At 29.1% G+C, this 104697-nt stretch overlaps 10 protein-coding genes and 2 non-coding genes across 14 annotated transcripts; 6 read left to right on the top strand and 6 right to left on the bottom strand.

Moving 5' to 3' along the window:
- Positions 1–873: 873 nt before the first annotated feature.
- Positions 874–3788, bottom strand: LOC124912104. Its single transcript, XM_047452662.1, has 5 exons — positions 3573–3788; positions 2511–2773; positions 2198–2409; positions 1426–1690; positions 874–1327 (listed from the first exon to the last, which is right to left on the bottom strand). The coding sequence occupies exons 1-5, from the start codon at positions 3661–3663 to the stop codon at positions 1022–1024; spliced, it is 1137 nt and encodes a 378-aa protein (XP_047308618.1). The 5' UTR covers positions 3664–3788; the 3' UTR covers positions 874–1021.
- Positions 3789–16879: 13091 nt separating this feature from the next.
- LOC124911776 (solute carrier family 35 member F1-like) lies at positions 16880–20735 on the top strand. The gene is made up of 11 exons (XM_047452289.1): positions 16880–17166; positions 17331–17425; positions 18025–18082; positions 18247–18438; positions 18536–18612; positions 18708–18790; positions 18948–18999; positions 19190–19258; positions 20152–20238; positions 20324–20388; positions 20462–20735. Exons 1-11 carry the CDS (start codon positions 17037–17039, stop codon positions 20670–20672), a joined length of 1119 nt encoding a protein of 372 aa, XP_047308245.1. The 5' UTR covers positions 16880–17036; the 3' UTR covers positions 20673–20735.
- A 1127-nt stretch (positions 20736–21862) lies between these two features.
- LOC124912119 (transcription initiation factor TFIID subunit 12) lies at positions 21863–26396 on the bottom strand. 2 transcript variants are annotated; one of them, XM_047452679.1, is made up of 8 exons: positions 25776–26396; positions 25505–25672; positions 23844–24299; positions 23328–23402; positions 22952–23030; positions 22613–22677; positions 22286–22321; positions 21863–22190 (listed from the first exon to the last, which is right to left on the bottom strand). In XM_047452679.1, exons 1-8 carry the CDS (start codon positions 26361–26363, stop codon positions 22041–22043), a joined length of 1617 nt encoding a protein of 538 aa, XP_047308635.1. In that variant the 5' UTR covers positions 26364–26396; the 3' UTR covers positions 21863–22040. The 2 variants fall into 2 exon arrangements, with proteins under 2 accessions (XP_047308635.1, XP_047308636.1); XM_047452680.1 differs by lacking the exon at positions 21863–22190 and having other exon boundaries at positions 22286–22380.
- Positions 26397–29924: 3528 nt separating this feature from the next.
- Positions 29925–29996, bottom strand: TRNAW-CCA. Its single transcript has one exon. It is a non-coding gene; the product is annotated as a tRNA-Trp (tRNA).
- Positions 29997–33637: 3641 nt separating this feature from the next.
- On the top strand, positions 33638–36095 carry LOC124911622 (tyrosine-protein phosphatase RLPH2-like). Its single transcript, XM_047452126.1, has 4 exons — positions 33638–34204; positions 34616–34683; positions 35520–35702; positions 35785–36095. Exons 1-4 carry the CDS (start codon positions 33661–33663, stop codon positions 35965–35967), a joined length of 978 nt encoding a protein of 325 aa, XP_047308082.1. The 5' UTR covers positions 33638–33660; the 3' UTR covers positions 35968–36095.
- A 3233-nt stretch (positions 36096–39328) lies between these two features.
- LOC124911744 (ribosomal lysine N-methyltransferase 3) lies at positions 39329–41694 on the top strand. Of its 2 annotated transcripts, XM_047452257.1 has the most exons (5): positions 39329–39437; positions 39545–39920; positions 40005–40201; positions 40347–40563; positions 40918–41694. In XM_047452257.1, exons 1-5 carry the CDS (start codon positions 39427–39429, stop codon positions 41536–41538), a joined length of 1422 nt encoding a protein of 473 aa, XP_047308213.1. In that variant the 5' UTR covers positions 39329–39426; the 3' UTR covers positions 41539–41694. The 2 variants fall into 2 exon arrangements, with proteins under 2 accessions (XP_047308213.1, XP_047308214.1); XM_047452258.1 differs by lacking the exon at positions 39329–39437 and having other exon boundaries at positions 39646–39920; positions 40001–40201.
- A 2122-nt stretch (positions 41695–43816) lies between these two features.
- LOC124911161 (DNA ligase 4) lies at positions 43817–59121 on the bottom strand. Its single transcript, XM_047451610.1, has 27 exons — positions 58711–59121; positions 58328–58419; positions 56882–56967; positions 56653–56789; positions 55831–55905; positions 54663–54754; positions 54090–54161; positions 53734–53813; positions 53582–53619; positions 53481–53487; positions 52632–52787; positions 51992–52067; positions 51127–51251; positions 50994–51028; positions 50843–50901; positions 50196–50279; positions 48943–49038; positions 48813–48861; positions 48622–48709; positions 48235–48441; positions 47613–47738; positions 47241–47340; positions 47025–47130; positions 46112–46242; positions 45854–46015; positions 45264–45419; positions 43817–44742 (listed from the first exon to the last, which is right to left on the bottom strand). The coding sequence occupies exons 1-27, from the start codon at positions 59050–59052 to the stop codon at positions 43995–43997; spliced, it is 3525 nt and encodes a 1174-aa protein (XP_047307566.1). The 5' UTR covers positions 59053–59121; the 3' UTR covers positions 43817–43994.
- On the top strand, positions 46649–46722 carry TRNAT-AGU. Its single transcript has one exon. It is a non-coding gene; the product is annotated as a tRNA-Thr (tRNA).
- A 1573-nt stretch (positions 59122–60694) lies between the features above and the next one.
- LOC124911111 (thiamine biosynthetic bifunctional enzyme TH1, chloroplastic) lies at positions 60695–65835 on the top strand. The gene is made up of 9 exons (XM_047451555.1): positions 60695–61066; positions 61757–61831; positions 61996–62071; positions 62148–62223; positions 63488–63622; positions 64100–64164; positions 64249–64376; positions 64831–65078; positions 65208–65835. The coding sequence occupies exons 1-9, from the start codon at positions 60716–60718 to the stop codon at positions 65722–65724; spliced, it is 1671 nt and encodes a 556-aa protein (XP_047307511.1). The 5' UTR covers positions 60695–60715; the 3' UTR covers positions 65725–65835.
- A 1602-nt stretch (positions 65836–67437) lies between these two features.
- LOC124911110 (mediator of RNA polymerase II transcription subunit 14) lies at positions 67438–78546 on the top strand. The gene is made up of 9 exons (XM_047451554.1): positions 67438–67822; positions 68554–69618; positions 70807–70904; positions 71089–71263; positions 71928–72888; positions 73003–74012; positions 74482–75524; positions 76381–77188; positions 78127–78546. Exons 1-8 carry the CDS (start codon positions 67613–67615, stop codon positions 77183–77185), a joined length of 5367 nt encoding a protein of 1788 aa, XP_047307510.1. The 5' UTR covers positions 67438–67612; the 3' UTR covers positions 77186–77188; positions 78127–78546.
- An 848-nt stretch (positions 78547–79394) lies between these two features.
- Positions 79395–80113, bottom strand: LOC124912664 (probable BOI-related E3 ubiquitin-protein ligase 3). Its single transcript, XM_047453310.1, has 3 exons — positions 80032–80113; positions 79850–79949; positions 79395–79768 (listed from the first exon to the last, which is right to left on the bottom strand). Exons 1-3 carry the CDS (start codon positions 80106–80108, stop codon positions 79484–79486), a joined length of 462 nt encoding a protein of 153 aa, XP_047309266.1. The 5' UTR covers positions 80109–80113; the 3' UTR covers positions 79395–79483.
- An 8081-nt stretch (positions 80114–88194) lies between these two features.
- Positions 88195–89328, bottom strand: LOC124912707 (BOI-related E3 ubiquitin-protein ligase 1-like). The gene is made up of 3 exons (XM_047453358.1): positions 89273–89328; positions 88857–89184; positions 88195–88761 (listed from the first exon to the last, which is right to left on the bottom strand). Exons 1-3 carry the CDS (start codon positions 89326–89328, stop codon positions 88195–88197), a joined length of 951 nt encoding a protein of 316 aa, XP_047309314.1.
- Between the last annotated feature and the right edge of the window lie 15369 nt (positions 89329–104697).

Below are 104697 nucleotides of genomic sequence, written 5' to 3'. Positions count from 1 at the left end.
AAACTATTATCTCTGGTCTAAATAAATCATTAGACTTATAACGATTAGAAATTAATCTAATTAATATACTAAAATAAATAATATAATTAATTAATTACTTATTCCTTAACAAATTTATTCAATTCATAACAATCTTATTAAACAATATTTAAAAATACAACAACTTATTATTTTATTTCTTCATGGTTTCTTTATTATTAAATAATTGGTTTTAATTTATTAAATAGTTAAAATATTAGTGAATATGATGCTAGTCAAAATCTTCATTATCAAAAAATTGATTTTTGGAACATTTTAATAAAAATAACTCAAATCAACTAAAAAAAATTGTTTCTCATATTAAATTTATTGTTATGCATTAGTATTCAACGAATTTATTGGTTTTTAGATAAAAACCCTCTTAATTTGATTTGACGGTTAGGTCAATTTAGGACACCTCATTCAAAACAGATAATGTAGCTTTCTTTTCATTTTGAATAAATTGAAAGATAATAATTAACTTTAAAAAAAATTTATTAAAGAGATAAAATAATAAGTTTGTACTAACTTCAAAACAAAAAAAAATAATGATAATAATATAACTATTTTTTTTAAATAATTGAGTATGAAAACTGAGAACATTTATTTGAGTACATAAATTTTATGCTATAAATCACCACCAAATAACAATATAATTATCTATATTAACTTATTTAAAATAACTTTTTACTACTGTAATTCAATTTATGTTAAAATTTTAGAACTGTATTTATTATCATTTTGTTTAAAATTTGGCCAATCAGCAGTTAACTATGTCTTCTAATACCAAGAACAATAGAAGAATAAGAGTATAAGTTGTATCATATGCCACAAGAATCGAAATATGGTACTAAAGGAAGTCAACATCGATCCATAAACAACAAAAATAATCATCAACATACAGGATCGAACCGATAGCTTAACAACTTAATTATGTTCAAAATTCGACGATTCGTATGATTCTCAAACTCTATTGAAACCTTAAATTCTTTATCTGATTTCCTCAGGACTGAAATTTCTCCCCAGTTAAAAGTTGCTTGATAATTCCATCAATCATTCCATCATCATGTGGAAACATATGCCCAGCACCTTTCAATTCATGATAGTGAATCCATGGAAGCTTTTGAGCTATGTACTTTTGCAAGGAAATCGGCACAATCTTGTCTTCATCACCATGCCATAGGTGCACAGTAGTTTCATGGTTAGTAAAAGGATTTTCCAACTCCATCGGATCAAATTCCCATTTCCCAAACCCAATCATTATATCACGATGGAGAGTCTCGTATTCCCCTTGTTGCCTTACCTGTGCCTGCAAAAACCATGTAGACCAATATTCCATTACAATGGAAAAAGAAGAAGAAGCATAACCTTCCAGATTTTGCAAATAAATGAATTCATTGTAATAACCTGATACTCGATTCTTGAAGAAAGTTTGGGCATGAGTTCAAAGTCTCGACGAGAAAGCACAGCAGTGCTGTGAGCTATGACACTAGAAGCAGGAAACAAGTTTTGAGTGTTCCACCAGTAGGTAAGCCATGGGGCATAATGACCAATGCCAACTGCCCATTGATCCTGTGGAAGTTGCTCGTAGTATGCCGCCTTTGATAGATTGGCAGGAAAACTTGGCCACCAATAGTTAACCACAGGTGCTAGAAGCACCGCTCCAGCTAACCTATTTATTCATCGTTAAAATCAGTGAGATGAAGTAGATTCAAACAGTTTGGCTCAAAACCAAGTTTCAATGGGAAGGGCGGCCTTGTTTGATCTTGGGTTATTTGAGTTCCAAATAATCTTGTTTGATTTAGGTTATTACGGTAAAAAGACCTTATGAGTATAAATATATAATGTAAATTGAGAGCAATAAAGTTATGGATAAAGCTATGAAGATGTCCAATCAACATTTGACAATGAAAAATTCTGTTTATGATATGATTTGTATTCAAATTAATGTTTATTTGAATTTGTTTATGTTTATGTTCGTTTTAATTGTGGGTTCAAAGCATGTTTTTGATACCCAAAACACTTTTGTATTTTGTTATTTATGTTTGGGTTTTAATAAAAGGGCATTGAATCGTTTTTCAAAAAAAAACAAGTTTCAATCTTTGTGTGGTCACATCAACACTCAACTTCTGCAACAAAAACAGTTTTAGAAACAAACAAACAAACAACACCATATTACCTATGAGGAATGTACTTCAAGAGGGGCCAAACCGCCTGCCCACCCATGGAAAATCCAACCACATAGAAACGAAGTCCTAGTCCCAGCTGATCAGCGAGCTCCTCTACATCCAAAGCCATACTCTTCAAGCTCCGGTTGGGATGGGGATCACTTTCTCCATAGCCAGGTCTATCAAATGATACAGTATAGACCCCCAAATCTTCAACAATATCCTTTGAAGCAACAAAACACCACAACATATAAGGCATATTACGATTTGAACAGAAGAAGAAGCTGATTTTTTTTTTTTTTAAATGAGATAAAAAGTCAGCACCTTAGATAGTGTTGTGGCAGCAACAGCATCATGTCGGCATGAGTCAAAACCATGTATGTAAACTATCTTGTATTTAGCTTTATCCTTTTCAACACCATGTTCTTTGTAGGCCAAATGCCTTCCATCACTAAGCTTTATCCTAGAAGCAGTTACAGGGGGACCGTCTGGAGAACCACAAATCTTTGGCGATGGTGGCTGAGTTGCCTTATAAGCCCATGCCAAGAACACAATGAAAAAGACCAAAAGAATCTTCCCAATTATCCCTGAAATTTTTTACGCCCATAATGGAGTTAGACAAATTAAATATAAGTTTAGAAAGATAACATTTTAGTGGTGTTTCATTGTTTAGAAGATGGATATGAATTGCAAATACTCATCATAATTCGCTTCACTGTAAAGAATGGGAAATTGAGAGCAATGGAGTTATGATCTAAAATGTAAGTTTTTGGTGGTAACCAAAACATAAGGATCTTATAAGGCAACAACAAGCTATCGAAATTTCATAGTAATCTTATAATTTATTGGTGGTTTATCATCCAGATAACACAAGAAAGTAATTCGATTTTCTCGAAAATCCCTTGTTTATAATATATTTAACTTTATCAGATCATTACTTTGAGAAAACTTTCACCTTTGATCAGATGGGTTGGAATCAATTATTTACATTAATATATTATACTTCTATGTCTATTATGGTATCTAATCTTTATTATTGATATTTCTAGAATCCTGTATATGGAGCCTTACAATCAAGAACTTTAAATCATCATCTAACATTATGAAATTGATTAATGGATCCCCTCTTACCTGGTTTTCAATCAAAAGGTTATCCTATAACAAAACTAAGTAGATCTGAGCTACATTTCAGCTAGGTTTAGACAAAATACATGATGGGTAAGAACAACTAGATCTAATTTTCCCAAATATTTAGTGATTGAAGTTGCAAAATTAACTAAAATCAAGTTTGAAGTAAACAGAAACTCTAACAATCCTAGTGATTGAAGTTCAGAGAAATTGAATGAAACAAGTAAATAAAGGATCAAACAAAAGGGAGAGGAGGACCTGAAGGGAATTGAAAAGACTGTTGATTTCCTCTCCTGGTGTGAGCTCTGGCTGATGCGGCTGATATCTTTCTGCTCGCCCCTGCCGCCATTGACTTCTTCAACACCCACTTAGTGGATTAAGCTCAGATTTGCCCGGAAATTTCAAGAGAATTTGATCTAAATTGGCTGCTTCCTTGTGATTTATGGACGAATGAACGTTAGAGCTTGTTTGAAATGATTTGGAATCTTGGATCTATACAGAAGAGTACAGTCTCTTCCTCTTTCCTTACACCCTCTCCAAATTATTATTTCTTTTATTTTCCTTTTATTTTTATTATTATTATATTTTTTTGTATAAGAATAATTTGAATTTCATGACTTCTTCTTTCAAATATTATAATTTGGTCTCATAACTTAGAGTTAAATTTTTATTAAAATTATAAATAAATAAAAAATTTATGTCACTAATTTAATTATCAAATATCTCTTAATAAAAAGTTTTGACCACCTAATTTTAAAGAATAGACCATCAATTCGTTTAAATTTTGTAATTAAATTAGTGACATAAATCTTTTATTTATTTAATTAAAATTAATAAGTCAACTGCTTTTGAAACCATTAAGACAAAACCTCATTTAATATAATTTTAACAATAAGGTGCATTAGAATATTTGAAGTAAAATGTGCGAAATTTATTGACGCCGGATAAGGACAAGGAGTCAAGGAGTCTCAATTTGATAAAAAAAAAATTATAAGTTATTAAAAAATATTAGAACATAATTAGGAAAAAACACACTAATATATATTTGAAGAGGGATAGAGAGAGGGAATTTGATGAGAGAATGACTTGACATCACCTTCATTTGTTGGAAAATGTAAAAGTAGGAGGAACAAGAGAAAACAGTGAAATTATTTGATATTTTCAGCTAATAAAATTATGGCAAGTCATTCCCTCACCAAATTCTCTCACTTAATCATTTCTCTGTATATTTATAATATACATACTTCTATTTAAGGCTCGAAACACAAAATTATATATACATATGACTAAGTAATCTATTAAGTTATAATATTATTTCTTTTTCATCTTAATAAAATGGACAACTTTTTATAGATACATTACAAAGCTGAATCTCATCTTTTTATATCAAATATAAATTTATTTTATTTTAATAATTTTTAAATTTAATTATAACAAAATACTAAAAATGACTTTTAATCATAATACTAAATAATTCTTAGGACTTATTTTTTGGTTTTACCTGAGTTTTATCTTAAAACTTTTATTTTATTTTTATAATTTTTAAATTTAATTATAATAAAATACTAAAAATGACTTTTAATCATAATACTAAATAATTCTTAGGACTTATTTTTTTTTATTTTACCTGAGTTTTATCCTAAAACCTTTGTTTGATAAAAAGTAAGAAAAAAATTGTTTTTAAAATTTGAATATTAATTTACTATTTGACTTTAGAGTATATGGTATATGTGAGAGAATGATAATTTAGAGAGAGAATGAAATTAGAAGATAGTTTTGATATAAATGATAAAATTATTTGATAAAATTTTTGATAAAATTTTTGAATTTTGAGATAAAAACTGAGTTTTATCTCAGCAACCCTCCCATCAAATGGGGCCTTATTTAACTTTGTACAATATTTTATAATTAAAATATTTAATCCAAACAAATTAGTTTTTATATTATCAAACAATTTACTTCATTAGTTTTAAACACATACTGCCGCTTCTCTCTGTAGCTAGCTCTCTCTCGGTCTAGAAACATCCCAAAAATTAATCCATTAGGTTATCAATTCCTCCTATTTTTTTCATTTTCAAATGAACCTCTGAACTTTCTATCGTTTTAAAATAGTCCCTGTAGACTGCATTGACTACAAGTTATTATCCTACATATTTTGATTTTCATGGACATTAAAAAATCTATACAAATTATATATATATATTTTTAACTATTTCCAAAAATAATAAAGACTTACTTTGTTTGAAAAAACATTTATTTTGAAAAATGATATTTTTAAGATTTTTAATTATTTGTCTTTATTTTTAAATAATTAATTTAATGTCGGATTGACATGAATAATAACTTTTATCACTTTTTTCCGAAAGTATTTGTAAATTGAACACTAAATAGTCTATATATATTTTTAACAATATTACCATTATTTATTTATGCAATCTTAATAATTTATTCTATAAATAAGACATTTGTTTTCCGAAACAAAAAAACCCTAATAAAAGATTGATTCTCGCCGCCTTCATTTCATCACTTCATTCCGCCGTCTGCGAGAGTGCTTTCTTCCTTTCGATTCAGTCCCTAGGAAAATCCAGTCTTTTGTGTGGATGATGCTTTTGTTGATCGTCTCGATAAGAAAGTCATTCCTCTTGCGATGGAGTTAGAGCGTTCAAATTCGACCAAAAAAACCATTTCATTTTGTGTTTGTCACATTGATCACAATGCGCCTTCGTTGGCTATTTGAGTCTTTCAAATCTGAACGTTTGATCAAATTTGGATCTAACTCAAGTGTGGAATCTCTAATTCTAATTTTGCGTGAAAACTTTGGTTGTATATCTTCGTGGATAAATCTTTTTTTCACAGTTTTATCACAAAATAGAAGAACTCCAAACAAAAGTAGTATTTCTTGCACAATTCAGGTAAATTTTCTATATTTTAACATTGTTAATTTTTATCATCAATCAAACTTGTGTGAATCACTAAATAATGTTTAGAAATATTATTTCAATTCTATTTACAGTGATTACTGTGAATCACATCTGAAAATAAAAGTGTTACCTTATCAAATATATAGATTCGTGTATTTACTAATTCATGTTATGCCTTCACATATTAAATTATATCTCCAATATATAAAAATCTACATGCTTATAGTTATAATTTTTTAATAATAATTAAGTCTGAAGTTTAATTCTTATTGAAGTTACTCCATATACTTAGAGTTGTAAGTTGACTTGTGGGTTATGAAACATTATTTACAGGATTCTCCCCCTCTTCAGGATTCATTTGCCTTATGAAATTGTAACAAATTTATTTTTTTATTTATAATATTTATTATTTTCTTTGCATTGGCTTACATTAGTCTATTATTATTATTATTATTATATTATTATTATTATTATATTATTATTATTATTATTAGTGTATAAAATTATTAATAATTAATATTTTTTTTAATATTTAGGTCTCAAGTTTGATTCTCATTGAAAAACACTTGGATTTGGTTTTAATTTTGGCTTTGGCTTTGGATTTGAATTTGGATTTGAATTTGAATTGAGTATCATCGAACAACTTTTGGACTACACACATTTACCTGCTCTACCAGCCTAGATGAATCTCCAGGGCGTTCTTCTTACAGGGATATAAAATTGTAGAGTATAGAGTAAATGTAATATTATTTCAAGTCTTCAAAGTACATTTAATTAATAGAAAAACATAGAGGATAATTTTAGTCTTGTACTCCTCTATATAAGTTTTAAAACATTTTTTATAACTATCGTGCATGTGCACAAATAATAATATAAAAAAAACCGTAAAAAAATATTAGTAAAAATGTGATACCATTTTTTATTTTGTTTTTAACCGTTTTAAGTTTATGGGTGAGTCAACCTACAATCCGACTCAAGTATCCATTTACTCTCGTATTGCAAAACGATCTCTAAAATAATTGATACAGTTTGATTTCTCAACTCAATTAGTTTGACTTCTAAAGTCTACTTCTTCCCCATACTACGAGTGAAAAGAAAAATGTAAAGACTACCATTAAAAAAGCTCAGACGAGACTTACTATATTCATATGAATTATGTCCCCTATCTCTATAAATATGACGGAATTCTTCCATTATTGCTCACTAATAATCTATAACGCAGAGTCAAAAGATAATTATGGCCGATTAAAAACTATTGATGAACCACCGCGTTCATCAAATTTGGTGTTGAATTTAAAATATAAAATGTTATTAGTTTAGTTGGTTAAAGGGTATAACTTGTTTTTGTTATGTTGCAACTTCGAACCATACCTATAACATTTTTAATTTTATTTTTAACCGTTTTAAGTTTATAGGGCGAGTCAACCCACAGTCCGACCCAAGTATCCATTACTCTCACATATATATCCAAATTAATCACAACTCTCGATTTAGCAATCCGAACACTTTAAAAATTAAGCATCATTATATATATATAGGGCCGTCTCGTTCATTTTTTGGGCCCTGGACGATCTAAGATTTGAGGCATAAATTTTAGAGAAAGAGAGAGAGCGAGTAGAAGTATACATTTATTCTCACATATATATATTCAAATTAACCACAACTTTCGATTCAACAATCCAAACACTTTAAAATTTAAGCATCATTATATATATAGGGCCGTCTCGTTCATTTTTGGGGCCTGAGCGATCTAAGATTTGATGCATAAATTTGAGAGAGAAAGCGAGTAGAAAGAAACATAAAACCTAATTTATTTATTTTTATAGTATTGCATAAAAAAAATTTAGAGAAAGAGCTCAATAGAAAGAAACATAAAACATCATTTTTTTTATAGTACTGCATACAAAATTTTTTTGTTCTTCTTAATTTTGGGGCCTGGGCGGTAGCCCACCACCCTATATATATATATCAAACTCTAAATATTATAATTTTAGAATAGGTAAAAGTGTTTCATAAAATTCTCAATTAAAAGATCTTAACTATAAAGGAAAGTCATAATTTGAGATGTAAAAAATCATAAACAATTATAAAAAAATAATTAAAGAGGTTCGAACTTAAAAACTATTTTAAGTGAAAATAAAATTATTAATACATGATTAACTTTTTTAAATAAAACAGATAAAAACACAATCACTTGAAAATGATGTTTATAAGTAAGGGCAGATCTGTACAAGGGTTTTAGTGATGGGTAAAGCCCAGCCCAAAAAAATATATATATATATATTATTAGATTAAATTTTATGTATCCAAACATTTTGAAAATTTATAATAGACTATAGTTTAAAGATTTTTATGATAAATATTATATATTTTGTCCTGAGTTTGATTCTTCACGAGTGCAATAGGTCGCCCGAACATGAGAATCCTTTTCCGCGAAGTGAAAGACAACTGAATTTCGCGGAAAAGAAGAAATGAGAGAATCTTGAGCAATTGGAATTGCGGATGAGATATCTGAAATGGGTAACAAACAATTGGCAAGAAGAGCATTGCTGTTATTATTGATGGTTGTGAAGTATCTTTCCAAATAGTATTGAGATGATGATATATAATTATTCTCAACTATTTCCAAGTCTATCTCAAATAACTCTTCTTCTTCCTCTTCATCATCTTGTTTCAACCATTGTTGGTCTGTTAAGACTTTTATAGATGAACACTCCATATTCTTCCTTTCATGGCTAGATAGTTTCTCAAAATGGAGGCTACAAAGGTTTAAATTAATGGGTTGTGCTTGATTTGTCACTTCTGGTATGATGGATTTGGAAGTCATTCTATTTATGGAAGATAATGTGATTCTAAGAGGAATTTATAGGTTAGAGATTTGACATTAATGGAAATGGGGATTGATTAATTTGATCTTGTTGGGGTAAGTAGAACGCTATTCAACAAATCTAAAACTGTGTAGTTGAAATATTTGGTTGGGTGGTTGATCATAAAATCTAATATAGCCCACTTCATTATTAATACATCATCAATCATCATGTTTTTTTTAACTTATAATGTTTGGTTAACTGAATTATTATTATTATTTTTTTTTTTTTGATAAAGTTGGGTTTTTTCCAAATCACCTTTGTTTTGTTTGATGGAATTGGTAAAAATTAGGTTTTGTTTTCCAATTATACCCTCCTCCCTCCCTCAATTATATATATATATATCTCCCTCTTTTATATATATATATATAATTTAAATTAAAATAATATTATATTAAATTAATTAATAATATTTTTTTAAATGAAATAATTTAAATTATATTAAATTAAATTAAAATTTAAAATAAATAATAAAAAAATTACAGATATATTAATATTAATTTTTATTAATACATAAATAAAAAATTAAATAAATACTAATTTTATAAATCATTACTATTATAATTTAAATACTATATAAGATAATATAGTATATTATAATTTTATTTATATTGTGTATATATTTTTATTTAATATAATTAATATAAAAAATTTACATAAAATAAATTTTATAAGATAATAAAAAAAAAATTATTAGAATATTTATTTAGAATAATTGTTTAAAGTTAGTTTATACCAAAATAAAATTAAATAAATTTTTTATTTAAATATATTTAACTTTATTTTCTAGTATAACTATTTATTTAAACTATTTAAAATTTAAATTTATATTAGATAATATATTATGTTACAATTTTATTTTTATTTTGAATTTATTATTATTTAATATAATTTTTTTAAATGAAATAAGTTATTAATTTATTTTATATGAAAATAAATTTTATAATATAATCAAATAAATATAAGAGATAAGGTATATTTATAAATTAATTAATACTTGTTAGTCAAATATAAAAATTTTATTTTTTAGTATAATTATTTATTTATTTGAATTATTTAAAAATTAAATTTTTTATTAGATAATATAGTGTGTTAAATTGAATTTATATTGAGTTTTAATTTTTATTTAAGGTAATTAATAAAAATAATATTAAATTTAATTAGAGAGTAATTTTGATATTTAAGTGATAATTTTTTTTTGATTTGATGGTTATAAGATGTTTGGGTTTTGGAATAAAAACTTAGTTTTATCCCAATAACTCTTTCATCAAACGAGGCCTAAGTCAATCTTTACTATGTTTCGAGTCTTAAATTTTACGTATTGAGTAAAATTGTAAAATTAAACCGTAGACTCCACTCTGTGTGATATCATTCCGTTAATTATTTTAACTTTTAGCCTTGAGATTATAATTTTGTGCAATGAGCTTATATACAAAATTAAAAAAAAAAGATTGATGTCTCGATATTTCTTTAAAATTATAAATTTGAGGTAAAAAATGAGTGTTACAACTAAATTTAACAAAATGTATGTTCAATCCATAAGAATATTATGATTTGTAATTTTCTTGTAAGTATTTATTATGATAGTAAGAACATTCAAAAATAAATAAAAATAAAGTTGAATCGAAGATATGATTGAGATGTAATTAACTTTTTTTAATTAAAAATTGCTTTACAATGTTAGTGTAGTTATTCTTTTTTCTTTATAAAAGATAAGTTCTTATTATTGTTAGGCAAAAAATAATATTACTATTAAGTAAAATAAATAAATCAGTTAAATTATTATCTTGAAATAAAAACTAAATTTAATTGGTATGATCCACCCAACCTATTAAAGATAATAAATGCTGCATAAGATAGTGGGAGACCGGAACCTACCCATATAGAGGTCAATAAAATAAAATTAATAATAAAAAGTTAAGTAAATAAATAAAAACAGTTAAAAGGTATTATGCAAACAAATTCCCAAATAACTTTGTTATTCAATCTCCTTAGTATTTAGTTCATTCATTAGAATGATTTTACTATTCAAGTTTTCATATTTTATTTATTTATTTTTATTATATTTAAACTCATTATTAAATATATATATATATATATTTAAATTATTATTTTTTTATTAAAATATTTAAAGTATTATTTTTATAAATTAGATTATTTATATTTTGATATATATATTTACGTTATAATTTATATTTTGATATATATTTTTTAAATTATTATTTTTATAACTTAAATTAAAAATATTTTAACCATAACTATATATAATAATTTATAAAAATAATTACAATCATTCTTCTCTAAATTATTTACGATTTTACTCGTTACATCTTTAACTACGTTTCGTATAACATTTTTGGCCACACCTCCCACAAATTATGGTTTTTCGTGAGCTATACATCTCAATTCGGATACGTTGACTTTAACTTCGTTAGTTTTTCTTCTTTCTCAAAATTTCATTGGGAATAAGATTATTATGTTTCTCCTAATCATGTGCTATTACAAATGTCTACTATTGAATTTTTGAGCATATCTGAAATCGCTAACACTAAATTTTATGTTAGGTTTGTCAGGCCATCTCCAACGGGCACCCAAATTCATTATGCGTGCCCATTCTTCCTCCAACCGGATCCCATTCTGAAACGCAAAATGCACTTTACTGTTTCTCTCCCCTCCTATGCGTTGACACTGTTCATCCCTCACCATTTTTTAAAAATGGCCATAATCTTTTTTTATATATCTTTAAATATTTATAATATAAATTATTCCTTTCAACTTTTTTTTTTTTACTTTTAAAATAAAAAGTTATAATATTTTTTAAATATATAATTAAATCATTAAATTTTTTTATAGTTGGATTTTTATTTAATTTATTTTATAAATAAAATTTTATAATTGTATTATACTTGAATGGATACATTCATGTATTTTTTATTAATATATTTATTTATTTAAATATATTATTGATTTATTTTTTTATTAATATATTTATTTATTTAAATATGTTATTGATTTATTTTGTTGGATATTAATTAATGATATATAATTAATTTTATTAAAGAATGAGAAAAGATTGAAGTTAAATATATAAAGTTAATTAATATATTGATAATATTAATAAAGTTAAAAAGTTAGTGTAAAAATTAATATTTAAAAAAAAAAATTTGAGTTTGTAAATGAGTTTTTGAGTTGGAGATGAATTAGTGTTTGATGTGACGTTTAATGCATTTTTGGATTAAGAATGAGTTTGTGGGTTGGATATGGTCTTAGTTGATAATTTTTTTTTGCTTATCTATTTATTATTGTTTTTCAATTATTTTCCACTTTCCAAACAATGTTTGGTGACACTTTGAATTTCAATCCTATTTTTTTTTGTAAATATTTTGTCATTATATTTAGACTATTCTCATTTATATAATATTGGATTAAACTTTTAAAATTAAAATAAAAAGTTATATAAAATAATTATTGAAAATAAATATATATTAAAATATAAATAATCAAATTTATAAAAATAATAATTTAAAATATTAATTTAAATATATATAATTAATTTTATAAAAATAATAATTTAATTATATATATATATATATATAATAATATTAAGTTTAAATATAAATAAAAAAAAATAAAATAAAAACTGATTTAAAAAAGTAAAGTAGGTTAGTTTTGAAAGTAAACAACAAAATAAAAATATTTTGGGAACTGGTTCTAATGAGCGGTTTGGTTCTGCAGGGTATATATGGTATATTGAAATTAATTTTTAATTTATTAGTTTGGTTGATATATATATTAATTTAATATTTATTATATTATTTATATTTTAAATATATATTTATTTAATTAAAAATAACCATATTTGATTATAATTTTAAGATTAACATTATAACTAAATAAGATTCATATACCTTTAAAATTATGTTTTTAATTTAAATATACTGTATATATTCTTATTCTGTAAATTATCTCTAAAAATATTTTGGGAACTGGTTCTAATGAGCCGTTTGGTTCTGCAGGATATATACATATATAGACTACGTTTGGTAAGGTGTACTATCCTGTAGACATAGTATAATTATATGCACAGTAAATTATAAGAAATGTTTGGTGTATATATATATTTATATATACAGTAACAATTAGGTATAATTTATACCTTATATGATGTATAATATTATACCTACTTATACTAGTTACAAGAATGTAAAAACAATTGTAAAAATTAATATTCTTGTTTTATCCTTAATTTTATAAATTATTAAAATTTTAATTTCTTTATTATCTTTTAAAATATAATTATAATAATAATAAATTATATCTAAATATTAATTTAACATTTAACATTTTTATTTGATTTTTTAATTTATATATTTTTTTTTTATCTCTATTAAAAGTTTATATTATTTTAAATATAAAATTTTTAATGTGATAATTTTTATACATATTTAAATATAATTATTATTTAAAAATAATAATAATGTTAATTAAAATAATAGTCATATATAAAATTAATTTATAAGATAAAATTGTATTTCATTATTAATAAATAATATTTATAATTAATTATATAAATTACTAATATTATTATTATTAATCAATACAACTTATATCTATATAATTTATTTCTAAAACTAATTTATAATTATAACATTATAATTTCAGATTTTATTTTATTAAAATTATTATTATTAATAATATTTTATTTTAAACAAATAATTAATATTATTTCAATAAACAAATATTTATAATAATACATAAATTTCAAAATTAAATATTAATTAATATATAAATAAATTGTATTTATATAATTATATAAGTTAAATTATAAAGAATTATATATAAAATAATATAAATCATATAATAATATTATTTATTTTAAAAATATATTTATAACTAATTAATAATGCAAACTATTTCTAATAAATATTAAAATAATAATTTAAAAATATATAAGGTTAAAATAGTCTTTTATATTTCTTACTATTTTTTTATACCACAAATCAAAAATATATATATATATATATATATATATATATATAATTTATACATATTTTTAACTCCCAACCCAAACACTAATAACCTATATAATTTATATCTCATATTACCTCCTTATAATTTATACCACTTACAACTTATACCTATATAACTAGTATATCATACCAAACATTACCATATGGTATATTGAAATTAATTTTTAATTTATTAGTTTAGTTGATATGTTTATTAATTTAATATTTATTATATTATTTATATTTTAAATATATATATATTTAATTAAAAAATAACCATATTTGATTATAATTTTAAGATTAACATTATAACTAAATAAGATTCATATACCTTTAAAATTATGTTTTTAATTTAAATATACTCTATATATTCTTATTCTGTAAATTATCTCTAAAAATATTTTGGGAACTGGTTCTAATAAGACGTTTGGTTCTGCAAGGTATATATGGTATATTGAAATTAATTTTAAATTGTATATATTAATGGTTTGAAACTAAAAAATAATTAATCAAGTTAATAAATGCTTTATTTTATTCATAAATTAAATAACATTATAATTTTTAAATTATGACTAAAATAATATTCTTATATTAAATAATAAATTTTATTTTGACAATTAAAAAATAAAATATTATAACAATTTTTAAATATATACATATATATATATATATATATATATATATATATATATATATATATATATATATATATATATATATAATGATGATGCTTAATTTTGAAAATATTTGGATTGTCGGGTCGAGAGTTGTGGTTAATTTGGATATATACGTGAGAGTAAATGGATATTTGGGTCGGATTCTAGGTTGACCCGCCCATAAACTTAAAACGATTAAAAATAAAATTAAAAATGCTATAGATATGTTTCGAATTCGCAACCTAACAAAAAAATATGTACAATTTTTAACCAAACAGGCTAATAACAAATTATATTTTAAATTCAACACCAAATTTAATAAACGCGGGACATTTTTAACTAACTAATATATATTAATATATATATAATGATGTTTAATTTTGAAAGTGTTCGAATTGCCGAGGTCGATAGTTGTGGTTAATTTGAATATATATGTAAGAGTAAATGAATATTTAGGTCGGATTCTAAGTTGACTCGCCCATAACTTAAAACGGTTAAAAATAAAATTAAAAATGTTATATGTATGTTTTTAACTCGCAACTTAACAAAAACAAATACAATTTTTTAACCAATTAAGCTAATAATACTTTATATTAAATTCAACATCAAAATTAATGAACGCGAGACGTTGTAACAATATATTTTTATCCGCATACATCGCACGAGATATTATTACTAAATTATAAGATCAATTAAAAAAATTATCTAACACATTTAAAATAAACTCAAAATCAAACAAACACAAATAAAAAAATAAATAAGAGAGACTGGAGTGGTCCCACAGCCCCCAACCACCATTTATAAATTGACGTTTCCAACAAACCAAACAAAATAAAGTTGGATGTAAAACCAGTGGGTTACCCTGTTTCCAAACATTACAAATTTTAATATTTTATTTTAAAAGTCACATCATAATTTATATATTACTATTAATAAAAATAATATATATATATAAAAAAAATAATGATTAAAAAATATGGATATTTCAAAAAAAAAGAATTAATTTAGACACTTTTTAATTGTACTGTGTCAGAAGAAAAATATCTTTTTAAATTTAGAGTACACTTCTATTAAGCACGTGAATCATTATTTAGACTATTATTTGTAAAAAAATTACAGTGATTAATAATATAGAATATAATCTTTAAAAAAATTCTGTATATTAAACAAAGTAAAAAAAAACATTATAAAATAATTTATAGTTTAAAATTTATTTTATATTTTAAATAAAGTTAAAATTTATTTTATATTTTAAATAATAATAAAATATATATATATATATATATAAAAATTTCTTTAAGTTTTAATAATCTTGTTACAAAATATTACGGTACAAATCAGTTTTTAAATTGAAGAAATTGACTTACTAAAATATTTAAAATTTTCTTTTTTTTTTTGGTTCAATTTTTATTTAATTTAATTCTACAAATGGTTATTTTCTTAAAAATTAATTGAGTTAGTGGTCTAGTTATAGAATGTTCTTTTCAATTCGAAATAAGTTAGCTCGAATTTTCACTCTGAATTATTTAAAAAATAAATAAGATCGAATTATCAAATTAGAGTTCTTTGTTGAGAATTAATTGAATTTTTAGAAATTCTTTTTAAAATATTAAAATTTTAAGTTTCTTATTAAAAAAATTATTTAAATAATTTAAACATAATTAATTTATTATTTACGTGATATTTATAAATAATAATAAAATATTCATATCACTAACTAATTACATAATTTCAGTAAAATGATGATTTTGACTATCTGAATAATAAAAATTTTAATTTCAATATAATTAAATTAGTGACATAAATTATTTATTTAAATTAAACTATGTATAATCTTTAAGCACATCCAAACAAATGAATTAATAGAGTAAGATTAAAATTTGGTTAATAAACCACATAAAATATAACAAATAGGCTGACATTATTATTATTATATTATTATTGAATTCTAGATCTGAGTTTAAAAAAAATAAAAGTATGGGGGTTTAGAATATTATACACGTGAAGGGGTTGACTAGCGGTTATACTTACCGTCCGGTGTCATGCTTACTCTTCCCCCACCGGCTTAACTTCTCCGGTCATCTCTCTCCTCAGGGCGTATCTCTTACTCTCTCTCTCTAAAGTATTCATATCTATCATCTCTCCACCTTCATAAAGCAACTTTTTCAATCGCAAAACAAACGCAACACTCAGTTTCTCTAAGCAGGATCAGACGGAATTACGCTGGAACTGTCTCCGGTTTCTGTTCGATCGGTTACTTACATCAGTCATGAGCATTATCAGCTGGTTTAGAGATCATGAGCGAGTTTCGTCGACGATTTACGTTCTGTTTCTCGGTCAAGTGATTTCGTTTGTAATGTCGCTCATTGGCTTCAGTTCTTCTCTCGTTGCTGAGCTTGGTAAGTGAGAATTGAAATCCCTATTTTTCTTTTACATTTTCACGATTCATGTTTTTGATTCTTTTATCGTCGATTTTCTCTATAAGCTTTACTTTCTCCGGCCAAATTTCGTTATTATGTTAATTGAATTATCAGTTTCGTTGTTTGTTTCTGCAATTTGTTAGGCGTGGACACGCCTGTTACACTTACATTTTTCTCTTATCTGGCTTTGGCTTTGGTTTATGGAAGCATTTTGGTTTACAGGCGCCGGAAATTATTGGTTAGTTTTAATCATTTCAATAATCTTACTGAATATATTGGATGGAAGTTGGAATTTAGCATTATTGAGCGAATTTGGAAGTAGGATCTAGGTTTTATTGATTATCTAGTATAATCATAGAGTACAATGTTCTTAAAATCTAATTACAGAGCAATAGAAGTTATGAGTAGTACTGTAGATGATGATGATCAAATTTGACCTGTTCGGCTGAAAACGTTTTGTTCATATCAAAGATAAATCATACACACATATATTTTATTTTTCTCCATCTTTCTTCAATGCCTTCAATGTAAATGTTCGATAGCAAAATAACAAACATGAACTCCTTTAATGATCATGGTAAAATTCTACAATAAGCAAAAATTTCAGCTGTCATTTTTCTTATCTCCACCCCAAAAGGACACCCTAAACATAATTGCAAATCTTCTTTGCTTGCTTTGCCACCCAATTGAATATCTATAGAACTTTTAAATTTTGCGGAAAAATTATTAATGTCTATCTGTGTAATGAGCTCATATAAGTACTTACCAAATGAGCTACAATTGCTAGCACTTTATTCGAATAGAGTGTATATGTTTGGTTTTTGGTTTCTTGTACAGGTTCCTTGGTATTGGTATTTCCCCCTTGGCTTTGTGGATGTACAAGGAAATTATTTTGGTAAGTGTTAATAAGAAACCCGTTTATCTCTTTTTTTTCTTTCTAGTAAAGACAAGTCTATGCCATTTTATGTATTTTTATCATCTCCATCTATTTTACTTGGAAAATATGTGCATGTAATCTATGTGAATTAGTTACAATTGAATCTGGCCTTCATTTTGCAGTCAACAAAGCTTTTCAATACTCATCGATTACAAGTGTGTCATTGTTGGATTGTTGGACTATTGTGTGGGTCATAATCCTTACTAGGATTTTCTTGGGCACACGATATTCCCTGTGGCAGTTTGTTGGGGCAGCCATCTGTATACTTGGTCTCGGGCTCGTGCTTTTGTCTGATGCTGGTGTTGGTGGTGGAGGTGATGGCACTACCTTTGTTACTAAAGACCGGATTTTACTTTTTGAATTCAAACAAGTTCATTAGTCATTAAAAATGTTGGTTCAATATATCTTCAGGTGGCTCGAAACCTCTTCTTGGCGATTTACTCGTCATCACAGGCACATTTTTCTACGCTTTTAGTAATGTTGGTGAGGTAAGTACTATTTACTAATAATAGTTATTTTTTATGGATTTGGCTGCTAACGGCCTAAAATGGCAAATGGATGCCTTTTGAGACATGAAATGAAGGAGTTTTGTGTGAAAAAGAAAGATCGCGTTGAAGTTGTGGCAATGCTTAGTCTTTTCGCAATGCTTGTGAGCATAGTACAAATGTATCCTTTTTTGCTCTATAAATACTCTTGAAGTTGTAACGCCCCGAAAGTAGTTTTCTTTTGTTTATTATATTTATTTTGTCATTTTAACATTGATATCCTTTTGAAAGACTATCATGGAAAGAGCACAAATATGCTATTCCTTCACTTCCTTTAGAGCTTTATTAGAGTGGAAGAGTCTTCAATCAGTAGAATGGTCTACAGATATTGTAAGTTTTTCTAAATTTGTCTGTTTTTTATTATAGCTAAAGTAAGAACCAGAGAGATTATGTAAAAGTTTGGAGAAGATAAAAAATGAAACTTTTATTTTCAAAATTGTTAAAAGTTCAGATTTAAAATTAATAAAACTATTTTAACTGTCATTATTCTTTTTTTTTTCTCTATTTGTTGTGATTTCAGATCCTATGTTTTGTTGGCTATGCGACGGGGAGTTTCATTTTCTACACTTTGACACCCTTGGTATTGCAGGTCAGCTTTAGTTTCATGTTTATTCAGCTCTTGTTCAAAAGTATGTTGTTATGATTGATAATTGCGTGTCATTTAGATTATGTGGTTGTTTAGAAAAATATGCGGGCTAGGATTGAACCCTAAAACCTAAATGATCTTGATATTACACATTCTTATAGCATCATTCATACACTAAGATAATTGAATGTCATTTACATAATTACATTATGCGGATGTTTAAAAAAATTAAGCGGGCTAGGATTGAACCCTAAAACCTAAATGACCATGATATTACATATTCTTATTGCATCATTCATACAATAAGATAATTGCATGTCATTTACATTATGTGGATGTTTAAAAAAAGATCTGGGCTAGGATTGAACCCTAAAACCTAAATGACCACAATATTTCATATTATTATTGCATCATTCATACACTAAGATAATTGCATGTCATTTACATTATGTGGTTGTTTAGAAAAATATGCGGGCTAGGATAGAACCCTAAAACCTAAATGACCATGATATTACATATTCTTATAGCATCATTCACATATATATGCATGCATATACTTACTTTGAATCTAAGTTAAAAGTTTATTGAGGCTAATCCAATTTTCTAAGTAGAGACATTTTCGGGCTAGACAATTTTCCAACTTTCATATATATATATATATATGTACGCTCAAAATATTGTTTTATGTTTATGTATCTGAACCCGTTTCCTCATACAAAAACAAAATAACACATGCATCCACTTTTTTGTTTTAATTTAGTTTCCAATTGTACTAGTATTTGGAATTGGAAGAGTTTCGCAAAAACAATAAATAGGGTTAGAAGAGAAATAGAAGAGAAGGAACAATTGATTTTAAAAGTTAACAGTTTTTCGCGATCTTTGTTTAATGTGCACAGATGAGTGGAGCGACATTGTTCAATCTGTCAATCCTCACATCCGACATGTGGGCTGTTGTCATTCGTATTTTCATCTACCGCCAGAAGGTAAATAAATATCGAAGAAGACTACATTATAATTCTATCGATCCAAATAAGAAGGTAATGACATGTTGCAGTTTGAAATTTGCAGGTGGACTGGTTATACTATGTTTCATTCGCAATTGTGGGAGTTGGAATTATTATATATTCAAAAACGTATATTCTCCTCTCTCGCCACCTCAAAATAAATCTGCATACAGCGTATTATCCTTATTTTTTCTTTTGACAGGGAGAGGAAAAGCGATCTTCCACCGTCAATGGAGAATGGGAATCTCACAAATGAATACCAGTTACTCCGCGATGAAAACACTAATCATACGGAGAATGGAAATCTCACAACTGAATACCAGTTGCTCCACGATGAAAGCTCAAATCATGCTGAGAATGAGAATCTTACAACGGAATACCAATTGCTCCGCGATGAAAACACGAAGTCGTAAAAGACTATCCAAGACTGAAATATTATCCTAAAAAATTGCCCAAATCATTTCTTTATTATTCTTGTTGTTTTTTTTGAAAAACAGAATAGCATTTGTTTACCTATTATGTTGTGTTTATGATAAGTAAATAAATCAAATGTATCGGTTAAAAAATTATTAGTTTAAATATTAAATTCTTATGAGTATAAAGAAGGAAACAAATATTTTAAACTATTTTCAAATTTATTTGGTGTTTATGAAATTTAGAAGAAAGATAAATACAAGTTTTTTATTCTAAATCTATAATGAGTATCAGACACTTATAAAACTGTTTTTTTAACAGCTTTATATAATGATTTAAATTGTAGTGTTTTATTTTGATTTATTTGAAAAATGTAAGCAATAAAAAAAATTATTTATTATTTTCACATGTATCTTATTCTTGATAAGTCCTTTTAAAAAGACACTTTTTATTATTACTTATGTATCCAAATTTAAATATAAAAACATTTTAGGAATAAATTAAAATTTTGTTTATTATTTTGTAATGAGGTTTATATATACTTCAATTTTATTAGAATATCAAGTATATTATTTTAATAATTTATTTCTTAAATTAAATTAGTTATTCTCATTCGGATCTACAATTTAGTCAATCTTGTCTTTCAACTTATGTAAAATATCTAAACTAACCTCTTTATTTACATTTATATTAGAAAAGAAGAATTTCATAGTGCTACTTCAACTTACATATAAAATTCATTTTGATTCCTAGAAATATTAAAAATTTATACAATTTGTTGCACCTCTCTAATTTCAATTTTATTGATTACCTAACGGTTTCTTTTGTTTAAAGAAATATTAAAAATAACTCAATTTACTTTTCCTATTTCTTAACTCCTTTGAGTTCTTAATCATTTATACACAATTTGTTGCACCTCTCTAATTTCAATTTCTAAAATAATAAGACCCATTTTAAATTATTCAGCCAAACAAAACCTTATAATGAGGAAGCAAAAAAGTTAAGAAAGCAAAACAAACTAATTTTGTATGCATTGTCCACTTTTTGTGTCAATGAGCTAAACATAGCCCGGTTTTTTGTCTCTCGAGAAAACTTGTCCATGCATGCCCACTTGTTTTTAATGAGAATCAAAGCTTTGGTCTCTTAGACAAGACCACTTGAGTTACCGTAGAAGGTTGGTGATATCAAAAACTTTAATTGTTTCAAGGTATTTAAGACAGAAACATAAAGATTTTCATTCATTGTCCCAAACTCAAAGTTTCTGAATATCATGCATATGACATGACTTGACCATAATAATAATAACATAACAAGACATGTTTTACTTACCAAATGATCAAAGTAGCGACTAACTCCGTTGTTTCAGTTCAGGAAGCTTCGCGGGTTTTAGGAGGAGGATTTGGAGATCCCAAATTGTTCAATGGTGCTCTTGTCGGATTATGATGACCTTTTCCAATGGCTTGTGTAGACGCTTTTGTGTTTGTTATCACTTCACCACTGCTAATTGATTTCTTAATCTGTTATGTACATTTACAATCAATCAGATCGGTATGTATAATAATATAAGGGCATTTGAAATAGAGAATAAAATATGAACAAGATTCTACCATACCGCTGCAAGTCGATCTTTATGAATATCACTTGTGAACTGCAAATTAAAAATATGCAGCACAGTCAAGAGAGGGAATATGCAGCAAACTTGTCATCCTATCATCAATAAAATCATCCAATTATGAACTGTAATACCAAATTATCATTAATATAGTTTTTATAACATTATAAATATTAAATACAAAGGATATTTTAGTAATTTTAATCCAAATAATCCACTTTTTAACATTTTTTTCCAAAAAATCTGATTATTTTAAATGAAGCGCTACATCAAACGAGTTCTCGATGATTATTAATAAGAAATCAACCATTGGAAAGAGATAATTACAGGTTTTCTGTAGGTCTTAATCTCATCTCCACCGAATCCAGGAAGACTTATGTTCCAGGTCCTTTCTGCAATGTGGAAAAAAGTTTTAGATAAGAAAGAAATATACTAAAGAAAAATGCACAAGACCTTGTTTGAGATCTTCGGTTATTAGAATAATCTTTTGGTTATTTGGATATGACCAAAATATCCTTAGAATTTAATCATTTAATAATGAAGGATATTTTGGTTGATGAATTGAATTATACGATAGTAAAAGTGCGGGTTGATTGAACCACATGAATCAATGCCTTAACTAACCAATAAGTCCTCTTTATAGCAAAACAAAAACAAAAAACTAACCAACATGCAATAGTATGTCTTTTGCTTCCAAACTAGTTGATTTCCTGTGCTTAGCTAACGAGCATCCAAAAGTTGTTATCTGCAAACAAAAAGTAAACATCAAATGCAAATTAGGGTGAATTTGAATAGAATCGAGGAAGTTCATTAAATCAAATGATCTTTCTATTTTTGGATAGATTCATGAACCAATACTGCAAGATTTCTCGATGTAGATCAAGATGAGATCGCATTTGAAACGAAATTAGTTGGAGAAAAATTTGGAGATTAATTTGCGGTTTATCTGTCAGCTTTGAATCCATATCCAAAAGTATTTTACCAAATTGGGCCCATGGTGTGATCAGAGTCAGAAAACATGAGAATGATGATAACAACTTACAGACTCCATGAATTCCTCTGCAATATCAATAAGTATATCCTCTACTTCAGGATCCATTTTTTCTGACGGGTCAATCTGTATAAAGATGAAACAACTACGCAGATTAAGGATAGGATGTCCTGTGATTTTTAAAATAAATGGATTGCTGATACATATTCACTACCAAAAAAGTAAAACTCCTCTTTGGTTCTACAATATATTCACCCTCAACTCATTTTGATATTATTCACTTTCACTGTTCATTTCATATAACAAAGACTAGAGGAGAAGGTTAATAGGATGTATTGTAATATAATTTGTGATGTTGATTATGATCCAAGAAATAATCTAATCATCATCAAGAAAAAAATCTCTTCACACAATAATTTAGATTATGATCTAAAAATAATTTTGTATTTGCAGCAAAACTCTCACTATAATTTCAATCATGATCCAAGATTCCAAATAGGCTAAATATTCCATGCACAAGCACAAAATTCAATGGAAATACGTTAATCAATAGAACAATATATGCACCTGGGAAACCAGCTCACGTATGGTTCTTTTACCAAGGATTCTATTGCATTGTTCATCATCATCGGCAGTTTGTGCTCTACTGACAGGAGTTGGCTGAAGTGAGGCTGGCTGTCCAACTGATTGAGGAGGTTTCTGGTTTCCAATTCCTGGGGCGGTTCTCGGGATCTGTAGCTGATTTGTTAAAGATTGTGCAACTCTTGAAGGAGGGAATTGTTCATGTTGAGGATTGACTGGAGAAAGTGGCTGCTGCTGTGGTTGTGACTGTTGTTGGGAAGAAGACGACCCATGCTCCGGCTGCTGTGATGCTGCTGCTAGGGGTAATCCCTGAATCTGTTGCCGATTCACTTGAGCTCTTTGTTGTAACTGTTGTGTGATTGACCGCGGCCTAAATGATGATGGCGGGAAAGGAGTAGTCCCTTGTGATCCGGATGATGGCATCCAAGGAAGATTTCGAGACTGATTGAACTCAAAAAATTAAATTGTGAGAAAGGATTGAATTAATAAACCAAACGTTTGACTTTCACTCGTGCCCATTTTACACATTATGTTCTTTGGTTTTTTCTTCCAACAATTTCCATACACACACAAAAGAAAAAAAAAAACAGAAGCTTCAGTTACCTATAGAATATCTCTGGTAAATTTTATTTAGACTTCCTTGCATCCTACTGTCTTCACCTTTCAGTGAAAATCATCTTTGGTTACATTGCGAGTAAATTAGATTTATTAATTATTAGTGACATGAAAAAAGTTTGTCAGGCCAGGTCCTATATAAGAAGGGGACACCATATTCATCACTTATGATATAAATTGTGTAGTGTCTGCCTTCTCTTTCTATTATCAATAATAGTCTCTCCTATATTCTCTTGGTTTCATCTCCTCTTTCATATTTTATATTCTATATTCTTTACTATACTGGTTACAAACACCCACACATGCAAATGCAGACGAGTCAAAAATCACAACTTTAGAAGCTACTTTAAAATAGGTTCAATGTATAGTTATTCATCTAACAAGTTCAATCAATCAATGCTCCTAGATTTCTCATTGAATGCCTTATATAAGGAAGCCTAAGACAAGTTCTACTTCTTAATGTGTTGGAGGGTCAGCTAGGTTAAGGTAGTTTATTGTGTTATTTTGGGACAAGATAGGAGGATTTGAGTGGTTTCAAGACAAGATTATTAAGTACATGAAGTTCAATATAAAGTTTCTTCCTAGAACACAAATCTACTTCTCATACGTCAAGGGCATATGCTTCATTTCCTTAGTCTACTACATCCACATAGCGAAACAAACATAAAGGTAAGAAACTCGAGGTTGTTTGAGATTGGGTTATTGGGTTTAGATTATGGTTATAAAAACAAAAATTTGTTTTAAAAGGTGTCAAAAGTACATCATATCATTGAGTTTGGACTATATAACCCCAAATAACCTATATCCAATCAAACCCTAAGTAAGGCATGTGCCTCTAAATCACATTGTCATTCATAACTGTCATATAGGGTATACTTGTTTCACTAATTCCCTCAATTATAGAACACAAACAAAACATACCAGAGGACAGATGCAAATTCTCACTCTAGGCAACTGTTAATATGTAGAATATTGCCTAACTCTATCATTGGAGCACAAATAAATGAAAGAGAAGCTTCAAGTTCACTGACCTGGGAAGTAGAAGCCTGACTATTTGCACTGGTTTGCGCTCTCACAGAAGACTGCATTGGTCTTTGTTGATGATGTAAAGAAGACATCCCACCGGGCCGCATTGTAGGGCCGGAGCTAAATGATCCTGTGGATCCCATGCCCTGAATTCCTTGGATCGGAGGTCTCAACTACACCAAATCAAAGAACAAGAACAAGAAACAAAACTAGATAAATATCCGAAAAGAATATTCAGTTAAATGAAATCAGTCAGCTATAAAACACCGCTAGCACCTGTGATGTGCCAGGACTTGAGGTAGAATCAGGTGCAGGTGCGGAACCACGAGTCATTCCGCCAAATTGTTGCCCTAGAGGAGGCGGATTCAGAGAAGAAAATGAAGAAGGAGAAGAAGCAGCGGTCGGATGATGTGCAGGGAGACCGATTGCCATCCCACCTTTTTGTACCGGTGGAGGCGCCATAGGCGGCAATGTGGAAGACGAAGAAGAAGACGAAAAAGGAGGCACTGGTGGAGTCGACGGCGAAGATGAAGATGCAAAAGAAGGAGGCATAGACGAAAGCTGCGAAGAAGATGAGAAGTGCGTATAATGTGACGGAGGCTGCCATGGCCTGTTGAATTGAGGTCGCGCTTGAGAGCTTTGGACGGATGATTGTTGTTGCGTTTGGGATATTGAAGGAGAATTAGGGCTAGGATCTTGGATCGGGGAAGGCGTAACTGCCGACGAGGAAATGGAAGGAACGGAAGAAGAAGATGACAGTGTTGTAGACGCTAATGACGTCGGAGCCGGTATTGGAGCTGCTGTCGCCGGAACCGGCGCCGGAGTCTGCGGTTGCTCGTTCGACGTTACTGGTGTTTCATCCATTACGCTGTACAGTCAATCCTATAGCAAATCACATCTTTATATATATATATGTAATTATAATTATTTTTTATTTTTATTTGGAACGTATAAAATGGAAATTAGAAAAAAAAAAATTATATATATATAAGAATGTTTATTTTGAATTATTTGTGTGATTCACTTGCTAATAAATTCAAAACCGTTAAAAATAAAATTAAAGATATTATATATATTTTGAATTTGTAACTTAACTTTAAATACCGATATTTATAATAATATAATCTATATATATAATAATGTTTAATTTTAATTTGTTTAGTTTGTTGGGTTTAAAATTGTGATTAATTTAGATATATATTAGAGTAACGGATATTTTGATTGAATCGTAGTTTGATTGTCATAAATTTGAAACGATTACAAATCATCTAAAGAATTAATAATTAAGATTTTGAAACTATATTTCATTAGCAGATTATTTTACAATTGATATAAATATATATAATAACAACTTATTTAAAAATTATTTCTTTAAATATTTAAATAATAATAAATTAATTTCATTTAATTTTTGTCTCATTTTTATATTAATATATTATTCTCTTTTCATATTATTTAATTATTTTTTTAGATTATAATTTATTTTTTACATATTCATTACATACACCATTATTTTTTATTTTATTTTTTAAAAATATTATATTTTTTTATTATATTTTTTAATAAAAAATATTTATATATCAATAATTCTATTTATATTAATTATTTTACAATTATATATTAAATTTTAAAAATATTTTCGCATCACTCTCTAACTAAAATGTCCAAATAATTTATTAACAATTAATAATTTTTTAACATACTTTCTACATATTTATTATTTATATAATTAATTTAAAAAAAATTATTCATTCTACCTTTTATTTGTTCTTCATTAAAAACGGTTAAATATATATAAATTCATAAAACTACAAATTAAATTCAACAATCACAAGTAGTTCAATAGATAAAATATTCACTTGTGAAACTCGAGACCAAGGTTTAATCCCAACTAATGTGAATATTAAAGAGTGAATGAATGAAAGTAAGGTGTGGGTGCGAATTTGAGAGAAATTATGGTTTAAATCAAGAGGGATGTTAATAATGAATCTTTGAAAATGTGCGAATTTGAGGGATCTATAAAATTGTGGTTTGAATTGTGAAATGATATTAATAATAAATCTTTGAATGAAAATATATTATGGTATTTGGGGAATTAAGAGTGATGTTAATAATAAATTTTTGAAGGGGTGCAAATTTGAGAGATTGATGAAATTGTGGTTTGAATTATGAGAGTGATGTTAATAATAAAACTTTGAAAAATAAGATAATTACGGTGTTTGTGAATTTGTACTTGCATTTTTTTACCGAATTATAATTTTATTAAAAAGAGCGCAACAAATGTTATATATGTAAGTGTTGAATGTAACTATTGACAAAGAGTATGTTATGTTGTTTGTTGTAGTACAATTGCTTGCTTATTTGGAAAGATACATGTTTTTTCATTGTACACTCGCAAGATAATCGTTGAAAATTACACTTGCCTCTTGTATACATAAAGTGTTGAATATAATTAATAATAAATGGTGTGTTATGATGTTTTTGGTATTTGTGAATTCTTATTAGCATTTTTTTTTTTAATTTATGGTTTATCTTCAATGTCTAGAGTTAGATAGATATGATGTAAGGTCTTCACTAGCATGATCTTTTTTGTTATTATGGAACACCATAAGGTAGGATTAAGTTAATTTTTTTTAAAGTTGGTTATTCTCAATTAATACTATCCGTCAAATTATAATATAGTGTTAATTTTTTTTATTAAAAAGAACGCAACATATCATATATGTAAATGTTGAATATAATTATTGAAGTGTTATATTGTTTCTATAAACATGCCGAAGAAAGTTGTAGTACAATTCCACTATATGGAAATATATATATATATATATATATATATATATATATATATATATATATATATATATATATATCATTATACATTCATTTATGCGACTTATGGATCTAATAATTGTTGAATATTACATTTTACCTCTTGTATACAATAAAGTATTGAATATAACTAATGACAAATAGTATTATGATAATCTTGAGTAGTCCAATCCATCTTTGGGAAGATCATCATCAATATTCATTGAAATAATGGTTATTTAACCATCAAAATTATGATGACCACTTTGTATGAAATTATGATCTTACTAGTTTAAATAAGATTTTATATATTAATGGTTTAAAATTATTTTAATAAATATTGAAGTCTTCATGGAAAATAAAACTTGTTCCAAGTAAAATTAATATCATAGTAATTATATATATGATTTAAATGATTATTGAGCTAGTAAGTTTTCAAGAATAATGATTAACTTCTCTGATTAATTCTATCGATTTTTCGAAAAAAATCTCAGAGATAATCATAACTAGAGATATAAACGAGTCGAGTCGAGTACCATACTACTCGAACTCGACTCAAATTGCATTGTAAATACTCAAACTTGATCAAGTATCATAATTTATACTTGGCTCGATTACAATTCAAGCTACTCAAGCTCAAACTCGAAAACTAATTTTTTTTTATTAATTAAAATTATATTTACCACTAAATAATGTCTCAAACATAATATAATATATATTTCATAAACTAAACATATATAATCACAGCATTATTTAAGATTAAAAAATATAAATATTATCACATAATTTAAAGATGAAAGATAATTATTTAATCACAAACATCTCATTTAGAAATTATAAACGAAATTAAATATTTAAAAGATGTTCATCACAAATATTAAAAGTTTGACAATATGATATAATGATTATATAGTGGTCTTCAAATTCTACACGATTCAAAATATGAAATAGTGAAGACAATGAACAAGTTGCTCCGTTAATATTATAATCCAAAAAATAGATGTTTCAAAGTCTTTTAATGGAAAAAAATTATGAAAAATAGAAATTTGACCATTTAAAAATGAAAGGAGAAGGGAGATAAAATGGTTTTGCTGAAAGGAAGGAAAAACGAAAATGGAAGGGAAAAGATAAATGAGTTTGGTTGTCCGAGAATAGAAAGGAGGGATAGAGGGTTTGAGAATGAGAGAGGGCTGGCAAAGAAATATAAAGCTCGAGCTAAAAAAAATAGAAATTTGACCATTTAAAAATGAAAGGAGAAGGGAGATAAAATGGTTTTGCTAAAAGGAAGGAAGAACGAAAATGGAAGGGAAAAGATAAATGAGTTTGGTTGTCCGAGAATAGAAAGAAGGGATAGAGGGTTTGAGAATGAGAGAGGGCTGACAAGGAAATATAAAGCTTGAGCTACAAAAAATAGAAATTTGACCATTTAAAAATGAAAGGAGAAGGGAGATAAAATGGTTTTGCTGAAAGGAAAGAAGAACGAAAATATAAGGGAAAAGATAAATGAGTTTGGTTGTCCGAGAATAGAAAGAAGGGATAGAGGGTTTGAGAATGAGAGAGGGCTGGCAAGGAAATATAAAGCTCGAGCTACAAACGTAATAACATTAAAAAAATATTTGAACCTGACGTGAATCGAACACGCAACCTTCTGATCTGGAGTCAGACGCGCTACCATTGCGCCACAGATCCAATTGTTTAAATTAGTATAATAGTACATACATTAATATAGATCTCTGTAATAGGAAAAATATGATTTATAACTTGAAAAAAAAAAGTTAAAATATTAATTATGACTTTTTTTATTCTAATTTCATAAGAATTGATAAATTTAATTTCATTTTTATGTTTGAAAAAAATACAATAAAAGAAATATATATTATTAATTATTTAACACAATCAATTATGATAATTTAAGTATCAAAAGTTTTTTTTAGATGTCGATTCTCCTGAAGTAAATATCGATTGGACATATTAATTTACTAATTTTAAAAAATATCGATTCGAAAAGTTAACTTCCTAAACTAAAGGACAAAACAAAAGATTGTTTCAATATTTAACTTCTTAAATTTAAAAAACAATATTAGTTCAAAATGTTAACCTACTATTTTTTTTATATCGGTTTTGAAATTTTAACTTTATAAAAATATCAGTGGCATTAATCTATTTTTTTTAACAACTACCTAAAAATTTAAGCATCACCTAATTAATCTCGGTAATACTTCACAAAATGCTCTATATACTAGACATTTCTCAACAATGCAAAAGTAAATAAGTTCTCTATTCAACATTCTCTCATGACACATACATAACGACTAAACTTAATACAATATATTTTTTATGCACATATCAAATAATAATACAAAATTTTAAAATAAACCGATATTCATAAATAAATAAATAAAAAATATTATTTCAAGTTGTGTCAAATAAATTAAAACCAACTTAAAAAGACAATGAGTTTCTTATTTTTCAAATATTTGTATGATACAAGTCTAATATAAAATTGTTATTTTTTTATTATATTTTATTTCAAAAGTATGGTTAACTAGAGACTTTAAAATTCAATTGCTATTGATTAAGGATTTTTAACCGTAAATTTGCACTATTTTTGTTTTTGTTAAAGTATCTATATTAATTTATGTTCTTTTATAGCATTCATGGAAAGTATCCCAATTCTTGCTCTTTATCATTCATTTGTATGTTATTTTAATAAAATCTCTCTTCTTATTATTAGAATTAAAATTTTATTCTTGAGTTACAAAATCTATAAAATTTAGTATTTGACTATCTCAATTAATAATTAATTTATTTATTGATGGATAGTTCTAATAATGTATATTATATTTTTTTAATATATTTTTTTAAAATAATTCTTTTGATGTTTTTTTAATCATATTCTCTTAATTTTGTTTTAAGTTGTTTTATCCTAATAGTCAATGATCATATTTTTATTGGTCTTAATCCAATCATATGTACTTATTTATTTGTTATTTAGTCAACACTATCATTATTTTGTCAGAATGATTTTTTCGAGAGGATAAATGATAAATTTAGTACTCTGGTTGAAGAGATTTCTCAAATTTAAGACTCTCCTAATTTTTTGTCATTTCAAGAACTATTGTTATAATATTTACAATTTCATTTAATATTTACTTTTATTTTAATATATTTTTTTCTCCCATATTCATTGTCTTCTTCTTTTCTCCCTTTCAGCACTAACCATCGTCTCCCCTTCCAAATCTTCCAAATCACTAATTTAACCTTCAACGTCTATGTCAATTCCAGCGGACCGTCATCCTCGCAAACATGAAACAACTCCAATATCTGACGATTTCACAAGCAAATTTATCTGGGTTTCTCTCGAAACAATGGCATTTCAACATTACCCATATTGATTTCTCCTGCAATAAGCTTAGAGGTAAAATACCCATTTCGATAACTCTTTTAGAAAACCTACAACTCTTGAATCTTTCATCAAATGAACTCGTTGGAGAATTACCCGACTCTATTGGTAACTTGATGTCACTCAAGAACATCTCTTTGTCCTCAAATTATCTCTCTAAAACGGTGTCGGAATCAATAATTGTTGATAACTCCATGAAAGGCATTAAACAAGCCAGTAACAATTGATAGTGGTTCGGGAATGTTTTTTTTTTTTTTTTTTTTTTTGGGAAAACAGCTTAGTGTCATTTCATTAAAAAAACCCAAAAGAGGGAAAAAAATACAAAAGTTTAAGATCAGATCTAGACAATTTCTAGATTTGACAATGAAACAATAATTGAATTACAGACAATAACAATAATCAATTAGCGCCTAAAGCGTTTTTACTTTTATTCTACTTGTGACCTTCTCAAACGAAATATCCCATATATGGCAGAGCTTTCTATTCTCTTCATTCCTTTCGATTCCTCTCCAGGATTGAATGAGTGCATTTCCATCTGAAGTTATATCTCTCCAAATATCTTCAGCGGTTCTACTTCTTCCACTGTGAGTTCTTGAATTTCTTTCTTTCCAGATATTGTAGATTACTGCTCCAAAGTAGCATTTCAACATACTTACATAGAAGGATCTTCCTTTTGCTTTATTCTTTATCCACTCTTGAATTTCTTCCCATATTCTTGGAAAGTTGATGATGTTCATGTTTGCAGCATACATCCTCCAGATTTGTATTACAAAAGAGCATTCCCCAAATAAATGGTTTATGCTTTCCTCAACTCCCGAACATAGGACACAGTTGATATCAGGAATGTTTATATATTTTCGAATTCTGTCTTTTGTTGTCAACCTTTTCCTGTATACCAGCCAGAGAATAAATTGGTGACGAGGAATAATCTTTGGAGACCATACCACATTATGCCAATCTACCTCCTGTCCTCTTGTTCTAACAATTTCCCATGCCTTTCCTGTAATAAACTTCTCATTGCTTTCTGTTTTCCAGCTTATTTCATCATTATTTTCATTGAGTTGCTTCTGCCTCATTAGGTTTAGGATTCTATCACCTTCTGGAATACGCCTCAAAAGTGAATCACATCTACCTTCATATACGTCTCTAAATGAGTACTTGATGTATTCTCTTCTAACTCTGTTTCCTTGCATTTCTTCTTTGAATATAACTTCGGTTCGGGAATCATCGGACAACTTCGGTTCCGTTGTTGATTAGCCGGTCGATTTTCGGCGTTGAAGTTTTATACTGATACCAAAATCGGAACCCATCGGAGGAAATCAGAATCACAATTAAATTTGATGAGAGGACAGACGAATTTGTCTAGTGCTGAAAGAGTGAACAGGAGAAAAGATAGATGAACATGAGAGAAAGAAAAAAAATTATATTATATTAAAATAAAAGTAAATATTAAATGAAATCATAAAAAATTTAATAGAATTATATATAAATTAACATTGTTACTAAATGAAGTATTAAATATAACAAAATATTATAACAATAGTTCTTTAAATGATAAAAAATTAAAATTAGGAGTCTTAAATTTGAGAAATCTTTTCAACAAGAGTAATAAATTTATCATTTATCCCATTTTTTGGGTGTTGTTTACCTGATCATTCTATGCCCATTTGATTTTACATTTTTTGTGGTTTTTTTATACAACACACTATTATTCCGTCGTTGCATGGATCTCGAGACTCACAAGTAACTTCAGAGTTATTCGATTTTTTTATCGACCCATCAATTTAATTTTGATATATCTCTGAAAATTAAACAATGACATATTTAATAAACAACAAAATTGACTAAAGAAAATCAAACCAAACCTATGCCACTTATTCAAAAGAAAAAGAAATAAAAGGAATATTTAATTTCTAAACTTCCCCATTTCTAGAGAGAGAAAGAAAGAAGATGGAAAAGGAAACAATAGAATACAGTATTACGAAATCGAGCAAAGATAGAGTAGTATGTTGCATTGGAGACATCCATGGATACATAACAAAGCTTCAAAACCTCTGGTTCAATCTCCAAACCCTAATCAAATCTCCCGATTTCGACACCGCTCTCATCATCTTCCTCGGTGATTATTGCGATCGAGGTCCCGATACTCGTCAAGTCATCGATTTCCTAATCTCCCTCCCTTCCAAATATCCTAATCAATCCCATGTCTTCCTCTGCGGTAACCATGACCTCGCTTTCGCCGCTTTCCTTGGTGTTCTCCCCCCGCCGCCAGATGGGTCTCAATTCTCAGAGACGTGGGCGGCGTATGCCTCGAACGAGGACAGAGAAGGTTGGTATAGAGATGAGGGTTATGAGAATATGCATTTGCAGGGAAGGAGATGGGCTGGGAAGATTAAGACTAAAATCAACCTTGTTAAGAAAACTGTATATCTGGGTTCCATTTATGATGCAGGGACTACATTTGAATCTTATGGAGTTCCTCATGGATCTGCTGGTATGATTTTTCAGTTTAACCTAGGTTATTCTATTTCATGATTTTCATTCATTATCTTGAGCATTAGCTTGAGTTTTAGTCTAGTTTCATAACAATAATAACAAATCTGGTGCTAATACCATATCATATTTATACTGATTCTTTAAATGTTCATAATTTTTATGGGGTATAAACTATGATGCAAAATGGAATGTATTGGGTTTTAGAGGGGATATTGTTTCTTTCCTTTTGATTTGCTTTGCTTTGCTTTCCTTTGCTTGGCTTGTAGAAATTGAAGATATATATTATGTATAGATTCAAAATGAAATTGTAGTTATGAAAGGTTAACATTCTTTTAAGAAATGCAAGATTTATTATGTTTTGTTTGTGGAAAATGAAGCAAATTATAGACAAGTATAATTGTTGCACCAGATTTGATCAAGGCTGTTCCTGAGACACACAAGAAGTTTCTTGCTGATCTTGTTTGGATCCATGAAGAGGTAACATTTGTGTCTTATAAGTTTGTTCTATTATATTTTCTCGAAAAACTAGGTTTGTTCTATTATTTTATAGGGATGCTTCCTATCTAGAGAATGATGGCTTTAAAAACTCTTCTTATATCATGCAACTCTTATGATCTTATCCTCTTTGACTCCAAGAAGCAAGATGAAAATCGATGGTTTTGGTTTTAGGTTGATGTTGGTATAGAAACCAAAGTGAATGCTTTTTATGTAGAGAATGATGTTGGAAACAATTTTTGGGTATGGATTTGGGTCTCGGTCCGACTTTGAATGAGAAACCGTCAATTAAATTTATTTGAAAACACTTTTTGTCTAGTATGTCATCCGACGTGGATTTTAATGAAATAACGATTTGAGACATAACTTAAATAGACATAATAAATTCATAAAAGTTATTGACATTTTCTTATCCAAATTCAATTCCAGACCCAAATATTTTGTAGCTTTGTTTGGAAAAACCTAGATCCGGGCTGAATACGAGTTTGAACAAAAAAATATTATAAATTTATTTGAAAATATATCTCATTAATGTTCTGAAATATACCTTAATTATATATATTAACAAATTTAATAGTGTATTTTTTATGATGTGATTGAGAATAATTAGATTTGATTAGGATCTCATTACCTTATATTAAAGGTATTAAATCGTAGATAATCACAATTCTCAATAATAAAACTCCCCTTCAATTTTCTACAACTAAGAAGACATTAAAACTGTTTTTTTCTATGGATTGCAACTTTGCGTTTCTTTGGTATCATTGTCAATTCTCAAGGAAGCAATACGATTTCCTAAAGATGGGTATTGGTTTTAGGATGATGTAGGTATAGAAACCGAGGAAGGAACAATAAAGCATTGTAAACTGATCGCTGTGCACGCTGGCTTGGAGGACGGGAAAGGCGTTGAGGAGCAGTTGACACTTTTGAAAGCTAGAGACACTAGTGTGCCCAAAGTTGAAGCTCTAAGTGGGAGGAAAAGTGTTTGGGATACTCCAAAGGTAAAATAGTTTTTGTTTGATTCAAAGAATTGTTGATTAATTTTCTTCAATTTCTCAAATGGATTAGTTTTATACTTCGCAGGAACTAACTGAGAAGCTGCAAACCATAGTCGTAAGTGGTCACCATGGGAAACTTTATATCGACGGGCTCAGACTTATCATCGATGAAAGTGGTGGGCTGCCTGATAATCCAATAGCCGCTATTGTGCTACCATCCAAGAAAATTGTTCGAGATATTGATACTGATCTATTTGGGAAGAATTAGTTCATTTTGTTTGAAGGTTTGACAGGTTTACCCTGTTTTATTTTTAAATCTAATCTTATAAACATGAATAAGAAATCTGATTTATTGCAATATATACATACATTCATGTATTATCTATTTTTGTAACCTTTTCTATTTTACCATTATTTTCTATCTTATGCCTTAGATCCTCAACCATCAGGTATGTTTGATCACTTGCCCCTTTCTAGGAATCATCAGTAGATTTTTTGAATAAATTTAAATATGAAGCCAATTAGATGTAAACTTTGTATATCATAATTTTATTAAATATAATTTCTGAGTACAAATTAAATTTATTTTTGTTATATCAAATTCTACATTCAGATATTTTTAAATTCAGATTGGATAGATCTATCTAACCGTTGTTAATTTTAGGTTTAGATGCTACGTCTTAATTTTTTTCAATTTTATTTATTTAATTATTAAAAATGGGTAAAATTTATGTTTCTTCTATTATTTTTAAGTCCATCTTTTTTTTAACCCGCCCTAAATCAAATTACTATATCCGAAATTTAAATACAATCTTTATCTTTACAATGGTAAGCCTAAATAAATATTTCCATAGTCTATGTTTATAATCTCACTTCAACCTATCATTGCTTTTATTAAGAATTTAAACTTAAGCTTGTTTGGAAAAGTTGAATTTGATTTTAAACAAAGATTTATTAACTTATTTAAAATATTGCTTTTATTAAATATGAATTTAAAGAGCTAATATTTTAGAATATAACTTAATTATATATGAACAAATTTAATAATGTTCAATGTTTTAAATGTTTAAACTCAATTTTAATTCAGTTAAAAGATGTTTTTGAAACATAGGCCTATATTATTATTGTTATTATCAAGGTTCTGAAAACCTTTTCGATCGTGAACCCGGTTTTTTAGGTTTACTTTGGTCCGACCGGTCCAACCGGTTGGACCGGATTTTATTTTTATTTTTATTTTAAATAAATTTAATTACATTAGTACATAAATGGTATATATAATCATTTATGCATATGAATATTAATCAATTAAATGCTAATTAAATTTAATAATTTATCAATTAAATTAATATTATATCAAATATTCATAATTCTCTACCTTTAAAATAAAAATATCTATAATTCTCTACTATCAAAATAACAATCACACTAAATATCACCTATGAACAAACAAATTAGTAAATATTAAAATTTAAAAAAGAATTAAAAAATACTAAATTGACTAAATTAGTAAATTTTTATCAGAAAATCTAAGATTAAATTAGAGGTCATATAATTATATAGTACATACTTAATTATCTTTTTCATTTTCACTTTATTTTCTTTCTAATTGCAACATTATTATCTCTCTTTACCCTCACTCCCTAAACCCAGCATACCTGTCACTTATTTCTTTCTCCATCCCGTCATTATCTCCCTCCTTACCATCACTCGCTAAACCCAGCTCTAACCCATCATGCATACCTAGTCACTTATTTATTTCTTCATCCTCGTCTATTATTCAGATATCATGCATACCCAAAAGAAAAGTTATAGATCTGAAGAAACACAACACAAAGATAATAGATTTAAGAGTTTAAGATGATAGATCCACAAATATGAAGAGATAAAGGTAGATAATATGGAAGATATTAAGAAAAAGATTTACAATCTCTTTATTCTTCTCTTTTCTTGTTATAACTGAACTTGTTATATAACTTTTAAGATGTCTCTTTCTTTCTTCCTCATCGAATAGATCTGAAAGGGTATGCTCTTTCTTGAACCAATTCCCAAACTAACATACTTTGTTCATTCATTCCCAAAATAACCTACTTTACTATTTAAACTCAGTTTTTATATTTTTATTTTATTTTATTATATTTAAACTTATTATTAAATATATATTAAAATTATTATTTTTATAAATTAGATTATTTATATTTTGATGTATATATTTATATTATTATTATTTATATAATATAATATAATAAATATTTACTTTACCATCCTCATAAATAATTGATAAATACTAATATATTTAAAATATTTTAATCATAACCATATATAATAATTTAATAATTTATAAAAATTATTACTATCATTCTTCTCTAAATTATTGATAATTTTACTCAATACATCTTTGACTATTTTTTGTATAATTTTTTTGGCCACACATCCCATAAATTATTATGGTTTTCTTGAGCTATCCATCTCAATTTGAATACACTCAGCTTTTACTTCATTAGTTTTTCTTTTTTTTCAAAATTTTATTAGGAATAAAATTATCATATTTCTCTCAATCATATGTTATTTATAAGGTACAATATTGATTTTTTTGAACATATCTCAAATTCGTTAACTCTATATTTTATGTTAGGTTTGTTCGTTTATAAACAATTTTGACTTATGATTTTATTATTGTTTCTCAAATCTATAATCTCGTTATTTTCCACTTTATTTAATAATATTTTGAACGAATGTATTTTTTTTATAAATTTTTTAAAATAAAAAGAAATGTTATATAAAATAATAAGTAAAATTAAATATATATTAAAATATAAATAATCAAATTTATAAAAATAATAATTTAAATATATATATTAAAATATAAATAATCAAACTTATAATAATAATTTAAATATTTTAAAAAAAAATAATAAGTTAAATATATATTTAATAATAAATTTAAATATAAAAAAATTAAAAAAATAAAAATAAAAGTAAAAAACTGAATTTGAATAGTAAAGTAGGTTAGTTTGGGAATAAATGAAAATAGTATCTTAGTTTAAGAAGTTGAACGTGAAACAAGGTTAGTTTGGGAATTGGTTCCTCTTTCTTTCTTCCTCATCGAATAGATCTAAAAGTAGTGTTTCCGGAAGAAAAGAAAGAAAATAATAATAACTTATAAAGTAAACCTTACGAACCGGAAATATCCGGTTTCATTTTCCGGTCGGACCGGATTTTGACCGGTTCGAAAGGTAACCGTATTAAAGATAAAATTCGGACCGCTTCATCAACCGTTTCGCCGTCGGACTGGTTAGACCGCCGGTCGGACCGCGTATTTTAAAACCTTAATTATTATTATTATTATTATTTTTCTTAAAAGTGTTAATAACTATTACGTAAAATCTATGCAAGCGGTCATTGAACTTATTGATCTTCTTGAGGATTTTGGAGGAGTCAATGTTAGATTTTACTTTTTGTTTGTTCATTGCTACTAAACTTTTTTTTTATTTATGTTTTCATTATTTCTCTCAAATTAATCAACTATTATTATTTTTACTTAATAATTATAGTAAAAAATGAGTGGACCGAAAATTTGGGCCTTGATAGAAAAAAGCCTAGCCCACAAAGAAAAATCCTAGCCCATTATCTGAAGTTTCTCTCTTTATTCTTTCATCCCGCCGTCGACGAAGGTTTCCTTTTTCAATTTCTCATTCTCAGCCGGACGTCCATATTCTCGCCGGCGTCCATGGCTTCCAGGTACTCCTCCATTACTCTCTATATACGATTACACACGTATCATAACCTTAACTTCACAAATCGAATCTCTACATTCATTCTTTATTCAACCGATTTTCCATGAGCAGGAGATTGAGAACATTCAAGCGATGGATGACTTCAAATGGAATTGAATGCAGCGACGCTTTAGCTCTTATTGACGGTGGTGATGAACATGGTATCCTTGTTAGAGCGAATTGCGATCTTTCTATAGGCGATGTTGTGTCGAAGATTCCGAAACAATCGTGCCTTACTATCAAAACATCATCAGGTCGAGAAATGATAGAAGAGGCCGATCTTGACGGTTTCCTTGGACTTTCGGTTGCTATTATGTATGAAAAGAGCTTGGGATCTCTCTCTCCTTGGTTCGGTTATCTTCAGGTTATACCTGAAAGTGAATCCATTCCATTGTTATGGACTTTGGATGAAATCGACTCTCTTCTTGTTGGAACTGAACTCCATAAGGTAATCTCATCATGTTTATATCATTAGTGCTTTAACCTAAGGAAGATCTCATACATTTTCATTTTTTGAAAAAATTGTAGGCAGATAATCAAAGATGATAAGGTTTTAGTACGTGAAGATTGGCAAGAATGTATCTGTCCTCTTCTCTCCTTAGAACATTTGAATCTGAATCCAGTATTCTTTGGACTTGAACAGTACCTTGCAGCAAAAAGTCTCATAGCTTCTAGATCTTTTCAGATAGATGACTACCATGGATATGGAATGGTTCCATTATCAGATCTGTAAGTTAGTGTTATTAGAAGTAAAATGTTTTGCTTTTCCTGCATTTATCACTGATTGATTGAATGGATGCTTTCGATAAACTCAATCTTGTATACAAAATACTTCTACAAGTGAATTCTTAGAATTCTATTTTACCTTCTACAGTTTCAATCACAAGACTGGAGCTGAGGATGTGCATTTCACCTCTGGACTTGAATCTGATAGTGAATCTGAGAACAGTAATATTGATATGCAAGATGATTCAAGCGTTGTTGATGAAGATGTATCTTCTGATGATAATCGATCTGAGTCCCCTCTTGTTCAAGATGATAACACAGCTCTTGAAATGATTATGGTGAAAGATGTTAAAGCTGGAACCGAGGTGAGCCAGTTCTGATCTTTTTAGTAATGCTCTGTTTTTTCTTTGAAAAGCGAATATCCTTTTTATTGGTTCAGACTTCAGAGTTGAACCGAAAGTTGTGTTTGACCATGGTGCTCTATTTCTTTTACGTTAATCTATAGTCCAAACTAGATTAGTCCGATTTTGGGATTCTCTTGGAGAAAATCACAAATAACTCACTATCCCCTCTTCAATTACATCATTCAAATCATCGGTATTCTACTCAATTTTCAATAACCTACATTGGACAAGATTATTTTGAAATAATTTACTAGTTATTCAAATAACCCAAAGATTGAACAAGGCTCTAGTTTCTTACAATACTAAAAATTTCAGGTTTTCAATACATATGGATTATTGGGTAATGCAGCACTCTTGCATCGCTACGGATTTACAGAATCAGACAATCCTTTCGATATAGTCAACGTGGATCTTGATCTTGTACTCCAGTGGAGTTGCTCGTTATATTCCAAACGCCATAGTAGAGCAAGATTATCACTTTGGCGGAAACTAGGTCATTCTAGTTGTTCAAGTCAGAACTCAGAATATTTCGAGATCTCATCTGATGGGATACCACAAATAGAACTTCTGATTCTACTCTATGTAATGTTGTTATCAGACAAAGCATATGAGGATCTGGATCACATGTTGTCAACTGGGGTGACTTCAAATGAATCGTTGAGCTTTCTTTTGAAGGAACAAACCGATAATATGGAGGACGTTTTGTTGAGTGTAAGTGTGCGTAATGGCCTTCTGTTGCTTGCGGATATGCGAGAGAGTGCTTATGGGTCTAACTCGATTGAAGATGATGTTATGGCAATGAGAACTTGTTGTTCGGTTAAAGAGAGGAAGGTGTATCATTCTATGATGTTACGCATTTGTGAGAGGAAAATACTGCAGAAATTGAGAAGCTATGCTAATAGGAATGATCGATCGAGAAAACGAGGACGAAATTGAGGTATCTCTATGTCGGGGCAATCTTTATTTTATTTTATTTCAATTTGGTGTTGTTTATGCTAATATTATTCTTTTTGCTGAATTTTAAAGATGATGAGAAAGGATGTTGATTTTCTTTGGAAGCTTATTGATTCAGATTTGTTTGTGTTCAGTTAATTTACTATTTCTAAATGGTTGTCATATCAATTTTTATTATTTTTTTAATTATAGATAAACTTTGAAAATAAAAAATTTATTGCACAAGGTAATTCTATGTAAAAAATTGGCTTCATTTGGATTCTCCAAGATGATTTTATTGTTATTATTACTTTTTATTAGACCATTTTCAACCCATAAACCCATTCTCAAACTCAAAATGCAGTAAACATCCCATCAAACAGTAATTTATCTCCAACCCAAAAATTCATTCTCAAACCCAAAAGAATATTCTTAGAATATTTTTTCTTACACTAACTTTTTAACCTTATTAATATTATCTATATATTTATCAACTTTACATATTTAATCCCAATCTTTTCTCTTTCATTTAATAAAATTAATTATATATCAATAATTCATAAACAAAAAAATAATTCTAATACATTTAAATAAACAAACATATTATATTAAAACAAACCTTGTTAACATATTATAAGATAATTTATAAAATTAAAATTATAAAATATAAAGTAAAAATATAAAGTAAATTATAAATTATAAAATAAATTAGATTAAATTTCAAATATAATAAATTTAATGATTTAATTATATATTTAGAAAACAATTTAACTTTTTATCTTAAAAAAAAAAATATAAGTTGAAGGTTTAATTTAAATGTAAAAAAATTAAAAGTTAAAAAAAAATATATATAACCTAAGGGCCATTTTTTTAAAATGGCCAAAATGCGTATGAACAGTCCAAACGCATATATGCGTTTGGTTGGAGGAGAGAGTACTAAAACTCAAAATGAGTTTTTTTTTCAGTACGGTTGGAGCAAAAAGGGCACCCCAAACGCATTATGGGTTTGGTTGGAGGAGAGAGTACTAAAACTCAAAATGAGTTTTTTTTGCAGTACGGTTGGAGCAAAAAGGGCACCCCAAACGCATTATGGGTGCCCGGAGATGGTCTTAGAGTTTATTTTTTGTTTTCTTTAAATAAGATAAATTCAAAAATTAGTTCATACAAATTGGAGAATATATTATATTGAATATATTATAATCAGTAATTTCAAATATTAGGTAAATATATAAGTGAGTTTGAATTTTACTGGGAGAAGTTGACTTATTAGATCGTCATGTTTAAAATCTCGAGTGAATTCTTCAAATTTTACAATTTTATGATTTTATATTAAGTTAACGAGTCTAATTTTAAGTAAACTCTTAAATAGACAAACTCTTACGATTTTAAATTTATAATAATAAGATTTTACGAATTTATAAATAATTTCGATTTTACGTTAAAAAAACAAATTTATATTTAAAAATTAAAATTAAGTTATTATTTATTTAAATAAATTAATTAATATAATTAATTTTATAAATATAATTTTTGTATAGTATTATTTACTTATTATTATATTTTAATTAATTTTATATTTAATTTTATAAAATTTTCAAATTGTTTAAGTATAAAATACTTAATTATATATATATAAATAATAATATATAATTATTATTTTTTCAAATTAAACTCTTACAATTTTAAGTAAACTCTAGATTTTACGAATTTACAACTAACCAATGATTTTACGTAAACTCTCAATTTCGAGAGCCTTGCTCAAGCCTAGTTGAGTTACGGTTTGGATATTTTTTTTTGTTTGAAAACGCTGAGTTCCGTTTCTTTTTTGGAATGCGATTAATTCTCACGAATTAAGTATATAGCTGCAAGCACACAACGCAGAATTTGTCGTCTGACGCGCTCAAACTGTCACTAAGCTAGAAGATGTCACTAAGCTAGAAGATGGGCAAACTGTCACTAAGCTAGAAGATGTCACTAAGATGGGTTTGGATCATTGACGTATCTCCTTTGTAGATATGTATGTAAAAATCGGGTCTATTGATTCGTTGATGTTCATAACCGAAAATATATAGACTAATTTATATTTTTTATTTTAAGATAAAATTTAATATTTTAAAAGAGTATATATTTTAATATTGTTATCTTATTTTATTTTATAAATATTGTTTTTTCTAATTGTAAGTGAATAACGTAATAGTATAAAAATTAATATTTATTTGGTTAATAGTTACAATCTCATTTAAAAATACAAATTAATTTATAAAAAACAAACGACTGCTTTCAAAAATTCGGTTTCAAATCAACATGTTACATAATTTTCAAAGAGAGACAATTGGAGATTTCAGGAAATCATCAAAGACAGTTCAAAGCCAAAAAAAATCCTAATCGAAATATGTCACATTCAGGAAATCAAACTTAAAAGCATTACACAACAAGTCATTTTTATTGTCTTCAACATTTTACCAATCTCGAAGTAGATCACCCGCAATATCCTTATAACTGACTTTCTTCTTCTTCGCGGGCTGCTCAAAGTTATCATCCTCAATTGGCTGTTGAACTGTACTACTGCTCGCGTTCTCGCTTTTAGGCTGTTGAACTGTACTGCTGCTCGTGTTCTCGCTTTTCTGTGTACCCAAACTTGGAATCATGTCCAACAACATGGCTTGAACTGGATCAGCCACAGTTTCATCAACGTCAATTCTATTTCCTCCGCCAACTTCCAATCCACGAGTTGGAGATGATCTTTTTGTTTGCGAACTTTCGATCAAAAAGGCCTTTTGGTGTTGGTCTTGTTCATTTTCAGTTTCCATATTGGGTTCTTCTTCTTTAATGGATATGTCTTCATATAGATGGGAAGCTTTTTTTCCATGCTGTCTAAGTGTTCTTTGAGGTTGGGTTATTATTAGACTCGGGTTTGATTTAGGATCTTCTTCTTGAATTCTGGATTCATCTTTATTGGTGTTTTCCTCTGAAGAGCTATCATCAGGTATGGATAGTTTAGCAGATTTATTGCCACGCCTCAGTAGTGTTCTTCGTGGAAGGATTAAACTTGGCTTTGGTTTAGGAGCACTAGTGCTAGGAGGTCTTCCTCTTTTCCTTTTCACAGTTTCGTTGGAATTCTTCGGATTTTCTCGACTAATTGATGCATTAATGCTCTCTTTCTGCTCTTTGTGTTGCTTGGTATAGCTGAATTTTTGATCTTCTGCTCTGCAAGATGCCAAGAACTAACCAAATTAAAAAAGTAAAATAAAATGGAAAAACAAATTCTAAAAATCCAATCAAACTGATTATAAATATATTAGGCCATGCGAAGAATTTGAGAGAGTTGGAGATACACCGGAGGAGTTAGCACACAAACCCACTTAAATCAGGACGTTTTTAGTGAAAATCGAATATAAGAGTAACAATTATTTATATGCTAATCTTAAAATAATAAAATACTAATCTAGTTACTAATAATTATCTGTTAATATAATTATAACACAATTAATTTGTTCTTCATTTGATTTTGATCATATCAGAAGCGCACATGAAACAATGAGAGAAACTGTTATAGCTTTCAAGAGCTAGGGTTATAGAGAACTACGAGAAGGCGAAGACTTTGTAACTTCCCCCGAATTCTTTATATTTTTTTTTGAAAAAGCCCGAATTCTTTATATCATTGAACACAACATCTTATTTTTACATCTATGCCATCTATTTTATTTAAAACTGTAGAGGAAACTTACCTCTCCGAAAATTCCAACTCTTCAAAACCAGCGGGCTTCAAACTAAATGAATCCTCGGGTAATTTTTGCTCATTGTCGATGCAGGAATCTAGCCATTGAGATCCAACTATATACAAGCCTTTCCTATGAACAAGATGTGCCTCAGCTGATGGTAAACTGTAGAATGATGGAGAAAAAAAGAAGTTAAATGAGATGGTCACACAAAATTTGACATTAAGATAAAATAATTGCAACCATTCTATTGCATAAACAGCAAAAACTGTAAACACTCTATTATGCTTCCAGGTCTGTTGAAATTATCAGATTTATCTCATCTCCAATACTCATTTCATGAAAGAATTGTTTTTATTTGAAAAGGAAAAACTTCATTATAAGATTGACCTCATCTCCAATGTCCATTTCATGAAAGGAAAAACTTCATTATCAGATTCACCATCTCCGATGTCCATTTCATGAAAGAATTTTATTTTTTGGAAAGGAAAAAAATCATTATCAGATTTACATTTCAGATGCTCATATCATGAAAACAATTAACAAAATTATCTTTAACACGTTGTGAATATATATATATATATATATGTTGTAGTAACCTTTTCAATAAGGCAGAGCAGTCTACATGGAGTTCCACTGGGCATGTAATGACCAAATGAGTAGCCTCGGAAAGTTTATTGCAGACTTTTCCACCAGACATTGAAACTTCAAGCTTCAACCTCCTTAATGAAAGACTCATTAGCAGTTTTGTGTCCAAATCCCTTCAAGAGTAAAGGAAAAAAAATCAAATTATTAAGTGTCTTCTCATAAGCAATCAAGTCTGAGAAGATGAAGGAGGAGCACTGCAAGCTTCTCACAAGGTGTCTTCTGGAACATGGAAGTAAATGGAACAACCGTGAAACCAACACCATTTCTCCTTTGGACAGAATTTCTTCTTATAATAGTCTATGGCCTTTGAATCTTCCAAAACTTTCACATTTCCTAGGATCTGAAGCAAAAGGCACAACAAAATTAGCTAAAGAAGCAAAATTATAACACTCAAAATGAGAGATGTGAGTGTGAAATGAACCCTAAGTTGGGTTTATAGAATTCAATAGAGAAAAGAGAAGACTCAATTTCTTTTAAGAAAATACTTAGATAAACTTCTTTCATACCTTCTTTTTAACTAGTATTTAATCCCTATAGGAGGCGCACAACATCCCATTGTCATGAGCCCCCTTCAATCAAAGTGCTTACAGTAATGTTCAAACTTGAAACATCTCAAGTCCAAACTCTATCAATTTGAGCTACTATGAGTAGGTATAATCTTCTTTCATACTAAATCAATCATTACATCACGAAGGGACTATCACCCTATTTATAAAACTAAAATCTAACCCTATTGAAAACAACCAGCTCTTGTAGCTCAGTTGGTTAGAGCACCCGTTTAGTAAGCGGGAGGTCTTGAGTTCGACTCTCAACAAGAGCATAGTTTTAACTTCAATTCATTTAAATGTTTTTGGCCGGTAGGATTAAAGGTTTTTTTCTTCAAACTTTCGCATCAATCGCTTATCGGAATCTAACTTTATTGTATTTTTGGTTTATTTTTCTACCTACTTTTTTCTGCAAACTGTTTAGGAACGTTTCTTGCGTTTCACTCTTGATTTAAAAAAAAACTGACCTTTCTTTCAAAAAAATCTACCAATGACCTAATAATTCTAATTAATCAACCATGTGTTGCGGCATGATTGGCCATTCAAAGATTTCGGATCAGTTATTCACAAAATTTACCTGTTTCAAGTCTTTAATATCAAGATCCACATAATAGGGATCAGAGAATTCGTCAATTTCTTCTTGCAACTTTTTTCTTGAAGACTCGGAAAGAAAGAGGAAGTACCTTTCACAAAGAAAAAAAAAGACCCCAAAAAGCAAACTTAAAGATGTAAGCAAGAAATGGAAGTGCCAATGTTTAAACACTGGAAATGAAAAGGAAATAAAACAACTAACTTTGGTTGTAAAGGTAGAAGTTTCTTCTGCTCACAACAGTCAAAAATCCAAGAACAGTGAATAACATCACCCTGAGATTTTGCTGCCTGAAATTTGATACCTGCAGATATGATATCATGTCAAATTAGTCTTGGACCAACAAGAAGAATATAAGCCATGGAGTAGACACACATGTGTACCTCAATCATGGTTTTATTTAGAAACACTAACTAGATGAGATCACATTTGGAAACTGAATTTAATCTAACACAATAAATTTGTATTCATCAGTCTAGATACAGAAATAGAAGTGTTTGTGTCTGCATGGTAACGGATGTTCAGGGTTTGCCTTGAGAACAGTGTGTGTGGGAAGGACAGAGAGGAAAGAGATACCTTTACTTTCAGCTGCAATGTAGTGTGTAACAGAGTTGTTCGAGTTCATAGAAAAAGTTCCTCCATGCTCAGCCACTAGTTTGTGCAATGAATCTAGGGTATGTTTCTGTGATGTATTGACAAAATCTGTACTTGTTAAGGAGGACACCTAGATGCTGGCATATAGCATTGAAATGAAACCTAATTTCGCAAAAGTTCCCCTTCGCAAGATAACTGACACAAAGCAGCAGATAACTAAGTTTACTTGATCAATTATTTCTTTTTAAGGAAAAGGTTAACTTTTGTATCATAAAAAGACGTGACACGAAATCTGCTCCCAAATTACCAGAAAGCCACAAATTAGATTTCTAACAAGTCGAAGAAATCCCATCCATTACAGGTCCCTACTTTCTTGATTGAAATGAAAGATCGGAGAAAAACCCTTTTGATTTTTTTTTTCTCCTGAACCGCTTTCCTTCGAAATTTGCTTTGATCAATTATGTGTAACTGAAATCCTAACATGTAACATACGAGTTGAAGTAACTTGTATCATGGGTCCATCAATTGTGAAAATCCAATTAATCATACATGGTAGCAGTTTGTTGATAAGGAAGTAACAGTATGTAGTATTGAGATAGGATACAGAAGACCATGTTTTTGAATATTGAGATATTTCCCTGAATTTCAGAAATATCAGTCTGGATGAAATGAGCTGGAACCACTGACAACTTCTTCTTCCTATCCCCTTTTCCTGGTCGTTTGATGCTTTTTGGTTTATCATCTTGCCCATTGCCACTTTTTGAGTCCCTTTGTGTGGTACCATTGCTAGAATTTACCAATTCTATAAAAGCTGCATTCTCAAAAAAGAAAAGAAAAAAAAGGATGTGATAGAAGAATAACCTCTCCCCAAAACCAACTTAGGTGCCCAATATATTAGCATAAGAGATATTGGAGTAAAAATGAAAATATCAAGAATGCATAGTTAATGAATATCTCTCGATGAAGCAACAATAAAATTTCATCAACTTACATTGCACATCAAGGCATTCATACCAAGGCTTGTCATATCTAACTTTGTCAATGCGTGGGAATCTTAAGCTGTATGGTGCTGCAAAAACCTATGAATATATAATGGAATATGTTATCAAACAGAAAGATTTTCATGGTTGATGCTGCATGTTTTAAAAGTTAAGCAGATTCAGCCATGTAAAAAGCATATACCTCAGACCTGATGGTACGAATATCACTAGTGATGGAAAGAATAATGGATCTGAAGAAAAAAGAAATGTAAATATTAACTCATTATTACATGTTTTCTGTAATTACATAGCAAGGAAGAATTTGCACCAACTTTTCAGGGTTCTCTACCCAAACATCTGGTCTCTCTTTTGAGTTATTGGTAACATTATAAAAGCTTGGTGGTGCCTTCTTGGGATATTCACTTTTCCTGCAAAACCAGTAGCAGAAGAACTGCTCATCCTGAAGGTAAAATTAACTATATTTGAATAAAGTTATGCATAACTATTTGGAAATTAGTAGAATTATCTGTCACATCTCATGTAACTAACTAGACTTGTCAAGTTTGATTTTTATTTTAAACAATTAAAACCAATTTTATAAATAACACAACCACCACGAAAATATCTATACGAAAGGGGTTAAGGGATGCATATGAAAATCGAAAAGATAAGCGCTTACCCCAATAAGCAGTTGTACAAGAAAAAGATCAATAACCAAGGTGCGTCATTCCATTAGCATCAAGTCAAAAGCAAGAAAATATGCACACACCTCATATTTATCAAATGAAAACAAAATGTGAGTATTTCATCGTCATCGCCATGTTCAATCAGAAGGCCGAAACAGTCTTCAATGCTCCAAATGACAGATTCACTTAGCTTTGGTGTCATTATTAGGAGCATTGTTTAAGTTGCCTAACCAAGGTGCGTTATTCCATTAGCATCAAGTCAAAAGCAAGAAAATATGCACACACCTCATATTTATCAAATGAAAACAAAATGTGAGTATTTCATCGTCATCGCCATGCTCAATCAGAAGGCCGAAACAGTCTTCAATGCTCCACATGATAGACTCACTTAGCTTTGGTGTCATTATTAGGAGCATTGTTTAAGTTGGCCCCTTTGGTTTTTCCTTGTGATACTTGATGTCATAATGAAGTCCTTGCCTCTCTTTGTCAAGTTTAGATTTGACAATCGAGGATTCAGTTATTTGAAAGTTGGAAAATTAGCTTCACTATAGGTATTTAGTTAGCTAATTATATGTGATTGATTGAATCAATTAGGATGGTCTGATTCTAAAATCCCCAAAATGAGGGATTATTATGTGTATAAATATAGAGCTTATAGTTTTTCAGTATTGAAATAGTAATAAAGCTTAGATCTTATTGTTCTCAGAAATCCTGTCTCTATTGGGATTTATTGAAATGGAAAAAAAAAAGCTTGTTTCTTTGTTGGTAGTGGTGATGGGAGTTGTCAAGTGCTCAAATCTTTACCACTATCAAAAGGAAAATCAAACTGATAAAAAAAAGAAGTATCTAAAATTGAAAACTCAGAATTGTAAGCCAGTTATTAATAGTCACATTAGTACCGGAAATAAGGCTTTAGTTTGGTTGCAACGGCGTCAAGCTCTTCATCAGAAAGTCCAGTCCCAACTCTGCAGAAAGAAAGAAAGCTGCAACCATGGGATCTGATCAGCATGACGGTTCCTCAGAAAGTAAACACATACAAAGAAAAACAGAGACTGGAGGAAGGAGCAATCATCAACACTAAATAGTATATTGGGCAAGTAAGTACCAACTTCATACCCACTTAAGACTGAGTAAACAGTTAACTAATCAAATCTATGGATAAAGTATCAGTATTCCGATGAGATATGAAGTTTTACTTCAGGATAATAAGTTCTTATGTTCTCTGCAATCAATTTTAGCAACAAATGGAACAAAACAGGAAAGAAGAGTGAAAACATATAACTCAGGAAGCACAAACAAGTGAATTAGTCTTGCATTTTCTTTTGTTTACACTATTTCGTGTTATTGTTTATTTAGTACAGGCATTGTCCATTAGGACAAAAGACTATAGGAAAAGGAACAGGAAAAGAACTCAAGATGCGTTTTGGATATTAGTAATATCATAAGGTGGAAATAAAATAGCAACATGAGGAATTAAATGACAACCAAAAAGAATTGCAATTTGATCAGATGAATATAATAAATTCGACATCAGGAAATTGCTTACCGCCTGGGATGAGTGTCAGGGGACGAACGATCTGCAAGTCCCACTAAAAACTGAGCTACCTTTGTGTGCCAGAAAATCAATGTCAATTTGAAATGGACAGCCATGAGAACTATAGACATGAAAGAACTTAGAAGAGAGGAAAGAAACTCACCTCTCCTCCATGACGTCCAGAGCCATAGTATCCTCCTAAATTACATATACCAGATAAACATGTCGGAAACCGGAAACCAGAAACCTTGTGTTAATATGTCAGAAGAGATGCTAAAAATAGACAGAAATCATACCTATGATAAGAACATCCAAATCAGAACCAGCTCGAATGTAATCTGGTTTCAACTTCAACCACTTTCCACTCCGGTCACCTGGTTCCCACTTGGAACCAAGGTCTTTCAGAACAATCCCTTCATCTCTAAGATGACAACAGGTATTTTGTAAACAACTAGCCACTATCAAATAATAATCTCATCGTACACAAGTCACAGTGATGAAATGTCTCAGAAAATTTAAAAACTACTGAATGAGACAAGTAGAGACTAGAGAACTGCAAACCATTTCGAGGAAAAGAAAACCTAGTATGTACTGATACAGAACTCACTGGCCACATAATTGCTTCCAAGATAATAGTGTACATACCAGACATATAGAACTTATTTGATAGGAGATAACCAGCACTATTCTTTGATAGAATACTGGATTTTGAAATTTATGAGTTTTATACCAAATTTAAATTTTAGAATACTGGATTTTGAAATTTATGAGTTTTATACCAAATTTAAATTAAATGCATTTGTGGTTGCTAGCCATTGCTTCCAAATGGGACCATTGGGCAATGTTGGAAGTTTGTAGACTAAATGAGCGACAAACAAAGCGCTAAAAGTTTGTCAGTTTCAGAGTTTGGAAATTTATGATGCATATTTTCGCTTTTGAAAATGAGAACGGAGCATGTTCAACATCTCATTACAATTCTGTAAATCCTTTCCGATATTAATACAAGGTTTTTCCTTTTCTCAAAAAACTAAAAAAAGTTCGTCTGTTTCATAATGAGATCTCACAAACTAAGCACTACAAGAAGGTGTCATAAAAAAAATCAACAAAGCACTCAAGATTTTAAACATAAAAGGTGCCTAGGAAATGGGAATCTAAGGTAACCTGTTCTCTATTGTCTCCTTGAAATATTTTTCAACATCCTCCACATTATGAGCAATAGTTGACCAACATGGATCCCCTGCATGGTTATTAAAGAGAGTTATATTATTGAGAATTTATCAACACACATAATGGGCCCTTTTTGGAAAGTGTTATTGTCACAGTCACATTTAAACATTTCCAAAAGTGAAAGTGATTTTGTTTGTATTTGGAATGAAAAATATGACTGGACTTTTTAGTGTAAAATATGTGAAAAGTTTTCAAACTTTATGAGTGTGCTACAAAATAAATTTAGATACCAATTGTTTGCCAAATGCCATTTATTCTGATTTTTTTTCACTTTGACAAACACTTTGATACGATTAAAGCTTAATATAGATAAAAATAATAATATCATAATGGAATTTATAAATTTTATATTTTTTCAAAAAATAATATAGAATAACATAATGGAACATATCCTAATCACATATGATTATCCTCAGTCATATTGTGAATATATATTCATAATGCGTGCATGAAAATAGTTGTAAGCAATAAAATTTCCAAAACATCTTTAGACCAAGAGGCTTACTACTTATCTTCTCAAGCATTGAAAAACAGATAAGTATTTATGATTTTCATAGCATAAGTTACTCCTTACCTGCAACACGATGATCATTAAGACCGCCATTGGGAACCAAAATCTCTAGACGTCCCTTCACAGGTTTCACAACTTGCCGTAGAAGCTCGTGCCTTTCTTTCAAGCTTTGATGAATGACACTAGTGTCTCCCACATAGAGAACATCAAATGCAACATCTAGTTTTATGTCAAATATAACAAACTGATACATTTGATATCTGAGCACTCTATATGGCTATCTATATGTGTCAAGCTACAAGATAAAGTCAGTATTTCCCGATTCCATCTATGACAAGTCTCATACACTAATTTATCCTTAAGTGTTCAAGTATTCCATTTGTTTGTGCTCCTTAACAACAATCCTGGACTTTGCCAGCTTACACAGTAAGATCAGCTATTGGATCACATAATTATCTTTAACATGTTGAAAAGAAAAGAAAAAAATACTGTCATAGAAGAAGATAGTAAGCAATGCTTTCTGAAAAAAATACTGTCTAGAAGAAGATAGTAAGCAATACTTTGTCATAGAAGAAGATAGTAAGCAATGCTTTTTGTAAAATTAAGCTGTTGGGAGTTTCAATCTTCTTTCTAAAAACCGAACATTTTTTTTATCATATTGTCAGCATACATGAACATCCAGGGTATTTTTATCCTTAAACTTAGTCAATACAATAAAAGTACAAATGGGTCAAATAAAAAAAATGAAATGGTCTTTTTTCAAAAAATGAATAAATGAAATGGTCGATTATTTTCCAAAAATGTTTCGGATTTCCTTGTGTCAACATCTAAGTTAATCATATCACATCTGTAAACCCAGAGTTAAAATGTGAAGCATAAAGATGATCAAACTCAAAACTAAGAAAAGGATACAACACAACTGCACAGAGAAGAAAATTTTAACATTAGTCAAATCGCATGTTGATCAAAGACAAAATATTTAAAACAAAATACAGTACTTATGGAAAGCCAACCTGACGGTCACTTTCAAAACCATCTCTTGCAGCCTTAGCTGTTCAACAACATTTACATACATCGTTCATAAGACAATTCTACAAAAGCATGGCAGGAAAATGCAGATACAGATAGATATAGCAATAAAATTAGCAGGTCAAAGGATAAGAACCTATTTCCTGATTTGAACCAAACTCAGCAAAACGATTCAAGGAAGAGTCCCAAACCAGCATTTCACCATCAAGTATGCACCTAAAGAAGGGAAATAATATCACATTACATTTGACCAATATAAAATACATTTATCTAGAATCGCTTTTCAAAATATAAAAGGGCACTTTACTAAGGCAGACTATTACTGGTTGAAATTTTCTAATCTGAATGGAATGTGGGATAGAAAAGGAATGCAAACATTCTGCTGCAATAACATCATTAAGGTACTTTTCAATGTTAACACTGAATACAGAATGAGAATAAAATGAAACAAGAAAAGCCAGATGCTCAATTCATTTTACAAAAATGTGGTACCTGTCAACAAGAATGTTCTTTATGATGATGTTTGAAATTGCATGTTCATATTCAACATGATCAATGAAATTCCTGCAAAGAAGAAAATTCTGTAAAATGCAACTGATACATGAAAAGGCTGAAGTATACAATGAAATAAAGATGTGACATCTTTCCTCTTAACTTCAATCCTAACACCTAAATAACTCTTGCTAAATCCTATATATTAGAAGCTGGTGTTTTGGGAGGAGTGGATTTTGATTATAATCAGAATTTTTTGTGATTGAAAGTATTTAAAAAATAAAAAATGTTTAAACAATCTGTGTTATTGGACTATTAGTTTCATACTAAATTAAAATAAGAGTCAAAATCATATCAATTCATAAAGTTTTTTTTTGTTGTTGTAAGAATGTGGATTACAAGACCAAGTGGATTTTCCCAAAACAAGCCCTTATTATGTTTGAACAAAAAAAAAAGACCAGATATAAGCATTATCGAAAGGTTAATGCAATTTTATGATGTGTAACTAATCAAAATAAAATGTTAAAGGGAGAAAATTTTAGAACAAAGTAGGAGCATCAATAAAGTGAATACCTTGAAAAGAAATGTATCTCATTTCCTTTCTTATGTAATTGAATCCGATCGCCATCAAATTTGCACTCAACAACAACTTCCTTTCCATGGAGCTAGACAGAAATCCAAAGGGGGAACAGGAGAAAAAATTAATACCATATGCTACTGTTATTTTGAGATGTAGACTTGTTTTCATGGTTTTACTAGATTGAGAAAGTGAGAAGCTAAAAGTAGATATCACTTCTATTGCAAGTTATTTTTTCTGATGCCACCGTATTTCCTACAGCATGTCCTACATAACTTCTACTGAATACTGCCAATACATGAGGAAGGAAAAAACTCCCATACAACCACCATAATCAGTATTCAGTAGTAACCTCCACTATCAATCATCACAGCTATTTTCATCATACATCTTTGTTTTTTTTAGATTGGTTCCTAAGAGACCAAAGGTCACGGGTTCCCACTTAAAACACCTTAAGTTGAAGTGAATGTCATGGCTCTGTGGGGGGAGCTAGCATGACCCCCTACAGCCATGACCTCCACTTCAACTTAAGACGTTCTAAGTGGGAAGAAATTATTGATGTTGAAATGTCATTAGAGTTGCATGCTGTTTAATTCAACTCAACAACACAAACGTGACTACACTTTTTCTTAGCCTTAAGAGAGGGGGCTAAAGAATGAAATTCACTAAGGACAAAATATGTTGAAAATCAGATGAATCACATCTATTGATTGTAAAATGCAGCCTCACTTATATTTATTTACAAAACTGGGAGAAGAATGAAGTTGTATGCCTCTCAAGAAAGAAATGGATTTCAGAAAACAATGCAAAGTTAACTAAAATGGAACTTTTTGGCATTTGCAACCCCTAAAATGGTATTAGTCATCACTTGGTTCATCGCATTGTAGCAAGAAATATATCAGACATTGAAACATCATTTATTGATTTACCAAGGCAACGAGGCTGGAATGATAATCAAAATGGATAATAGAAGGAAGAAAGATGATTACCATATAGGTTCATAAGAAGACAAAAAAATCACAGAATTTAACATAGCTGTATCATTGGAGGTTCTAGTTAGGAGGATTTAACTAACTAGTTCTGTCTTGTCGCAGGTATAGCTTCACCACTATTTTACATCACACCAGAGACATGCATGGGAAACATCCTAAGCTAAGTTCATACCTTTTTCCATGCTATGCTTGCATTGCCAACCCTCATAGCCAGCTGTGGGCGGACTGCCTTCCCAACTTCTATATCCTGAGTGTCAAATTGAAAAAGGTTAGTACCAGTACAAAAACAAATATGCACTAAGTTATCTAGATGATCAGAATCTATGAATATAGCATTGTCGAAAGGAAAAATTGATGGTTTAGGAAACTCATCATGTACATAATGCAAGACATTGTTCTCACCTATTATAAACAAAAAAAATGGAATGATGTATTTTAAGATTAAACATTTTGACTAGCTTTAATAAATAAAGGGAATTTATTGGACTCAAGATAATTTTAAGAAATGATACTTTAGGAAACTAAAAAGAATGGAAGGCTTCAAAGATAATGTTACGTATTTTGATAGAGGAAGATCGAAAACTAGAAACACATTGTTATCATCTCTTACTGACATTATATACTCATTTGATATATTTATATCTTTATGCATCTGTTCCATATCTTTTTTACTAATATTAAGTGTGGATGTGTTCTGGCTTGAGTGAGCCTGAGATACAAACAAAAGTAATAATGTGTGATAGTACAGTTCTTGAACCTTAAGGAACTTGATACAGTTATTGAGGAAGCACATTAGCGTAGCTAACCTAAGTCAGTAATGATGGAATATCTTCAACGTGAACAAAAGGACAAAAAGATGAATATTAATCTGACGTTTTACGGATGGAATCACCAATGATGCCACGATAAGTATAGATTATAGTAATCAACATGTTAAACAAAGTCTTTTTCAAAAAAAAAACATGCTAAACAAAGTAACAAAAAAACATCACACCTGCCGTTTATGCCGTTGACTTCGATCACGCAGCTTTTCACAGACAAGTTTCAAGTCACATGTGACATTAAACAAGTCTTCAGCATCAGGGTGAAATTCATGGAATATGCTTTTCTCACTAACTCCCAACTTTAAATCTGTTTGGTGATGAAGTGAGACAGAGAGACTCATAATTCAGATAATGTCAAAAGGCAGCTATTGAAGATTGATATAAGTTAGAAAAGGGGACCTTTAAGGATGATCATAATTATCCACTTCATTTCTTGGGCATTAGTTCTCTTGATTAGATCGGCAAGAATATTGATCTTCTCTTGCCTGTTGCAACATGTTCAAAAGATAAAAATAATAGTTTCTGGGTAGCAGCTCTGGACTCTTATAGAAGAGAAATAGGTGATGTGGCTAGAGATGAAGTAGTTAGAGACAAAATGGGTTCGAAGACAAGACACGTTAGAGAAGCTGCCTTTTGAGACAAAGCAATAAACCAAGATACAAAACTTTATGAGCCAAGAGATAAAGCCTAAAAAGCAGGAGATGAAGTCACTGCTACTGTTAAAGCTTAAAACTATGTTGTGATTTCAAGTCATTCCTAAAGTTTACTAACTTGGATTTGAGGGGTGAGTTAGAATATTAGGTGCGCTAAATCCCTAGGATTATGAGATTAGACCAATCTCTTATGTTATACGATAATTATGACGTGATTGAGGATAATAATATGTGCTTGGATTTTATCAAAATACTATTACCTTGGGGTATCCTATATGTGTATATTTCTATATGATCTCTATTATGTAACAGATTCTCAATACACGTTTCTTAATTTTCTACATTGATCTTTTTTTTGAAAAATGTCAACTTTTTTATAAGATATCACAAAATTGTGCTCTAATCAACGTTAATCATATATGATTATTTTCATTCATATTATAATAATATTATATTATCAGATATTATGAAATATGATGTCATATCTAATACTCCCACAAATGAACTCATAAAAATAGAATTTAGTGTGAAGTCATGGCTCTCAAATCTCCTAGGGATGTTGAAACTCAATTTCTTGTAAAACAGATGCAGTCCATGCTGTTCCTTTAGAGAAAGTTTGCACCTCCCTGAATAGCCTTCTCAGTTAGAATTCTACATTTCACTAATTGATTATTGTTTCAGGGCAAGATTTTGTCAAATAGTAGTACTTGTACACAAAAAAAGGAACACGTAAACATTTATTTTGCATTACAAATCACCCCATAAATTATTGTTGTTTTTGTAATTTCTTCACCTAGGGAACTAACTTATCTAAGGATGTGAAGATTTTTGCCTTATAGGCTATAACTGAAGAGGAGTCAAAAGGGCAGTGTGTAGGAAGAACATATTTCTGGATCCATATACTGAATTGTGATCCCAAAAGGGATTCTTGTGGATATTACATACAAGTGAACAAACACTCCATATTTCTTGTTGAAGTACGGACAGATTGACCTTGGTAGTTATCTAAAGGTGGGGATAGCCATCCCTTCACAGCATTTATATGAATTGCGATTATTTTCTTATAAAGAAATAGAGGAAAAACTAAACAAAATAACAACCAAAAATGAGAAAAAATAAAGTTACACTTCTCATAATATCAAAGAGCTTCCAGTATACAAAAGTAGAAAAACATGAGCAAAATGAGGATTACCTATTTTCACTTGATGCCAGCCGATCTAGCAAAACATTTAATTCCTTAATGGTTAGTCCTCCAGAAGTGCTGCCTTGCCTACGTTGCAGTACCTGTATTCAAATTGACAGAATCAAGCACAATAAGTGATCCAACAGAACAGCCTCGTGAAGTGACATTTTTCAGGGCCAATTAGCAAATATTGTTCAGTGTTAGAACAGGATGATCAGCTAGTAAATTCTTTTTGAATAAGAGAACCCAAATATATATATATGATTCTAAGTGAACTAACAAAAGCAATTGTACAAAGGAAAATCACATTGATTCCTATCTGAAAAATTGACTTTTCAAATCCAAACTGTGAAAAAACAAATTGATAAGCGAAACACATAATTTTCACTGACCTCAGAAGCAAGGAGTGCAAAATTTCCAACATTTGCACCAGCTTTGGCAGTTCCACCCTTACGCCAGTTGATAAGACGAATAGCGTCCTCCGAATCGCGAGAAATGCCGAGGGCGTCGATGAGGCAGGTCGCGAGTACCGATTCCTTGAGGCCGTAGGATCCCCTTTCACGATCAAGACCTGAAAGTACAAGGCGCATGGCGCCGAAGTAGTCCCCATTGGGACCGCCGCAGAAATTGTCGAGGAATTTCCGGAACTTGGACCTCTTCTTTGCCGGCGATTTGCTCCTTTGAACCCAGTTGAATAGACTGCACATTACGCTGAATTTCGTCTCGTCGCACATTTTGAGAGATGAGAATGAGGGAATCCCACCAAATCCGAATTGCTTGTTCGATACTTCTCTTTGAATAATTTTGAACACGATCGGCTTATATACCAGATAGTCGTATACATAGTATTTTTTTTATTATGTAAAATTATATTTCTTAACGTTTACAAATACGGTAAAGTAAAACTTAAAAAAAAAATATACTTAAATTAAGTCATATTTACAAGTTTTAATGAACTACTCTTCTGAGTGTGGACTTTGATATTTGTTCTGTGAATGTTATATGTGTTCGGACTTAGATATGTTTGTACTGTTTAACCAAAATTCTTTTTGATTTTCAAGAAGTTGTTAATGATATAAATCTTATAAACTCTCGTAATGGCAAACCAAACCGATCCGTCATGACATACATCAATCTTTTTAACAAAATTAGGAATACATAATCGAATGGATTTCTATAACCAAAATTCTCGATGCACATTGGATCGCAAAAGGACACCAAGAGCAAAATCTGCTAGAAAAGTGGACCGAACAAAATCTTGATATATTTAAACTTTTACTTTTCAAATCCTTCTTACGATCCAAAGAATAAAGAACTGAAGAAATAAGAATTAAACATAAGAATGATTCTTTCTTCAGTTTTTTGGATCGTAAGAAGGATTTGAAAAGTAAAGGTTTAAATATATTAAAATCTTGTTCGGTCCACTTTTCTAGCAGATTTTGCTTTTGGTGTCCTTTTGCGATCCAATGTGCATCGAGAATTTTGGTTATAGAAATCCATTCGATTATGTATTCCTAATTTTGTTAAAAAGATTGATGTATGTCATGACGGATCGGTTTGGTTTGCCATTACGAGAGTTTATAAGATTTATATCATTAACAACTTCTTGAAAATCAAAAAGAATTTGAATGTCTAAGTATTTGGCGGTGATGATCGCAAATTTAACTACTTTCATTTCAACTATGGTAACGTTTTTCCATTATTTGTTTTCCTTGCTAGCAAACAATTCACCTTTGTTAGTGCTAATAATGACTCGAGTATGACTTGTGTTTACATCATTTAAATTATATTTTATTCGGACTCGACTGGTATTTATTTAGTTGGACTCACGAGCCACTCGTGTTAGGGTTCGTATGCATTCAGTTTGACTCATAAGTCACTGCGCTAAAATCTATTTGTATTTAGTTGGACTCACGATCCACGGTAGAGTAGTTGAACTCATAAGTCATTAGAACTAAGGTCCTCGTTGAGCTGGTTTACCATTCTAGCTTTTGTTAAATAGTTTTATCATTTTCCATCGAATACAAATAAAGTTTGTTTTTCTCATTTTTATAATTATTGATCCAATATTTAAAAATCAATATTACACTAAAATATTTCATTTTTATTCATCCAAATATTTGTCTATATAACATTAACATACAACATAATAGACATTTGACAGTAAAAATCAATATTACACTAAAATATTTCATTTTTATTGATCCAAATATTTGTCTATATAACATTAACATACAACATAATAGACATTTGACAGGTAAAATAGGTTCTTTATTTTAAATAATTTTAATCGAATCTCAATACTAACAAAATTAAAATATGATTAAATATAATGATTTACAAGTTATATTTAAACGAGATAAGTTCGGGAACTCATAAACGAACATTTATACGAACATGTTTTCGAGTCTCTCTATAAAATATCAGGCGCCGCCATTGCCAAATTGTGTCCAGTCCCCTTTGAGTGCAGTCCGAGTTTCTACAGAAGGTTTTAATCAATCTTGTTCTTATCAATCTAGATTTGATAATTTAGGTGTCCGCTGTCAGACAAGATTCACCGCAATGCAGGAAGAGATCGGTAGGTCTGGTAGTCCCAGGTTGAAAATTCCACATGTTCTGACTGTTGCCGGTTCCGATTCGGGCGCCGGTGCCGGGATTCAAGCCGACCTGAAGGCTTGTGCTGCCCGAGGAGTCTACTGTTCGACAGTCATAACTGCTGTTACGGCACAGAATACAGTTGGGGTTCAGGTTAGAATCTCGTAGCATCTTCATTCTTTTGCATCAATTCTGAATCATAACAGTAGCTAGTTTTGTTTTCTGCTTTATCTCTATAACCCACAACAGCCATCCTATATGTCAGAATCTTCTATCATTAGTTTATTCATTCATTCATTCTGGCATATTAATGTGTTTTTCTTATTCCAGTTATTCTATAAGTGAAGCTGAAGCAATGATTATATTTGATATTTGTTTATAGTTATGTTGTTTAAATCATTACATTCATTCACTCTGATCGATTAGTATTCATTATACTCTATTCACCCATTTCAACCACTAGCATTTTAAGTGAAAATGAAGTAGTAATTGGTGACATTGGTGGGAAATGAGTTAACCCACCAAGGTAGTCCAGTGGTAAGAGTCGGCTTAAGAGACCAAAAAGTCACGGTTCAATTCCATCTGGAAGTGCTTTGTAATGAAGCGGGGAGCCATGACTGACTGTCGGTGTCATGCTAGATCTCCTTAAAAAAAAAATAAAAAAAAATAATGGTGTAACATGAGTGGCTTTTCCATTGTTTGTGTCTTAGAATTATTAAGACAAATACCTTGTTTCCAAGGAAATTATTAAATCAAATGTTCTTGAAAAGATTTATCTATTGTCTAAGTTGATGTATTGGTAAGCAAGTAGTCACTTAATTTGTTTGATGTTATTTATCTCAGGGGGTGAATATTATGCCAGAAGACTTTGTTGAGGAGCAGTTGAAATCAGTGCTCTCTGACATGGACGTGGATGTTGTAAGTATGACATTTGTGCCTTATTAGTTTCTTCTTTTCCCATGCTTTCTCTTTGGAAGGTTGCAAGTTTATATGGGTACTATACACTTTGGAAGTTTTGAGTTCTACTCTCTTGGATGACAATCTTTGTTATGTTAATCATTTTTAATGTGTAATGCTGCCAGGTGAAAACAGGCATGATTCCTTCTATTGGCATAGTTGATGTTCTTTGCCAAAGTCTGAAGCGATTCCCAGTTAAAGGTATAGATGGTGATTTCCTATGATGTCTGTGATTGATAAGGGTTTCAATTGACCATAGTTGTTCTTTTAAAGACAGTTTTGGTGGTTGATCCTGTGATGATATCTACCAGTGGAGATGTTCTTGCTGACCAATCAGTTCTTACAAAATTTTGGTATGGTAATATTTTTAGGAAAATTTATGTTGATTTCTAGGGTTTGTTAAGTGTGCATTTTATTTTATACAGGGATATGTGCACAAGAAGTTGGTTGTGTATTGTGAGAATACACAAACTGGATTAGCATATGCACCTTGATATAATGAAATAGAATTGAAAATTAGATAAATATATTAACAAATAAATCTAGAGATTGTAGTAATTAAATATTGAGTTTTTTTTAACAAGTAAATCTAAAAGAGGGGAGACGAGGGAAGAATGAAAAGGATAAAGTCTTTCTAATATAAGAATCACATATTTTATTTACACTTAAAACAAAGTCTTTAGCCAGAAAAAAAGGAAGTTAGAATGATTAATTCATTCAATGCTATTCAAAAGTTTAAGCCCCAGTTTTGAGCAAATAAACTTTAGGTCTTGTACTGAATATTTTGTGATACTTTGGCCGCCCCATCTTGGCATTCCACCCCAAAACATGCATAAAAATCACAACTACGTTTCTCTACACTATTTACTCTCTCATCCGGGTTCACTTTTCTTTAATTGACATGAACTTTAATTTTTATTTGTTTTGCTAGTACATGTCTAATTCATTCAGTAACTTAAAGTGGTGGAAGAAAATTAAGTCAAAATCACATTATTTTCTTTTTCTTCAAAAACTTGGCTATAATTGGTTCAACCAAAACTTTCTAAATATTATGGGTTAGCCATACTTTCTAATTTTGACTGAACCCAGTCCATTTAACCCAAACCATTTTAAAAGTATGGATTGGTATTAAGTGATAATGAAGTAATGGTTAAACCTGGTCTAAAAACAAAGTATGGAATGGGTTAGTCCATGGATTAACCTATAGTCTCTGCTCACCCCTAGTTATAGTTGCACTGGAAAACATCCTATGGAGTTATCATTAACTTCCTCAATCCGAAACGCTAATCCTACATTGGTCTCATGGCCATGAAAAAGAAGGATTGCACTAAGTGATGATGAAGTAATGGTTAAAACCCATATAATGGTATAGAAGCATGTTCAGTTTAAAAAGAATTTTTGTTTGTTTGTACAGCTGTCACAAATACCATTCTGTTCATCTTGACAATTTGTGTATGATGTTGGAAATAAATAGGAAACACCATTTTTCATGTGTAGGATATTCGGAACCTTCCCAGCTAACAGTCATGACTGATCTTATTATTGGAGTCATTGCTCAAGATATATTTTCTTTTGAATGCTAGTCAAACTATATTCATGTGTGGTTCTTGGTTTCAGGGATAAGCTTCTTCCCATGGCTGATGTTGTGACCCCGAACCTAAGGGAGGCATCCACTTTACTTGGTGGCTTGCAATTAGAAACATTGGAAGACATGCGTAAAGCAGCAAAATCTATACATGCTATGGGCCCGAGGTTAGAACACACATTAGATGCTTAAAACTTGTTTTTTATTTACAAGTAGTAAGTACACTCTTGTAAAGAAGAGAGAAAAATAAACCTCTGAACTTGTGTGTACATACGGTGAACATAAGGAAGTAATGTAGTACATAGCTTTTCCATTTTTCTGTGTTTTGTTCTGATGCGGGGAAAAGGACCCCTTTGTGAAGATCTAAGACAAGTTAAGTCGATTGAAATTGGGTGCTTAGGATGTTTAGTCAAACTGTGTTTAAATAATGATTGTTTCTTGTCTTTATAAAACATAACAAACTGCAATTGAAGCATAAAACTGGAAAACTATTTTTTTGCCAAAGTTCAGTGTTGATTTTGGTAATTCTACCACAGAATTTTCCTCTGCCCCTTTTAGAAAGTCTTATTCCATTGTCTGCTCTTTGTTCCTGCTATAAAAGAGTAGCCAAATAACAAAATATGATAAGATTTCTATTTGTTCAGGAATGTGCTTGTCAAAGGAGGTGATCTGCCTGCTTCATCAGATGCTGTTGATATATTCTATGATGGTAGTAATTATGTGTTCTGGAGCTTTCATATGTAATTAATTTTGTTTCTTTTTATCTTATAGAGTTGTCAATTTCATATCCTAGGAAATGATTTTTATGAGCTTCGCTCCCCACGTGTAAGAACACGAAATACTCATGGTACTGGATGCAGTTTGGCTTCATGCATAGCAGCTGAGATAGCAAAAGGTTCTTCAATTTTATCAGCAATCAAGGTCACCATTTTTCTTTGTATTAATTAATCTCAAATTTTGACTTATCCCCTTCTGTTATATGCTCTATGATGCCTTTTTGTACTGTATGTAAACGAATAGTTGAACAAATATTCCATGCTGTTTTCTACCCCCTACTAACATGTAAAAGAGCAAGTTGCTTGAAGAATACAAAAACTAGTTCCTAAACCAATAGTAACATTTTTGACTGCAGATCGGGAAGATTTGTTTTTGATGATTTAGGATTACTTTTGGTAAAATGATCTCTTTAGAATACAAGATTTTCAACAAAGGAAAAATCTGCATGAAATTTTGTTGATTCTATTCCTTTTGGCTCATAGCTATAGAACCTCCTAGTTTGGTAGTACTTTATGAGCTAAACTAGAACTGCTTCAAATTCCATTTTCACTTTAAACTATAGTCTATTTTAGGAAAGTTTTATATAATTGTGCTGCAGGTAGCTAAACGTTACATTGGAACTGTCTTAGAGTACAGTAAAGACATAGGCCTTGGGAAAGGGCTTCAGGGTCCTTTTGACCATCTACTTAAGTTGAAGAGCAATGGTCAAAAGCCACGGCCTTTTAATCCAAGTGATCTTTTCCTGTATGCTGTAACTGATTCAAGGATGAATAAGAAATGGGGAAGATCTATTGCAGATGCTGTTGAAGCTGCAATACAAGGTGGTGCCACCATTATCCAGCTAAGGTATTGTCAATTTGTCAGGTTTCACAAGTCTTGTTGATTTCACTGAATTTATTTAATTGATTGCTAATGCTTTTAGTTGTTTCCCCCGTTGCATTTTCGCTTTTATCGGTTTCCACTTAAATTTTCAAGGGAAAAGGACGCTGAAACAGGGGATTTTGTGGAAAAAGCCAAAGTTTGTGTGGAAATTTGTCATAGACATGGTGTTTCTTTGCTGATAAACGATCGAATTGATGTTGCTCTTGCTTCTGACGCGGATGGTGTTCATATTGGTCAAAGTGACATGCCCACAAATGTGGCTCGGTCAATTCTCGGGCCTGATAAGATCATAGGCGTGTCATGCAAGACCCATGAGCAGGCTCATCAAGCTTGGATCGGTGGTGCAGATTACATCGGCTCTGGGGGTGTTTTTCCAACAAATACAAAAGAAAACAACAGAACAATTGGCTTGGAAGGGTTAAAGTCAATATGCCTTGAATCCAAATTACCCGTGGTTGCCATTGGTGGTATTGGTATTTTGAATGCAAGGTCGGTTATGGAAATTGGAGCACCGAATCTAAAAGGTGTTGCAGTTGTTTCCGCTCTTTTTGACAGGGAAAATGTTTTTGCTGAGACCTTCAAATTGCATTCCTTGCTCAATGAGATCTGAGAAATATTATCATAATTTTAAGGATATATCAAATATGATATTCCAACATTTCCTCCTAGAATACTATGTTTTTTTTATGATACAGAACTTTTTAATATAATTTTATGTTAATTTTTCTTTTGTCTCTAGTTGGAGATCTATTTTCGGTAACAAGATTTTGCAAGCTTAAGGCTATTTCCATAATGGCCAAATTAGATTATTGTCTTATACTACCACCATAAGGGTTTAGTTCAAAACCTCTATTAAATTGATCTGATATTACTACGTGTATTTCAATTTCAATTATATTTGTATCTTTACATATTTTTAAAAAATTAACCAGTCAAAATAGCTTGAATTCTTTTTTAAGTTCATTCAATTAATAAAAGTGTCCTTAATACTCATGAAGATCGAGTAAGTCAGTCAACCAGATCTCACCTTCACGATAGTCATGAAGACGAAACATGTTTTGTATTGGTTAGTCGTATCTTATTTTTGAATATCCTCTTGTTTTCTTTCTAACTAAATGATCCACCATAACACAACCGGATTGATTCTCACTTCTTGTGCAATAGAATGAAGCACATACTATTTCAATGATCGTCGTGCAATAGAAGAGACTTGGTACATATTATTCCAACTATTATCTGATTGCATGACTCATTTTGCCTCAATTGATCCTTGGATTCATGTTATTTAAATAATAGGCTATTTAATGATTGGTCATAAATAAAGAGTACGATTGATTCAACTTATAAACTTATATACGAGTTGGTGTAATGATCTAAAAAAATTATAATCAATATATTTTAGGTTTAAAATTTATCATTTTTGTTACAAACCTCTAGCTATTTAGTTTATAATCTCAATATTTTGTTTTTCTACTATTTGTTGAAATTTTTTATTGTTATTATCCATATAGACAATATTATTATTTTTTGGATGACAACTAATCATATCTTCTTGTTCACTCATAGTTAAAAAAATAAAATAAATAGTTACATCTTATTTAAATCAAAATAAAAACTAAAAATTATATATATATATATATATATATATTTAAAATTATAGTATATATTTAAAAATTGAGTCAAATTTAATATAAAAAACATGTATATATATATATTTTAAAATTAAAATATATATAATAAATATTTTTTAAAATGATATAATTTTACATATATTAATATAATATTTATTATTATTATTAATTTTAAATTATCAATCAAAAAATATATTTTAAAATTATATAAATTATATGTGTATATATTAATAACATATATAATAAAAACAATAATTGAAAAAGCAATTAAAAAAATTATTAATATGATAATATAATAAAATAAATTTAAATTTAATAATTAATGTATCAATTCTTTAATTTTATAAATTGTAATAACTTTGTTATTTAAATAAGAAAAATAAGTTATAATAATTTATTAAAATATTATATAATATTAGATAAAATAATATTTAAAATTAAAATTTAAATTTAAATAATTTGTAAATATATGATTAAACACTTTCAATTGAAAAATAAATTTTTTTTAATACATATATACTATAAATCTATTTTATTAATAAAGATAATATATTTAAATAATTATTGTAATTAGCTGGTTAAGTTTAAGATTAATGTAAGTGAATTTTGGAAATAATAAATCTTATATTTTATTTTATTTTATCGCAATTGAAAAATTCTACCTTCTCTCTGTGTTTTATAATGAGAGAGAGATGAATTTCGTTTCTTTGAAGTGTTTCTTCGCTCCACCCAAACTGTAGCAAATCTAGAACCGGAGCTATCGTCGTTCGTCTCTCTAGGTTTTTGATACTTTCCCAACCCTAGTTTCTATGGTTTTCTAGTGCGATTCTCCTCTGTTGCACTTCAAGCAAGGGATAGGAAGTGCAAATGGCGGAACTAGGGCAGCAAACGGTTGATTTTTCGACCCTGGTAGGTCGGGCGGCGGAAGAATCATATACTTCTCTCAAGGAATTGGTCGATAATTCTAAATCCGCTGAACAATCTGATACCGAGAAGAAAATTAATCTCCTTAAGTTTCTTGTTAAGACTCAGCAACGAATGCTCCGACTTAATGTGCTCGCTAAATGGTGTCAGCAGGTAAATTATGACTTTTTTATTTCTATGTCTGCAATGATGTGTTTCGCTTCAATTTTCTATGAATTGTTAGCTTTGTAGGGCAGAAATTATGGTCTCCAGTTATATACCCGATCTATATAGTAGTAACCAAGGGCTGTCTTATGTTGTAACTTCAATATGCACATAGATTACCTTTGCCCTTTGTAGTGATCTAGCAAGCAATATAACATCATTAGTACCTACAATCCGTTTAATTAGCATTGTTTAAGTACCCATCAGGGGGGAAGTCTCATTGGGTTTTGGCGTGTTGTTGTAGCAATTTAAAAGCATACTTAGCAAATTGATGATAAATTGTCTACGCAATATTTGGGTTTTGTGTAAAAATTCATTTTATGAAGTTGGCATGAGGGATGGATAAAATATTCTAACAGTGATTGATAGGAAAAGAGTCAATTGGTGGAATTGGTAATAACATTCACAATGAATTCATATATTACTTATGGAAATTATTAAATCTCCGCGGGCTCTATCTTTCTTTTCTGTCGGACAAGCTTCTGTGCTTCCTTATTGCACGTTCCTTGGACCATCACTTTTCTCATGACAAAGTATTATAAATAACAGCTTCATAAGCAATTCATATATTACTTATGGAAATTATTAAATCTCCATTCTATTATACTGTATACGTGATTCATCTGTTCCTTTAAGTGCTCTCATTTGTATGTGATACTCATGTCTTGTTTATTCTGCAGGTTCCCTTGATCCAATATTCTCAACAACTTACGTCAACATTGTCAAACCATGATATGTGTTTCACTCAAACTGCAGACTCACTGTTTTTCATGCACGAGGGTTTACAACAAGCACGTGCTCCTATTTATGATGTGCCATCAGCTATTGAAATCCTCCTTACAGGAACCTATCAGCGTTTACCAAAATGTGTAGAAGATGTAGGTGTACTGACCACATTAAATGAGGAAGAGCAGAAGCCAGTTCTAAAGAAGCTAGATATGCTTGTCAGGTCAAAATTGCTTGAGGTCACACTTCCTAAAGAAATATCACAAGTGGACATTTCTGATGGTACTGTGCTTCTGCGTGTGGATGGAGAGTTTAAGGTTTTAGTTACTCTTGGTTATAGAGGACATATGTCTTTGTGGAGGATATTACATTTAGAGTTACTAGTGGGAGAGCGAAGTGGGCCTGTGAAGCTGGAAGAAACAAGAAAGCATATCCTAGGAGATGATCTAGAGAGGAGGATGGCGGCTTCTGATAATCCATTTTTGTCATTATATTCTGTTCTTCATGAGCTTTGTGTTGCATTAGTCATGAATACAGTTATAAGACAAGTGCAAATACTCCGGAAAGGCAGGTGGAGAGATGCTATCAAATTTGAGCTTATATCTGATGGTGGCATGGGACAGGTTGCAACAACAGGTTCCTCACAGATACAAGATGTAGAAACTGATTCGCCTGGTCTACGAACTCCAGGGCTGAAAATACTGTATTGGTTAGATTTTGATAATATATCTGGAACAACTGACTCATCTTCATGCCCATATATAAAGATTGAACCAGGTTCAGATATGCTGATAAAATGCCTTCATAGCACATTTGTTATAGATCCAATAACTGGAAAAGAAGCAGAATTCTCCCTTGACCAAAGTTACATTGACGTAGAGAAATTGTTGCTGAGTGCTATATGCTATAATAGATACACACGTCTACTTGAAGTGTACAAAGAATTGGTCAAATGCAGTGCTTCTGGTGATGTTATCCTTCAGATCCACGCTGATGAATCTGCTGCTGACTATAAAAAGGTCAGTTGGAGGCAATGACTGGTTTTATCTACTTATGTCTATCATTAACTTGTGTCTGCACATCTCTTCTTGTGCAAAGCACTTAAATTTTGGATGATTCAAGTTATTCTTTTAAGAAAACGCCACTTGCAGAACTCAATCGAAAATCCAGACACTAGATTTTCATTAAGGTTCTGTTCATCTAAAAGCCTAAGGTCTAGAAAGAAATAATCATTTATCTCTTATCTCTTACCAAAACTATGAACCATTGGTGTACACATATGATTCATTGTGGCACATCTAGGAATACACTAAACCTAAAGAAAAATACCTAAAACTGTATCGGGACACAATTTACAGAGCAAGATATCATACAAAAATGCAAAGTAGGTTTCCACAGTTTCAGGGGCATGGAAGATACCTTATGCACCCAGACTGTTCAAAAGAAGCTAGAAGGGGTAATATGCATAATTTCAATTGAGCCTTGGGAGTGACCCCTTGATAATACCAATCATATTGCACTAGACACCCATGGCCATGATGCATATGCAGACAATATCACAGGGATCCAGGTTGTTTGGTGTGGGTTATTTGAGGTTAATTTCAAATAACCTAACCATTCAATCAAGTTTAACCATTCAATCAAGTTTACTCATTAATCACATAATTAAAATCATCAACCAAAATACCCTTAGTTTAAAAAATAAATAAATTAGATGTTCTTTATATATTTATTCCTCTAATGCCCTTTTTCCAAATAATTCCATTTTCAATAACCTACATTAAACAAGGTTATTTTGAAATAAAAGATCAAACAAGGCCATATACTCTAGACTAGTCCCTTTGGTAGTAAAACCAGTCAATAATACTCATGAAGTCCGCACAGAAACCTTGTTAACATTCAAGATGTATCTAACATTTTTATGTTTCCAGTACGATTCTTTCTTCAATTTTAATGTTAGCCAGTCCTCAAACTCTGTTGGTGGTTGGTTTATCTCCACGTCTCTTCTGATTATTGGAAACCTTCTATTTTCCAATATAAATGTTGGCCCCTTCCTTCCCAACCCGAGTAAGAACATTGCGCACATTCTGTTTTCTGCAATATAATAGGCCAATAGGTGTCATTACAATGTTGGGTTTCAATTAATTGGCTTCTTATAATGCCTAATTATTTTCAGAAAATAAATGTCTCACTGAATTTTTGTGCAGGGTGATGGAAAATCTATTGTCAGAGGAACTGAAGGGCAGGAAGTACTTCGTGTTCGTGCCTATGGCTCATCATTTTTCTCCCTCGGGATAAATACAAGGTTTATTATTTCTGTCATGTGAACAAGTTTCATAAAGTAATGTTTTGAAAATGTTATGGACTGTGATTATCTGAGTAAGCATATCTTTAAGCAATTGATTTCATATGGAAGAACACCATTATTGTATTTGTTAGTTATTCTTTGAATACCATAGAAATCTCAGTTTTGAGTTATGGAGTTGCAGGAAGGGGCGTTTTCTTCTTCACTCATCAAGGGATATTCTCACAGCTTCAACAATATTAGAGTGTGAAGATGCCTTGAACCAGGGTAGTATGACTGCTACTCAGGTGTTTTCAAGTTTGAGAAGCAAGAGTATTCTGCACCTATTTGCTTGCACAAGCAGATTCATAGGCCTCGAGGTAATTGGTCCTGTTCCTGGTACTGAGTTTGCACCGTGTCCTCTTTTTTTGAGTAATAAATATAATTGAAGCCTAATAATCTTGATCTTTAGATCTTTGACAATTTTGTGAGCCTTGTGCAGACAATACTGATACTTTAGCAACAAGTCCATAAATCTAAGACTCCAATAAATACATGAATCCCCCAAGTATATAAGTCATTTAGTTTTTTAAAAGGTCAACTTCTATTGAAAAAAAATAACTTCACACTATATATTCTTGTAGTTAAATACCTTTAAGTCATTTATCACTTTCTTCTGGTGGTAGGATAATCAATTGCTACCAGACAGGATGTTGTCAATACCATTTTGTGCAATTTTTTTGGTTCATTTCCATTCGCCAGAAATTCTGAATTCTTGTCAATTTAATGGTTATAATGTGAAGTGATATTTTTTTTACCAATTCAACATTGGTTTATGGTTGTGTTGTTAAATTATCAACGTTGAGGTCACGCATTCAAGAATTGGTATAAACATTGTTTGTATTATTTAGAAGTGGCCTTCTTTCGTGACAACTCTATTAAAACCAACTTTAACATTTAAAAAAAAAAAAGTGAAGTGAAATTTCTAATTTATTAGTTACTACAATCAGATGCCTAATAAATGGAACCGTTTGATGCGTGCAGGTCTATGAAAATAATTTATCTGCAGTGAAGCTGCCAAAAAACATTTTGAATGGTCCAAATGTATTGCTTATGGGATTTCCAGACTGTGGAAGCTCATATTTTTTGCTAATGCAACTTGATAATGATCTCAAACTCATTTTTAAGTTGCTTGAGGCTAGATCTGATCCATCTGGGAAAGTTCAATCTCTTGCAGAGCTGAACAATGTGAATAGAGTTAAAATCATCGATGTTGCTAACATTCCAATGCTTGAGGATGAACTCAATCTGAGTTTGCTTGATTCAGGAAAGTTAAATTTGCTCTCTCCATCAGATATGGACACCAATGAGAATCCTGAACATGCTCTTCTTTCTAAACTCAGCTTTAATGACTCAATGCTTGGCTTGGGGAGCCAAACATCTAGCTTTTCTTCCGTTGTAGATGATGTTTTTGAACTGGAGAAAGGTTCATCTGTTCAGAGTGTGCATTTGTCATTCAACAAATCTTCTCATTTTGGCATGAATTTTCAAAATCAGATGGCAGGAACCTCATCCCCTAAGTGGGAAGGAGGACCACAAGTGCCACAGATGAATAGTGTCCCAATGGTTTCAAGTGTGTCCCCTCATTATGGTGGACCTATTTATTCATTTAGCAATTCCAAGGGCATGTTACAGTATGACTCAGTTGGATCACCTTCTAATATGGGAAGGAACTCAAATTCGAAGAAGTTGTCAGCTTCAAAGTCTGATCAGGATTTGGCTTCTCTTCTATCACCGCCTTCTGCTGATTCTCATTCTGTTATTGATGAGGACCGATTGTCTGCTGGAAATCTGTCATCTCGAATCTTATCTCCACCAAAACCAACTGGTCCTCGACTTTCTGCTACAATGACAAGACCCAGTGACCCAAAAAACTTAATTACAGAGGCTTTATCCGGGCCAGCTAAACTTCCTTGGCCTAACTCATGGGCTGAAACGTCCTCTTGTAAGATACCTTTTTCCATATCTATTAACTGTTGCATGTTTGTTTGCTTTAAATGGTCAACTTTATTATGTAAATATTGCTAATGGGTTTTGCCTTTTCTGATCCAATTGACAGATTCTGGAGCTGGTCCTTACTCTGGTACTGGTACTGTTCCCAGACATGATAAATGGTCTGGTAAGCGTACAATTTCTGATATGCTGGGCCGTATACCAACACTTCAATGCTTGGAGACCTCTACAGGATTACATAAAAGGAGGAAAACCTCTGAATCAACTCACACTCAGGGTACATCAGCTCAGGCTCTTGTTTCGTCAGACTTGGCTAGTGTAACTGCAGGTTATAATTATGCAAGTCTTGTTGCTGAAGCGAACAAAGGACATGCACCATCTACTGTATATGTGTCTGCTCTTCTTCATGTGGTTAGACACTGCTCACTTTGTATCAAACATGCTAGACTAACTAGCCAAATGAAGGCACTTGATATTCCATTTGTTGAGGATGTGGGTCTTAGAATTGCCTCATCACACATTTGGTTCCGACTCCCATTTGCCAAAGGGTATACATGGAAGACTGTTTGCTTGCGACTGGGTCAACCTGGAAGCATGTATTGGGATGTCAAAATCAATGACCAGCATTTTAAGGACTTATGGGAGCTTCAAAAGGGAAGTGTTAGTACTCCATGGGGAAGTGGTGTGCGCATTGCAAATGCATCTGACGCAGATTCACACATACGTTATGATTCAGAAGGCGTTGTTCTAAGTTATCAGTCCGTTGAGGCCAATAGTATCAAAAAATTAGTTGCAGATATTCAAAGGCTATATAGTGCTAGGACGTTTGCACATGGAATGCGGAACCTTCTTGGAGTGAGATCAGATGAGAAGATGGAAGATTTCACTGCAAATTCAGATGGTAAATCAGTGGCTAATGCAAAAGGTCCTCCAGAGACTATCGATAAACTTTCTGAACAAATGAGGAGGGCTTTCAGTATTGAGGCTGTTGGACTTATGAGTTTGTGGTTTAGTTTTGGTTCTGGTGTCCTTGCCCGGTTTGTTGTTGAGTGGGAATCTGGTAAAGATGGATGCACAATGCATGTGTCCCCTGATCAGTTATGGCCGCATACAAAGGTTGTACATTCTATTTCCTCTCTAGAAACTTATTCCATTGCGTGCATGATTTATGAATGGATTTTTCGTCTGGTCTCTGGTGTTTTTTTACTGGCTGGAAATTGGATACTTTGATATATGTGTGTAATAGAACTTGTCACCAAAAATTGAATAATAATATCAATGAATACTTGTAAGTAACGCACCTAAAAGAACATGCGCGTAATCAGAATGTCTGATGTATTTGTGTTAGACATTGATATTGGAAACTGAGGGTATGTTTATTCTTTACCATTGCATAGGGAATGACAAATACATTCAGTAGATAGACATAACACACAGATATCATAAAGTAGGTCTTTATTCATTCTAATGTTACTGTTAAAGATATTTAGTATATTTTGCTAATGGATATTGGTGTAATGATAGCTCTGATTTACATGTCTTTTAGCTTGAGATTAATTGATTTATATCTCTCTGATCCTTACAGTTCCTAGAGGATTTCATAAATGGAGCTGAAGTTGCATCCCTTTTGGATTGCATTCGCTTGACTGCTGGACCACTTCATGCACTTGCTGCAGCTACACGACCTGCACGAGCTGGCCCCACTCCTGGAGTCTCTGGTGCTGCAACTTCAGTCCCCCCTAGTGCTAAACAGAGTGTCTTTCTGCAGCCTCAAGGACATACACAAAGCAATGTGACAGCCAATGCTACTCAAGGTTTATCTGGCTCTGGAGGGAACCCTGGTTCTTCAACCCCTTCTGGCCCTTCAGGGAATCATGGCCTTCACGGTGCTTCTGGTCGTGGTGGGCCTGGTATTGTTCCTAGCTCACTGTTGCCAATTGATGTCTCAGTTGTTCTACGTGGTCCATATTGGATCAGAATAATCTACAGGGAGTATTTTGCAGTCGATATGCGCTGTTTTGCTGGAGATCAGGTTTGGCTTCAACCTGCTACACCCCCTAAAGAGGGACCTTCTGTCGGAGGATCATTACCATGCCCACAGTTTCGACCTTTTATTATGGAGCACGTGGCTCAGGAGTTGAATGGTTTAGAGCCTAATTTTACAGGTGGTCAACAGAATCTTGGAATGTCAAATATAAATAGTCCAAGTAATGGTACGTCTCCACAATTGTCAAATTCTGCTGGGAATAGAGTGAACCTCCCTCGAGTTGGAGCTCAAGTTATCAACCGAGTAGGAAATTCCCTTCCCACATCATCAAATACGTCGATGGGAAACTCAGGCCTGCCTTTACGTAGAGCACCTGCTGCAGGTGTTCCGGCTCATGTTAGAGGGGAGCTGAATACAGCAATTATAGGACTTGGAGACGATGGAGGTTATGGTGGTGGATGGGTTCCCATTGTTGCTCTGAAGAAGGTTCTTAGAGGGATTTTAAAATATCTTGGAGTTCTATGGTTGTTTGCGCAATTACCTGACCTTTTGAGAGAGATTTTGGGGTCAATCCTTAAAGATAGTGAAGGAACACTCTTAAACTTAGACCATGAGCAGCCAGCTCTGCGGTTCTTTGTGGGGTAAGTTTCTAGTATGATTTTCCATCAGTAAAGTTTCAATATTTGTAGAACTTTGATTGTTTCCCCGTATGATTCTTTGAGTTGTGAGAACTAATAAATGACTTCAGCCATATAATGATGATATATATGTGATGCGACAAGCCCTGGTATGATACATGTCTTTTCTTATCTAATAATAACTAGAAAGATACTGATGCATGCAATGGTTGGTATCTGATAACATTACTTGAAGGGAACAAATGTCTATAAGCAGTTCTGATTTGCACTAATCATCTCTTTGTATGTTTATTTCTATCCATATAAATATACATAGGAGTTTATTTACATAATAGTTTTTCCTCAAGTATTGGACTCATAACAGACCTTTGATGATAATCAAGAACCGTTGTGATTTTCCTTGGCTTTTTCCATGTTAATTTGCATTTGTATTCAAATCATTTGTGTGGGATACCTTTGGACTTATGCCTTTTCAAACAAATAGTTCTGTTAATTTATACTTGGGTGGATGTTTGGATTTGTGGTAGTGGGTTGCAAGTTTTGAATATGAACCCCTTCTTTAGTTTATCTTCTTTGTGCTCTTGTTGTACAATTGCAACTTTTGTAATTGGTAAAATATTTTTTCTGGATCATAGTCTAGACTATTTTCTTGATGATGATCCAAATTATAGTATATTTTTGTTAATTCATTTCCAATACAAATTATTTTCTATGTCATTATCCAAATTCTAATGTAACTTTTTGCTTCATTTGGAATAGAGATTTTTTTTTCAAAATCAACATAAAATTTCACTTGTTTTCTCATATTTATTTTTCTAACCAGTTGTAACTTAAACTGATTATAAATATTTTCATGCAGTGGATATGTGTTTGCTGTAAGTGTCCACAGAGTACAACTTCTGCTGCAAGTCCTTAGTGTAAAACGCTTTCATCAATCCCAGCAGCAGAATCCAGCCACTTCTCAAGAGGAGCTAACTCAATCAGAAATAAGCGAGATTTGTGAATTTTTTAGCCGACGTGTTGCTTCAGAGCCCTACGATGCTTCGCGTGTAGCATCCTTTGTAACTCTCTTAACTTTGCCGATTTCAGTTTTAAGAGAATTTCTAAAGCTTATTTCTTGGAAAAAGGGATTAGCTCAAGCTCAAGGAGGAGATACTGCACCCTCACAAAAACCTCGTATTGAACTCTGCCTTGAGAATCACGCAGGCTTTAATCCCGATGGAAGTTCTGATAATTCATCTGTGACGAAAAGTAACATTCATTATGATAGGCCCCGCAATTCGGTTGATTTTGGTCTCACTGTGGTTCTTGATCCTGCACATATACCTCACATAAATGCTGCAGGGGGTGCTGCTTGGTTGCCTTATTGTGTTTCAGTTCGGTTAAGATATTCCTTTGGTGACAATCCTTCCGTTTCTTTTATTGGGATGGAAGGAAGTCATGGTGGACGTGCTTGCTGGCTAAGAATCGATGATTGGGAGAAATCTAAACAGAGGGTAGCTAGAACTATTGAAGTGAATGGATCTGCTGGTGATGTTACTCAAGGTAGGTTGAGAATAATTGCAGATAGTGTTCAGAGAACCTTGCATATATGCCTCCAAGGATTAAGGGATGGCAGTGGTGGAGTCGTCACTGCTAGTGCTGCTGGCCCTATATCACACTGACAGGTAATTGTTTCTGTCCTAAATATATAAATTTGTTATTTTCGCTCTTAATTTGGATTTTAAAGAACTTATTTAATTCTAGAGTTGAAATTTCTCTACTTATGTGGATTATTCCAAATAATCTACCGTCCCATCAAACATTACTTTTTCAATTATATTCTTCAAATCATCAACTAAAATACCCTTTATATATATATATATTTTTAAAGAGGTCAACCTTTCATTTCATAATCAAATTGAAAAGCGTTCAGTGTTTGGGGATCAAAATCCCCTCTTTTCTTGATTGATGCAAACCTATGTTGCACGGATACGAGTATCGTATCAAATACGATACCGATAACGTGATACGGAAAATTTTGAAAATATAGGATAGATAGAAACTCGGCGGCTGTTGGGCTTGGAGGTCAAGCTTGGAGGCAGTAAAAAAAAGATGGTAAAGCAGTAAGAAAAAAAAGAAGGCAAAGAGGAAGGGGTAAGAGAAATGAAGTATTAGGTCAAAGAAGGGTTAATTTGTTTAATTTTAGTTTAGTCTCTAAATTTTTTAATAATTTCAGTTTGATTTTTAAACTTATATTTTTGAAAAATCCACCAAAACGTATCAAAAAACGTGTCCAAGCTATATCCAAACCATATCAGATTGGTCAACGATACTTATTTTGGCGTATCCGATACCCGTTTGGTCGTATAAGCAGTGTCCAGTATCCTTATAGGATACTCCAATTTTATTTTTGTCGGTACTACTTAGATGCAAACGCATGATGGAGGAAAGCCTTTGATTCTTTCTTTGTTGTAGCTTTTCCTTGGAAAGTTTTTCTATTCGTTCCTTTCCAAATCGTCCACCAAATGAATGGAATTGACTTCAAAACCGATCCAATTGTTTTAATAACTAGTAACTCAAAGATTTTTGGTTTTGGTGTAAGTGGATTTTCTACGTGTTGCAGGATAAACCCTAGTGCGATTGCGTTTGGAAGCATTTTTTGGGAGGACAAGGAAATTGTCTGCTAAATGTGATTGGAGAAAGAAAATAGAGGATAAAAACATGTTCATAACAACAGCAGCTGCTACTACAACAGATCTAGAAGAATTTAATGTTGTTTTTTTTTACCTCATTCTTCTCCTCACTACAGCTTGTAGAAATGGTTGGCTTACTCTAAGTAGTAGTGTGTACACCATTTTCTTTATTATCCTAGTTTTAGTCATCTCAATTAATTTTTGATTTTAAGTCTAATATAGTGAAGAAAGGATGGACAGGTAAAATGTACAGAAGATAGGTTTTGGCTTGATTGTGATCAAATGTGTTTTTTTTAAAAACTAATCCATGGGAGGACATTTTCTTTAATTTGAGGACTTTGTTTCTACTATATTTATATATCATTTATTTAGACAATTGTTTTATTTATGCCTTTTCTTTTACAAATTATTAGGCCTATTTGATAATATGTTTTGGAATGGGATGTTGATTAAGATGAGACAATATTTTATTAAATTTTTTTATTTTTATTTTAAAGTAATCTATAGTTCTATAAACTGTTTTCAAAATGAGTTTTCTTCACACTGAATCAGCAACAATAGAAGTTTATGATTAAAGATTTATTATATAAATTATATGCCCTATTTCTATTTAAGAATTCAATTTGGGTCATTTTCCATTAGATTGGGAGAAATTTGACGAAATGATCCTAAAAAGGCCAATAATGCAGCGCATATAATGTCCACTTCAAAATATTATGATAATGCAAGGTTTCTGGCCACTTCAAAATATTACGATAATGCGTCAAAATATTACGATAATGCAAAGTGCAGAACCGTTTCGCGGAAAAATCTAGATGTATTGATATATATATAAATTAAAAAATAATAATTTAAAATAAAAAGTATTTTGACGAAGAACAGGACGTGTGAGTGAAATAACTCAAACAACGAACAAGACTTTGAGTTATGTTGAATTATTTGAATTTAATTTTAAATAGTTAAATATTTAATTACAAATTTATTTATTATTTTTTCTTCAAGAAATATTAACACGAATGCTTGCATTCGTTTGAGAATTACAAACAGGACACGTGGTTATCAAAGTGGACCCACAAATTATACACTGACAAAGATGCCTACATGGCAATAACAATACTGACGCTTCTCTCTCTCCACAATGCCTACACTTGTACTTTTCCAAAACGCCACCGCCACCTCCTCCGCCGCCGTAACCGTTCTTATCCAAATCGCCATCGCCATAACCGTCCTTATCATCATCATCATGATTATCGTCGTAACAACACGATGCAACTTCCTCAGCCGCCGTCAACCGCTCGCCGGAAATACTCGCCAGAGTCTCCGACTCTCCGCCAAGCTTCTACGCAGAGAAATGGCCGCAGCTTCGTTCGTAAGCGCTAAATCTCTCAACGATTGATTCTCGAAGCATAGAATCTTCAGTTTATCTTCAAGGAACAAAGTGTTTCTTCCGATTCTCTTGATTTCCTCTTCTTTATCGTGCATTTTTCTACAAATTCCTTCACGAACTGCAGATATTAACATCCTTGTTTGTTGAATTCTACGGCCTTCGATTTCGATTCTCAACCTTCTTGCCTAAGATTGATTCACAAAGGCCAATAATACTATATAAGAACTGCATTTCGAAGAGAAACGGAAAAAGGAGATCGATCATACATGTTGGACGATTATGCTGTCAATCTCGATCTGCTGTTGTTTAATCATTAAAGAGATTTGTTCTGATGAATCATCTGTAAGTAGATCTCTTGAACGTTTTCTAACACCGGAGAATAGATCATAGTTAGTTAGAGATGAGAAAAACAGAGAAATCAAAGCAGCAAGGAAAGAGAGGATCGTACATGCCGGTGCCGGTGCCGGTGCCGGCGAGGAACTGTGGATTTAAGAAGCCAACTGGAGGAGGAGCATCTACCGCCATGGATGAAAAGCTTGAACAAATGAGAATGGTATGTAATAATATATATATATACATATAAATAAATGAAATATAATATTTTATAATAATAATAATAATAAAATTAAATATTTTCCGAATTAGGACAATTTAGGAACTTGACTCACACTTTCTTTCTTTGGGCGGTCATTTACACGTGTGAAGATTAAACTTTCCTTAGCGGTTACTTAATTTATTATTTATATTAAGGGGTAAAATTGAAATGTTTTGGTTTGCACATTTATTTTATTATATTATTAATAATTTATTTTATATATTTTTTTAATTTTTTTAAAATAGTATGAAAATAATATATATTATTATATAATGCCCAAATTATAAATTAATAAATACATTTTTTTTTATAATTTACACAATTTATTTTAAACCATATATTTTATTTTATTTTGAAAATATATAAATATTTTTTTTATATATAATATATTATTATTTAATTAAAATATCATGATATTTAATAATAATAATAATAAATTAAATAGATGTGTGGAGACTAAACTCTTCTAATATAATAATCATTTAACTTATTTTATATAATTTTTACCGTAAAAAACTGTTACCATGTTATTACTATAAAATATAAATAATTTATTATACAGTCTAAATAAAAATAATAGTACAGATTTTAAGTTAAATTCTTATTCAAAATATTTTAATTAAGGTATTAGGATATGATTCTATAAGTTAGGTTAGTTTTAAAAAATAAAAAATAAAAATATATCATAATATTGAAGCTCAAATAGAAACCATAATTACCCAACAAAACTTCCCAAAGTATATTAAAGATGTTAGGCAAAATCTAAATGAAATTAGACTTGAAAGATATTTATATATATATATATATATATATATATATATATATATATATATATATATATATATATATATATATATATATATATATATATATACTTATAAAAGGCAAACATGACATTTCTTAAATATATTATATATCCCAATTCCCATCTTAGCTTTCAAACCAATCTAATCCTTAAATACTTTTTGAATTTTGAGTCACACACAAAAAAAAGTCTATTCAATACTATATGCTTTTTTATTGTTGTTTTCTCAATAAAAAAACTTCCATTTGCATGAAAGGTCATATTATTGTTTATATTTCCTTTTGTATCTTTGACATTTGTGGAAAAACATGAACTTCTCTCATATTCAATATTGATACCTGGTGTAGTTTGTAGGTTTATTATAATATTATTTGTATTTAAATTTTATAAAATGAAAATAAAAATATTTATATATTTTAACTAATGAATTCAGTGCTTAGATGATTGAAAAATGTGTTGTATATAGATAGAAACCATTTGTATTTTTTAATATAAATTCATATATATATATATATATATATATATATATATATATATATATATATATATATATATATATATATATATATATATATATATATATATATATATAATTAATTGCATCACTTAAGGATGTCAATGGAACGGTTCAGGGAATGTATTTATTATCATCTCCATTTTTATTTTTGGGATTTTTTTAATACCATCCTCGTTCCATTCGGTTTCGAAAATCCCCGCGAGACACTAATATAATATATATTGTAATATATTAAAATTTTATATTATTATAAAGAAATAAACTTATCATGCTTATAAAATATAATAAAAATATAAATATATTAGTGATTTAATATATTTAATTATGTTTATAGTGTTCGGTTTATAATCGGGTCGGGACGGGGACACAAATACCATCCCCGTTCGATTTCGGGGAAAACTCGTTCCAAACAGAACAATTCGTTTTGATTTTCACGGAGCGGTTTTAATTTGACATCGTTAGTATCACTCCAAACCATACATTCAATTTGATGATCTAATTGACTGGTTATGTATTAAATTTTGATTGTTTCTAGCTTGGGTTCTAGAGTGATGATGCATGAACCATTTAAGAGAAGGTGATTTTTTCTTTATTATTTTAACATTAACCTATTATATATCTGTAATTTTTCTTAAAAATATATAGTCCTCTCATACTACCTATAGTATCTATTACATCAGAACAATTCTACTGTGACAGTTGAATTACAAAAATAGGATTATGTAAATGTATTAAAAGTACTTAGTTATTATAGTATAGGATTATGTAAATGTATTAAAAGTACTTAGTTATTATAGTTTTCCATTTTTCACATTTACATTAATGTCGAAATTTTGGATACGTAATGAGTGTCATTGCCATATTTTATTATTAATCTACCTTAAATTTATAACATTTATTGCAACATTGTTTGGCAGAATAAATCAAAATGAAGATTAACAAAATTTATTTTATAGTTTTTTTTGGCTAAAAGCCATGACATTATTATAGATTTATGAAAATGAAAAGTTACAAAATAAAAAATAAGCCAGATATGGTGTACATGTATATCTTGAGTTAAAATATTAACTGAATGTGAGTTGATCCAACTCATTTACAAAATTAATTTAACAAAAAAAATTATATTTATTTATTTAAAATAGTTATAATATTAGAGTTCACATAGAGTCTTACCCAATATCTAACTAGTTCTATGAGAAGAAGATCTATTTTATCGGAGATAGTAGTAAGTCTAGACATCTATTTTTTTCCCTTAAATTTGAAAATGAAATAATTGATTTTTAATTAATTAGATTTGAATTTTCTAAACATTAAAAATCTGTAAAATAAAAAAATTGGGATAAACACACATATTGAGAAGGGATATCAACACACAATATATTTTTTTTAAATAACATTTTTAAAAAATTGAGATGGGTAGACCAATGAATAAGTACTAAGCTCTTATTTGGATTGAATTGGAAAGAATGGTGGTGGATAATTTTAAGGATGTGATAATTATTTTAGATAAAAGATCGGGTATTGATATATATAAATAAAATAAAAAATAAAAATTTAAAATAAAGAGTACTTTAATATTTTGGTTAATAAAATTAGTGATGTAATTGATTATAAGTAATGGATTGAAAAATTAATTTTGTAAAAATTAAATAAAAAAATATAAGGAGAAACAAGCCAAAATTAATGTAAATTCAATTTTTTTTTAAATTTCTCTCAACTTCTCATTTACCCACCTTTTTTTTTTTCACAACTTTATCTTTAAATTGAGTTATGTTTATGAAAAATAGAAAAATAGATTTAGTTGGTACAATGATATGATCTATATATTTATGAATAAAATTATGAGTTAATTCTATGTGGAATTAAAAATATTTTTTTTTCAATTTTTTTACCTTTCCAGTTTATTTCTTGTGGGTCATTCTTCTCCCAATTCTAGAATATTCAAATAACTGTTGAACTGATCTAATATATGTATGATATATCAATTTCGTGGTAAATGTGATCACCCATAATTTTAGCCATACCTTTAAATTTTAGCATCAAATCCCTTGTATTTTCACACCCTAATTAATAGTATAACTGTGACAAAAAGATTAAAAATAGGCCTATTGCATCATTTATGTATTTATCAACATAATTTATTTGTTAATCATAATTATGTTTATTTAATTAAAAAACTTAAAATCTAGAATTAAAGTTTTGAGTAAAATAAATCATTCTATCAATTTATTTATATTAATGGTTGTATCCATACAATTATATATTTTTCTCGTTATTTCATGAATATTCATTTTTTTTTCCCAAAGTTATTTTATATATTATCATTTTTTAATCTTATTTCAAAATTATACTTATTAAGATATATATTTGATTTTAATTTGTATATATAACTTTAAATTTATAAGCTTGTTATATTCTCTTATAATTGATATTTTATTTAATTAAATAAACATATATTATATAATTTCTTATTGTTCAATATTTTTAAAATTTTACAAATTACAAATTATATTTGAGAATTTCAATCAATATATACACTTAATTTTATATATTATTTAACTTTTTTTATAACTATTACTATAAATAATAAATCAATATATAACTAGAGGTTAGACATAGGCATGACAAATTTTCGGTTTCCGAGGACCCAAATTGGACCGGACCGGAAGTTGTCCCGAAAAATTAGGTCCATGTTTGATCCGAACTTGACCGGTTCCGACCTGATGGGTACCCGACTGGACCCGACTTTTAGATTAGAAGTTCAGAATTTTTATTTTTTTTTAATTTATCTAGTTTTTTTTTATCCAATTAATAATTTAATATTAATTTTATAAAAAATAAGTGTTTTTGTTAATTATAGAAGAGAAGATTACATTTAGAAACTAAACTTAAACTTAGTGCAACACATATTCATACATTCAGATTGTTTCTCATTCTGATTTGGATACAAAATAGGAAGTGTTTTCAAATAAATCCTAACCACAACTAGATTAAAAACAAGGCCACATAATAATTCTTAGATCATTTAACAAACATCATCCTATTCTTTATGTAGAGCAAGATAAAAATAAATTATCTGTAATACAATCAACTTGTTTCATTTCTAAAGTCATATTTAGGAAACAAGCCAATCTTTAGAACAATTGACAATCAACTCTCTAGGAAGAGGTTCAAACTACTTCTTTGGCGGCGGACGGAGGAACTAGATGAGACAGCCAAAGTTTAGAAGAGGGAAGTAGATCAAATTTATTTTCAATTTGGTTCTAGACTCGGTTTACTCATTGGGTACCCGAACCGATCGATTCTGCCCCGATTTCGGCTTGGAACCAAAAATCAAATAAACTACCCGAACTGATCGGTAAAAGAGTAAATAACATGAGCACTAAACGATAGGCACGACAGACACAATATAGAAAATGACGACACGATCAAATTAAAGTTACTTTTCATTTAAAAATATATATATTTAAAAATATATATTTATAAGTATATTATATAAATATAAGTGTGCACATTAGTAAATTTTGAATGATTATGTTGTCAATAGGGATTTGAAAACATTTGTTCTAATAAATTATCTGAAACCATATATTATCAAATTTATAATCAACAAGTCATTATTTTGCAATAGATAATAAATTATATGTGGTTCTGTTTCGGGATTTCAATGTTGTCTCATTCATGAAAAAGTTTGTAGAGATAATTCATTTATATAAAAATGGGTGATATTTATTTATACTAGACTAAAAAATTTATACATTCTCTAAATGAGCAACAAATATCATAATTAAAATAATATTTTAATTTAACTAAATTTATAAAAATAAATAATTTGAAATACAATATTTATAATATGTCATTTTAAATATTTTAATAAATTTTTATATATATTATTTTGAATTTTTTAAAATATTTATAAGTCGGTATAAAAAAATTTAAAATTGATGAAATTTAAAATTTATAAAATATATATAAGCTGAATATTTTTAATATTGTTAATATATATAATTATTGTTAAAAGTGTATATATTAAATAATTATTTATAAGTGATTTAGTACATGCTAAAAATTAATATTACATTTTTGAAATTTGTTTTTGATAAATATAATATTTTGTTTTTTTTAGAATGGTGCATGAAATATTCTAAAATTGAGAATTTAATTCACAAGCAGGTGAAAGATTAAATTTTTCTTAAGTTGTACAATTACTTATGCTTTTAGGGAAGAGTTGGACCTGAACTTACTAATTTAAGGGTTACTTAAATTTATTATTTATATTAATACGAATATATTAAATGTTTTATGTTTGTATATTAAAATCTGTATAATTAAACCATTGATTTAATTTTATATTTTTCAAAGTTTAAAAATAGTTTGTTTGATAAAAGTTTATATAAGATTGATTTAATCAATTTCATTAGTTTATAAAAAATATTTCTAAACAATACAAATATATGTAAAATTAATTTAGTTTAGAAAATATAAATTATATTATTATTATTATTATTTGTATATTTGAAGAGTTATTATATTTGATTGATTGAAAAACTTAACTTTTAATATATATATATATATATATTAATTATTAGATTGTTATAATTAAATATTAATAGCTTTTAAATTTTAATTATTATATGTTGGTTTAGTGGTTCGAACATCTAGTTCTGTTCAACTATTTAAAGAATTTTGGCACAATTATTCTAGTCCATTATATTCTTAATTTTCAGTTTATCTATTTATTTATTTATTTTTTCAAAAACTAATTTTTTATTTTAAACTATTTAATAATATATTCGATTTTTTTTTTGAAAAATTAAATAAAATATTTTTTGTAATTATTATATAATTTCAAAAAATAATTTTATTATTATAAATAAGATGTAACATTTGTATGTCATTATATGAGTATATATACTCTTAATTTAAGACACGTGAGATAAAACATTTTACAAAAAAAAAGGTGTGAAAATTATTATAGTCAGTGAACATGAGGTAAATTGCAGATATAATTGGTTTCTTAATACATATATTTCAAATATGAATATAAAGTATAATAAAATTATCCAACAAAAGTTATTTTACCAAATTTTTGGGTGCTTTGATTTTATGTGGTTAATGTCACAAGTGAAAATTAAGATGGTATTGATTATAGAGTTAAATTTATTGGTATATAATTAAGGCTTTAAATATAATATGTCAAAATATTTATTTTATATATTATATATATATATATATATATATATATATATATATATATATATATATATATAATATATATATATATATATGTGAGTACTGAATATATAATTAAATTTAAAAATTAATATTTAATTATTATATATATAATAAGACAAAATAAACTTATTAGAATATATATTTGATTTTTGTTTTTGTATTATTTTAAATTTATAATTTTTGTTATATTTTGTTTTATTTGATATTTTATTTTATTTAATATTTTATTTTTTTAAATGAATTTAATTAATTAGTTTATAAATTATATTTTGAGATTAAAACATTATATATACTTAATTTTGTATATAATTTAAATTTAAAAAATATTTATATCTGGTAATTAAAAAACAAGGCCACATAATGATTCTTAAATCATTTAGCAAACATAATCATATTCTTTATGTAGAGCAAGATGTTAGTATAATTAAATAAAAAAATCAAACAAATACACCTATTAAATATATATATATATATATATATATATAATAGTTTATTTTGTAAGTTTATAAATAAATTAAACGAAATTAATACTCTCGATATAATAAGTGTTAATTTTATTTTGTTATATTTTAAAATTATTTGGGTTTTCTTAGCCCATGGGCTCTGAAGTTAAAGTAAGTTCGATATATAAATATCGGATACAATGATGCAATTGGACCGAAGTCGATAGTGATACATAATATATTGTTAGTATAGGCACTAATGCTTAATAGACTAGGGTTGTAATGTTTTTAAGCTAATTAATCATATTAACAAAAGAATATATGTAAATAAATTGAATGTGAGATTGTAAGGATGAGAACAAAGAGTGAAGAATTGAGAAATTTTGTGAATATATGGTAGGTGGTAATGAGATTTCAAACCCTAAATATATCTACATATTGATTTGTGAATTATTTTAGACTTTATAACATACATGAGACTTTATTATTATTTAGATATGGTTATATATTTGTCATAGAAGCTTAACCTAGTGTCATAAATGGTATTAAAAATGAGTATAAATATTTGAAAAATAAAATTTCTCCCTCAGATTAAATTTTAATTACACCGGTCACCGTTCTTTTAAAAATATATTAATTTATAACAATTCACCATTATACTATAAAGAAAACAAATTCCACCTAGGCACTTCCGGATCAGCTTGGTGTAGCAAGATCACATATATTATAAATTATTGTTTTGATAATAAGGTAGATAACTATTTTAAAATGTAATAATAAAAAAAAATTAAACAACAAACAAGTCACATATTGTATCATTAATAAAATTGGGTGAAATTGGCTAAGTCAATAAAAATTATTGAATAAAAATATTAAAAAAACAATTGATCCTAACAATAAAATTCAATTTCTTCCAACCACATTAACACGGATTGTTGCGTCAATGTTAGTTTCACACGCAGGACAAGTGCGACACATATTGTTACCACAAGATGAGCATAGACTAACAATAAAATTCAATTTCTTCCAACCACATTGACACGGATTGTTGCGTCAATGTTAGTTTCACACGCAGGACAAGTGCGACGCATATTGTTACCACAAGATGAGCATAGACAAAGATGCTTACACGGTAGCAGCAACACAGACGCCTCCATCTCACCGCATGCCTTACATTTGTATTTCTCCGGCACAAAACCGTCATGACCGCAACCGTTACCACCCTCGGTCTCACCGGCTAACTCTACAATATGATAATTGCTATCACATTGGGATTCCACCTCCTCAGCATTAACTACAGCCAACATACGCTCATTCGAATTATAATAATCTAGAAGTTGATCCAATTTCCCTTGTATAGAATTGGCATTCGCTTCGCTAGTCATCGCTGAATTCATCAACGATTTGTTATCCTCCGTTAATTTTTGTATTTTTTGTTCAAGGAACCATATGTCCCTTCCTTTTCTCCAGATCTCGTCGCTTTGTTCTTTCATTTTCCCCAAATATCCTTCACTAAGCGAAGCTAACAGTTGCTTTGTCTGCTGAGCATGACGCCCCAAGAGGTCCATTTTCAATTTCTTCACCTGAAAATCACAAATCCAAATAAATGTAATTAAATAAACCATGCGCGTTAATAATAATATGATTAATTAGATTAATATGATTTACGCGTACATACATGTTCATTAATTAAGGAGTCGGTTTCCATTTGTTGTTGTCGAATCAACAACGAGATTTTATCTCCGACAGTTGGAGGTAAATCCGCAAAACAATAATTACCCGATTGATCAAAAGAAAGACCCCTGGTACGTTTTCTATTAAACTGGTCGGTTAGGTTGTTCTGGACTCCCATCGGCATGTTGTTCTGGACTCCCATCGGCATGTTGTTTTGGACTCCCATCGGCATCGACATAGCCTGAGACATCATAGCTTCAACAACCGGGATTCCAGAAAAATGTTGAGATCCAAATAGTTCCTCACATCCTTGGTCGCCATTTCCAAGCCGGCTTCACAAATACAAACAAAAATATTGGAAAAAACGAAAAAATTGAGAGTAGAAAAAAAGATAAAGAAAACGCCGGAAAAAACGAGGACCTGCTGCCTGCGAGTTGCGAATTGAAGAGCCCCGGGAGATGACCATCAATAGTCATGGTTAAATTATTTCTTACAATCTTACACAACAACAACACAAATACAATTGTGTGTATAAAAATATATGGTCTATATATATATATATATATTTTAAGATTAAGATGGGGAGATTAATAATAATAATAAATGTGTTGTGATAAGGATAGATATTTAGGTATCTATATATATGAACAAAGAGGATTTTGATTAATTATAGCAATAAATTCATGCAGCTATCAGTGACAGGTTTTTTCTTTTTTTTATACAGAATGATATCTAATCTAAATATAGATTTTGACCATTTGTAGAGAAAAATAACTTTTTCTTCTTTTTTATTGTAAAGATTTACTATATTATATTTTAGTCAAATATTATTAAATTTAAATTTGTCTATAGGTATGCCAGTAAGTTTGTTTGATAAAAAAAAAGTTTCTCTTTTTCAAAATAATAATAAGAATATAAAATTTAGTGGAGATTAAAAATCTACTTATCATAATATAAATATAAATTAATTTTATTAAAATGTGAGAAAATAAAATTAATTAAGATAATAATAATAACTCTCAACGGTTTGCTTTTTAATTTTTAAATTAATATAGTGAAAATCTGAGTAATGATTATCAAAATTTTATGTTTTTCTTTTTTTTTTCTTTTTCTTTTGATGAGGGTGATATATTACTCTACTTTAATGTTTTATTTTATTAAAATAAAACTTTAGTAGGTTGAAAATGCCTTCTTTATTTCATGCTGACGTTTTATTATGATTTTAATATAAAAAACTTCAAAATTTACATAATAATAATAATAAAAAAATATAATATAACTTTAGGTAATATTTTTTTAAAATGTTCAAATAATATAATATTAATAGAACGCGGTTTAAGTTTAACTATACAAATAATACTAAATAAATTATGGGAAATACCACCGTCACAACAAATAAATTCGAAGAATAATTAATAATAAAAAAATAACAATAAACAAATTTACATGATAATTATTAATTAATATTTAACTTCTTCCTTATTTTATAAAACTTAATTTCCACCAAATTTATTTTTTATTTACTCAATAAGGACAAAAATCTATGCACAAATTTTTCTTGTGACCCACACAATCAAGTATTTGAAAGAAAAAGTACATATGATTTTGTAATGACTAATTAATTGTGATAATCTTGTAATTAGTGAAGAAAATTAATTATTATTTTTAGATAGTAAAATTTAATCCTTTAAATATTATATTAGGATTACTGTATCTCTTGCAATATTAACTTTTTACTTTATGTAATATTATTATTTTATTACTTTTATGTAATATTATTATTGGGTGGCTTATAATTATTACATACTAATTAATTAAGGTAAATCCCATTTGATTTCAAAATGTTGGTGGTATAATATTACACTTTGGCCATTGCATTTGTTTGACTTGGTAATTTGATTGCCTTTGGAAATATGTTAAGGATTGGTAATTTGATAATGTATAATTTAATTTGATTTTTTTTCAAAGGAAAATTAAACCAACCCCTTTCAATTATGATTAGTATTCTATTGGAAAAAACATAAATAAATTTGTAAAATGTTAATATATTTTTACATAGCCAAAAAATGGTAACATTTTAAATTGGTAATTTTCAAGGGATTTTTTTGGGAATAATATATTATATTTTTCCTACACTATGGATTTCAGTAATCTAAAATACTTATTTGAAAATGAATTTTTAATTATAGCTAGACTTACACACACACACAAAATTGTAACTTAATTTTTTGTACACTTTTAAGATAATATATTATATTATATGACATCATGAGATGAATTTTAGCAATCCATCAAAATTCAATTTTGTAAGAAACTTAAAAAAAATTCAATTAGAGTTTTTTATTATTAATCATCATTTAATTTTTTTTTTAAATTATAATATCTAACATCATGTTTTCACTTTAACTTTAAAATTTTTAGTGAAAATAGAACTTATTAATTTTAATATCTTAAACAATATTATTTTTATTTGACTTATAATAATAATTAACACTTTTTAAATTAAAAGGAAATGAATTCTTAATTTTCAATTTTATTATTTGTACATGAGAAATATAATTTAATAATTTTGTGAAAACTAAAAATGATTTATTTTAAAAAATAGCAATAAAATTTTAATTCAATTCCATATATTGTTTTATAAAATAAGAATTTTAATTTCAAATATAATTATATACATTAAAAAATAACCTTACAAATTCTGACATGTACTTATTTTAGATTGCTAAAATCCATGAGTGTGACATAAAATATATCTACCTTTAAAAATGATTATTTTTTTAAATTAAAAAATTGTAAATAAAGAAAAACTTTCTGAGATATATATTTAAAAAGGATTATGGACATATATTAAAATTTGAAAATAATTTAATAACTTGTTCATGAAATTATTTGAATAAACTGTTAAGGATATTAAGAAAGTTGTGTTTTTCACATTAATCCTAATCTTAATAAAAAGTTGATCACTTTTTATAATAAAAAAATATTAAAAATATTATATAAGAAAATAATACAAAGATATTTCTTAATGGTAATAGACTTTAATATTATTTATAATATTTAAATAAAGGTAAGAAATAATGTTCTTATTAAAATAATCCTACACTAATATTATATTTATCTGGGTTTTGAGGGATTGTCCATTTATTTTACAAATGCATGCATTTTTATTTTATTTTATATAAAAGTATAGGCTTAATTAACCAAATTTTGAAAGGGACTTTATTGTGTAGAAGAAATTATAATGACTTATCCCATCATGATATCTGAAATAAGAATTTAATTTGTAACGTTTATTTTTTTATTATTATAATATTTATTTTGACAAAATCCTTTTTTTATTTGAATTATTCTAATATATTATATAAATATAATGAATAAAATATAAAAATATACATATATTAATTTTCTAAAAAGTACTAAGCTATTTTTTTTGGTTCACATTTTTGTAAAATAACAAAAATAATTTGATGAAAAAATATAATAAAAACAAGTACAAATTATAAATGTCATTAACTACAATAAAAAAATACTTTAAAAAAATTCATACTAAAATATCAAACCACCCAAGAAACCTCAAATCATAACTCTAATGTAGAGGGAATGCACTTAAATGATTATTTAAAAAATATATATATAATAAATAGTTTGGTTTTGATACATTTAGTTAAAGGCCAAATTAATAAGGCAAATCAAAGAAGTTAATCCTATATTAGGTTATAACCAAGATGGATGAAACATCTATTTTGAGTCACAAAAAAGGTTATTAATTTATAACATTATATATTAGACTTTTATTTTCAAGAAATGTTACTAGACTTATATGGAAAGAAACCTGCCTAATAAAATTAAAGTTTTGGATTTCATTCCTAAATTGAAATCGATACCAAATAATCTGATTTTTTTAGTGAAAAATAATTTGTTTGCACAACAGATGTTTTATTTTAAAAAATAAATATTTCAGTTTCAATTTTTAAAACGCTCTAATTTAAAAGGAGTTATACTTGGCATTCTCAAAAATAAATTTTGGTCACTTTGATTGCAGACCATCATTATTGTGAGGATATTAATAATTTCTTAAATTAATAAAAACAAATCAAACTTTGTGTCAAAGCAATTTGATGGAAATAAATGTCTTAAGAAGTAAATCTAGGCCTAAAAATGATAATCATTTAAAACTAAATCACTTAACTTTTTAATTCAAAAGCAAAAACAATGTGCGTGGTTATTATTGAGTTATTATTGACCGAATTAATGTAGTTTACTTAAAGACAATACTTAATCAGTTATAACATGATGAGAGTTAACATCCTATTTGATAATTCAAAAAAAGAAGAAGTTAATATCCTATTTGATTACACTTATACATAAAATCCAGAAGAAAAAAAACTACATTTGATAAAATAAAAACTATATATTATAATTCAGTAATAATTTTATTTTCTAATGAACTAGGATCTTATTCCAGCATATTTTATTTGGTAAGTAATTAGATTATATGTAAACCAGTTCAAACATTAAGCCTATTGATAAACATTAACCAGTTAATGGATTGAAGTATGGGTTAGTTGATCTAGTGTTGTGCGGAAACAATTTTCATTTCATTGTAGGCGACACGGTCTTATGTGGTCCGTTGATTGAAGTCTATATGCTCATTCGATGGCCGCGTGGTCCGTTGAATGAAGTCTCCTGTGGTCGCGTGCGTGGTCCGTTGAATGAAGTCTGTATGCTCATCTGATGGGCGCGTGGTTTGCTGCAACCGATTCTTTTATTTTCGGTTGTCCTTCGACAATTTTTCAGCCTTGTAATTGGTTTGAAATTGATTTTTTTTCAATCCTTTTGACTTTATTTTTAACCTACAAAATACACAAAATATGTAACATAAATATTTATTTTGTCTATTTATTATTATTATTATTTTTTATATTTTGGGACTTTATAAATATTTAACTTGGGATTTAAATAATAATATTTATCTAAAATTATTTATTTAATTTATTTGAGTCTTTAAAATTAATTTGAGATAAAATGAATACCACATCTATCTTAAATTATTTTATTTTACTTTTCTTGTCATTTGTTTTAATTAATTGAGATTTAATTATTATAAAATTAATCCAATTAATTGTTTAATCTTGGTTTGGCATTGGTTTTAATTACTTGAATTTATTTATTCAAAAATAATTATTTTAAAATTTATAAATTTAGTAGGTAAAATTTGAGTATTTACATAATGCCCTTCTCGAATCGAGTTTAATTATATTTTCATGTCAAATTTACAGTAATGCTATTAGGGTGATAAAAAGATAGAAATTGGGAGTAGTGGATGCTAGTGTGGTGTTGTTGTATTGATGTTTTTTCGAGCATTCATCTATGATTATTAATATCATTGTAGTTATCCTGACAATGATTAGTTCTTTACCAAAGGTTGTTTTGATTTTTGATCCGGTTTACAGATCTTAACAAAGTATCTTATGTTAGAGTATAGGATGATGGTACATGAATGACCATAAATATTGTTGAGAAATAAACTTTTATTTTGATTAGACGTGAATATCAACAAATTATTTGTATCAAAATCAATTGTTAGAACTATCGATCAATAATATTAGGTTAATGATTGTTGGGATGATCATATACAAATGGTCATAGTTAGTGTCAATAGACAAGATATAATTGAATGTCAAAGTTGACATGTTGGAATTATTTCCAATGTTTGGGTACATATATTATTTAATAATTGTACATTAATTGTTATCATAATAAAGATTAAAGCTCAAATAAAGTGATCTATTAAAGTATAAAGATTATAGGTTTATTTAGACATCTATAATAAATAGGGGGACATATTTGTGTAGAAGCAGAAATATCATTTATTATTTCGTTGACGGGTCGAATAATAAATGGGTATGTTAGGGTTAGTCCCCAACCCATATAGATAGCCTACCTAATTTGTTTCTGTTCATCTCTCAAGAACACTCAAGAAGGCTATCGATATAGGGTTGGAAAACTTAAACCCTCACTCATATCAGACATTAGGATCCAGGTCTAGATTCAGAACAAGAAGATCCAAGAATAAGAGATGATCCAAAATCAAGAGAATATATTCAAAATCAAGAGAAGATCAAGAGGAAGAGAATAACGACTTAATGGACCGTTCTTCATTCAAGATCCAGGTACGTTTCCGCAATTATAGTTTATCTCAATTTATCGATATAAAGTATTTATATTATAAACTTAAGAATTAAAGATTTAAATTAAAGATTCTAACAAGTGGTATCAGAGCCTCTTTATATCGATTTATTGAGATTTAAGTCTATAAGAATTTTTTAAGGATATGAGCAAACATTTTTTTTTATATGTTATTGATTTAATTTGGCTAGAACTGATAATGATAGAATGGATTAATGAATAGTAATAACAATATTTAATGTATATATATATTGATCTAAATTTTTGGATTATATTAAAATAAAGAAAAAATATCAAGTATCTAAATAATTTTACATATTCATTCAGATGAACATATTTTGTTTAAAGATTATATGATTAAAGAATAGATCAGAAGTTAAAATAAAGAACTTAAGCATTTGTTTGTTTTAAAAAAATCGGGGTAATATTAACGATAATAAAGTAAAATGAATCAATATTTTAATATTAATTAATATATTTTATATATATATATTGATCTTCAGTTATATATATTCAGAATTATTTATAAATTTAAAAATTCATAATAATTATGATTTTTATCAAGTTTATAAATTATAGATTAAGGAATTTAATGTTTTAAAAATAATAATTAATTATTATTTTTATTAATTAAGTAATTAAATATATATATTGAAGAATTAATTAGGGAATTTAATGTTTTAAGAATAATAATTAATTATTATTATTATTATTAATTAAGGAATTAGTTATATATTGAGGAATTATGGGACAGTTCAAATTCTAATTGAGTTTTTTTTTATATAATTTAATTAAGATATTAATTATTTATAAATATGTTTAAGAATAACTTTGGTATAGAAACGAATTATTATTAATAAAAAATAATAATAAGGAATTATATATATAATTATTACTAAGGAGATTTGATAATAATAAGGAATTATATATATAATTATTACTAGGGTGATTTGAAGAGTTATATATAATTAAGAAATTAAGATATGAATATTTAATTAAGGAATTCAGTTTTAAAATAATAATTAATTATTATAATTATTTAAGGAATTCGGATTTTTTTTAATTAATAATAATTAATTATGACTAATTATTAATTAAGGAATTAAAATAATAATAATTATTATTTTAATTAGTTAAATATTAAATAAATGCTAATATATTAATACATTCATATAAAATTAAGAATAAAGTTAAAATAAAATAAAGTAAATTAAGAAATTTAATATATATATATATATATATATATATATATATATATATTGATTTGAGAATTATGTAAAGAAAAATATACATGTTTATATTTATCTTAATTTATAATTTAATTAAGATATTTATTATTTATGTTATTCAGAATAAAGAAAGAAAATATTAAGTAATATTATTTTTATTATTAATAATAATAATTTATAATTAAAGAATAAATAAAAATAACAAAAACTCTTTGTTATATTTATCAATAATTATGGAAATAAATTATGATATATCAATTAATATAATAATTGATAAATTTAGAAATTTAGAATTATTTATATCTTTTATATTATATTTGGATGAATAATCAATCCTATTATATTACACATTATATACATATTTCAGGGAAGGACAACGGACAGATTTAGTCCTCTATCCTTTCCATTAATTGATTCGTCTTTTTCCTCGTACTATTATTTTACTTCTTTCTGCCTGAACTTACAAGTTGACCTAGAAGTAAAAGTAATGATCCTGCTCAACTATCAGTCCATATGTATATATTGGGTGGATGGATATTAAGAAATGTTTGAGGAATTAGTAAAATCACAATTATTTGTTTTGTGTTGTAAGCATATGAAATTTATGCGATTTTGATACATAAAACAATATTCAAATTTTGGGTATTAATAACACATTCAAAATTTGGTACAATTTTAGGCCCACTTAAATTTGTAATTATGCGGTTGTTAATCAGCCCAAAAGAAGATTATAATTAGTCGGATTGCAAATTTAAATAATGTAGAAATTATTAATTTATAAAACATATTTGTTTTATAAATTAAGACGGTTGTGTTTGTAACTAAGCCATTATTAATCGGACAAAAGGAAGTTTAATAATTGGTCGAGTTACACACTTTAAAGTATGTACATAAGTTATTAATTTATTAAATCAATTAATTGAAACAACATCCTACCAAAGTAGGCTCTCTTGTGTAGATTAATATATTTTATAAATTAAGAAGGTAATGTGTATGTAATTCATGCGGTTATTTAATCGGCCCAAAAGAATATAAATAATTGGTCAGAATAACATTATGCACATGTGGTAATAAATATGTAACAATTATTCGGTGTGCCATGTGAATAACTGGACTATCCAAAGATAACCAATTGTTTGACATGACTTATTGTTAACATTTGATTACTACAAAAGAGTACCGTTTGCAAGTTAATATTTAATAATCAAAAACTAAATATTAATGTTGCGTTTGGTATCTTATGATGAGACGTACCATTATTTTGAATTTATGTGATTATTAAAATTTTGTGAGTATGGTTGTTCATTTGTTTTGTTATCTAATTAAGTTAACAGTTCTGTTTATACGGATTTTTCTTGTCAACATCTTAAGTTCATTTTATATGATGAAGATTTTAAGGTGTATCTATAATTTGTTGTTTTTTTTAAGAATTATATCTAAAAGGGTTAAAATTGCTAAGGTTATTATTAGAATAAAGATTTCATAAAAAAATACGCCATATGTTTTATTTTGTTTCAAAATTAAATGCATTAAAGTTAGAGTTACACTAATGTATTCTCATGCATCTAATTTGGATTTTCTTATTCACACTTAAGTTAATTGATGTGAATTGCAGTTGCCTAAAATAAGACTTAGTCTCTATATGAACTCACGTCATATTGTGTGTAAGAAAATAATAGATTGAAACAAAAATAACATAAATAATGTTCACTTAGCAAATAACTTAAAATATAATAAAAAAATGAAGTTATAAGAATTGCAGATGTTGGACCTAAAAGAAAATTACTAAAGAAAGTGGTGCATAAAAGAATACATATTACAATTTTTTTTTTGTTATAAGAGTAATTTAACTTCGGTATTTATACACATTTGATGGAAACTTCAGTATTACTAAAGTAAATGTGTTAATGTACGATTGAGTTAATTGTCAAAAATCAATTGATGGTGAAAGAAACATCGGCGTGGGCATTGACAATTCATATTAAAGATGAAGAAATAAAGAACTACTTCAGATACTCTTTATTTAGAAACAAACATTTAGGGCATATCACCATATTAAAATAATTATAATAATAATTTATTTGGAGAGAATAATTAAAGAACTACAACTTATATACAGAATAAGTTTCAACTAAAACAACTAATAAATTCTTTTGGGGTTGTCCTGTTAAGGTTAAGCCATATAGGCTTAAAGAAAAAAATTGGACTAAAGAATTGTTAAATGTTAATTATTGGATATTTTAAAAAGTCTAAAGAAAAATTTTAGTCTCATAAGTATTTCAAGATTAGCTTTGAAAATGAATAAATACAAAAGACTCCTTAAATAAGAGTCTAATGTATGCTCAAGATTATATGAATCAAGAAATTAAGTATATTTATGATGTTGGACAAATACTTGAAGGATCCTGGTTTGGATCATTAAGAAAGCAACCAAACAAGTAATGTGACATTTTAAGAACAAAACATTACATACTCATATAGTGAAATCGAATCAGATAGAGATCATTTGGTATATTGATTCGAATTTTGTTGGATACTAAAACAGTCGGAAATCCGTGCCACATAATTTTAGTTTAATTATTAGTTTAAAGAATTAATTCTTGTAATAGTGTTAAGTAGACACTCAAATTATTTCAAGTTGATGACAGAATTTATTAGGTGTTTTGTGGAATCCAATTAAAGAACTTGACAGTAAAGTTTTGTCACGGGGTTGCAAATTATGAATGATATAGAAAGACCACTAAAGATATTACGTGACAATAATTTGCAGTTCCTTTACTTTAAGAGTAATATGAGTTCCATTAAGTCGAACTATTTGGAAAATAATGAATTCAGAATGTTTACTTATCTATTAGGCATATTTGGACAAACTCTAAAATTACGGATCAGTTCTCTAAGTATTTGCTATCCAAGGTATTTCATGAACATATTGTTCATATGGATATTGCATATTTAGATGATATACAGTTTTAGTGGGAGTTTGTATTGTGATGTTTGTATGGATATAATTTGGAATTTATGTGCACATTAAAGAATCAGTTTCTAAAGAAATTAAAGATTTAGTTTTAAAGAAATCAAGATTATAAAGTTATTCAGATTGATCTCTATAAGGAATAAAGGAGGACCAGTTGGTATTAAACATGTTAAAGATCACACTACATATTAATCCACACTACACACCCATGTTTAATCTATGTCATTTGATTGTATTGACATATGTGACTATTGAGGGTTTAGTTACGAATTAATGTAACAAAAACCACTTTAATCCTATGTTGTTATAATTGATGGACGAGATTGATATAGATGTATTTGGAAATAATAACAATAGTTTGAGCTCTTAAGGTTATAATATACAAGTGAAGAAAATATTATATGACCCAAGTGGGAGATTGTTGGAATTATTTCCAATATTTGGGTACATATATTATTTAATAATTGTATATTAGTTGTTATCATAATAAAGATTAAAGCCCAAATAAAGTGATCTATTAAAGTATAAAGGTTATGGGCTTATTTAGACATCTATAATAAATATGGGGACATATTTGTGTAGAAGTATAAATATCATTTATTATTTCGTTGATGGGCCGAATAATAAATGAGTATATTAGGGCTAGGTCCCCAACCCATATAGATAGCCTACCTAATTTGTTTCTCTAATCAGACAATAATGTTTATGTTCATCTCTCAAGAACACTCAAGAAGGCTATCGATATAGGGTTAGAAGACTTAAACCCCCACTCATATCAGACATTACGATCTAGGTCTAGATTCAGAACAAGAAGATCCAAGAACAAGAGATGATCCAAAATCAAGAGAATATTCAAAATTAAGAGAAGATCAAGAAGAAGAGAATAACGACTTAATGGACCGTTCTTCATTCAAGATCTAGGTACGTTTCCGCAATTACAGTTTATCTCAAATTATCAATATAGAGTATTTATATTATAGACTTAATGATTAAAGATTTAAATTAAAGATTCTAACATGACAAACTTATTCACGTGAGTTACTAACACGTAGTGTTTAAAACGATCACGTGTAAATGATCATAGTACTATCCATATATATGTTTATTTGAACGTGAAAGTTGACAAACTTGTTCACGTGAGTTACTAGCAAGTAACATAAAGGGCGATCATGTATAAATGATCATGTGAGTTACTAACACGTAATGTTTAAAACGATCATGTGTAAATGATCGTAGTTGTAACATCTATGACTCTTAAATTACTTAGACCGGGTGAGGAATGTTTTAAAACGTTAACATACATGAACAGAAAACGGTAACATATGCGGAAAAGTTATATATATTCAAGTGGTACTACAAAAATTCGGTCCTTTAAACAAGACACAGTCCTTTAAAACAAGACACGGTCCTTTACTACAAAATTATTTAAGATACGGTCCATTATTACAAAAACTATGGTCTTTAAGTACCAGACCCTAAAAATTACTTTATCTTCATTTGTTCCTCCTCCCACACACACACCTCCCCTATACCTTGTCCACTCTCTAAGCCTCCCTTCATTATGTCAATCAGAAATCTATTGATGTGTACCTACACCATACAAGCATAGTGAGTCTAAACACCCATCAAACAATTTAAAAGAGTATAGAAAAGACATGTAAAAACTTCTTTGTATTGATGTACTGACATATAAAACAAATTATCATAGTGATGGAATATAAACATCTTGAGCACATATTGACCCTTTATATTTTAGAGTTGATCCTGAAAGTTAGGAGTCCGGTTTGAGCACATATTTGGAAGAGCACTCTTCAGAGTCTATCCCTAAAGTCCACAACCTAGTTAGACACTTTTCTGTGTGGGTAGGATCTTCCAGAGCTCATCCTTGAAGTCCAGTCCCAATAGATCCCAACATATAAGTTTGGAATCAAACTACCAGAGCTCAACCTGGCTAGCCTTCTTCCCATATCCTTCAAGTCCATATATCAGTGTTCACAAAAATATATCATACCTTTGAAAGCAAATTATACCTTTGAAAACAAATTATACCTTTAAAAACAGATTATACTTTGGAAACAGATTATACTTTGTAAAAACAGATTATATAAAACTAGTGTAGGTTTCTAAAGATGGGTTGAGAAAAGAGCTTGCCTTAGATGATCTTGCTAAAGTTGTATGATCTTGCTAAAGATGTTATGATCTTGCTCCTAAAGTATGCCTTCTGTTTTCTTAGTAAAGAGGAAGAGGAAAAAGATAAAATGAATGAATGGGTGTAGTATATATAGGAATTCTAAGGTCAGTTGAGAAAAAATGGATGATCACTTGTTGGTCCTAGCATGAGCTAAATAATATTATAATGAAAAGGGTTGGTCATGAACTTGTCATAGGCATGGGTTGGATACTATTATAATGAAAAGGGTTGGTCATAGCATGGGTTAAATAATATTTATAATGAAAAGGGTTTGTCATCAGCTTGTCATAGCATGGGTTAAATAGTTGTTTAATAAAAAAAGGTTGGTCATGGCTTTGTCATAGGCATGGGCTGGACAAGTTGATAAAGAAAAGGGCTTGTCATAGCCTTGTCATAGGCATGGGTTGGACAAGTTGCTAATGAAAAGGGCTTGTCATGGCTTTGTCATAGCATGGGTTAAATAATTATTTATTATAAAGGGTTTGTCATCAGCTGGTCATAGTATGGGTTGTATATTTTAATATATAGGGCTTGTCATGACATTGGGTGACATAGGCATGAGGTGGCAGAAGTATTGGTTTGAAGAAGTATGAGTTTGAATAAGAATGACGTGGCATAGGTATGGTTTTGTAGAAGTATGGGTTGGCTGAATTATGAGTAAGGCGATAATATCCTCGGTCGGACCTCCTCGGTCCTAACTCAGATTTGCCTCAGTCCTGACATAGATTTTCATGGGTCTTTGGTTTTGGCCAGAACCAAAGATACTTGGTCTGAAATGAGTTTTTGGGTGTGACAGTAGTACTATCCATATATATGTTTATTTGAACGTGAAAGTTGACAAACTTGTTCACGTAAGTTACTAGAAAGTAACATAAATGGTGATCATGTATAAATGATCGTAATACTATTAACATATATGTTTAGTTGAACGTGAAAGATGACAAACTTGTTCACGTTAGTTACTAACAAATAACGTTTATAGTGATCATGGGTAAATGATCGTAGTACTATCAATAAATATGTTTATTTGACCTTGGAAGTTGACAAACTAATTCACATTAGTTTTTAGAAAGTAACATAAAGGGTGATCATGTATAAATGATTGTAGTACTATCCATAAATATGTTCAGTTGAACGTAAAAGTTGACAAACTTGTCCACGTGAGTAACTAACAAATAACGTTTAAAGCGATCATGTGTCAATAATCGTAGTACTATCCATCTATAGGTTTATTTGAACGTAAAAGTTAAAAACTTCTTCATGTGAGTTACTAGCAAGTAACATAAAAGAAGATCATGTATAAATGATTGTAGTACTATCAACATATAGATTTATTTGAACGTGAAAATTGACAAACTTGTTCACATGAGTTACTAACAAGTAAGGTTTATAGAAATTATGTGTAAATGATCATAGTACTATCCATAAATATGTTTATTTGAACGTGAAAGTTGACAAACTTGTTCACGTGAGTTACTAGTAAAGAACATAAAAGGCGATCATGTATAAATGATCGTAGTATTATCCATAGATATGTTTAGTTGAACGTGAAAGTTGAAAAACTTATTCACGTGAATTATTAACAAGAAACGTTTAAAGCGATCATTTTTAAATGATCATAGTACTATCCATAGATATTTTTATTTGAATGTGAAAGTTGACAAACTTGTTCACATGAGTTACTAGCAAGTAACATAAAGGATGATCATGTTTAAATGATCATAGTACTATAACATATATGAACGTGTAAGTTGAAAAACTTGTTCACATGAGTTATTAACAAATAACATTTAAAACGATCATGTTTAAAGATCGTAGTACTATCCATAGATATGTTTATTTGAATGTGAAAGTTGACAAACATGTTCATGTGAGTTCTAGCAAGTAACATATAGGGTGCTCATGTATAGATATCTTAGAACCATCAACATATAGGTTTAATTGATCATGAAACTTGACAATCTTGTTCACGTGAGTTACTAACAAGTAAAGTTTAAAGTGATCATGTATAAATGATTGTGGTACTATCCATAGATAGGTTTATTTGAACGTGAAAGTTGACAAACTTATTCACATGAGTTACTAACAATAACATAAAAGGCGATCATGTATAAATAATCGTAATATAAATAGGTTTAGTTGAACATAAAAGTTGACAAATTTGTTCACGTGAGTTACTAAAAAATAACATTCAAAATGATTATGTGTATGATCGTAATACTATCCATAGATAAATTTATTTGAACGTGAAAGTTGATAAACTTGTTCACGTGAGTTACTAGCAAGTAACATAAAGGGCGATCATATATAAATGATCGTAGTACTATTAACATATATGTGTTGAACGTGAAAGTTGATTGTTCACATGAGTTACTAACAAGTAATGTTTAAAGCGATCATATTTAAATGATTATAGTACTACTCATAAATAGATTTATTGAAAATTGACAAACTTGTTCTGGTGAGTTATTAGCAACTAACAAAAAGGGTGATCATATGTAAATGATCGTAGTACTATCCATAGATAGGTTTAGTTGAACGTGAAAGTTTACAAACTTGTTCACATGAGTTACTAACAAGTAACGTTTAAAGCGATTATGTGTAAATGATCGTAGTACTATCCATAGATATGTTTATTTGAATGTAAAAATTGAAAAACTTGTTCATGTGAGTTACTAGCAAGTAACATAAATGAAAATTATGTATAAATGATTGTATTACTATCAATATATAGGTTTAGTTGAACATGAAAGATGACATACTTGTTCATGTCAGTTATTAACAAGTAACGTTTAAAAGCGATCATGTGTAAATGATTGTAGTACTATTCATAGATAGGTTTATTTGAACGTGAAAGTTGACAAACTTGTTCAAGTGAGTTACTATCAAGTAACATAAAGGGCGATCATGTATAAATGATCGTAATACCATCAACATATAGGTTTTAATTAGATCATACACAAATAATCTCGGGTACCTATCAATAGAGAGGGTTTTAAATGGACCATATATAAATGATCTCAGATACCTATCAATATATAGGATTTTAGTTGGATCATACACAAATGATCTTAGGTACTTATCGATAGATAGAGTTTTAATTGGATCATACACAAATGATCTTAGATACTTATTAAAATATATAATTTTAATTAGATCATACACAAATGATCTCGGGTATCTATTAGCAAATATGATTTTAATTGGATCGTACACAAATGATCTCAAGTACATATCAATAAAGAGGGCTTTAGATGGA

This window comes from Impatiens glandulifera, chromosome 8 (assembly GCF_907164915.1).
Source record: "Impatiens glandulifera chromosome 8, dImpGla2.1, whole genome shotgun sequence".
NCBI classification, from domain to species: Eukaryota; Viridiplantae; Streptophyta; class Magnoliopsida; order Ericales; family Balsaminaceae; genus Impatiens; species Impatiens glandulifera.
The sequence above is the reverse complement of the archived record's forward strand: the minus strand, read 5'-3'. Positions and strand labels throughout refer to the sequence as shown.

What these genes read in the sequence shown, in the direction of transcription:
- LOC124912104 (XM_047452662.1), bottom strand. Translation starts at nt 3,663, where the DNA reads ATGGCGGCAGGGGCGAGCAGAAAGATATCAGCCGCATCAGCCAGAGCT. An exon ending in CTGCCACAACACTATCTAAG is followed by an intron (nt 2,410 to 2,510) that starts GTGCTGACTTTT and finishes GTTGCTTCAAAG; the next exon opens with GATATTGTTGAAGATTTGGG. An exon ending in CTTCAAGAATCGAGTATCAG is followed by an intron (nt 1,328 to 1,425) that starts GTTATTACAATG and finishes TGGTTTTTGCAG; the next exon opens with GCACAGGTAAGGCAACAAGG.
- LOC124911776 (XM_047452289.1), top strand. Translation starts at nt 17,037, where the DNA reads ATGAGCATTATCAGCTGGTTTAGAGATCATGAGCGAGTTTCGTCGACG. An exon ending in CTTTTAGTAATGTTGGTGAG is followed by an intron (nt 18,613 to 18,707) that starts GTAAGTACTATT and finishes CATGAAATGAAG; the next exon opens with GAGTTTTGTGTGAAAAAGAA. An exon ending in TGACACCCTTGGTATTGCAG is followed by an intron (nt 19,259 to 20,151) that starts GTCAGCTTTAGT and finishes TAATGTGCACAG; the next exon opens with ATGAGTGGAGCGACATTGTT.
- LOC124912119 (XM_047452679.1), bottom strand. Translation starts at nt 26,363, where the DNA reads ATGGATGAAACACCAGTAACGTCGAACGAGCAACCGCAGACTCCGGCG. An exon ending in TACGTGAGCTGGTTTCCCAG is followed by an intron (nt 23,403 to 23,843) that starts GTGCATATATTG and finishes ATCTTTATACAG; the next exon opens with ATTGACCCGTCAGAAAAAAT. An exon ending in TTAAGACCTACAGAAAACCT is followed by an intron (nt 22,322 to 22,612) that starts GTAATTATCTCT and finishes TTTAATTTGCAG; the next exon opens with TTCACAAGTGATATTCATAA.
- LOC124911622 (XM_047452126.1), top strand. Translation starts at nt 33,661, where the DNA reads ATGGAAAAGGAAACAATAGAATACAGTATTACGAAATCGAGCAAAGAT. An exon ending in AGTTCCTCATGGATCTGCTG is followed by an intron (nt 34,205 to 34,615) that starts GTATGATTTTTC and finishes TTGTTGCACCAG; the next exon opens with ATTTGATCAAGGCTGTTCCT. An exon ending in GTGTTTGGGATACTCCAAAG is followed by an intron (nt 35,703 to 35,784) that starts GTAAAATAGTTT and finishes TATACTTCGCAG; the next exon opens with GAACTAACTGAGAAGCTGCA.
- LOC124911744 (XM_047452257.1), top strand. An exon ending in TTGGAACTGAACTCCATAAG is followed by an intron (nt 39,921 to 40,004) that starts GTAATCTCATCA and finishes AATTGTAGGCAG; the next exon opens with ATAATCAAAGATGATAAGGT. An exon ending in ATGTTAAAGCTGGAACCGAG is followed by an intron (nt 40,564 to 40,917) that starts GTGAGCCAGTTC and finishes TAAAAATTTCAG; the next exon opens with GTTTTCAATACATATGGATT.
- LOC124911161 (XM_047451610.1), bottom strand. Translation starts at nt 59,052, where the DNA reads ATGTGCGACGAGACGAAATTCAGCGTAATGTGCAGTCTATTCAACTGG. An exon ending in ATTCAAAAACATGGTCTTCT is followed by an intron (nt 47,739 to 48,234) that starts GTATCCTATCTC and finishes TAACAAGTACAG; the next exon opens with ATTTTGTCAATACATCACAG. An exon ending in GAGTTGGAATTTTCGGAGAG is followed by an intron (nt 44,743 to 45,263) that starts GTAAGTTTCCTC and finishes GGCATCTTGCAG; the next exon opens with AGCAGAAGATCAAAAATTCA.
- LOC124911111 (XM_047451555.1), top strand. Translation starts at nt 60,716, where the DNA reads ATGTTTTCGAGTCTCTCTATAAAATATCAGGCGCCGCCATTGCCAAAT. An exon ending in AGAATACAGTTGGGGTTCAG is followed by an intron (nt 61,067 to 61,756) that starts GTTAGAATCTCG and finishes TATTTATCTCAG; the next exon opens with GGGGTGAATATTATGCCAGA. An exon ending in GCCACCATTATCCAGCTAAG is followed by an intron (nt 65,079 to 65,207) that starts GTATTGTCAATT and finishes TAAATTTTCAAG; the next exon opens with GGAAAAGGACGCTGAAACAG.
- LOC124911110 (XM_047451554.1), top strand. Translation starts at nt 67,613, where the DNA reads ATGGCGGAACTAGGGCAGCAAACGGTTGATTTTTCGACCCTGGTAGGT. An exon ending in CTGCTGCTGACTATAAAAAG is followed by an intron (nt 69,619 to 70,806) that starts GTCAGTTGGAGG and finishes ATTTTTGTGCAG; the next exon opens with GGTGATGGAAAATCTATTGT. An exon ending in ATGGGCTGAAACGTCCTCTT is followed by an intron (nt 72,889 to 73,002) that starts GTAAGATACCTT and finishes TCCAATTGACAG; the next exon opens with ATTCTGGAGCTGGTCCTTAC.
- LOC124912664 (XM_047453310.1), bottom strand. Translation starts at nt 80,108, where the DNA reads ATGGCGGTAGATGCTCCTCCTCCAGTTGGCTTCTTAAATCCACAGTTC. An exon ending in ACCGGCACCGGCACCGGCAT is followed by an intron (nt 79,950 to 80,031) that starts GTACGATCCTCT and finishes CTCCGGTGTTAG; the next exon opens with AAAACGTTCAAGAGATCTAC. An exon ending in ACAGCATAATCGTCCAACAT is followed by an intron (nt 79,769 to 79,849) that starts GTATGATCGATC and finishes AATCAATCTTAG; the next exon opens with GCAAGAAGGTTGAGAATCGA.
- LOC124912707 (XM_047453358.1), bottom strand. Translation starts at nt 89,328, where the DNA reads ATGACTATTGATGGTCATCTCCCGGGGCTCTTCAATTCGCAACTCGCA. An exon ending in TCGCAACTCGCAGGCAGCAG is followed by an intron (nt 89,185 to 89,272) that starts GTCCTCGTTTTT and finishes GTATTTGTGAAG; the next exon opens with CCGGCTTGGAAATGGCGACC. An exon ending in ACTCCTTAATTAATGAACAT is followed by an intron (nt 88,762 to 88,856) that starts GTATGTACGCGT and finishes TGTGATTTTCAG; the next exon opens with GTGAAGAAATTGAAAATGGA.